Genomic DNA, 144,179 nt, shown 5'->3' on the forward strand with positions numbered 1-144,179 from the left:
GCTAGCTATAAAACAGGATAAATCCACCATTTTCTACATTAGGAAATGCCTGTATCAAGTCAGGAATATGACAGTTGTTTTCTATTTTCCCTAGGAGTTTGGTATTTTTGTTATTTTACTTTTTTCCACACATGTAAATTATTATATCAAGTAATTTCTTTTTAAATGCATTATTCAAAGCTCGTCTGACATGCATTGAAAGGGATATAAATGCCACTTTGTAAAAATGTCACTTAGTTTTGTAGATACATGTATTATTCAAGCAGATTTTTTTTTATTTGAATAAAGCATCATAAATAGTAAAAACAAAGTGATGTGGATAGTTTTCCAATACATTTCCTTCTTTTTAATGTCAACTATGCTTCATTTTTGATAACTGAGATTGATTGTCATCTGTAAAAGAGTTCCAGATTTTTTATAACCCCTTAGACATTTCTTTGGATTTCATTTAAAATATTTTATTCAACTATACAAGCTGCTGCAATGCATTCAAAACAGCCATCTTAACTCAGCTTCAAGACAAAAGATTTTGTCTCAAAATGAATAATTTGTGGTTGGATACAGTTTCTTTTAACTGACAACACTAGAAATGTTGAATCTCAATTGCATAAAGTTGTAGTCGTTTTCGTCATTATTTCGTTAAAATAAACCAGGGGCTCTTTACACAAACCTTCAAGATTTTTTTGCGAAATGAGTCGCAGAGCTATATATAATTACAAGTACACCTTGCTGCTTTCAAAATTTTGAGATAAAAGGTGCAAGTTTTCTGCCGTTTTTTTATTTTTATTTAAAACAGGATTCAAATATTGCAGAGACTGGCAGAATGTGATACATATAATTAATCACAACATCAACGAAATAAAAATAGAGGATGTTAATATCCATGACTTCCAAACTTCGAAAGCAACAATACAACTTTGAAAACATCCTGTTGATTTCCTACAAACCACAGTCAATGCTTTAATATAATAAATGTTATAATGCAATAAACAATTATTTATTTTGGATTTTTTTTCCATATAACCTAATATAATGCAAAGTAATGTTAAAATTCAAAATAAAATAATGTTAATCAATTAAATTTATGAAATAGAAATAAAAGTAACACTATATACATTTATTTATTCTGGGTTTTTTTTCTTCATATAACTGAATAAAATGCAAAGTAATGTAGAAATTTAAAATAAAATAATGTTTTACCATTTATAAAGAAGATATAAAAGTAAAATTTGAGATTCTTTATATTATGCTTCAACTGAGATATCATAAATGTATTCACTAAGCAAAAACTAATTATTTTATACAAAGTAAAGCTCTATAGAAGCAAAAACCTTAATGCTTTCAATTGGTTACCTTGTTTATTGTCTTATTTTTGCATTTATATCATTAAGAATCAAAGCAGTGAGTATCATTTACTTGCAACCTGTGAATTCAATTCATTTATCAAAATAATTCTGAAAGGTGGCCATCATTAAACATTTTAGTGGTAATTAGTCTGTAAAGGTTATGTAATTATTAAATTATTAGCACTTACAAAGTTAGGTTGGTTGGTTTGTTGCTGGAATCAGCAAATGTGCATTTTAAAATAGACATTAAGAAATAATTAGGACAAGTCTATTATTAAAATTGGCATAAAGATTACAGAGGAAAAGATTATAAATGAAATGTTTTCCTGGTTCCAATCCATAATGTAAGTGTCAAAGGAAATAATAAAAGGAACAATTTTGAGAAAAACTAATAAAATCACAAAATCTTTAGCTAATGTTTTTCTCCTTCAAATTTATAATCATTGTAATAGCAGCACTTTTTGTTGGTGGGTCCAAAATAGATACAAATGTTAATTGGATTAATTTATGTTTGGTAATAGGAACCAACTTTTATTTTGGGATGGGTCATGGAATGTACATTTTCACAGCATTCCTATCAATTTGATTAGGAACCTGTTGTCCAAAATGGCTCATATTTATTTTATTTTTTCTATTAAAATGATATTCAATCTGACAAAAGAATCTACTAAATCATTTTAGAAAGAAAATGCCACATTAAATGCATTTCACAGAACTTATTAAAACTAGTTTACCCTTTCGTTCTAATTTAACAGTAGTCTTATCAGTTGGTTAGTGGGACCATTTCTCAATATTTTTATAAAACAGGTAATTCTTTCATGGAATTAAACTGAATTGACAAAATGTAAATCTAAGACAATGCACATATCTAATTGAGATTATGAGATATGAACAATGCATATTAAATCAAAAAAATAAATTAATGAACAATTATCAATACTACTGTTCGATTAAACACATATTTATGAATGTTTCAAACAAGAATGAAATTAACAGTTTCAAAACTAAAATTTAACTTTTTTGATTCTATCATCACTGACGAGTCTTATATAGATGAAATGCACATATGGCGTATAAAATTTTAATCCTGGTATCTATGATGAGTTTATTTATATGTGTTCCTTAAACCATTGATTATTGGTGTGTTCAATAGTTCTAGTATATACATTCAAATACATATATCTAATATCTGTTCTATATGTCTACATGATTACAAAATCCGATTAAAATCAGATCTTTCACTCTACCACTAGAATTTGTTTGTTGCACTGTGGAAGATCTGAAGACATCCCATCAGGGTCATACTAAAATGATCTTTTAGCATTCATTCATATCATTTTGGGTAAGGCTTTTGGTAAAGTTAAATTAGACCAAAAACTAAATGTAAAATAGCCATATTTGCTCAAAAGTTGTAATTCAGAATGTCAAAGTGAGACCAGTTTATATCATCTTTTTAAGCAAGCATTAAAATAACATAAATATGAAAGGATTTAAGAATCTTACTATTTTTTCAATTTAATGCACCAATTAATGGCTTTAATCATACCTATTCTTAATATTGTTAACAACCTTTTTAACATAATATAGCTACTTTAAATCTTTTTTTTGAAAACGTCTGAATGCAGCTTAAGTACAATGCATGATAAAAATAGCTGTGTATTTATTCATCTATTGTCTTAACTTTCTATCACGTATAATTCAAATTAACTAAACATGAGAGCGGGTAAGTATATATCTGGCTATAATATGATGAAACCCAAACTTTAAATTGTTATGGCACAAATTTAATAATCATAACTGATATATTCACAGCGATACATTCTGTGGATTAATTATTATTCCTAGTGTACTGATTTTTGTAGGTACAAAATTTTACAGTTAAAAAAAATACAGATTTCCTTATATTCAAAATTTGTCCAACCCTTTTAAGTATCCATAAAAATACCATTTTTTTTCTACAATCTACTAAAATTGATAGAAAAGACAACAAATGAATCCTCAATACTTGTAAACTTATCTGACTCAGTAGCACCTAAGTTTATTAATAAAAAATACTGTATAATTAACTACAGAAACAAAGCTCTTCATACAAAATAAACAATAATTAACATATTTTTTAAATGAAAATAAATAAAATATTTCTGAATTCATACTGTGAACAATCTTAATATGTGACATCATGGAACACACTTCTCTACTTTAATAAACAGGAATATTACTTAATCATAGTTCTTAAGATCAATGTATAAAAATGGGTCCACCTTTGCAAAAGTTGTAAATCCCTGGTATACAAATTAAAGACAGACACCAATTCATTATAAAATTGCAATTGTTTTTGCACTGCTTGCATCAGTATAAAAAATTCTTAAATACTTTTGCAACAATAATATTAAAATAATTCATTCTAGATATTAAAACATACTTTAACACAACAAAATAAAAAAAACAAATGTTTATATCAATACATCAATATGACTGTGTTCATGTCTTTAATGCTGTGTGTCTATGATGCAGTTTCTACACATCAGTGAAAGATAAGGTGTGGACTGTAGTCTGCTCTTTTGATTCCAAGGAAGTCACATGCATTCTTCACAAGTAATTTATCCTAAAACAAAAACAAATCACAATTGAACAAAATATATTGAGATTTGAAAATCAAATCTCTATTGTCAAATAAGAACGTGACAAATATAACAGAAAAAATACAATTAAGGCATACAGTTAAATATAACAAGATACCAAACAAGAGGTTTTGCTGAAGCCAATTTTATATGTTGGTTGTGAGTGTCTGTATCATAAAACATCTATTGTTGCTCTTAAAAAATGTAAGTTTAAAGATTAGATAAATTTTTAGAATATTTTCTTGCAGCCACAAAAGAACATCACAATGTAAAATTATACTTGTTAATCAAAAATACTGATAGTGTGTTAGGTGTTTCCAATAATTTGGCTTTTCACTGCCCAATTCACTCAACTTTTCCTCTGTGATAAATTAAATGCTGTTTAGACAATTCACTAAAGATCAATTGCAGTGAGTTGATCAAGTTTCAAGGGAGATAACTGTTAACAATTTCCTTTTGTAATAAAGTTTTGTTTATGATGACGTCCCAACAAAAGAATTCTTATCACAGGAGTAAAACTTAAAAAAATAGACCATAAAGCTACGTTTCAAGTCCAGCTGAAGAAAGACTATATTTGCACAAAATTTGGAAGGAAATGTTGGTTAACTTTCTGTATGATGTAAGTGAATATTAGACAAAATTTAGAGAAACATTTTTAGGGATAATTTGAAAATGGAAAAAAAAGACTTGTAAAATGCCTCTAAAAAGTTTGACATTTTTATAATATTTTTTTTATCTATTCCTGACTGTGACATTGTTGTCTGTTATTGATGTAACATATAATTAAGCTGTCAAAATCTTGGTCTCACTTCTGGTATATCCACTCAAAGTCATGCTAGTGCTTAACCTGTTGCGCAGAAGAGAACTTTAGTCTATATTTTATCAATGTCAATCAAACAATTATAGATGCTTTATCTGTAGATAAAGTTTTCAGAATTAAACCAAGGTTTCTTACAAGGAATCAGCTCCCAGGGACTAAAGAATGATTTCTTCCCATTCCTATGCAAATACTTTGAATTGAGATATCATATTTGCTCTTTTAGAAGAAGATATTCCATTGAAGGTATAATAAGGCCCCTTTTTATACCCCTTGAATTCGAAAATGAAAAAGTATTATAAATCTACCAAATAACACCCTTCAGGTATACAACATATGTCTGTCTGTCAGACATCTGTACTTATTACGTGTCTTACATATTACCTTTAGCCTAAGGTCCTAATATGGGTATACAAGGGCTGATATGGGAAATGCCATGTATTAATTTATCTATTTCGCATGTGACAGCTGATATGGCTCTCCCATTGAAATTGCTTTGGAAGCCTATATCAGCCCCAGTTCAGACTGTGTGTTTGCCCTGGGCAGAAATATGACTTAGGTAAATCTGCATTTATTACATATGCAAAACCTAATGTTTTGGTAACAACTATGTAAAAAAAGAAAATATCCTCTTTTTGATCTAACTTTATAGAATTAATACAGAACAAGAAATGATTGTAACAGGATGCTGTTACGAAGTCTCCCAAACGAAGCTCCCATAATTCGTAATTCCCAGGGTCGTCTGACATTGGACAAAGTCCAGTGAAAATTGGTTTGGTCCAGTAAAGTTATATGCATTAGTGATGCCTGGGGACTAACCCTGTATATCATTCAAATCATCTTGGCATGACATACCAGAATATATATGGTTTAGGGGTGGGGATCTCGACCATTTACAAGATACTAGAACATTGAGGGTGGGGGGAACCCCTGGGGACTGACCCTAAACGTCATTCAAATGTTCGAGACATGACGAACAGGAATATATATGGTTTAGGGGTGGGGATCATGACCATTTACAAGATATTAGAACTTTCTCAAATGACAGGGGGTCGGGATGACCCCTGGGGATTAACCCTGTATATCATTCAAACCATCTTGGTATGACAAACCAGAATATATATGGTTTAGGGGTGGGGATCTCGACCATTTACAAGATATTAGAACTTTCTTAAATAGCAGGGGGTGGGGGTGACCCCTGGGGACTTACCCTGTTTATCATTCAAACCATCTTTGCATGACAAACCAGAATTTTTATGGTTTAGGGGTGGGGATCTTGACCACTTACAAGATATTAGAACTTTCTTAAATGGCAGGGGGTGGGGGTGACCCCTGGGGACTAACCCTGTATTTCATTTGATGTGCTTTATCATGACAAACAAGAATGTATATGGTTTAGGGGTAGGGATCGCTACCATTTACAAGATATTTGAACTTTCTCAAATGGCAGGGGGTTGGGATGACCCCTGGGGACTAACCCTGTATATCATTCAAACCATCTTAGCATGACAAACCAGAATATATATGGTTTAGGGGTGGGGATCTTGACCACTTACAAGTTATTAGAACTTTCTTATATAGTAGGGGGGTGGGGGTGACCCCTTGGGACTAACCCTGTATTTCATTTAATGTGCTTTATCATTTAGAACATAAACCCCATTGCACAAACAAAACCCTGATTGCACCACAAGACATGTTAGTCTAACATATTGTGAAACCCTAAGTTAATCTGACAAGCGGTTTTGGAGAACGGGTGCGGACAAGTTCAAATTTAAAAGTGGCGGAAGAGGAAGAAGAAGAAGAAGAATAATAATAATAACTAGATTTGCCATTGCAAGCAATAGCGGATGTCACCCTTCCCCCCATTGCCTCTAAGCGGCAGCCATTTTGAAAATTTTAAACAGTGAATGGACATATATGCATGGCTTTACATCTTTCTGTAAATTTTCAGAACATTTGGAGCATTTTGAAATTTTTACACAATTTTGCTGTTTCCATGGCAACGGCGGCCATTTTGGAAATTCCAAAGCCAGAAGTCTCATTTATACTTGTCAGTTAACATTAATATTAAGTTTCATAAAGTTTGGAGCATTTTGAAATTTTTGACATTTTTGCTGGTTTCCATGGTAACACAGACCATTTCCAAAATTTTAATGACAGATGCCACATTGGTACATTGGAGGGAACATACCATCAAGGTTTCAATGGATTTGACCTACCATTTTAAGAGAGGAAATGCTACATTAAGGTTTTTGGATCATTTTGACCTGTTTTGCATTGTTTCCATGGTAACGGCAGATATTTTTGAAATTCCAACGCCAAATTCACATTTACCAATGTTGCTCATCATTACTGTGAAGTTTCATAAGGTTTGGATCATTTTGATATTTTTGAATTTTTTGGTGTAGTTTCCATGGCAACATTGTAGTTCCGATGATTGCCAAAATCATCCAAAACCAGTATATAGTGGACACCTACATTGTATTAAAATTTGATGATTTTAAGTCAAAGCATACCCAAATAATTCACCAAACCCTATAATTTTATTTTTTCATCTTTTTTCGGTTTCCATGGTAACGGCAGCCATTTTTTAGTTCCAAAGTTGCACTGCAACTCGAAAGTCAGGGTTCCTTGTTATAGTGCACCATCATTTAGATTGGTACCTTTGGCTCTGAGCAAACTGGCGGACAAAATTAGGTGGAAGAAAAATAATAATAATAATAATAAATATAAATCAATTGTTTTAAAAACAATTGTTAACGGTCTTTCCCCTCCGAAACATGAATGATTGATTGATTGATGGATTGATTGATTGATTGATTGATTGATTGATTGATTGATTGATTGATTGATTGATTGATTACACACGTAGGATAGGGTCGCTTGAAACAAGCAAACACGAAACAAATGAGATCTTGGACCTGTATTAAACACAAGGGACCACAACAAGCATATAATGGTTGGTTGGTTGGTAGGTAGGTGGTTTGGTTGGTTGGTTAAACACATTGGGCGGATCAACTAGGACAACGCAAAAAGGGAATTGAGAGTCTAGTGCCCGTGTTTAAACATGGAACACGTGAAAAAGGCAATGAGAGCCTAGTGCCCGTGTTTAAACACTTGAGACCTAGCCTCTAGGAACACGTGAAAAAGGCATTGAGAGCCTAGTGCCCGTGTTTAAACACTTGAGACCTAGCCTCTAGGAACACGTGAAAAAGGCATTGAGAGCCTAGTGCCCGTGTTTAAACACTTGAGACCTAGCCTCTAGGAACACGTGATAAAGGCATTGAGAGCCTAGTGCCCTTGTTTAAACACTCGAGACCTAGCCTCTAGGAACACTTGAAAAAGGCATTGAGAGCCTAGTGCCCGTGTTTAAACACTCGAGACCTAGCCTCTAGGAACACGTGAAAAAGGCATTGAGAGCCTAGTGCCCGTGTTTAAACACTTGAGACCTAGCCTCTAGGAACACGTGAAAAAAAAGGTATTGAGAGCCTAGTGCCCGTGTTTTAACACTTGAGACCTAGCCTCTAGGAACAAGTGAAAAAGGCATTGAGAGCCTAGTGCCTGTGTTCAAACACTTGAGACCTAGGCTCTAGGAGCACACGAAAACGGGTCCGTGCAACATTTAAGTTATATTCAAGTTATGATATTTGTAGGAACATGCAAGGATTTAAACAGGCCTTCAAAAATATCCTTGCATCTTCCTTTATAAATGTTCTTTTTTTTTGATAGTGCTTCCCGGAATTTGTGTCTTATTTTTTACTTATTGATCTTATTGTGTGTGCATTGTATTCAATTTTGTATTTAAAATGGCCCGACCTGACCTGCATGGATCTTTTGTATTTAACCTATGTGATTAATTCTTTCCGAAAAGGGGGATACCCCTATTTTATTTTAGGTAGCAGGCGTTGCACCGGATGATTGACATGATTGTGACGTCACCAAGCTGATTGATATACACAGAAAGATAGTTTATTTAATTTAGTTGCAGAGAGAGACGTCGTTCTGACCACACCTATGTATAAAGAATGTGCAACCGGATTTAATTTTCTTTCATTTACAGGTCATTGAAGTCTGATCATGCATGCTTTTCTCGTACACATATTTACGGGAACACAGATTTCATTTTAATGCATGTTTAGACATTTGATTCTAGGATTTTACTACTATTTACGAACTTTGGAGGGAATTCTAGTAATTGATTTTAATTTCTCAATCCAGATTGGAACGTTAAGCAGACTGCACGTGATTTATACTGCTAACGGAAAATATATTTTTTCGATTTTTTTACAGGTAAACTATTGTCCAATCGCTGACCACTGGTCGACTCATTCATTGCATGCACACAAAAACAATGCTGGTGTTATAGTACTTTAACAAAACGTTTATGGATTAATTTTCAGAAATACATGTACATGATTTGGAGCAGATATTTTATTTTGCAGGAATAGATTTGTATTTTTGTATTTCAGAAACAAATTTATTCATGAAAAAAAAAGGATTAGCATTTTTATAATAAAATAGAAATGGGATTCCTAAAAAAAAAAAGGGGGGGGGGGGGGCTAAATGGGTAGTTGTGGGCATTGGATGATTTACAAAGATAAATTGCATGTAGGCATCATGAGAGCTGTAAAGTTTGAAGCTATAATTAGTCAATTTGTTGATTTTTCCATTTAAGTGGCATGAAAACCCCCAAAATACTACGCATATTATTTCGACAAATATTCAAGACATAAATAATGTCGCGACTCACATTTTGCTCACATTTTTTTCAATTTTACCCCTAACTTTTTTCTGAGTAAAAGCAGTTTGAAGTGAATGTCAAAATTTAGAACATGACCTTGACCTTTGACCTTGACCTTATTTTCTAAGTTGGGACCCAAGGACCTTCAATAAAGCGACTCTAGGTTTATACGGCTTACGGTTTATGAGTTTATATGCATATCACTTATATCAAATGCATAAGGGGAAATAACTCTCATATGGAGACTCCGGAGAACTTTGGTGCAAACCGACTCATCATCTTGAAGATATAGGAAGCACTTTGGTAAAATAAATTTGTCGTAATCTTTTACAGTTGCGAAGGAGTAGTGGAAACAAGAAAAACAGTGTTCGGGGAGATAACTCTTACAACGTAAAGTGTACGGTTTAACAGGGTCAGTTCCAAAAGCGCAATAACTGTTCGATATCATAAGCGAAAAATCTAAGCGACATCTTGCAAAACCACAATACTACGCAAGAACCAAATGTGGCGGAAGAAAAAAATAAAATCTCAGAACAAAACCAATAGGTCTTTCCACGGAAAAGTGGAAAGACCTAATAATAATAATAATAGGGAAAAAGAAACAGAGGAAAAGCAATATGTCACCCGACATTGTCGATCGGGTGACATAATAAGAAACGGGACAAAAACATAAAGTCCCCAAAACTCCGTTTTGGCGACTTAATAAGAACTGAGCATAACCAATAAGTCTTCCCAAACTTCGTTTGGGAGACTTAATAATGATGGTCAGTACAAGATTACTACTTTACCTACAGGACTGGGGATTTACCCATTATGTTTTAAATCATATATATTATTAATAGTTAAATATCATGCTAGATTAACTGACATTGAGAATGGGCACTACAAAAATAATGATCAATTGAGATCTATATTGAAGCAGGAAGCAATCAAGTTGCATAAACTTCAAAACTTATCAAATTTTGATTCATTTCAAATATACCTTGCTGTATTGGAGAACGCACTTGAAAACTTTTATTAAACTAAAATATAACATAAATATTAAGAGGATTTTAAATCCAATAAAACAGTGCTTCTTATTTGAATTGTTTCACATTTTTCTTGTCAGAGCCTTTTATAGCAGACTATACGGTATAGGTTTTTCTTATTGTTGAAGGCCATATGATGGCCAAAAATTGATATATCTGCTTCATTTGCACTCTGTTGGATAGCTATATCATTGGCAATCATACCAAATCTCCTAACTTTTATATTTTATAGCTAAATTGTTATCTTCTCTCTTTTATCACAAATGCTAGTCATTTGACTTGATATATCATCTGAGTTTTGATATAACAAAATTTGAGATATTATTGCGCACAAAAATAAGAATAAGTGCACACTCATTTGCTATCGAATAAGGGTAGAACAGCAAACTTAACATTTTAGCTTCATAAGGGTTCAGCAATTACAGTAAAGACAAAAAAGATGCATTTATTAAAGTTAGATAAACACATGTTTATGTTTATATTTTTTAAAGTTTGTTTACAAACAAAGTTTTCACGTGTTTGTGTGTCACCAATAAGTAATCTGGTGACTGTTAATATTAAACAGGTTTATTATTATTCAATTTTAAATTAGATATAATAGGTTGGTGTTATGATGCAATACTATGATTTAGGAATTGTTATGTAAATAGCATGGATATTTTAAAATAAATTCAAGCGGGAATAGTTTTCTTGTTAATATAAAAGGTTATTCGAAGATCGTTTTATCCGCAGCAAGGATCGTTTTGTATGATTTCCCACCCACCTATTCTTCAGAATATGTTTATATATTTGAGCACTGTGCAGTTTTTGTGAAAACTTATTGTGTTTTGTCGTAATTTATTACTTACATGTTCTTACGTGATGATTTTTTATTTTGTAGATCGTTTATGTCCAAAAGTTGGCACCGCAGCAGTCAGTGTGCTTTTGATGGACATTTAATAGTGTTTTGTTTATCTAATAAAATAAAACTTGCTGCACATATACTGGTGAGCTGTTCCTATAAACAAGTGTTTGTTTTTATTTGATAAATATAAATATCTTGTATGTTCAGTTTAGTTACACTAATTAGAAGATAATAGAAATTACCTTCAAGCTGTCATCTAAGTCCATTGTCTCAATAAGTTTACCTGGATGGTGTTCTCCCAGGGGAAATGGATAATCTGAACCCATACATATTCTATCCTACAAATATTTTATAAATTGTTTATTATAAGTTAGATTGGCAGGTACAAAAAATATAACATTATCCATTGATAATATATCCTCTCATATCCTGAAATCAGTAATATTGTAGTTTTAGTCAACAGATTTGGTTGATTATGTCTCACACCTGAATTTAGATCAAACATACTTTTGGTTTTGAAGTGTTGATAAAAATAGAAATCAACTTTCCAACATAAAATCATAAATGAGATTCTTAAAGGTAAAATTCCACCCTAATATTTCAACTTATTAACTGTTTTCCTTATGTATATTTTTGGCTCTTGCTAAAAGTTTGAAATCAATTTTTTATCTAAGGAATTTACTCTACTAGCCCTTTTGTTATTCTACAGATTTGAATTAAAAGGGGAGGGTTAAAATATCAATAAACTAGTTTAACCCTTCCACATGTACCTGTGCTTATTTAACGTAGTCAGTGGTTATTTTTAGTTATTACTTAATGCTTTTTTTTCATTTTTTTGTTGATGAAAGATCTTTGTTGGTCTGTTAAACTTATTCAAAATTTGTTTTATGTTTAGTGCAAATTAATACTTGATAAATAATGTATAGCTGTCAAAGCTGTCTGTTGTTGAAGACCATATGTTGACCTCTTATGGAACGCCACAGCTGTCTTATGTGGTACTTTGACATTACGTTATGTTGTTTTATCATTACTTGATGATATTTTGTCATTACATAATATGATTTTGACATACCTTAATGATGTTTTCAAATTACTTAATGATATTTTGACATTACTCAATATGGTATAGTGATCATTACTTAATGATATTTTGATATTACAAGATATGGTTTCATATTGACTTGATATGGTTTTGTCATTACTTTATATGATTTCAACATTATTTAATGAGATTTTGTCATTAGGCAATGTGGTTTTAACATTACTTGATGTGTATGTGGGTTAACGTAATGTTGTTGCTTCACTACATGATGTGGTTTTGTTATTTCGTAATGATGATTTGGCAATTCTTTATATGGCTTTAACAATACTTAATGATGTTTCAAAATTTGACGATATTACACTACATGATGTGTTTGTTCAAGTATTTCATATGATTCTGTCATTCTTTGATGTGGTTATCACATTCATGACATTACTTGATGAGGTTAAACCATGTGACCATTTGGGAAAAACTAGTTCTATCTTTAAACTGATTTCCATATGCATGTCATTCAAAGTGAAAGTGAAAGCCCTGGATCCGCGATAGAAAATTTAATTACAAACTCATATATGACATTACTTGATGAGGTTAAACCATGTGACCATTTGGGAAAAACTAGTTCTATTTTTAAACCAATTTCTATATGCATGTCGTTCAAAGTGAAAGTGAAAGCCCTGGATCCTCAATAGAAAATTTAAATACAAACTCATATAAAATAACTCTTAATCTAAATGAGACTCAAATTCGAAGTCTATCTCAAACTCTACCTCAAAAGGTGACTCAAATTCAAAGTTGAAGTTGACTTGTACCTCGTACACTACCCTTAAATGTGACTCAAACTCGAAATTCAACTCGAAACTCAATATTCTCACTCAAACTTTAATTCTAATTATGTCACATTAAACAAATGACATGGAAATTGGTTTAATAATAGAACTGGTTCTTCCCAAATGGTCACATGGTTTTACTTCATTAAGTAATGTGATAACCACATCAAAGAATGACAGAAACACATCAAATACTTGAATTGACAGAACCACATCATGTAATGAAACAACTACATTACTTTAACCAACATACACATCAAATAATGTTAAAACCATATTGCTTAATGACACAACCATATTAAATGATGTTGAAATCATATTAAGTAATGACAAAACTGCATTGAGTAATGACTAAACCATATCAAGTCATTACGAAACCAAATCCTGTAATATTGAAATATCATTAAGTAATGACTATACCATATTGAGTAATATCAAAACATCATAAAGTAATGTCAAAACCATATTATATAAAGACAAATATCATCAAGTAATAATAAAATTCGTAAGGGTTCCGCGGAACCTAGTGTCTCGCCTACTTCTGCTGTTTATCACAGGCTCAACAAAAATGAGGAAAAAAATTAATAAAAATATTCCTCTCTATACTATCTTTTGATTGTAAGTAGCTTCTGTCCAAGTTTGGTAAAAATCCAGGATAGTTTATGAATCTAATAAATGTTTTAAATAAAAACTTAAACTGTTATGTAATGTTAACTGGAAGAAAAACTAAGTCCATTTATAAGTAAAATACGGAAAAAATGGAAAAATATTTTAACAAAACTTCCTTTTAGATACTAGCTTTTAATCATAAACAAGCTTCTGTCCAAGTTTGGTACAAATCCAGGATAGTTTAAGAAAGTTGTTAAAATTTTAAAAACTTTAACCACAGAGTGAATGTAATGTTAACTGGCAGAAAAACTAAGTCCATTTAAAAAAAAAAAAATCCAGGATAGTTTATGAATCTAATAAATGTTTTAAATAAAAACTTAAACTGTTATGTAATGTTAACTGGAAGAAAAACTAAGTCCATTTATAAGTAAAATACGGAAAAAATGGAAAAATATTTTAACAAAACTTCCTTTTAGATACTAGCTTTTAATCATAAACAAGCTTCTGTCCAAGTTTGGTACAAATCCAGGATAGTTTAAGAAAGTTATTAAAATTTCAAAAACTTTAACCACAGAGTGAATGTAATGTTTCCTGGCAGAAAAACTAAGTCCATTTATAAGTAAAATACGGAAAAAATGGAATTTTTTTTTTACAAAATTTACTTTTGAATATTATCTTATGATCATAAACAAGCTTCTGTCCAAGTTTGGTAGAAATCCAGGATAGTTTAAGAAAGTTATTAAAATTTCAAAAACTTTAACCACAGAGTGAATATTTGTGGACGCCGCCGACAACAACGACAACGACGACGACGACGCCGACGGAATGTAGGATCGCTATGTCTCGCTTTTTTCGACAAAAGTCGAAGGCTCGACAAAAACCACATAACGTAATATCAGAGTTCCACATAAGACAGCTGTGGCGTTCCATAGAAAGAACATTATTCCTTATAGGTAGGTGTTTCATAACCTCTATATCTTGTTATTTTTGTGCTGTTGGTTTGCTGTTACAATAACCTTTACCCCACATCTCCTTTTATTAAATTTTCATTGTGATCTTCCTGACTCTACTGACAAGGAGTGAAACAGAATCTTACCGACATTATGCTTATCAAACTGGTTTATAATGGTACCAAACATCTCTTAACACATCTACTTACTTCTCCTATAACATCCACCAGTAGTTTAAGAGAAATCGGGTCATGAACTAATGAATCAGTGTAAAATTTTCCTAGAAAACTACGAGGGCTTTCCTTACAATCTGAAGCACATAAATCAGGCCTGACATTGTATCCATGTTCTATTCTACCAACAGTAAAAGGGAAAGCTCCACCTAAAAGATAATAAGAAAATTAGTTTGTTTTCATAAAAAACAAACGATGTTCCTCTCTCTTTACAAAGATTTTTCTTCCTCATACATCATGTAAATATACTGTGAACCCAATACGATATTTTAGTATTTCAATGACTGCACTTGTAATTAATTCAGACACATTTTTAATTTGTCCTCCTGCTAACTCCTTAGATACTGTTCCTCCGAGTGGAATTTCATTATTTTCGTCCATGTATAACTGTTTGTGAGGGTTTTTAGTTTAGTTATTCCTGCTCCTGATTCTATTTCCTAAAGGATCAAATTTACATGAGTGAATATTTCTTCGATTTTTTCATCATCTCATAATAAGCGAAAATTAAAAACTCACGATAATTTCCCACTTCAGGGTCAAACTTCCAACACAAGATTAAATAATTGTTTTCAGAAATTGGATTTATCGCTTTTGTAACTAATAATTGGGCAATGCTGGAATTGGATATTTGTTTCCCTTTCACCATTTATACTAGTTTATTCTTTTCTTTTGGAAATAAACATAAGCTTTGTTTTCCAGCATTGCACAAGAACCAGCAGAAATTAGACTTCTAGAGCAAGTGTTAAAAATAGCCACAAAAGTGTGTATTGTCACTTTAAATTTTCTAATAAATTTAATATTTATATGGGCATTTATTTAGGTACCTTTAATTTATTATGCAGAATAAAAATTATAAAGCCTTTCCACACATATACCCAAACACTTCTTTTGTTTATCCACATACCAAATATTGTTGACTTGTCAAGTATAGTAATTGAAAGAGGATCTAATCCAGAAAACTTGACATGAACACTGGAGAATGACAATGAATTCACAGCCCGGTGACAATGACAGACTGACAATTTTCATCCTCAGTGAAGTTGGAGAAAAGTTATTGATGTTATTTGCACATTTTTATTTCTGCTGCCAAAGAAAAAGTAATACCTTTGGATCATCAACTGCAACTTTTCATGCAGGTGAGACAAAAATTTGTCATACATACATTTATAGACAATTTGATATGTTATCTCCATCCATGCCCAAAATGAATTAAGGCTTTTCCAATACCCCATGAAAAATTATATAATTAGGAAGAGGTCCAATATACCAAATTTCTTTTAGCTATTCAGGGGGGGATATTTGCTAAATATGAAAAAACTATATGTTGCAGGATGACTCTAATGCTCTAGCCTGCTGCCAAAAACAATTTTCATGAAACTTTTAAAGTGTAATTTCATGAAAAGTAGGTCATTCAATTTCATCTGTAACTCTCCATTATGAACTTATAACCGCAAACAGCTCAAAGTCTGCAGACATAATGAAAAAAGTTAAGAAGAGGCTTGAATATAATTGATTGTTTTGACTGCAATACATGTACTATAGACTGATAATATCTGTACCTCCATGTGCAAAGCAGACCTTTAGTTTGGGAAATTGTTGAAACACCCCTCCCATTGTCATACAGCATATGGCTGTTGCAGTCTCACTTGGCATGCCTGAAAGAATAAAAAAAAAGAGTTAGCTTTTCCTTTTCTTCTTCAGAACTGCTGCAATATGTTACACATGAAGATGTCATTGTTTACATATCAATACTCCCCGGCATTAACTTTCAAGTCAAACATAAAATACAGACCGCACACAAAAGTCATTGTTTAGTGAGATAGCAGAACAGAGCCATCATCAACTTATGTTACATATATTACAGATATTTAATCAAATCATCGTTGATGCTGTGATTCAGCTATTTGTTTAGTTATGGCCGATAGACCAACATTTTTTCTGATCTCATTTTTAATCAAAAAAAATGTATACAATGTATATAGTTTTATACTTTTTACCTATATTTACCTGTGTTATTGGCGCAAATGAAATATGGTTTGAGGCGCAAATGAAAGATTTTTTTGGTGCAAATGAAATGCCAATTGGTGCAAAAGCAAAGCACTGTTGTTGTTGTGCATAATTTCAAATCATATTCTCAGGTAATGTGGTGAAGAAAAACTAGAGGCTCTCAAGAGCCTGTGTCACTCACCTGTATCTATGTGGTTTTGGAAATCATGTAAAATAAGGTTAAAATCCTAATAAATAGTATATAATACCCTCATAATGATTGAGGCCAAGTTTGGTTTAATTAGGCCCAGTAGTTAAATTAAAAGCAGATGATTTTTGAAAAAAGTTTACAAAAATTACCAATTAATTGCAGAAAATGACTTTAAAGGACAAAAACTCCAATGAGATGTCAATTGACGATTTTGGTCATGTTGACTTATTTGTAGATATTTCTTTGCTTGATATCTTTGCTGTTTACGGTATATCTTAATCTATAATGATATTCAAGATAATTAACCAAAATTGCAATATGATGCTGTCATGAAAGTCTCTCAAATGAACACCAATTGAATACCCCTCCTCTCCAAAATTTATTTCACCCAGGGCCTGTATAATGCTGGAAATGCCTTTAAATGTTTTTTGGGAACACCCTTCAAAAAAAATTTGGGCAGGGGGGCATTCACCCAATATAAGTATGCTGAAAGAGACGATATAATAATGGTTTATAGAAAAGTAACTGAATAATTCTGAAATGGAAAAAATCAAGCAGAAATTATAAGCACCCCACCCCCCTAAAAAAAATGCCCCCTCCCATGGTAAAAAAAAATCATGTCATCCCATCTACAATCTGTAGTCTTACAATAGTTACTGAAGACCCCTTATCATTATTCCAATTAGTTTTTAATTTGTGACCATTTAAAATTGTTTTTTTTACAATTTTCTCATAGACTTCTATAGTAAACTCCTATGTTCTATTTTTAGCCATGGCAGTCATGTTGTTTGGATGGCAGGGTCATCAGATACATTTTTCAATCAAGATACCCTATTGAAAATTGTGGCTAAGTTTAATTCTATTTGGCCCAGTAGATTAAGTGGAGAAGATTTTTGTAAAAGATTACAAAAATTTACAAAAAATTGTTAAAAATTGACTATAAAGGGCAATAACTCTCTGAGGGGTCAATTTACAATTTAAGTCATGTTGACTTATTATTTGATCTTACTTTGCAGAACATTATTGCTGTTTTCAGTTTATCTCTATCTTTAATAATATTCAAGATAATAACCAAAAACTGCAAAATTTCCTTAAAATTACCAATTGCAAATCAAGGGCAGCAGCCCAACAATGAGTTGTCTGATTCTTCTGAAAATTTCAGGATAGATAGATCTTAATCTGATGAACAAAAATTCTTTAGTTTCAGAGATATAAGTCAAAAACTGCATTTTACCCATGTTCTATTTTTAGCCATGTCGGCCATGTTGGTTGGCAGGCGGGGTCATGGGACAAATTATTAAAACTAGATACCCTAATGATGATTGTGGCCAAGTTTGGTTAAATTTGGCCCAGTAGTTTCAGAGGAGAAGATTTTTGTAAAAGTTAACCTGACGACGACAACGACAATGACAACGATGGATGCCAAGTGATGAGAAAAGCTCACGTGGCCCATTGGGCCAGGTGAGCTAAAAAAACTTGATGTATTACTCTTGCATTAAATTCAGAAAGATAATTAGGTTTTTCCAGTTGATAAAACAAGCTTGTCTTCCTAAATTTACAAGTAAATGGTTGCTTTTAGGGATATTTCTATTTTTAAACATAGGTATGCAATTTGTCTAACCCATCTTAGGATCATTTATTGATTTTTTATTAAAAATTATATGACACTAAAGATGAATGGTTTTATTTCATTTCCATAATTTTATTCAAAAAGTTGTAATTGCCCAAAGATGGAGAATTTCTCAATTTTGATACAAATTCTTTTGATAGCTCAATTTTGAGAAGAGGCACTGATTTCTAATATCTCTTTTTTTTCAATTAAATAATTTTGGCATGATTGGAAAAAGAAATCTTCAAAAGAAGTTATAGTATATTTTTTATTGAAGTTTTTCATAATTTCAGAAAAGAGGCATTGAAAATGCACTTTTTCGACAACAAAAATCAAATAACTACTTTTTATTTGAATTGGTGTTTATTCTTCATTGAGTAAAAATAATTTCCTGTATTGAAATATACATGTACAATACCTTAAACTGTAAAATAGCAATATAATGGGGAACAAAAAAATTATATTGCAGAAAATCCCCAGGTTATAGTTATGCAATTTTGTTAGTTTTTTCAGGCTAATTAATGATAATTAAATGAACATAAATTATTGACTTATATTAGATGATTATAACACTGATTTTACAAGTAATATAGACCCTGCTTGCATTTTTTCATACATATTTTGTTTTTTGTCATTTCTTTGCAAAAACTTGCATTTTCTTTTATCCTTAATCATTCATCTCCGAGAAATAATTTATAGAATAATTTTATGTAGTGTACATCAAAAGTGATTATAGGTCTACTATTGAGGTTAATATTTTTGTGTATTTAACTATGTAATACAAGAGATATTAACTGTGGTCAAATAAGATTGGCATTAAAGTGGAGGGGATTTGAAATTATACTCCAACCTTTTAGTGAAATTATTTGTAAACAATGACAGTTGTCTATCATACTATCATACGAAACACTGTGTACCACATTTTATTCAATTACTTACTCAAGCATAAGATACTGATAAAATACTTTCATAATTCTCATCAACTGTTTAAATTTGATTTATTACTTTTTCACATTAATCAATAATAGTTATTTATTATGAATTTTGATTTACAAAGGAACTATATGCAAGTGTATATCTAAAATAAAGTAACTGTTCAACCAATCATTTCTTAATTTAAGGGCAAATAACATGTCAAAAGTTGGCAATAGATGATTAAAATGGTGTATAAAGTTTCTGCAAGTCATAAAAACATATAATTAGTTTCATGATATGTCTTCAAATTAGAAATCTGCACCATCTCCAAATCGGGAGTGATCACATAGATCCAGAATGGCTGAATCAAAAATACAAGTTCATTTATTTCAATTCAACTTTCAGGGCAGGTTAACTTATGTCAATTCAACATAAATTTATAACTACCAAGGGTAATTCATTAACTGAACTTATTCTATTAAAAAAATTTCCTATCTTAATCTGAAATGACAAATCTGACAATTAAAAGTATAAAGCTGAAAAGGACAATAGATGCTCACACTGACAAAATTATAATCATTTAACATAGATTCATATAAACAAAATAATTCTAGTGGTACACTTTGAACACATTGCTGTTTTTTATAAAATATTGTTAAATTTTGCATAGAAAGGCATATGTATACATATTGCAGTTCTAAGATATTTATAAGCATGCTTATTTTGGTAAAATGTCCAGAAATACACCAAAAAGCACAGGAATCTATTAACTTGCAGATATCATAAGACTTTTAGAAAATTGGTGTGAAATTTGTGTGAGATTGACCCTACCTCCCATACAAGTTATCCAGAAATGAAAGAAGAAATAAATGTTCACAATACTGTAAATTCAGAAATTATTGCATTCATTTATCATTGCGATTTTTGAAAAATGAAAAAAAAAGCGAAATTTATTATTGCGATTTCAGGAAAATCTGTATACAGATGAATGTATCAGATATCAAAATGCGAGTTCTTATTATTGCAATACTCACCCAGTCGCATTATTTGCAATAATTTCTGCATTTACAGTAGATTAAAAAGAAACAGACAGAACTGGTGAACCTTTTTTTTTGCTTTTCAAAACAACACAATATTCATTTACTGCAGTAAGAATCTACTTTAAAAATAACTTACCAACGAGCCAAGGTAGCCAGTACTTTTTCATTCTTTCACCCTGATCCATATCCCATGGATGAACAAAAATTCCAACTTCATGTTCCTCAGCTGCCTATAAAGTCAATATAAAAGCATTAAGTTTTCATTAGTTCAGCTGTCTACAAAGTAATATGAATTTGTTTAGTTTTCAATAGTTTAGCTGCCTACAAAGTAGGTACACAAAACTGTATAAACTTGTTTAGTTTTCAATAGTTTATATACTTATAAAGTAAGTAAACTAGAGGCTCTCAAGAGCCTGTGTTGCTCACCTGATTCTACTTTGGTTTTGGAAATCATGTTAAAATAGATTAAAATCATAACAGATACCCTTATAATGAGTGAGGCCAAATTTGGTTTAATATTGGCCCTATAATTTAATAAAAAATCCTGTTGGCCATCTTGAATAGTAAATCAGCAACAAAGTAGCAACACTTCATCAGCACCTCATAAGAAACATTTATGCCATGTTTGGTTTCATTCCATTCAGTGCACCTCTAGAAGAAGCATTTGTATGTCTTTCCAATAGGGTCTTATGTTAAAGGAAGTCCCCCCGCTGGCGGCTATCGTGGATGAAGGATCAGCTTCAAAGTAACAACACTTAGTCAGTATCTCATAAGGAACATTCATGCCATGTTTGGTTTAAATCAATTCAGTGGTTCTCTAAAAGAAGACATTGTATGTATTTTCCATAGGGTCCTTTGTTAAACACTGTCCCCAGCTGGTGGCCATCTTGGATGATGGATCGGCTTCAAAGAAACAACACTTGGTCAGCACTTCATAAGGAACATTCATGCCATGTTTGGTTTCATTCCATTCAGTGGTTCCCTAAAAGAAGACATTCGTATGTATTTCCCATAGGGTCCTATGTTAAACTAAGTCCCCCGCTGGCAGCCATCTTGGATGATGGATCAGCTTCAAAGTAACAACACTTGGTCAGCACCTCAAAAGGAACATTCATGCCATGTTTGGTTTCATTCTATTGAGTGGTTCTTTAAAAGAAGACATTTAAAATTGAGAATGGAAATGGGGAATGTGTCAAAGAGACAACAACCCGACCATAGAACAGACAACAGCAGAAGGTCACCAACAGGTCTTCAATGCAGCGAGAAATTCCCACACCCGGAGGCGTCCTTCAGCTGGTGGCCATCTTAAACACTGTCCCCAGCTGGTGGCCATCTTGGATGATGGATCGGCTTCAAAAAACAACACTTGGTCAGCACCTCATAAGGAACATTCATGACATGTTTGGTTTCATTCCATTCAGTGGTTCTCTAAAAGAAGACATTCGTATGTATTTCCCATAGGGTCCTATGTTAAACTAAGTCCCCCGCTGGCAGCCATCTTGGATTATGGATCGGCTTCAAAGTAACAACACTTGGTCAGCACTTCATAAGAAACATTCATGCCATGTTTGGTTTCATTCCATTAAGTGGTTCTCTAAAAAGAAGACATTTGTAAATATTTCCCATTGGGTCCTATGTTAAACTAAGTCCCCCGCAGGCGACCATCTTGGATCATGGATCAGCTTCAAAGTAACAACACTTGGTCAGCACTTCATAAGAAACATTCATGCCATGTTTGGTTTCATTCCATTCAGTGGTTCTCTAAAAGAAGACATTTGTAAATATTTCCCATAGTGTCCTATGTTAAACTAAGTCCCCCGCTGGCGGCCATCTTGGATGATGGATCGGCTTCAAAGTAACAACACTTGGTCAGCACTTCATAAGGAACATTCATGCCATGTTTGGTTTCATTCCATTCAGTGGTTCTCTAAAAGAAGACATTTGTAAATATTTCCTGTAGGTCCTATGTTAAACTAAGTCCCCTGCTGGCGGCCATCTTGGATGATGGATCGGCTTCAAAGTAACAACACTTGGTCAGCACCTCATAAGGAACATTCATGCCATGTTTGGTTTCATTCCATTCAGTGGTTCTCTAAAAGAAGACATTCATATGTATTTCCCTTAGGGTCCTATGTTAAACAAAGTCCCCCGCTGGAGGCCATCTTGGATGATGGATCAGCTTCAAAGTAACAACACTTGGTCAGCACTTCATTACGAACATTCATGTCATGTTTGGTTTCATTCCATTAAGTGGTTCTCTAAAAGAAGACATTCGTATGTATTTCCCATGGGTCCTATGTTAAACTAAGTCCCCTGCTGGCGGCCATCTTGGATGATGGATCGGCTTCAAAGTAACAACACTTGGTCAGCACCTCATAAGAAACATTCATGCCATGTTTGCTTTCATTCTATTCATTGGTTCTCTAAAAGAAGACATTTGTAAATATTTCCCATAGGGTCCTATGTTAAAATAAGTCCCCCGCTGGCAGCCATCTTGGATGATGGATCGGCTTCAAAGTAACAACACTTGGTCAGCACCTCAAAAGGAACATTCATGCTATGTTTGGTTTCATTCCATTCAGTGGTTCTCTAAAAGAAGACATTTGTAAATATTTCCTGTAGGTCCTATGTTAAACTAAGTCCCCTGCTGGCGGCCATCTTGGATGATGGATCGGCTTCAAAGTAACAACACTTGGTCAGCACCTCATAAGGAACATTCATGCCATGTTTGGTTTCATTCCATTCAGTGGTTCTCTAAAAGAAGACATTCATATGTATTTCCCTTAGGGTCCTATGTTAAACAAAGTCCCCCGCTGGAGGCCATCTTGGATGATGGATCGGCTTCAAAGTAACAACACTTGGTCAGCACTTCATTACGAACATTCATGTCATGTTTGGTTTCATTCCATTAAGTGGTTCTCTAAAAGAAGACATTCGTATGTATTTCCCATGGGTCCTATGTTAAACTAAGTCCCCTGCTGGCGGCCATCTTGGATGATGGATCGGCTTCAAAGTAACAACACTTGGTCAGCACCTCATAAGGAACATTCCTGCCATGTTTGCTTTCATTCTATTCATTGGTTCTCTAAAAGAAGACATTTGTAAATATTTCCCATAGGGTCCTATGTTAAAATAAGTCCCCCGCTGGCGGCCATCTTGGATGATGGATCGGCTTCAAAGTAACAACACTTGGTCAGCACCTCAAAAGGAACATTCATGCTATGTTTGGTTTCATTCAAATCAGTGGTTCTCTAAAAGAAGACATTTGTAAATATTTCCTGTAGGTCCTATGTTAAACTAAGTCCCCTGCTGGCGGCCATCTTGGATGATGGATCGGCTTCAAAGTAACAACACTTGGTCAGCACCTCATAAGGAACATTCATGCCATGTTTGGTTTCATTCCATTCAGTGGTTCTCTAGAAGAAGTTCAAAATGTAAAAAGTTAACGACAACGAAGATGGCGGACGACGGACGCCAAGTGATGAGAAAAGCCCAGCCTTCGGGCCAGGTGAGCTAGAAATATGTTTAGTTGTCAATAGATAAGCTTTCTGCAAAGAAGATAAAAAAAAAGTGTTTAGTTTTCATTTGTTTAGCTGCCTACAAAGTAAGTATAAAAAGTGTTTAGTTGTCATTTGTTTAGCGGTCTTCAAAGTAAGAAAAAGGTGTTTAGTTGTCAATAGTTTAGCTGCCCACAAAGTAGGTATAAACATGTTTAGTTGTCTACAAAGTATTAAAGTAAAAAGTTGTTTACTTGTCAATAGTTGAGAGGTGTCTACAATGTTAGTAAAAAACTTGTTTAGTTGTCAACAGTATAGTGGTCTGTAAAGCAGGTAAAAAAGTGTTTAGTTGTCAACAGTATAGTGGTCTGTAAAGCAGGTAAAAAAGTGTTTAGTTGCCATTTGTTTAGCTGTCTACCAAGTAGGTAAAAAGGTGTTTAGTTGTCAAAAGTTTAGCTGCCTACAAAGAAGGTAAAAAAAATGTTTAGTTGTCATTTGTTTAGCGGTCTTCAAAGTAAGAAGGTGTTTAGTTGTCAATAGTTTAGCTGCTTACAATGTAGTTATAAACATGTTTAGTTGTCTACAAAGTATTAAAGTAAAAAGTTGTTTATTTGTCAATAGTTGAGGTGTCTACAATGTTAGTAAAAATCTTGTTTAGTTGTCAACAGTATAGTGGTCTGTAAAGCAGGTAAAAAAGTGTTTAGTTGCAATTTGTTTAGCTGACTACAAAGTAGGTAAAAAAGGGGTTTAGTTTCAAAAGTTTAGCTGCCGGCAAAGTAGGTAAAAAGGTGTTTAGTTGTCAATATATATATAGCTTAGCTGTCTTTAATGTAAGTAAAAAGGTGTTTAATTGTCAATAACTTAGCTGTCTTTAAAGTAATTAAAAAGGTTTTAAGTTGTCAATAGTTTATATGCTGTCTTCAAAGTAAGTGAAAAGGTGTTTAATTGTCAATAGTTTGTAGTGACACTGAATTATTAGGGGTGATATATCACATTAAGTATGAAACAAAATGTATCAACTGAAGATAATTAAATAGGTTTGATTTTATCTCCATCATAAGCCTCAGTATTACCTCCCCTGACTGATATGATAATGATCAGTTAGTCTATATTCATGTATTTAAATCAACTTAGTTCTGCAAAATGAATAAAATCCACTTTATTATTAATTCAAATGAGCATCATCTTAACTTATTACAATATTTCTCGTGAGGATTTAATAAATTATGCAAGAAAACTTGGGGTTACACAGTGGATTCTAACAGGGTCAAAATTTCTTAGTTTAAATTATTGTAATTCTTGACAATAAAAAAAATATAGAATCAAATATGAAAATGTATGTAAAGCTTACTTGTACTATACCTTAACTAAGTATTTTTATACCTATCATACTTTTGAATGACTTTGATTTTAACTTTTAATTTAATGCAGACAATAAAAATTCACCAGTTGCAGAATGTTAATGATTTAATTCCATCTATTATTAACTATCAAATAGTTGATAAAAATATGTTGCATACCTTGTTATTAATGCATGTAATAGGAGTCAGCTTACTAAAATGTCATATGATACTTCAAATCAAAAAGAAATAGTTTAATATGCTTTATATACTTGAATGGCTAGTTTTACTGTAAAACACATTATATGGACTTTCTTTTAAAAGATATTCCTTTATCCTGTCAAAATCTTCAGAAATGTACTGCTATTGAATTATTGTCTTCTTGTACACTAATTTGCTGATAGCTTTTCCATATGCAGTGACTTTAACTCTGAGAACCTAGGCAAACGCACAGCTCAAATGCGAGGGGAAAACCGTAACAAAAGAAAAAGTAAACAAACACAGATGTTAGATAGTGTTAGTTGATTCTTAAAGAATTAATTCACCAAATCATTTAACAACTGTATGACAAAGTTTAATTAACAATAGAAACGCATGGAAAATATAAACAAAATTACTTATCATTACTCTATTGCATGTCTATCATCTCACTATTTTTTCACGTGCTCCATGATTTGGTCTTTATTGTTTATTAATGTCATGATTGGTAAACAATAAAAATCGAAAGTTAATTAGTTGGCAATATTTATACTGAATGAAATATTTTTTGTCGATAATTCGTTATGGATTCCTCATAAATATTATTTGAATGAAAAAGTTGGTTTTAGTGACATCACTAAGCAGTCAGAGCTCTGACATAAACAAGTCAGAATAAAATGACTTCTTAAAGTCAGAAAGTGTTTTGAAATTCTGACCTGTACGCGTCAATTTTTGCTTTGCGTAGTTTTCACTCGAGTCCGTCAAACCAGAAGTTATTTTGAATTTGCCGCCGATCTACAACACATACGATCACGTGGTTTTTTGCAAGAGATCACGTGTTTGAGAGTCGTTGTTTTGGAAGTGTCTCGAACGAGAAGTCATTGAATATTATATTGATTATTTACGATTTTTAGTGAAAATCTAGGTCATTGTGGGCATTTTTAGAAAGGTAATTCATATTACCTCCGTATTTTCATGGGCATTTTTATATTTTTTGCCTATAAAGAAGTTCCTTGCAAGTGATTTTTTTGCTGTTTCATGAAGGCGCGCGACCTGTAAATACGGACGCGTGGTCTTTGAGATGACCTGGTGTTTGACAATTCTGACTTGTTCAGGTCAGAAAATGTTGTTATGATAATGAATTGTTATTTTCGGGAGATAACTCGTGTTGTCTTAAACAATATTAACATTATTAACCAGTCAGTGCAATTTAAAAAGTAAAATTATTGCTTCGAGCTGAACATCGTCACGTGATTTTTCTATTTTTAAACTCAATCACGAATTGATTTTAACCTTTCCGATTCGTTTCTCCCTATGAAAAAAACGATCATTGTGAATATTGATATGATGATAATGAAACGAAAATGGAAAAAAATTTAATAAAAGAAAAAGGAAGGGAGGGGTTTAACTAAAGAACCCAAGGGTTTTTTATTTTTAAAGTTATAACTTAACAATAAGTGTTGCACACACCTGGTCTTCATTTATGATCATGGGACAGGATAAAACAAATCAAATGAAATGTAGGGCAAGTCTCCAGGGATCACCCCTATCCCTGTCATTTCTCTATTCCTCTTTATAATGTCAAATTGATTTGAATGAAATATACCGGGCTAGTCTCCAGGTTTACCCCCACCCCCTGCCATTTGCAAATGTTCTTATATTTTGTAAACGGTAGAGATCCCCACCCCTAAACCATATATTTTCTTGAATAGGACAATAAAACAAATCAAAATGAAATATAGGGGAAGTCCCTTGGGGTCACCCCCACCCCCTCCTGTGTTAAAACTTTTTAACGGTCGGGATCCCCACCCCTTAACCATATATATTCTTGTAAGGGTCAATAAGACAAATCAAATGAAATAAAGGTGAAGTCCCTGAGGGTCACCCCAACCCCTCATGTTTGAAAACTTGTAAACGGTCGAGATCACGTGTTTGAGAGTCGTTGTTTTGGAAGTGTCTCGAACGAGAAGTCATTGAATATTATATTGATTATTTACGATTTTTAGTGAAAATCTAGGTCATTGTGGGCATTTTTAGAAAGGTAATTCATATTACCTCCGTATTTTCATGGGCATTTTTATATTTTTTGCCTATAAAGAAGTTCCTTGCAAGTGATTTTTTTGCTGTTTCATGAAGGCGCGCGACCTGTAAATACGGACGCGTGGTCTTTGAGATGACCTGGTGTTTGACAATTCTGACTTGTTCAGGTCAGAAAATGTTGTTATGATAATGAATTGTTATTTTCGGGAGATAACTCGTGTTGTCTTAAACAATATTAACATTATTAACCAGTCAGTGCAATTTAAAAAGTAAAATTATTGCTTCGAGCTGAACATCGTCACGTGATTTTTCTATTTTTAAACTCAATCACGAATTGATTTTAACCTTTCCGATTCGTTTCTCCCTATGAAAAAAACGATCATTGTGAATATTGATATGATGATAATGAAACGAAAATGGAAAAAAATTTAATAAAAGAAAAAGGAAGGGAGGGGTTTAACTAAAGAACCCAAGGGTTTTTTATTTTTAAAGTTATAACTTAACAATAAGTGTTGCACACACCTGGTCTTCATTTATGATCATGGGACAGGATAAAACAAATCAAATGAAATGTAGGGCAAGTCTCCAGGGATCACCCCTATCCCTGTCATTTCTCTATTCCTCTTTATAATGTCAAATTGATTTGAATGAAATATACCGGGCTAGTCTCCAGGTTTACCCCCACCCCCTGCCATTTGCAAATGTTCTTATATTTTGTAAACGGTAGAGATCCCCACCCCTAAACCATATATTTTCTTGAATAGGACAATAAAACAAATCAAAATGAAATATAGGGGAAGTCCCTTGGGGTCACCCCCACCCCCTCCTGTGTTAAAACTTTTTAACGGTCGGGATCCCCACCCCTTAACCATATATATTCTTGTAAGGGTCAATAAGACAAATCAAATGAAATAAAGGTGAAGTCCCTGAGGGTCACCCCAACCCCTCATGTTTGAAAACTTGTAAACGGTCGAGATCCCCACCCCTAAACCATATACATTCTTGCACAGGACAATAAAAAAATCAAATGAAATATAGGGGAAGTCCCTTGGGGTCACCCCCACCCCCTCCTGTGTTAAAACTTTTTAATGGTCGGGATCCCCACCCCTTGACCATATATATTCTTGTAAGGGTCAATAAGACAAATCAAATGAAATAAAGGTGAAGTCCCTGAGGGTCACCCCAACCCCTCATGTTTGAAAACTTGTAAACGGTCGAGATCCCCACCCCTAAACCATATACATTCTTGCACAGGACAATAAAAAAAATCAAATGAAATATAGGGGAAGTCCATTGGGGTCATCCCCATCCCCCTTTTTGAAATGTTCTGGATCACCATCCCTAAAGGTAAACCATATGATATTCCTGTTCGTCATTTCAAGAAGATTTGAATGACATGCAGGGTCAAACCCTAGGCGTCACTTATGCATATCACTTTACTAGACAAAACCAATTTGTACTGGAACTTGCCCAATGTCAGGCAACCATGGGATTGACGAATTATGGGAGCTTTGTTTGGGAGACTTCGTAACAGCATCCTGTTACAATTATTTCTTGTTTATTTTAATCTGCTGAGAGACCACCTTTACATATTATATTTATCAGTGTTTGTGCAAACAGAATTGTCTATTCAGTATTATTTTCCTCTCACATGCATCACATCTTATTAATTACATGGATAAAGGAAGATGTGATATGAGTGCCAATGAGACAACTCTCCATCCAAGTTACAATTTATAAAAGTAAACCATTATAGGTCAAGGTACGGCCTTCAACACGGAGCATTGGCTCACACCGAACAGCAAGCTATAAAGGGCCTCAAAAAATTACAAGTGTAAAACCATTAAAACGGAAAAACCAACGGTCTAATATATATAAAAAAAAAAAAATTTGGCATATTTGTTTTCCTCTGAAATTACACATCTATAATTCTTACCCCAGATGCTTAGCCACATGAAGCATTTACCTCTTATTTAAGACATAGATAGTCTTTGTTTCTACAGAAGTGAGAAGAACATTGGAAGTCAGAATGTTCTGACTTATAAAAGTCTGAATGTTCTGACTTAATAAGGTCAGAAAGACTCAGAATGATCTGAAAATACTGACTTTTTTTAATGTTTAGAGTATTTTAGACTATGAATGCACTTGTCATGCTAGTACTATAAGAAACCCTGACAAGATTTTGTTCCCAAACAACAATTTTTAAAGATATTAAGAATAACAAGTGTACAATGGAACATAAATTACAAAGTTATAAGTGTTGTGAAAAAAGCTATTTAAAAAAAAATCAATAGATAGTTATCTTTCAACTTTTACATGTATTTAAAAAACAGTGAAAATATTATGGATTATATGTACGGCTTCTTGAAGGACAACAAAGTCACCATATTTGGTCTGAATTTGTATGTTTTTTCTCCTCAAAATTTTTTTAACATTAATAATGTCGGCTTTTTTCTTAACTTATTTTAAACATTCTTAATTATAATTAAATTTCCCCAACATTTTGCTTACAAACTCTTAAATTTCTAAAGTCAAATTGAAAGTTGTCTTTACAGATTCAATGTGTCTGAAAATGTTATATTGAAAAAACAATACTTTTATATCCTCAAATAAAATGGGCATACCATGAGTTTAATGGTCATGCAGATATGCAATCCAGGATGTTAACAATCAGAGTTTAGATTACAGTCATATAGTAATAGGCAGAGTTTTTCTTATATAATCAATAACCAGAGTAAAGATAATTGATTAATAGAGGTTTAGTTTAATATAAGTAATAAACAAAGCTAATTAATACACTTGCAATCACATACATGTAGTTAAATTAGTAAATACAGAATATTCATACAAAATTCAGACAGAAATACTGTAATGGGTCAAGTCATTAGGGACGACATCAAAAGTTCAATGTAGGATAAAAAACTTAATTCACATCACATAGTTTTTTCACTGACCCACCTACCCCCCTCTTAACTTAATTTGGGAAAGATTGATTGACCAATATGGATTTATGTAAAATCGATTTTGGATAAACAAAACTTGCAGCAACTTTAACCCCACCCCCACCCCCAAACTATTTGATTTAAGTTTTTTTATCCTACATTGGTCTTTTGATGGCATCCCTTAGAATGTGCTGACTTTGTACATGAATTGTAGTGATAGTTATGGCACCCATACAACATGTAGGAATCAGTCAAAAGGAGAGAAAAATTCCCGAAATTTGTCACATAGTGACATTTGTGAGTCGGAATAACAAAATATAGACTCATTAATCTCTCCATCTTTTCAAAAATTATGAACCAGATTTTATGCATATCCATATAGTTTTTGACGGACTCTTTTAAGTCAGAACATGATTTGACCTGTTTGAGTCAATTTGCAGAACAAAATTTCCAATCAAAGCTATGTGTTCTTCCTCTTAGCCCCCTTCTGAATCTGCCACTGTTGAGTTTATTAATTGATTTTTCCATACATTATCATTAATATCAAATGGCAATGCCTGACTTAATAATTTCAATAAATTTAGTTTTTGACTGATTTTTTAAAGTCAGAACATGACTTGACCTGTTTAAGTCAATTTGCAGAACAAAATTTCCAATCAAAGCTAGGTGTACTTCCTTGAAACCCTGCAATGCCCGGCTTAAATATTTCAATAAATTTATTTTAGTTTTGGACTGACTCTTTTAAGTCAGAACATGATTTGACCTGTTTAAAACAAAATACATTTAATATTGAATATACCAAATAAACTTTTTTATAGTCCTCATTGACTTATGGGGACTTTATTCTCTCTGTCTTTTATCTGGCTCACCCATACATTTTAAAATTAATATGACAATACTATACTTAAAAGTTGTAATAAGTTTAGTTTTGTTTGACTCTTTGAAGTCAGAACATGATTTGACCTGTTAAAGTCAGTTTACAGAACAAAATTTCCTATCAAAGCTAGGTGTACTTCCTTTAAGCCCTGCTTCTGAATCTGCCATTTTCAAGTTTATTATTTGATAATTTTTTAGAAACAATTAAGTCAAATGGTTATTTATTTTAGGGGATCTTACATATATTTCCTGTGTCTTTTATCTGACGTTCCCATACATTCATTAAATAACATATGGCAATGCCCGGCTTATATATTTCAATAAATTTATTTTAGTTTTGGACTGACTCTTTTAAGTCAGAACATGATTTGACCTGTTTAAAACAAAATACATTTAATATTGAATATACCAAATAAACTTTTTTATAGTCCTCATTATTGTGACTTATGGCGGCGACCTTATTTCCTCTGTCTTTTATCTGGCTCACCTATATATTTTTAAATCAATATGACAATACTAGACTTAAAAGTTGTAATAAGTTAAGTTTTATTTGACTCTTTGAAGTCAGAACATGATTTGACCTGATAAAGTCAGTTTACAGAACAAAATTTCCAATCAAAACTGGTCTTTTCCTCTAAGCCCCCCCCTAATCTGAATCTGCTACTGTTGAGTTAATTAATTGATAAGTTTGTTTAGAAACAATTCAGTCAAATGGTTTTTAAAATAATATTTTTTATAACCAAAAGTTCCATATGTCATGTATGTTAACTTAACAGAAAAAAAAGTCATGAAAATGCAGAAATAGAATAAAATTTTAAGATAATTTGATGAAATTTGTAAACAAAATACATTTGAATATTAAATATACCAAATAAACTTTTTTATAGTCCTCATTATTGTGACTTTATTATTGGGTGTCTTTTATCTGATTTTCCCATACATTCTTAAATGCATATGACAATTCCAGACTTAAAAGTTGCAATAATTAGTAAAAGTATAGTTTTTGACTGACTCTTTGAAGTCAGAACATAATGTGACTTGTTCAAGGCAGTTTGCACAACATGATTTACCTCAATGAAATATTAAGATATCAAATATATACCAAATAAACTTTTATATAGTTCTAAAAATTGTGACTTAATATTTGTGATCTTTTTTCCTACTTGTATCCATACATTCTAACAATCACATCACAATCATGACAATGCCCGACTGTTACAGTTGCAATCCATTTAGTGTTTGACAGACTCTTATAAGTCAGAACATGATTTGACCTGCTTGAGTCAGTTTACAGAACAAAATTTCCAATCAAAGCTAGGTGTTCTTCTTCTAAGCCCCCCCCTCCTAAATATGAATCTGCTTCTGTTGAGTTAATTAATTGATAAGTTTTTTTAGAAACAATTCAGCCAAATTGTTATTAAAATATTTTTTTTTTTGGCAACCACAAGTTCTATGTGTAAACTTAACAGAAAAGAAAAGTCATGAAAATACAGAAATAAAATAAAATTTTAAGATAATTTGATGAAAATCTTTAAAAACAAAATGCATTTGATATTGAATATACCAAATAAACTTTTTTATAGTCCTCATTATTGTGACGTAAGGGGACCTTATTTCATCTAGCTTTTATCTGGCTTTCCCATACATTTTAAAATCAATATAAAAATCCTAGACTTAAAAGTTGAAATAAGTTTCTCTTTGAAGTCAGAACATGATTTGACCTGTTAAAGTCAGTTTAAAGAACAAAATTTCCAATCAAAACTAGGTCTTCTTCCTCTAAGCCCCCCCCCCCCCCCCCCCACCCCAACCCCCTTTTTTCCATTTATCTGAATCTGCTACTGTTGAGTTAATTAATCATGTTAATTGATAAGTTTTTTTAGAAACAATTCAGTCAAATGGTCTTTAAAATAATATTTTTTACAACCAAAAGTTCCATGTGTTAACTTAACAGAAAAGAAAAAGTCATGAAAATACAGAAATAGATTAAAATTTTAAGATAATTTGATGAAACTTGTAAACTAAATACATTTGAATATTACATATACCAAACAAACTTTTTTATAGTCCTCATTATTGTGACTTTATTATTGGGTGTCTTTTATCTGTTTTTCCCATACATTCTTAAATGCATATGACAATGCCAGACTTAGAAGTTGCAATAATTAGTTAAAGTATAGTTTTTGACTGACTCTTTGAAGTCAGAACATAATTTGACCTGTTTAAAACAAAATACATTTAAATATTGAATATACCAAATAAACTTTTTTATATAATCCTCATTATTGTGACTTTAGGGGACCTTATTTCCTCTGTTTTTTATCTGGCTCTCCCATACATTTTTAAATCAATATGACAATACTAGACTTAAAAGTTGTAATAAGTTTAGTTTTGACTGACTCTTTGAGGTCAGAACATGATTTGACCTGTTAAAGTCAGTTTACAGAACAAAATTTCCTATCAAAGCTAGGTGTACCTCCTTTATTCCAAGAAAGTCCTTGCTTTCAGACTGCTTCTGAATCTGCCATTTTCTAGTTTATTATTTGATAATTTTTTAGAAACAATTAATTCAAATGGTTATTTATTTTAGGGGATCTTAACATATATTTCCTGTGTCTTTTATCTAACATTCCCATACATTCATTTAATATCATATGGCAATGCCCGGCTTAAATATTTCAATAAATTTATTTTAGTTTTGGACTGACTCTTTTAAGTCAGAACATGATTTGACCTGTTTAAAACAAAATACATTTAATATTGAATATACCAAATAAACTTTTTTATAGTCCTCATTATTGTGACTTATGGGGACCTAATTTCCTCAGTCTTTTATCTGGCTTACCTATACATTTTTAAATCAATATGACAATACTAGACTTAAAAGTTGTAATACGTTTAGTAAGTCAGAACATAATGTGACTTGTTTGAGTCAGTTTGCACAACAGTATTTACCTCAATGAAATATTAAAATAATAAATGTTTTGCTCTTAATACATTTAGCTTAAAGTGGATGAGAATATATCTTTTATTAACATAGTCTTATCATGAATAAGTGTCTTATTTTTCCTTGGAAGGTTTGAAGTATTGTCATGGTACTAGTAAATGTATCCAATATTGTAATTTGTAAATCTTTTGATATTCAGAAAATTGTATGATCCGTTTTTTCTCACCTGGTTTTTCTTTGTATTTTGAAATAATTGAAAGTGATGAGATAAATATATTATGTTTAGATTCTGGAAAGGAGAAGGTATGATGTCAGATGAGCCCCACTTTTTTAAAACTCTTTAATTAAACTAGTAATCACCATATCTTTATGGAGATTGATAACAAAGTGGTAGTAATGACTGCTTCAAATCAGAACAAAAATGACCTCTCGAAGTCAAAATGCATTAAAAAGGGGTATAAATCTTATTAGAATATGAAGATATTAAGTCACAATATTTTGTGCAAAAGCTGACCTGTGGAAGTCATTTTATGATAAATTAAAGTCTGACATAAACTGACCTGTACAAGTCATATTCTGTTGAGTGCAAGAAGGAAGACAACACTTACATCAAATTATATCTGACCTATGGAAGTCATTTTATTCTGACTTGTTTATGTCAGAGCTCTGACTGCCAAGTGTTCAGATCATATCAACCTGTTCATTTATCAATAATATTAAAATCATTTTGAAAGGCTTGAATACTAACTTTATTTGGCCAAATAATTCCACTTTTTATACCTCCTCTTTCAAAAGAGGTAGGGCCAATTAATCCTGAATTTAATTCAAACTAAAACTCTTTACAAAAAGACTTTCAATGGTTACTTAAATTTTCAATATCACATACTTTGAGGTTCAAGCAATATAATGGGTTTTTTTTTCAAAAAATAGTACATGTAGTATGACCAAATTATCAATGCCTTAATTGAAGATACATTTTGGCAAAGTTTGAGTATTACAATGTAATAAAAAAAATAATAGAAAAGGGTATTCTCAACCAAAACTCTATTGAAATAATTCTATAAAGAGTCTTTCAAATACAAATTAATTCATTTCAGTAAATGATGTCCTTCAATACAAAATTTGAAAAAGTTTATAAAATTTGCAATATTACATCAAAATGTAGTGCTTAATAACATTTTGAATTGATGGAAATATGCCAAATTGTTGGAAAATATTGAAAATTTATATCTTGCAGACTTTAATTTTCAAATTCCAATAGGGTTTCGAAATTTTTTGTTTTCATCAAGGTGAGTGAAACAAAGACAGGAGAAACTGGCCCTACCTCTTTGACTCAAATAAAATTATCTTAGAAAACAAAAATTATGAAAACAAGTACATTACATTGAAGAAGGTATAACATAACATTATAGCTGAATATAGCTGACTGTAGATATTTCTCGATGGGATCCCATAATTATGAATCTCTTTCAATCTTAACTCTAGAGTCTTAAATAAAGAAGCCATAAAAAAGGGATGCATAGCTAAACTATTAGAGAAAAGGCTGCCTATAGTGATTTCTGTGTATCCTATAACAATATACTATATTGTAAGTGAATTGGATAAAGTAAAAACAGGGTATGAAAAGACAGACAGGCTGATTCTAATTAATTATCAAAATATTGTTTCAAGGAATATATCAACTATTCTATAGCACTATAATTCTATAAATAATACTTCTGTTCATCTTAAATCTATTAATCTTTACTTGCACATATTTTGATACTAAAACATTTGAAGCTCCCAATCAAAGTTCAATTGCTAAAAAAGGATTTTGCAAGTTGCTTATTTTGTTTTATTATATGATTTATTGTGAAAAAAACATTCATTTACCTACAGCAAAGAATAGACGTAACTCTTCAGCATCTAAATTCCAGTCATTTATGTGAGAACCAATCTGAACACCTTTAAAGCCTAAAAATAAATTTTCTGTTAATTGTAAACATATATCATGTAGATATTTCATGGCAAGAATATGATCAAATTTAAGTGTTTTTTTGATTATCAGATTTGGCAATATTTTAGCTATTGTTGAACTCTGTACAAAAGTCGTAATTTCAGCTACTGGGTACTCTGTAGAAAAAGTCGTAATTTCAGTATGCTAATAATTAGACTTATACTTGACAAGGATATAAAATATATATATAGCTAGTGTCAATTACTTTTCTGCATATTTCTAATATGATCCAACTTAAAACATGTTGACTGTGTTGGCTGATAAATTTGAATCAACATATCAAAACTCAGGCAACGCTTCACTATGATCTCTCTAGGTAAATCTTGTTTAAAATGGTGTTCTACAAAAATCATACCGTATCTCCTTATTCTTAAACTAACAAAGACAAGAGTGCGCACGCTGAAATGTCTCGTCTACTATACTGACCATTGATTTTATGTTGATAGTCCTACATATAAAGTTTTACTACAAGTATCACATTAACATTTATGATCCAAGAAAATGAGGTCAAGGTCAGATAAACCAAGTTGGAAATACATGTACACCTTTAATACAATCATTCCATACACAGAATATAGATGACCTATTGTTTATAGTATAAAAGAAACAGACCAAACCATGGAAATTCTATATTGACCAATTAACCATGAAAATGAAGTCAAGGTCAGATGAACCCTGCCAGACAGAATTGTACACCCTTAAAATCATTCCATGCATCAAATATAGTTGACCTATTGCTTATAGTATCTAAGAAACAAAGTTAACCAGGAAAACTGAACATTGACCAATGAACCATGAAAATGAGGTGAAGGTCAGATGATACCTGCCAGACAGACATATACACCTTACAATCATTCCATACACCAAATATAGTTGACATATTGCTTAAAGTTTAAGAAAGACAGACCAAAACACAAAAACTTATTATAAGCAATGAACAATGAAAATGAGGTCAAGGTCAAATCAAACCTGCCAGACTGACATGTACATCGTAAAATATTTCCATACACCAAATATAGTTGACCTTTTGCATACAGTATTATGAAAACAGACCAAAACACAAAAACTCAACATTGAGCAATGAACCGTGAAAATGAGGTCAAGGTCAAATAAAACCTGCCAGATTGACATGTACATTGTAAAATATTTCCATACACCAAATATAGTTGACCTACTGCATACAGTATTAGATAAACAGACCAAAAAACAACAAGAGTGCACACGCTGAAATGTCTCGCCTTCTTTACTAACCATTGATATTATGTTGATAGTCCTAAATATAAAGCTTTACTACAACTATCAATCTTACAATCATTCAATACACTAAATATAGTTGACTTATTGCTTATAGTTTCTAAGAAACAGACTTAACCAAGAAAACTAAACATTGACCAATGAACCATGAAAATGAGGCCAAGGTCAGATGAACCATGCCAGGCAGACATGTACACCTTACAATCAACCTATGCATTAAATATAGTTGACCTGTTGCTTATAGTATCTAAGAAACAAACTAAACCATGAAAACTTAACATTGACCAATGAAACAACAAAATGAGGTCAAGGTCAGATGACACCTGCCAGTTGGACATGTACACATTACAATCATTCCATACACCAAATATAGTAGACCTATTGCGTACAGTATAAGGATAAACAGCTGCGCCACGAGCGCATGATACACCTGTCGTCTTGTGTGTGAGGTTTTATGCAATAATCATTAATCGTTTCTAAGATACGGTGCGACATGTGAAAACCCCCCTTTTTTTATAAAAAAATCAATAACTCTAAAATAAAATTTTGAATCATCACCAAAAAGTATACAGATCTTGAGATTAATATAATTAAGAAGTGTGTAAAGTTATAAGCAATAATCATAAATCGTTATTGAGATACGGCGCGAAATGTGAAACTCCCCCTCCCCCCCCCCCCCCCTTTTTTACAAAAAACTCAAGAACTCTAAAATAAAATTTTAAATCATCATCAAAAAGTATACAGATCTTTAGATTAATATAACTAAGAAATGTGTAAAGTTTTAAGCAATAATCATAAATCGTTTTTGAGATACGGCGTGACATGTGAAAAAAACACCCCCCTGTTTTAGTTACAAAGTCCCGTAACTCAATAAGTTTTAATCTTGTTTTCACCAAAAAGTATACAGATCGTTTGACCATCATAAGAAACAACTATGTTAAGTTTCATGAAACTTGGATAAGTCGTTCTCAAGTTACGGTGCGACATGTGGACACCGGACAGTCGGACAGACGGACGCCGGACATTTGTATACCATAATACGTCCAGTCAAAATTTTGACAGCGTATAAAAACAGACCAAAACACAAAAACTTAACTATAACCACTGAACCATGAAAATGATGCCAAGGTCAAATGACACCTGCCAGTTGGACATGTACACCTTACAATCCTTCCATACACCAAATATACTAGACCTATTGCTTATAGTATCTGAGATATGGACTTGATCACGAAAAATTAACCTTGTTCACTGATCCATGAAATGAGGTTGAGGTCAAGTGAAAACTGTCTGACCAGGGTCCGACACTTACGGTTGTCCGATTGCCCGGGGCAAGCTAATGCCGTATTCGGACAAGTAAAAACATCATCTTGGTTGTCCGATCGTGCAAGTGAAAAAAAAAGTGTTATATGATTAAAATTTCACAAAATCAATAGTGTCTGTTGTTTTGTCCATAGACTACTCAGTGATAACACCGCACGGTCGATTAAAGTGGTCTTAACCCCCCTTCAATGCGTATATTTCGTCAATTGTTTGCACTGAATTCCCCATTTTACCAAAAGTAGATCACGTTTAAAAATATTGGCCAATCAGGCGGCCGCGGCCTTGCTTCGTCATTATCATTATCCATCGGGACACCACTCGGGCGTTTCCGACGCACGTGTTATTCCCACCGACCAATGGAAAGCGGAGGTCTATTTTCGTTGTTCTAACTTTATAATTGACATCGGATGTGTATTTCCCTAAGATGGAAAAAGGTAAAAGCTTGAAAGAGAAAATGAAATTAAACTTTAACAAATTTGTCAGTTGTTGTCAGTTTATCAAGAAGGGTTATTTGAAATGGCATTTCTTAGATAAATTATTATGAAATAAGTATCTCTATGTAAATGATCCAATTCCCGTATATTCATCGATCTTTTCCCTCCCTCCTCGGCTCATATATGCCTCATAGTATATTTTCATACTCCATAATCAATTTACACCCCATATACATGATAACTATATTTTATCTGCATGTACTACATTACAACCACAAAAAAAGCATGTAAAAGTTTGGGCATGTAGATTTCACTTTCGGACAAGTAAAAGTAATAGGGCACTTGCCCAACTGGACAAGTTGGTATAAAAGTTAATGTTGAACCCTGCTGACGGGTATAAGGACCTTGCAAGGTACGCACATACCAAATATATTTATCCTATTACTCATAATAAGAGAGAAATTAACATTACAAAAAATCTTAACTTTTTTTTCAAGTAGTCACTGAACCATGAAAATGAGGTCTAGGACAATGGACATGTGTTAGACAGAAACTTAATGAAAGAACCTTAGTGAGCACGCTCACATACCCCACGTCCCCACATTGTCATTGGAGAAATAAAATAAGTGTAAGAAAAAAAAATTGAATCATAATTTCCTGTCAATATGCACATCTACATAGTATGTCCTTATTATCTACACAGTTTCATGAAATTCTGTTGTGTGGTTTGAGAGGAGTTGCGATGACAAAAGGTTGCAGTAGTATATTGGGCAAATAAGTTCAAAGGGGCGTAACTCCTGGAAAAAAAATTGAATCGTAATTTCCTGTCGATATGCACATCTACGTAGTATGTCCTTATTATCTGAAAAGGTTTCATGAAATTCTGTTGTGTGGTTTGAGAGGAGTTGCGATGACAAAAGTTTGCAGTAGTATATTGGGCAAATAAGTTCAAAGGAGCGTAACTCCTGGAAAAAAAATTGAATCGTAATTTCCTGTTGATATGCACATCTATGTAGCATGTCCTTATTATCTGAAAAGGTTTCGTGAAATTCTGTTGTGTGGTTTGAGAGGAGTTGCGATGACAAACTGTTGCAGTAGTACATTAAAGTAAATAAGTTCAAAGGGGCGTACTCCTAGAAAAAGAATTGAATCGTAATTTCCTGTCGATATGCACAACTACATAGTATGTCCTTATTATCTAAAAAGGTTTCGTGAAATTCTGTTGTGTGGTTTGAGAGGAGTTGCAATGACAAGAAACAGGACTGACGGACTGAGGGACGGACAGACCGACGGATGGACAGACGGACGTACGGACAGATGGATGGACGGACGGACAGGTCAAAAACATTATACCCTCCGCAACTCGTTGCGTGGGGTATAATAACATAAGGCATCTATATGCAAAGTATGAAGCATCCAGGTCTTCCACCTTCTAAAATATAAAGCTTTTAAGAAGTTAGTTAACGCCGCCGCCACAGGATCACTATCCCTATGTTGAGCTTTTTGCGACAAAAGTCGCAGGCTCGACAAAATCTTAACATTGAGCAATGAACCGTGAAAATGAGGTCAAGGTCAAATAAAACCTGCCAGACTGACATGTACATCCTAAAATATTTCCATACACCAAATATAGTTAACCTATTGCATACAGTATTAGAAAAACAGACCAAAACACAAAAACTAAACTATTACCACTGAACCATGAAAATGAGGTCAAGGTCAGATGACACCTGCCTGTTGGACATGTACACCCTACAATCATTACATACACCAAATATAGTAGACCTATTGCTTATAGTATCTGAGATATGGACTTGACCACGAAAACTTAACCTTGTACACTGATCCATGAAATGAGGTCAAGGTCAAGTGAAAACTGTCTGACAGGCATGAGGACCTTGCAAGGTACGCACATACCAAATATAGTTATCCTATTACTCATAATAAGAGAGAAATTAACATTACAAAAAAATCTTAACTTTTTTTTCAAGTAGTCACTGAACCATGAAAATGAGGTCAAGGACAATGGACATATGACAGACGGAAATTTCACATCATAAGACATCTATATACAAAGTATGAAGCATCCAGGTCTTCTACCCTCTGAAATAATAGGCTTTTAAGTAGTTAGCTAACGCCGCTGCCGCCGCTGTTGCCGCCGGATCACTATCCCTATGCGAGCTTTCTGCAACAAAAGTCGCAGGCTCGACAAAAATTCAACGTTGACCATGTTAACCAATGAACCATGAAAATGAGATCAAGGCAAAATGAACCCTGCAATATGGACATGCACACCTTACAAGTATTGAACAGGGGGTCCCATTATTCCCACTTCTACACCCCAAACTCCCAATTCCCTCCCCCTTACTCCCAGATGAAAATAGGTAAAAAAAACTTTTTCAACGTTTTCCTATTTTTATCCCCCCAGGTTCCCACACCCGACTCTCGCTTCACACCTCCTCATTCCCATGTTCCATTTCCCCTGTCTACCTCCACCTTACAATCATTCCATACACCAAATATAGTTAACCTATTGCTAAAGAATCTGAGAAACATGAAAAATTCAGGAGTTTAAGGGTTAAGCTCAATACACATATTTAAATAAATAAATGATGTGTTCAGGTATTACACAAGTCTAAATATTTTTTTCAGGTTTCTTTTCCTATTAATTTAAGTGTTTACCTAATTCGTATTTACATCTTTTCATTTCCTTGATGGCCAGATCTGGTGCTTGCATTGGTAAGGTACCTAATCCTATAAAGCGTGTTGGATGAGCTTTTACTGTCTGAGCTAAATCATCATTTATGATCTGACAAAGGTCTAACGTATCTTCTGGCTTAGCCTATAATTGCAGAAGAATATGTCATAGCAAACACAGGACTCAAAACTTGACTTTTATTTCCCTTCAAAAAAATGTGTAAACCTAGCTTCTATACCATAAATCAAAGAATGTATAGTTATGGTATTATTTGGCGCTGTAAATATGTGTATTATAAATTCAAAAACCATAAAAGCCATATGGCTACATTAAAAGTATTTGTTTTTCAAATTGTGTTTATCATCAGTTTTTTATTTGTAATGACATTTCACCTTATTATATTCATGATATATAGATGTCAGTGATCATTTTGTGCTAACACCATCAAAATAAAAGAATTTTGAAGACAAATAATTTCAGTGATAATTGAGCACAATTGAAATAAAATGCTCCACTGGGGCGCAGCTTGATACGACCGCAGAGGTCGAACCCTGAACAGTTGGGGCAAGTATGGACACAACATTCAAGCTTGATACAGCACTGAATTTGGATTGTAATTAAATATTTGACACAGCATAGGTTTCTGACACAGAATGAATGTGATCTACGAACTTAAAAAATTTTAATTTACCTTTTCAAACCATATCATTATTATTTGCTTTTATATATAAATCAGAAATAACCAATTTAAAATGGAAAATTTTAACATGTTTAAAGAAAAAAAAGTTGAAAACAAGTTATTGTCTGGAAACTAGAAAAATGCTTGTTTTTTTGCCCCTTTTAGCACAATAACCCCCAAACTCAAACCCAGCTTTCCCTTTGTGATATGGAACCTTGTAGTACAATTTCATAAAGATCAATACACTTACACACAAGTTATTGTCCTGAAACTAGAAAAAATGCTTGTTTTTTTTGCCCCTTTATGGCCCCTAATTCCTAAAATTTTGAGGCAATTACCCCAAAAATCAATCCCAGCCTTCCCTTTGTGGTATGGTACCTTGCAGTATAATTTCAGAGAGATCCATACACTTGAACACAAGTAATTGTCTGGAAACTAGAAAAATGCTTATTTTTGGCCCCTTATTCCTAAATGTTTTGGGCAATTACCCCCAAACTCAATTCCAGCTTTCCCTTTGTGATATGGAACCTTGTAGTACAATTTCATAAAGATCCAAACACTTACACACAAGTTATTGTCATGAAACTAGAAAGATGCTTGTTTTTTGCCCCTTTTTTGCCCCTAATTCCTAAAATTTGGAGGCAATTACCACCAAAATCAATCCCAGCATTCCCTTTGTGATATGCAACCTTGTGGTACAATATCAGAGAGATCCATACACTAACACACAAGTTAATTTAAGTGGAAGTTACAAAAATGCTTATTTTTGGCCCCTTTTTGGCCCCAAATTCCTTAACTGTTGGTACATTAACCCCCAAAATCAATCCCCACCTTCCTTTTGTGGTATTGAACCTTATGGTAAAATTTCATAGAGATCCATTCACTTAAACTAAAGTTAGAGTGTGAAAACCAATGTGTCTTCGGACGACGACGACGCCAACGTCATACCAATATACGACCGCAAAATTTTTTTGCGGTTGTATAAAAATTTGGTACATCAATAAATAATATGTCTGAGTTTTGAAAGATTCTATTGGTTTTTTTTTTAACAATTTGTTGCTATACAACTATCCATTTTTGTTCGAAGGTTGAATGCTAACACACCAGTTTTACCAAGCTTCCCTCTCAATGTGACTATCCCAAGCATGGAACAGTGTGTTTTCCTCTTTATCTTCATGTAAATTGTAAATTTTCTGTTGTTTTTGACATTGCCTGCCAAAATACAGATAAAACCATCGTTCATTGCAATTCAGGAAATTCAGAGCTCTTTCCATGCTTAATCAGAGTTATTTGGTAACATTTTTGGCTTTCTAGTTCCCTTGCTTTTAATGAGACTTTTCATCTCATTGAAAATTAAACCACATCTAATTATTGTTGTGTTTAGATTTTCTTTTCGAGTATTAAACAAGATTATGTGTCCATTTGACACCATGCTCAGCTCGAACTATCACATTTCCATGTTCAGTGACTACACAAAACCTGGTTCCATATGGAAGGCATATATTTCAAAAAGTTCACATCATAATGTGATCACAATTACAATTTCATGGTTAACTACCTTAAACCAGATATGGGACAATCAAACAAAATCACAGCCTGGAAAACATAATCCCTCTACTATCCTAGGTGGGGCATAAATATTCAATTTGTAATATGAAATAGGTATTTTCTGGTAGAATTAAGCATCATTTTTCTTCTTCTGCACTAATGTAAACATTTTATCTTAAAACTTTAAATAAACCTTACCCAATAACTAAACATGACAGGAACTGTTGATAAAACTTGTACACATACTCCTACAAACAACAAAAATGCACTAGATGTCTTATGCGGATTTCTGTTTGGTAACATCCTACTTGATTTTACTCAGATTCAGGAAATTGAATATAGCCTCATTTTGGAATATAACCTGATTTTGTGGAATGACGTATGGTTGATGGTCATGCATTGCTATTAGTCGATTTGTATTTTCCAAGTTCTTAAGGCTTATGGTTCATATTGACCTAAACTGTCACTGCAAAGTTTTTATGTTGCTATGTTGTCATTATCTTTATCTATGATTTGCATCTTGCATGAGAGGATGTAAATCTGGTTATTTCTATCTTGTGTGTGGTCATGAAGGTAATCTATTCTCTTTGTATCAAATTCCATTTTAACATGTTTAATGGCTATATTGTATGACTCAGTATTATTCAAAAGGTCTTTTTAAATGCCTTTGCAATGACAATATTGTTTATTATTTGTTCTTTATTTTATTCCTTTAAGTTTTGTTCACTTTTCTGTTTGTTTGCATTGGTTTTGAAGTGCATTGCTAGATAATGTAAATAACTTTAGAAGTCTGTATTTTGTATGATGCAGTGTACTTATTCATGGGGACCATTTTCTGGCTTTTTATGCTTGTTGTGTAACTGCTTAGTCATTTCTGGTATGATTTGGCACTGAAATAAATGTAAAGGTATATGCCAGGCTCTCAGGACACATAAAAGCCATGCAAATTGCAGCAACTATTGCTGAGGGGCGTCCATTTATCAAAGTGTATGTGTGAAGTATTTATACAAAGTCATATTTGCATCGGGACTTTGACTGCCAGATTCATTGTTGATAGAAAATGAATAAATATCTGTCATTCGAGGATCGGTTTGCTGTAAAACCTGGTTGAACTCATGATCACCACTTTTATTCAAAAGTGTCTGTACCAAGTCAAGACTATGACAAGTCAATCCACAATTTTCTCATGATGATTGCTTGAAGACATTTTCTCAAAACAGGATCCATTTTATAATTGTCTTAACCACAATCAAGTCCTCTTTTCCCTGAATGTGACCTACCGAATTAGACTAATCCCCAAGTTTGTACTTACATGAGAAACACGATGGGTGCCACATGTGGAGCAGGATCTGCTAACCCTTCCATAGCACCTGAGATCATATAAGGATTTTTCAGAATAATAACTGTTAACTTTCTTTTTTTTCTCTATTCATTTTATAAATTTGCTGACATTTAGTGTGGTTTTTTTTACATGTATATCTCTGCACTATTCTTATATTAAAAGATTCATCATGGAAAACACAACTACTTCTTGATACTAACCTGTATCATTCATGTCTCTTATTCTGGCCTCAGCACACCAACAATTCTCCTCAACTTTTCTAAAAAACTGGCCATTCTTCATCATGTTAGCCACTCCTGGACAGTTGTGTTCCATCTGTACCCAACCTCCATAACCATATCGCTGAAAACAAAGTCATGTAAACAGATATCAAATTTCCATTTTAAGTTGACTTAAGAACTACAATAGAGCTTTGTAAAAAATGAGACTTAACCACTACAGATATCAAATAAGCTGTTTGTGGAAATTTTCTTCATTTACAATGTTCAAGGAAGTTATTTAATGCGGTCTTGGAGATTTTTCAAGTTTTGATAAATCTTTTGAACACTAGTAAACAACATTGAACCATGAATATTTGAACTTATTTCTTCACATATAATATGAATACTGGCTTCTATTAATGTTAAATTAGCTAGATATATATATATATATAACATAGTTTTAAGAATTCTATTTCAAAATATAGGTTGCATTATCTTATAATTACATTACATGTATATTTGATAAGAACCTCTACTGTTGACTGGCTGATACCAATAGCTAGGCATTCCAAAATGTGCGCTCATTTTTAGTATGAAGCGCTTCTGCGCCTTAAATTGCAGACTATAAAGTATGGGTTTTGCAAATTGTAAATTTCTCCAGTTCATCAGTTCAATAGTCAGTGCCTTGGTACAGTCATGATTTATAACATACCTTTCTTAAATTTCCTGTTGTTACTGTTGATAAATTTAGATAAGAAACTTAGGTTCCAACTCCCTCAGGCAATGTTGATCTTAGGTAGATTTGGCTATTCTTTTAAGTCCCTTTTTGGTCATATTTTTTTTTAAATTTTTAGCTTCCTAATGAAGGTAAATCAAGAAAAGGTGCTTCTTGTTTTACATTATCATTTCCAGCCTTTTAAAGCTTACTTTAGCGGTATGGGTTTTGCTCATTGGTGAAGGCTGTACAGTGACCTATAGTTGATTATTCCTACATTATTTGGTCTCTGATGGAGAAATATCTCATTATTAATTGGCAATCATACCACTTTTACATGGTATCGGGTTTGTTCGCCCTAATAACATGTTCGCCCTGGGTTCGTTCTCTCATACATGTAGAGTCTGTTCGCCATACTTTTATATAAAAAAAAAATATTATAAATATTGGTATCAAGGGTTTATAAACTTGTTCAGATTTTTATATGGAAAAATATTACAGAAAATATATTTCTTAAAATTCATGAAAAAAAAAACAACATAGAAATATATTTAAAAATTAATGGCTTGTTTTTGCACATTAAGTTATTAAACTGTCTTCATTGTTACATTTGTTTTTATTTAGAATTACTTTTAATAATGACTGTTAATTGTACATAATTAAGAATGCTGATTAGGAATAATTATGATGTTTTTGATCTCACTGATTGTTGTATACAGCTCTTAATGAGTGAAAACAACGATGTATGAATTGTAAGACATGAAAGGGAATTTATCTTCACAGCTTGGATTCTTGACCTCAAGTTTGTTTGATTTAGTAAATCATGGTGTAGAAATGTATAGTTAATAGCTGTGAGATTGTGTCTTTTCTGATTTTTTTTTTTTATAGATTATTTCAATTCAGTGCTCTTTAAAAAATAACAGTGTTAGAGGCGTAGCACTGCTATAATTATTGGTATGGCCGATTCATGTGCACACTGAACTTGCGTCAATTGCCAGGGGTTTGGGGTTATACACTCCAAGAAAATGTTTTAAAAAAACCTGGAAATCTGTGCTTTCTGAGAGCTACCCGACCGTAATTCAGGACAAAAGGTAAAAAAATATGCATTTTCATTATGTTTTTGGAGGTATATTTAATTATCTATGTGTCAAAGCAGCAGTTGATCGTTCAAATTTGTTGGTTTTGCATTTTTTGTTTTATATATATTTACAGCGGTGGATACTGGATTGTTTTCAAGGGGTGTACTTCCTGGAAACAGAAAATATTCTTCCGAGCAGAGCAAGGCAAAAACATTTTGGACAATTTTATGCTAAATAAAAGATTTATTTTCCAACTAAAGGGTATACCATCTAAGATGCACCCCTCAATCTTTATTTATATCGTTAGATTGGAATAAGTAATAAACACAAAAGGAGTAAAATTAAACACAAAAGATACAGATACTAATGAATATGTGTTGAGGTTAAACTAGTTTGTTTAAGATCAGTAGATTAAAAAAAGTTAAACTATATAAAATTTAAAAAAAAACTAAAAAGCCAAACTGGAAAAGCACTCAACCCTTAAATTAGTTTTCTACTAGAAAAACCTATTTCGAACATATCTCGAGCTACCATTGTAAATTATCTAAAACACCAAATTTTTCAAATTACAAAATATTTAGATGTGATATAAGACAACCACCGACGCATCTTTGTAAATTGAAATGGTCAACATTCAGTTTGTGGGAGGCAAACCGAGACTATGCAAGAGCTATAAACTTTGGAAAGAGAAAGGTCTCAGTGAAATTTTCATATTTGTTCTGGCACTATTGCACATATTTAATGAAATCAAAGTTGATGAGAAAGCGGGAAAAGGCATCTAACTACGAGGACATGATTCATGGGTCTACTTACACATAGAGCTGGAGACAAATTACTGTGCGTCTATTCAATCACAGAGAGGTGGGATAAAGGGGATGGGCGATTGGGAAAAGGGGCAAACTCTCAGTGATCTGGTCAATTCCTTTTTGTTAGAAATGAGGTTTATCGTGACCCTGTTGGAATTATATTAAAACACACAATAACTACTGCAATGATAAGAGAAGCTTCATTATTTATTAGGACAATTTCTGTCATCTGTAATCTTCACAGCTACAAAACGTTAGGGTTTTTCACGTTTAGATCATCGAGTATAAAAGTTTGAGATAAATCATTCAAGACTTTATTTGTAGTCCTGACAACTGTATGCTTTAGGAACATCGTTAAGACGGTAATTTGGATCGAAGTAGTTGTTGTACAATGTCACTCTCTCTTATAGCTACACGCCTAGCTAAAGTTTTTCCATGATCAGAATATATTGTTTATGGTTATAATATTGCAATAGTGATGCAAATGACAAATTAAATACATGTTCGAGATGGATCTGGTAACATCTGTTAATGATTGTTTTGAAATTCTTAAAATGTATCAATAAAGATAAATACATACAGATACCTTGATCTGCAGATGGTTTTTTATTCAACACTAGTAAATTCCTGTGACACTTCAGCATGTTCAGTGCAAATCAGAGAAAAATAATTATCTGGTAGCAGCAATACAATATAAATATTCGGCGAAATTTACAAAAAACTTTTAACATACTTTATTAAAATAATTTACATTATACATTGTTTATACAACAAGACAACAGAATAAAATAAAAATCAGGGTGAATGGGTATTAGGGCGAAAGGACCCAGGGCGAACAGGTGTTAGGGGGATCAGGTACTAGGGTAAACGTTTATCAGGGCGAAAGGACACCGAGTCCTTCCACGTCTTCTTATCTTTATATTCTAAATTACCCTTCGTGCTGAAGCATCTAAATCCAAACATCAATCAGCCAATCCATCTTTTCCTTATTTATTATTATACACAACATTTTAATTAAATCATTAAAATCCTTGTATGATATATTATTCTAAAAAAATCCATCAGCAGATGTAGTGTCAGATTCTTAACTGCTGCTCATAAGATCCTTTAAGTATTAATGATTAAGTATGAACATGATGAATATGATGAACAACACATGCACCGTTTTTCTAAATGACCTTTTTGAAGGACATTTTTGGTATTCTACTAGATCTAATTTGCAAAATTATTTAACATTTTATGAATCTCAACCTTTTCTAAATCAGGCCAGCTTTTTGGTAAAATGTGTGTATGGAGATCGATCTTCATATTTAGCCAGGTCAGATGGTGAAGGTGAAGGCTGCTATAATAAACCAATCAAAGCAATCAATTTTGGAGGCAGGGTCGAATAAGTCGTATCCTTTCCGAACTATTTTCTTTTTTTACTGTACGTCAAACTTCCTGTTAAAGTGAAAGTAGACCACGACTAGCAGACCATCTACACTTGATTATTGTATAGCAAATTTGCTGCCTTGCTTGTTGGTTAAACTTTCTTAATTATGGAAACTAACATAGAGCATGCGACCAATGATCAATCTGAATCTAAAACTGGATCTGACAAAACTCACTTGAGTGTAGTCGAAAGATACTACAAACCAAAATATATTCTAGGTAATCTACATATGGCGTATTTATCTGGAAGCAAGTTAACTCGTACCATTGTAAACTCGTACCACGTAAACTCGTACCAAAAAAGTTAACTCGTACCAACGTAAACTCGTACCACTGGGAAGTCGTACCAATCAGAACTCGTACCACTGCAAACTCGTACCATTAAAAATATATTAAAAAATACGAATGTTTTATGATTTTGTTTTGGTATCACCAGCCCAGTAGTCAGCACTTCTGTGCTGACATGAATTATCATTGATATGGTCATATTTATAAATTAACTGTTTACAAAACTTTTGCAATTTTGAAATACTAAGGCTTTTCTAGCTCAGGAATAGAATCACCTTAGCTGTATTTGGCAAAACTTTTAGGAATTTTGGTCCTCAATGCTCTTCAACTTCGTGCTTTATTTGGCTTTTTTAACTTGTTTGGATTCAAGCGTCACTGATGAGTCTTTTGTAGACGAAACGCGCGTCTGGCGTAAATACAAAATTTAATCCTGGTATCTATGATGAGTTTATTTAAAACACAATAAATAAATTCTTTCGTTAAATAAAAATTCCTTTTAGAAACAAAAGAAAAATACACAAATCTATTCAATGATACTGATTTGGAATGATTAAAAATTAAATCAAATAGTTGTCAGTAAAAGTTTAAAAAAGAGTCTACTCAAGTGAGACAACAAAGCCAATCTGCCACGGTTTTCTCTATCCAATTAGACAAGGAAAATTAGCTACAAATTGGTCATTGTAATTTCAAATTATATACACTTTACAGATTTACGAGGTATTGAGGGAAATTAAAGTATATATTCATCATTAAACACCATTTGAATGCATTTAAATAAGTTGGTACGAGTTTACAATGGTATGAATTTACCGTGGTACGAGTTAGCAGTGGTACGAGTTTGCATTGGTACGAGTTTTTTTTTAGTGGTACGAGTTGACATTGGTACGAGTTTACAATGGTACGAGATAACTATAATTCATTTATCTTTAAGTTGATACGGTATTCCCAGGTTTGCATTTTCTATTTTGATTTTCTTAATAGAGAATTCCTGCTTACAAGGAAGCTATTGAACAATGGGTTCTCAAAAAAATGATAATATTAATGGTAAAGACTAAAGTTGTAGTCCTATAAAGTATAAGTGTACAACGATTTCCCGAGAACTCCGAAAAACTCAATATGAACCAGAGAAGATATTACCAGAAAACTGTATTTAATATGGTGTATAAATACTGCTTTTATTGATTTTAAAGACTTTAAATGTGAGGTATTTGTCATTTTTACTCAAAGTACATTCATACAATTTAACTTCAGGAATATCATGTGTGTGTCTTGTATGCACAACAATATGGCCGATGTAATCATTTAAAAAGGCAAAGTTATCTACCTTATGAAAAATTACATCTGCCATATTGTTTTTCAAGGAACTTGCATTCAAGACGCACAAATCAAATTCCTGAAGTTAAATTGTACTTTTATTGAGTAAAAATGACAATATATCCAGGGCTCACGCTAGCAGGCGACTGGGGCAAAAAAGTCGCTTTCCTGTCCATCACTTCGCTTTGCCCGTCCGTCAAAAGCGATATCTAGTCACCATGGTGTTCACAGTAGTCGTTTGCAGTTGCTTTCGTCATTGGCAATTTTCACCTTTTTACCAAGTCAATGAAACAGCATATTTTTCATTTAAAAGTGAAGAAATTCAGACATAAACAATTTATTTCTTTAGAAAAGATGTCAAAGTATTGACTTTACAGATTGGTTGTATGTTATTTCAGAAAAACAACTTTTATGAAGTATTTTCTTTCACTTCTGGTACTTGTTACTCGAGATCGTATATATCAAAACATTCTGATTTTCGGCAAAATAAGTTTTTTACTTCGTTAGAAAGTGATAAAAATTGCCTTCAGTTAATGCTCGATCCATTCATTGCATTAAAAGCGTCCTATTCCTTTCCAAATCGCTTGTCAAACATTGTTTATTTTCGTAAATTTTCTTCGTCCGCCATTGAAATATTTGTACGAACCATGGATCAAAGGCAGGATTCATCAGAAGCGGACCAGCTATGACTGAAATCCATATTCTTACTATAATAACTACAGACGCCTGAATTGAACAGCTGACAAAAGAATAATGACCTCAAAAGTGAAAATTAAGCATTCCACATGCATTAACAGACTTTTGGTTAGATCTCCTTGCTAAATGTATATATTTCCATGTAAATGCATGGTTTCAATTTATTGATTAAAGTTGCTTAGCTTTGTTAAATTTTATATCTTTTTAATGAGAAACAATGAATTTCATTAAATAAGATGATAAACAGCATAGTTTTTTTAATTGCATTTTAATTGATATATGATACTTTCTTTTCCTTTTTGATATAAAAAAGTTCTTTGTAGTGCTAGATATTTAGTTGGTAGATTCTGACAAGAGGACTAATATAATTGTGCAACTATAAATGACTATTTAAGACATAAACTGAAACAACTGTTACTTTAATTGCCTCTGGTATGAATTGAACACCTACACAAAAAAAAGGATACATATGGCCCTTTATATTATAGTAAAAACCAAATATAGTTGCCCCGTGAGCGAACAAGCACTTCTCTTTCAAATCTCACCACCTCTCCCTACCAGTTTCAAAAAGAGAAGCCACTTCTCCCTATGATTTTGAAGTAGTGTGAGCCCTGTATATCTAAAAATTGTAGACTTTGTTATCTATAAAAGCAGTATAACTCCATATAGAATAAAATTTTAGGGTGATATATATATATATATTGGTTCTCAGGTTCATATTGAGTTTTTGGAAGTTTTCTAGAAATTGTGGTACCGTTCCTATCCCATATGACTTCACATTCTTATTCAATTTTTAACGTTATTATACTGATATTATATTTTATTTTTTTTTAAAGTGGCACATTGATAATAAAAAAAAAATAGCAAATGATTAGTAATAAGAAAATATAAGAAATAAATTGAAATAGAAAATAATGCCCCAGAGGTCATATTTTATAGGACTAGGGTCCATGTACTCATTTTCATGCTGATGATTAAAATCAGTACAAAAATGCATTGTTTACTGATATGTTACAGTTTGACATTTTACGTTAGCAACGTCATTTTCACCCCTGTAACTGTATCGTATACCCTTAACAATACCACGAAAACACACCTATATATATTTTTCATCCTTCTTTTTATATATATATGACTCACCTTTTTAAAGAGGATGAATATGTTTATAAATATGTAGGACTCTGATCAATGTCTGGTCCTCAAATCGATGTCCAGTATGATGTCATTATAGATTATAGATTCAATGTGCCTCTAATAGAAGTCTTTTTCCATTCTCATATCAAGGTCCAGTTCTTAGCTGAGACCTCACGACTTAAAAAACAAATAGTTGTATCAACACGAACAAAAAGAAATAAAATAAAATGTTTATGATTTCATAATTTCATCACCGATGTAAACAAGTAATGATATCAATTTCAATTGAAATACAAGTACTGATCCTTTGCCATTACAATGCATTGTTGTAACTCTACATGTTATATAATCTGAGTCCTGATATATATATATATGGCAATCATACTTGACTATTTAGAGTTACATACTTGCTGCAGTCAAAATATTATCTACCATAGTAGACATTATTAAATGTTGATTGTGATGGATTCAGAATGTCATCTTAATTCACATTCATGTAACACTTGGGATTGCTTTATGTTTTCTTTTGTGTAGAAAATTTGAATTTAAAAAGTCCATATGTCCAGTGATGATGATAAGCATGTCAGTATAAAAGTATAAAACAATGTATGGTAATAGTATTTTCTATCATGTTGTATGCATACTTCTTATAATTGTTTCAACTGTTTTATAGATTGTCAGGCTAATGAAGATGAAGATCTCTGTATACTCACACATTCAAACAGGTAAATGTTAACAACTTAACAACATAGATCTCTGTATACTCACACCATTCAAACACGTAAATGTTGACAACTTAACAACATAGATCTCTGTATACTCACACATTCAAACACGTAACTGTTAACAACATAGATCTCTGTATACTCACACATTCAAACAGACAACTGTTAACAACATAGATCTCTGTATACTCACACATTCTAACTGGTAACTGTTAACCAACAAAGATCTCTGTATACTCACACATTCTAACTGGTAACTGTTAACCAACAAAGATCTCTGTATACTCACACATTCAAACACGTAACTTTTAACAACATAGATCTCTGTATACTCACACATTCTAACTGGTAACTGTTAACCAACATAGATCTCTGTATACTCACACATTCTAACTGGTAACTGTTAACCAACATAGATCTCTGTATACTCACACATTCTAACTGGTAACTGTTAACCAACAAAGATCTCTGTATACTCACACATTCAAACAGGTAACTGTTAACAACATCTACCACTCATAATTTTTTTTTTTGTTATATAGTATTATGGTCTTGTGAATAAGATAAAGCAGCATACTCTTTGAAAAAAGAAAGTCATTTGCCATATTTGATTGATTCATATGTTGAAATCAGCCTGAATACAAATCTAGAGAGTTGCAAAATGTACTTCTAAATGATCTTGGTTCTAGTAAGATCAGTATATATTAATACCAGTACTCTTCAATTTACATCATTTTGTTTTGTATTTTGTTTACCAAATAAATGTATTTCCTTTGAATACTGTGAATGTATGTGGATAAAATGTTTGTCTGGAGATTGTCAGAATCAATTTGTTTATACATTTTTGTGTATTTGTTATCAGGCTTACCAGTAATGTAAGCTATCTATACAGTGATTTATTCTAATACATATAGCTTATGTTCTTCCTGTTTGTTTGGAATATGATTAATGTAGTGTTTAAATATAACACTTATGTGAAAGGCAGGCATGTACCGGTAAGAAGTAATTGTTGGTCTGAGAATTGTTATCCTCATACACTTTTTAAATAATCTATATTGCCATTAAACTATTGTTGTCAGGACGAATCATCAATTTTAAAACTGTTTTAAATGACACCAACAATTTAATAACATAAAAATTTAGAAATTTAATTCATGCAATTGCCAAAAAATATTGATAATTGTTAACATCATGGGAAGTAGTAATGTATCAAGAACCGATTCTGTTAATATTTTAGATATAGTTTCTTAAACTGTTCTCATGGACGTAGAATAAATCGCAATCAGAGAAAATTTCGTACTAACAATACAAATATTTTGGACCTAACTACTATTTCAAAATACAATGGCAGACATTATCTGTTAACCAAGCTCTATTCTTTACCTGTTAAAAAATTACATCAAAGTTTTGAAGATTGCAACACATATCCATATTGCAGTCCTAAGTATGAAATCATCCAAATTATAATTGCATATTGTTATTCTAAACTGTTTCCCAAAATTGATCGCCCATAAGATCATAAAAAACATTTCATTAAAATCAAATATGTCAATAAAGGTTTTGATTTTGTAAATATTGCCAGTATTCTTAATGATCATTCCGTACACGTAAAAGAACGAATTCCTGGTTATTTTAATAATACTGAGTACCCTCTTATTTGTTATGTTTAATAAAAATCTACCTGAAAATGTGTGTTTAATTATAGCGAGGTGTGTTAAGATGTTAATATCAGTGACAATACACCATGTACACCTACGTCATGAAACTGCAGTTATTCCAAATACATTTATGGCCCCAATTCCCATTTTATAACAGGAGACCTTAACATCGTCCAGGACCGAGAATTGAAATAATTTCTTAGTAAAGGACCTAAATATTGTCCCCAGTCAATTATTAATTGGAATGAGTGTGGTATCATCATCCACAACTCACTCAGTACTTAACTGTATGAAATGGATAAAACAAGAAAAAGCTGACAAAAAATCCTTAGATTCCTTTTTTTTAATTTAGAAATGAACATAGTTGATATTGGTATAAAACATTTTTAAGAACATTTTACTCCTAACAACAACCATAATAGCCATATTTCTTGTATCAAACATAAGCTAAAAGAACTCACCAAGGAATTTGTTTTTGTCCCGGCTGATAAGGCTGCCAATAATATCATTATTGTTCAACGTAATTTTTTATTGAGATTCTGCAAAAGGAAATCACCAATTCACCAACATTCCAACTGACTCAATTTTCGGAAAATGGCATCTGTAACAAACATAAACTTTTAGCTACCTCTTTACAAGCAGAACCAAATAACATGAAAGTTCTAACTATGTACTGGCTACCGAAGCTGCACAAAATACCTTACAAATATAGATTTATTTCGTCTTCAGGCCATTGTCCCACTACTAAACTGCCTATTCTACTTACTAATACAATTGGTACAATCAAAAACCTGGTAATAAATTGTTCAAATAAGGCCTTTGAAAATAGTGGAATTAATTACTTTTGGAGCGTCAAAAATTCATTGGAAGTTCTTGATAAATTGCATTCTCATACAGGTGATTTCGAATCTGTTCAAAGTTTTGATTTTTCTACCCTATATACCACACAGCTTAATAATCTCATTAAAAAAAAATTCACAAACCTAATTAAATGGGTATTTAAACAGTAAGAATGCCAATATATATGTTCAAACTCGTTTAGGTCATTTTTTAATAACAACAAACGAAAGAACTATTTCAATTGGACCTGCTTTGATACAATAACTGCACTTGAATTTTTACTAGATAACATTTTGTTCGCTATGCAGATTTATTATATTGTCAAGTTATTGGAATTCCCATGAGGACTAACTGTGCACCACTTATTGCGGAACTGTTTCTGTATTGTTACGAGTTACAGTTTATGACTAAAATCAGCAAAGAACCATCGAAACAACATCTGATACAAAAATTTAATAACACTTTTAGATATTTAGCTGACATGGCTGATAAATTGGCTCTCAATAATGACGACTTCAGTTTGTACACTAAAGAGATTTATCCTGCTGAACTGACTTTCAGTAAAGCTAATACTAACAATGAACACTGCCCTCTCCTGGATCTTGATATCTATATCTTAAACAGGAAGCTTAATACTAAAATTTATGATAAAAGAGATAAATTTTTATTTCCTATTGTTAGTTATCCATTTTTGTGAAATAGCACATTAAAAATCTGACTCAGCTTGTAAGTCTAATACAAAGCGGGTTAATATTTAAATTATATTAACATGTTCTTGTCTGGAATATGCATTCAATTTGCCACTTAACGTTAAACAGCTATCCAAAAATTAGAATTTATTTCATTTCTGCTAAAAATAATAAGCAGATACTGAAGTGAAATTCTTTTCCATTACACATAGAGATTATGAGAGGGAAAGTACTTGTACTCTTTCAGACCAAAAGAGGTACATATGTCTCTGACATTTGTAATAAGTTATATTTTTTAAATGTGTTCTTCCTTTTTTTTTATAGAAAAGCCTGGTCTTTGATCAGAACACTGAATCTGATGTCAAAGTACAAATTTACCACAAACTGCAAATTAACAATTTTGCAAATAGGATGCTTGACACAAAAATTTAAATTTTTAGTTAATTGACAATTTCTATGGACTTTATTAATCCAGAATACTAGAGATCACATTTGTTTAAATTATCAGTGTTTGTCAGACCTAAAGTGGTGCAAAATTTTCTTTTGAAAAGACTGTTGAAATAATGTGTACCTTGGGAGTTTTACATCAGATGGTGATACAAAAACTGCAAATATAAATCAGGAATATCATATTCTGTCTTGACAAAATGTCATGAATGGAAACAGTGTACATCTTGAATTTGTTGACATTGGGACATCTTTACATAGGACTTAATGGGAAAGTGCACTTCAAAAATTATTTTACATTGAACAATTATTCCAATTTATATGAAACATTTCTATATTAGCACAAGGGTGTATCATTTTAAAAATTACATGTGCATCTGATAACATGGCCTCCTACTGGTGAACTTACATGTTAAATGATAATCAGATTGAATTGATATCCTGAATATTATGTTCATCTGACTTAAGAATTAAAAATCTGTGAAAAGAGCTGCAGGTTCTTAAGTTGCCTTCTTACATCCAGGTACACTTAAGGTAATTCTGGGGTATACCGCCATCTTGAATTGTACAATCTCAGTAAATAATCGGTCTAGTTCTTTGTTCAAATCTGCAAATTTGGAGACAGATTTGCAATTTATAGGTTACACTGTTTATCTAAATAAAGAAAACTTAGTTATTCATTGCATTATCGAAAATGTTTTAACAAATACCAAATATTTGTGCTTTTAGAATTAATTTTTCAAATAAGCCATTTAAGGGGAGATAACTCTTTTAGTACAAAATTTATACTGGACATATAGGGAAATTTTCATTTTTTACTTGTAGCAAGAAAACAAGTTCGGTTACACCATTTTTTCTTTTTATTTTCTTAAAATATATTATAAAACCTATCTTCCAATATTTTATTTCAAAATTCTGTCTCATAGATTTCTTCTTATGCACAAAAATGTGTTTTTTCATGAACAATCTAAGCAAATTTTGGCAATTTTGAACGACTCGTACCTTGAAAAATAGCGCGGTGACCCATACTTTTTATCATTTTTTTGAAAAAAGCATAGTAAAATCTTCATTTTGGCAAAGTATTAGAAAATTCTGTCATTTTTTTTCTATACCCCTGAACTACCTTAATTATTTCAAAGTATATTTCAGTCTTTTCTTGACCATTTTTTGTTTAATTGAATATAGGGTTGTGTTTTTTTATTGAAAAGCATGAATTGGGATGAATCACAACATGTTTTTGAATAACATTTCCTTTTGTACTTCAGAATTTGCATTATTACACTGGCACCTTCTCATCCAGTTGTTAGAGATAAGAAAACAATAAAACAGATCAGTTTTAAAGTTGGAGGTGTTGATAGACTTAACAACAAAGTTTCTGGAAAGGGGAAAAGGGTAAGTTCATTATGCTAACGATAATAAAACTATCAATTTTCTGACAGTGAATTACTCTACAATGTTGGCCACAGCTTTTTTAACTGACTGAAAATTATATATGATATGACAAAGTTTAGATTGAGTTAGTTGATTTGATCCTTTAAGAGCAAATATTACAGGAAATTCACATAAATTTTTGTAACATTTTGATATATATATATATATATATATATATATATGAAAAATGGGAGAGAATGTTTATCACATAAATGAAATTAGCATAATTTTTTATGTAAGTAATGTTTATTTAAATCATGGTTTTGAAGAAAAACATATTGATTTAGTAGAACTTTCTTCTTCTATTTCTTCTTTTGCATCAACTTATGATATAAAGTATTATCATACGACATTGTCTCTTGTATTATCATGACCTTCATGTGACCTTGACATTTAACCTCATTGTCAATTAATCGATTTTTGGGGATATTTTCTTGTCCCAGTCATAACTTTTTATCTTTTGTTATAGACTTTTGATATTTAGCACATAGATGTATCATCTCAAGACTATGTGTCACATTCCATTGAAGATGACCCCTTAATATGACCTTTGACTTTTAAGTTCAAATATTTGGTTTTTTAGGAGATTTTCATGTCCATCCCCAAACCATGTATATATGTTCTTGTTTGCCATGTTATATCCTTCCTAGTTCATCATATGTTTTGTCTGAGATGACATGCTCACTCCTTTTACATTAACATTGATATGTACTATTATAGCAATTATGTTTTCCATATATATATTTACTTTGTTCAATAAAATACATGCGTAACCTTTGTCTTATTGCAAAATGAATTACAGATTGATTAAATGTATGTCAAGAAATCAGATATGTTTTGGTCTTAAATGAATAAAAGGACATCAGTTTTGACCAAGAACACATCTTTCATTTTTAACCTTACTGCTTTTTAGGGAGCACAAGAATTAAATGCTGGATCACCAATATGCAAGATTGCATGTGTTGATGGAGAAGAATTTACTGTTTATTCAGGAATAAAAGGACAGCTAATCGAGGTTAATGAATGTCTGATACAAAACCCAGAATTAATCCTGAAAAAAGTAAGTTTTTTTAACAATAGTTCTTTGTGACTATACATTGTATAATCACAAAGATGTATTTGTAACAAACTTACAAGTAAACAGTCTATAAATTGGGACAGTACTTTGTCCTACAGATGTACAAATTAAATATAATAGATCCCCACCCCCCATCTTTATTAAAGAAATGATAAATAAATAAAAAATAGCAAAATAGCAAATCTGTAAAGGTTTTAAGTAATTTGTGGTAACGAAATCCCTGGCTTAATAATTTACCAGTAATACATAGATTACGTTTGTTAAAGTCACAACAGACACGGGCATAGCAAACGAGCTGTGAAATATAAACACCGTAAGATGGTGCCAAAGGAACATCACCATCCAAAAAGGGAAAATTGACAATAGGGAACGAAAAATCGTCCCTTTTGTCGTAAATTTTAGTGTGGAGTTTCCCGTGTAAAACCGAAATATCTAAATCTAGGAAAGGACAGTTGTTACCGTTTAAATTTGATTTATTTAAAGTAAGTTCCTTTGGGTAAATTTCGGCAGTATATTGAGAAAATTCTTGATTATTTAACGAAAAAATATCATCAAGATAACGGTAAGTGTTGTTGAATTTATCAATTAAATGCAATTTACGGGTCTTTACTGAGTTTGGTCATAAACTGTGATTCATAACAGTACAAAAACCAAGTCTGCTATTAAAGGGGCGCAATTAGTGCCCATAGGAATACCTACAACCTGTCGATAAACTTTGCTGCCGAACGTAATAAATATTATCAAGGAGAAAATTAACAGTTTCAATCAACTCATCACACCTCCAGTAAGTATATCTAGCATACTTACCTTTCTCATTAGAGAAGAAGGCTTTAAATGAGTTGCAGCAAATATATTTGCATTCAGATTTACCAAAGGACCATTTAATTATATAGTCAAATTTTTGTTTGATAAGATTGTGTGGAAGTGTAGTGTAAAGAGTAGAAAAGTCAAAACTGTCAACAGAATCAAAAGGAACATCAAAAGCACGTAATTTATATAAAACATCCAAAGAATATTTTACACTCCAAAAATAGTTAATTCCACTATTTTCATATATTTTATTACAATAGTTTATGATAAGCTCTTTGATAGTAGTTAAGGAACTTGCTAAAAGCACTGAAAGATTAGTTGTAGAACACTTACTAGAGGCCGAGATGGAACGATATTTTACTGGTTTTTTGTGTAGTTTAGGTAACCAATACATAGTAGGAACCTTCAAATGTTCAGAAGAAGCTTTAAGCTGTGATGTGGTTATGATATGTTTGTTAATTATATGACTCTCTGTGGGGCGCATGGACTTGAATGTAGATGAATTTAAAATTTGATTCTTAAGAATATCCGTGTAGTATTTAAGGCATACCACCACCACATTGTTGGCTGCTTTGTAGGTTTGTTTAAGATTAACCAGTGATATTTGTTAGGCAGCTGTATTAGTGTTTGTATGTCTCATTTCCATGGAAATTATATGGCCACACCCCCTAACCATGGTTCATTGACTTTGAGACTTTTGCATAGTTTACATGTTAAAGTTTGTGTTTACGTCAGTTTAAAGGGAATCACTTATAAAAGTTGATGGTATTTGGTATGCAATTTTATAAGCATTGGCATTCCTCATTTCCATGGAGATGTTTTGGTTCTGCACCTTATGCATGGTTCAATGACTTTGAATGTTTAACATAGTTCCCTTGTCCTTGGGCATTTTATTATTGAAAATTGACCTGTTTATTACTACTGGGCAATTGCATCCAAAACTGGTCACATGTACATTTCTGATATTAAAATAAAGCAATGTGGTATGATTGCTAATGAGCAAGCTATTCACAAGAGTTTAAATGACAAAAATATACTGTGGATTCATTATCATTTGTGGGCTTTCAATTTTCTTGGATTTATTGGGTATACATAAACCCATGAATCAAAATATTCAACGAAAACATATTTTCTAAAGGCTTGTATACAGACTTTGGCAAATCCCCTGAAAATTAAATTTTCCTGAATCCCAACAAATTGGTATCCAAGAAAATAAGTGAATCCACAGAAGACAATTATAGGTCATCATATGGCCTTCAACAATGAGAAAAACCCATACCACATAGTCAGCTGTAAAGGCCCCAACATGAAAAATGTGAGATTATTCAAATGAGAAAAAAAATGGCCTAATTTATAACAATACAATTTACGAAAAACAAATGTGACAGACATGAACCAAGGACAACAACTAAATTACAGGCTCTTTATATATTATATCAGATGATACCTCCATGCTATAAACTTAGCATATACCACCATGCCAATGAAGTGGAGGTAAACAGGGCTTTCAAAAGTAGCTGGTTCCCTGAATTCTGATGCTTATAGAATTTTAATTCTACTTTTAAAAGTGACAAAATTTAAAATTTGAGTCTAAAAATTAAAAAAAATGCAGTTCAAGCTAAGTTGCAAGACTGCATTAGTGCCTATCCAGGAAATTTTTAGTCATTTCAAAATCAAAATTTTGTTCACCAGTATCATCAGATCTGATTAATCTGTATCAAAATCTTAAAATAGTAAGAATAAAGCTTGAAACTTTACCTACAGAGGGTGTACAAATCAAGTTACCATATTTAGATGTAAAAATTAATGTTTCTTACAGTGATGAAACTATATCAACCAAATTATACCATCACAGACATATATATTATTTGAACCTGATTGGCATTAATTAAATAAAATACAGAAATCAGGAAAATGAAAGTACATATCTAAATTATGCCACTGAATTATAAAGTTCTAAAGTTTTGCTATTCATAAGACACTAGTACCTCAAAAATTTTAATGTACCTTATATAGTTCATTTGCATTTTAACTCAAAATAAAACAGAGTTTGAGGGACAACCTGTGAAACACAAAATATGTTTTAAAAGTAATACATGTAACTGAGTGTTAAAGATAAAATATAAATTTTCACCTTTTAAAACTCCAATGAAGTTTATAGGGGAAACAAATTGTTTCTGGCAATTTGCACTAGCAATTTTCTAGTTATATATATTCAGCTTATCTAAGCTTCTTAATTCCTTGAAAAAAAATGGTTTTAGATAGGCATTGAAAAAATATTTTATTTCTATTGAAAAATGAAAATCCTACTTGTTATTAAAAAACAGTTTGTTTTTCATGAAAGTTGAAAAAATTGTTTGTCTTTTGAAAAAAATACTTGCCCCTCACAACAGATAATTGTTTGATACATTATTATATAGGTTGATGTCAGTCTTAATTATAATTCTTAACGAACTTTACAAACTAGCAAGCAAGCTGACTAGACATTTAGACATATGTTCCTTATGTCGTAACTACAATACCCTTCCCTTTTCACGAATGTGACCTACCGAATTAGACTATTGACAGGATTTGTAATAACATAAGCAACACGACGGGTGTCACATGTGGAGCAGGATTTGCTTACCCTTCGGGAGCACCTGAGATCACACCCAGTTTTTTGTGGGGTTCGTGTTGCTTAGTCTCTAGTTTTCTATGTTGTGTCATCTGTACTATTATTTGTCTGTTTGTCTTTTTATTTTTGGCCATGGCGTTGTCAGTTTGTTTTCGATCTAAGAGTTTGACTGTCCCTCTGGTATCTTTCGTCCCTCCTTTAAAACATTTAACTGCTATGGGTAACAACTACTATTCAATATATAAAAAAAAACAAATTCTTACCTAATAATTGAGAAAAAAGAAAATGTTATTAAAAAAATACCATTTTTTATGTGTGGAAAATACTTGGAAATGTTCTGAATCAATTTCAGAAAATGAGGGTCTAGGTGGCCCCAAGCCTTATTTCTTTTTCTTGCTCTGCTTATCTCTGATGTTGCCACCTACTTTGTATCATGTACCAAAACCTAAATCTGATTTTATTTTTGCAAGAACATTTAAATATTCTGGTCTTATTACCGGGAATAATTTGCCAAATAATATTAAAGAAATAAATAATTTAGATACATTTAAGATCAAATGTTCAAACTATTCTTTAACTGTACAGAATGAAGATACCTGTATCTAATGTATTTTTTATAAGGTCTTTCCACTTTTCCGTGGATAGACCTATTGGTTTTGTTCTGATTATTTTTTTTTTCTTCCGCCAAATTTTTTTCTTACGCTGTATTTTTGTATAAGATGTCGCTTAGATTTTTTGTATATGATATATCATACAGTCTATACGCTTTTGAAACTGACCCTATTTAACCGAAAACTTTTCTTTGTAATGTTATCGCACCAAACACTGTTTTTCTTGTTATGAGATCTCCTTCGCAACCGTAAAAGAAAGAGACAAATTTGTTTTTCCAAATTACTCATTATATCCTCAGAATGTTACGTTTTATTTTGACCGAAGTCTTGCGAAGACTCCATATGAGAGTTATTTCCCCTTATGTTATTGAAATAAGTGATATGTATTTGTAACTTGTAAACCATAAGTGATAGAGACCAGGGTGTTTTGATTTGAGGTCCTTGGTCCACTAAAAGAAAAATTAGGTCAAGGTGAAAGGTCAAGGGCATGTTTTAAATTTTGATTTTAGCTTGTTATTACTTATTATCAGAAACCATATTAGATGTTGACAATATATTTTTACTAAATTGTTATATGCGACATGTCGTTACACATAAATTTTGGTTGAATGGGTACATTGACATAAAATTGGAGTTTTCTCCCCTTTCATATTTAAAGCTAGCTGTATGGTGATATAACTCATTAACCATATATAGTACAGACCTAGGGTCTTTTGATTTGAGGTCCTTAATTTATGACCTTGAAATTTAGGTCAAGGTCATAGGTAAATTTGACGTTTTAGATTTTGACCTTTGCTTTAACTTTATATTTGTAAATGATAGAGCCATGGGACTTCTTGCATTAGGTTGCAAGCCATATGACCTTGAAAAAGCCAACCAGAATTGACCTTGTGTGAACAGGAAGTATCTATTTTTTGTATGTACTTATTTGATGTAAAAGTATATAGAACCATATATTTTTAGGCAGTTAAGCTGCCTTATGCGAGCACCCTAGATTTGTGTTCTACCCAATAAATGCTGAAATACGTGCCATTGTTATTATCTAGCTGGCTATTATGTTATTTATAACTAATTGGACATTTTTTTAATACTTTTATTTCTGGAATACAAAAAATATGACCAGAAAAACCTTAAATGATCGTCGAACTACCCAAAACTTTTGAAGTTGCACATAGGAAGTAGTGCTCAATAGAAATCCGTACGTAGTTTATTATCCCCTGTGCTTTTGGCTACGATGTCAAAGAACAATTGTATGAAATATTTCATCGCCGAAAATCGGTAATTACAAGTCGTTTATATTTCCCAAATGGCAAAATGCGCAGGAATATTGTTCATGTACAACAAATCTCTATGATAGAGGAAATAAAGTTATATAAGTGGGTGGTAATTTCTAACTTATCTTGCCAAATAAGGTTGTTGTTATTTTATGAATGAAACGAGGTCATGAAGATGCGGAAATCGACGTTGATGGGATGTTTTAAGTAATGTGGACAACTCGTCCCCGAGACAAGTCGGACCGAATCCACTCAAACCGTCTAAGAAGACAACTTTGACCGTTTGTCAGATTTACTTAGGGCTTCATAAAATATTAGACTAACATGTCTAGCGGAGCCATTAATCTTTTGTTTGTGCATTGGGGTCTATTTAGGGGTATTTGGAGGGGCCTGAAGAAGGGAGGGGTTTACTATAGAACCCTATGGGATTTTTATATTTTTAAATTTTCAAATGACTCAGTAGGTGATAGACACATGCAGTCTTCAGTAATGAGAACAGGAAAATACAAAAAATCAACCAAAATATAGGGTGAGTCCCTGGGGGTCATCCCAACCCCCTTCAATTTGAAGATGTACTTTTATCTTGTAAACCGTCGCGTTCCCCACCCCTAAACAATATATATACTTGAATGGGACAATAAAAGAAATCAAATGAAAATAATTTGGGGGAGTCCCCAGTATCGTTCCATCCCCTCCTGTTTGAGAACTTGGAAATAGTCAAGATCCCCACCCCTAAACCATATATATTCATGTATGGGACAATAAAACAAATCAAAAATGAAATATAGAGTGAGTCCCCGGGGTCACCCCACCCCCTCCTGTTTGAGAACTTGTAAACGGTCGAGATCCCCACCCCTAAACCATATATATTCATGTATGGGACAATATAACAAATCAAATGAAATATATGGGGAGTCCCTGGGGTCACCCCCCCCCCCCCCCCCTTCCTGTTTGATAACTTGGAAATGGTCGAGATCCCCACCCCTTAACCATATATATTCATGTATGGGACAATAAAACAAATCAAATGAAATATAGGGGGAGTCCATGGGGTCACCCCACCCCCTCCTGTTTGAGAACTTGTAAACAGTCGAGATCCTCACCCCTAAACCATATGTATTCATGTATGGGACAATATAACAAATCAAATGAAATATAGGGGAGTCCCTGGGGTCACCCCACCCCTCCTGTTTGAGAACTTGTAAACGGTCGAGATACCCACACCTAATATATATATACTTGAATGGGACAATCAAAGAAATCAAATGAAAATAATTTGGGGGAGTCCCCAGTATCGTCCCACCCCCTCCTGTTTGAGAACTTGGAAATGGTCAAGATCCCCACCCTAAACCATATATATTCATGTATGGGACAATAAAACAAATCAAATGAAATACAGGGTGATCCCTGGGGACACCCCCGCCCCTCCTGTTTGAGAACTTGTAAACGGTCAAGATCCCCACCCCTAAACCATATATATTCATGTATGGGTCAATATAACAAATCAAATGAAATATATGGGGAGTTCCTCGGGTCACCCCCCCCCCCCCCCCTTCCTGTTTGATAACTTGGAAATGGTCGAGATCCCCACCCCTTAACCATATATATTCATGTATGGGACAATAAAACAAATCAAATGAAATATAGGGGGAGTCCATGGGGTCACCCCACCCCCTCCTGTTTGAGAACTTGTAAACAGTCGAGATCCCCACCCCTAAACCATATGTATTCATGTATGGGACAATATAACAAATCAAATGAAATATAGGGGAGTCCCTGGGGTCACCCCACCCCCTCCTGTTTGAGAACTTGTAAACGGTCGAGATACCCACACCTAATATATATATACTTGAATGGGACAATCAAAGAAATCAAATGAAAATAATTTGGGGGAGTCCCCAGTATCGTCCCACCCCCTCCTGTTTGAGAACTTGGAAATGGTCAAGATCCCCACCCTTAACCATATATATTCATGTATGGGACAATAAAACAAATCAAAAATGAAATATAGAGTGAGTCCCTGTGGTCACCCCACCCCCTCCTGTTTGAGAACTTGGAAATGGTTGAGATCCCCACCCCTAAACCATATACATTCATGTATGGGACAATAAAACAAATCAAATGAAATATAGGGGGAGTCCCTGGGGACACCCCCGCCCCTCCTGTGTGAGAACTTGTAAACAGTCAAGATCCCCAACCCTAAACCATATATATTCATGTATGGGACAATATAACAAATCAAATGAAATATATGGGGAGTTCCTCGGGTCACCCCACCCCCTCCTGTTTGATAACTTGGAAATGGTCGAGATCCCCACCCCTAAACCATATGTATTCATGTATGGGACAATAAAACAAATCAAATGAAATAAAGGGGGAGTCCATTGGGACACCCCACCCCCTCTTGTTTGAGAACTTGTAAACAGTCAAGATCCCCTCCCCTAAACCATATATATTCATGTATTGGACAATATAACAAATCAAATGAAATATTTGGGGAGTCCCTGGGGTCACCCCACCGCCTCCTGTTTGAGATCTTGGAAATGGTCGAGATCCCCACCCTTAAACCATATGTATTCATGTATGGGACAAAATAACAAATCAAATGAAATATAGGGGGAGTCCCTGGGGTCACCCCGCCCCCTCCTGTTTGAGAACTTGGAAATGGTCGAGATCCCCACCCCTTAACCATATATATTCATGTATGGGACAATAAAACAAATCAAATGAAATATAGGGGGAGTCCATGGGGTCACCCCACCCCCTCCTGTTTGAGAACTTGTAAACAGTCGAGATCCCCACCCCTAAACCATATGTATTCATGTATGGGACAATATAACAAATCAAATGAAATATAGGGGAGTCCCTGGGGTCACCCCACCCCCTCCTGTTTGAGAACTTGTAAACGGTCGAGATACCCACACCTAATATATATATACTTGAATGGGACAATCAAAGAAATCAAATGAAAATAATTTGGGGGAGTCCCCAGTATCGTCCCACCCCCTCCTGTTTGAGAACTTGGAAATGGTCAAGATCCCCACCCTAAACCATATATATTCATGTATGGGACAATAAAACAAATCAAATGAAATACAGGGTGATCCCTGGGGACACCCCGCCCCTCCTGTTTGAGAACTTGTAAACGGTCAAGATCCCCACCCCTAAACCATATATATTCATGTATGGGTCAATATAACAAATCAAATGAAATATATGGGGAGTTCCTCGGGTCACCCCCCCCCCCTTCCTGTTTGATAACTTGGAAATGGTCGAGATCCCCACCCCTTAACCATATATATTCATGTATGGGACAATAAAACAAATCAAATGAAATATAGGGGGAGTCCATGGGGTCACCCCACCCCCTCCTGTTTGAGAACTTGTAAACAGTCGAGATCCCCACCCCTAAACCATATGTATTCATGTATGGGACAATATAACAAATCAAATGAAATATAGGGGAGTCCCTGGGGTCACCCCACCCCCTCCTGTTTGAGAACTTGTAAACGGTCGAGATACCCACACCTAATATATATATACTTGAATGGGACAATCAAAGAAATCAAATGAAAATAATTTGGGGGAGTCCCCAGTATCGTCCCACCCCCTCCTGTTTGAGAACTTGGAAATGGTCAAGATCCCCACCCTTAACCATATATATTCATGTATGGGACAATAAAACAAATCAAAAATGAAATATAGAGTGAGTCCCTGTGGTCACCCCACCCCCTCCTGTTTGAGAACTTGGAAATGGTTGAGATCCCCACCCCTAAACCATATACATTCATGTATGGGACAATAAAACAAATCAAATGAAATATAGGGGGAGTCCCTGGGGACACCCCCGCCCCTCCTGTGTGAGAACTTGTAAACAGTCAAGATCCCCAACCCTAAACCATATATATTCATGTATGGGACAATATAACAAATCAAATGAAATATATGGGGAGTTCCTCGGGTCACCCCACCCCCTCCTGTTTGATAACTTGGAAATGGTCGAGATCCCCACCCCTAAACCATATGTATTCATGTATGGGACAATAAAACAAATCAAATGAAATAAAGGGGGAGTCCATTGGGACACCCCGCCCCCTCTTGTTTGAGAACTTGTAAACAGTCAAGATCCCCTCCCCTAAACCATATATATTCATGTATGGGACAATATAACAAATCAAATGAAATATAGGGGGAGTCCCTGGGATCACCCCGCCCCCTCCTGTTTGAGAACTTGGAAATGGTCGAGATCCCCACCCCTAAACCATATGTATTCATGTATGGGACAATATAACAAATCAAATGAAATATAGGGGGAGTCCCTGGGGTCACCCCACCTCCTCCTGTTTGAGAACTTGTAAACGGTCGAGATACCCACACCTAAACCATATTTATTCCTGTTCATCATTTCAAAAAGATTTGAATGACATACAGGGTCAATATCCTTGGTGTCACATATGCATATCACTTTACTAGACCAAACCAATATGAACTGGACTTTGCCCAATGTCAGGAGACCATGGGAATGACGAATTATGGGGGCTTTGTTTGGGAGACTTCGTAACGGCATCCTGTTACAATTATTTCTTGTTTATTATAAAAAAAATTTGATGCAAAAAATGAGTCTAGATTATTGAATTTACTTTAATTGTTTATTAAATTATTTCTGGGCCTATAATAATTTTCATTTATGGCTCATTTTAAAGAAAACATATAAATCTTTCAAGCAGTGTAAAGCCCAAGAATGTTTGACCAACTGTTTTATAATCACCTGTCATTTTATTCCAAACTAGGTATGGAGTCACATCATGCACTTGGGGATGAAGATGGGGGTCATTTACATTGATATATGAGTTGCTTTTGAAAACCTTGATGAAATATTAATTAATTTGACTTAATAATCAATTCATTTATTGAACATAAATGTACAATACACGAATGTTTAATGTTGTTCTTTCAAATCTTAAAAAAAAATTGAAGCAACATTGCCACAGTTTTCATAATTACGTTTGCCTTGGTTTTTGGTTAACTGCCTACAGCGCTTACAGTGCTTTGATTGGAATCAGTGTCAAGTAAACTATCATATTATACCGGAAGTGTCATTTTTCAAAATGAAAGTAACAAATTATCTCCCTTATTTCAAACAGAAGTGTATTGAAACCATATATTTTTGGAATCAGCGCACAGTTATCTATCATCTGACACTGGAAATGACATTTTAAACTCGATTTTCATATTTTCTTCTCAAAATACATGTTTTTTTGGTGGAAAGACCTTCAATTGTTCTCTGAACAATTGGTTTTAATTTTATTTTTTTTCTTCTATTGAATGCATATGTGCTTATTTAATATTTAGGCTGCTTTACATAACTGTATTATGTATTTTATTTTGCTAGTATTTTTTTTTTTTTTTTTTTTTTTTTTATTTGTATTAATTGTTTTTGAAGGCCTCAGGGAAGATTAACATGTCATTGTTAAATGAGTTACCTTCGTTAAATAAGGAATTTTATAATCTATATTGAACGCATGAGTGTCCTGGTTTACCTCTGTTGCTCTGACCCTTTATTCATTTGTGCATCTGTGTCTCAGTAGCAGATTTCTGTTGGATTTTTCTCATCATCTGGGTCAATATCCCTAATGCACCTCAAAGTGAGGATTACAAAAATAATATGTAAACAAAAATTTCTGTGCAATGATATTGGAAATGTTGTTATATGACAGAGCATAGAATGAAGATGTAACAACTATGGAACTATTAAATGTTTGCAAAGAACTGAAATACTTGGAAATTTCATTTTGTGATAAAAAGAAGTTTTAACTTGGGAGAAGTTGTATCACAAAGGGCCCTTTGTATTATTGTAAATTGCAGAAGATTGAGTCTTACATTGGTACCCTGAAAATTTGATTACATATGTGTAAATTTTTTAACTTAGAAAGGAACCATCATTCATATCCAAAAATACTATATGGACAATGAATTGAAGAAACTCCTCGAAATAATGTGTCAAAGGCTAATTCCTATTCATTCCAATAAGATATTTTATTTTTTCTCCTCTGAAACTATAAGGCTTAATCTTCTCATACTTTATAAGAATGATGACCAAAGGATTCCTCACTTTATGTTGATTCTTCAAACAGCAGCAATAGTTGAAATCTTTTCAGAAATTGTAAGGCCAATCTGAAACAAACTACTAGAAATCATGATTTTTATATCTACTATAATAAGTAACTAAATGTTTGCAAGGTATATAATATAAGTATATACTTTTTGTTCTTATGGTAGGAAAGACCTTACAATCAGAAGGAAACAAGTTTCTGATTGGTCAATTTTCAAAGTATGTTTCTTATAAAACTGCATGACAAAATCTTTCAAAACTTCATAGAAATGATGAAAGGAAGAATCTTAATATGTTGAAATATCAATCCACCAAACTCCTTCTTTCATGTTTATGAAATATGATCTGGAGATGCTTTACAAATAATCCTGATGTCTTATGGGTCTGGAAGAATGCATAAATAATGCCTTATTTACTAGCATTAGGTTGATTACTCTGCTGGTTGACTGTTAGTCCCTATGGTATTTTGAGCTCAGTAGTCAGTTCTTTGGTACATAAATGATTTATTATATTATATGATTCCCTGTTGTTGAATAAAAAAATGAATAAGAAACTAAAGTTCCAACACGCTCAGGAAGAAGAAGCCTGTTTTCCTTTTTAAGTCCATTTTGATCAAATAGCTCCTAACTTATCTACTCATTTACACATCCCTGGTTAACAAATGTTTAAATTTGAGGGTTTCTGCAGAAGATAAATCAAAAATAAGATTCAGACGAAAAAAATTATGAAGTGTTTTTTCATTTACAAGTTTTAAAATCATGCTTTATACTAACACACTATTTGCTACAACTATTATTTGCGCAGTGCAATTGCATTGATTGTATATTCATTTGTGATATACAGTCACTGGTCATAAATTGTCTTCTTTGTGACGTTGATAATGTGATTTCTCAAGAGTTTTATCTATGACATCAATAAAGAATACAATTCTGTTGAAATTTGACCTGGTCCACTTCAAATAAAAAACAAATATGGTTTTTACCCAAATATTTCATTTGGAACAGTTGGAAAAGTTGCAGTATAAAAAGAAACAACAATACATTATCTGGAAATATATTTTTTATTTGTACTCGCTTTTTCCTGTGTCTTAATAAAACAACAGTAGTATACCGGTGTTCAAAAGACATACATCGATTTAGAGAAAAAAAATCCGAGTTACAAACCAAAATCGAGGGAAACACATCAACTATAAGAGGAAAACAAAGGAACAACAGGAACACCGAAGTGCAACAAAAACAAACGCCAACACACATATAAACGAACTATTTGATAACAACTGTCATATTCCTGACTTGGTACAGGACATTTTAAGAAAAAGTGGTGGGTTGAACCTGGTTTCATGGCATGCCAAACCGTCCGCTTTGTGACAATGTTAAAAAATATCACTAAAACACAACGTGACAGAAATACAGCACAAAGACAATCAAGAACATTCATAAAAGAGAAACGCACAAACAAATAATATAATAGTCGACACAACATACAAACCACAGAACGACAACGAACATATTCTCCATCAACGAAAAACACCACAGGATATCAAAAACAGTGAAACTTTATACAATTATTTTCACAATATTGGACCAAACAATTTTCATGACAATAATGATATTGAAAGGCAAGTTTATAATTATTTTGACTACAAACGATAAGACATAACAGATTATCCAACCTAAACCATAACAGAAACAACAAAATAAATCCATTAATATTGGATGTACAAAACATCGAGACACGCCGCAAAGCAATGTAAATTCCCATTCAGTATAACAGTCATATTCAGGAATATGACAATGATGGTATTGTAGGGCAATTTTAAATTTTTTGGACAACAAACGATATGACAGAACACCTTATTCAACCGAAACCATAACAAAAACATCAAAAAATAAAAACATGAATGTTAGATGTACAAAATACCGAGACACGTCGTATAGCAATGTAAATTCACTCTCGGTATAACAGTCATATTCGGGATTAGGTCACGTTCGGTACTTAGCAGACAGACGACATAGATGTTAAACCACAATCTAAGACGTGGTAAAAATGTCATTAGTTAGTTTAGACAAAGACACATCGTATAGATCAACCAATTCGTGATGGTGTTCATAAAATTTACGGAGTGTCATTTTTAATCTTTCCTCCTCATAACTCTGGTGGAGCAGTTTCTGCGTAAGGAGCACACTCCTGTATATGAAGTCAGTGTAGTGTGAACATGCACGAGCATAACGTATCAATTGAGATATGTACACACCATACGACGGAGCAGAGGGTATGTTACTGCTGAGAAATGGGAAATTGATAAATGGGAAGTTGCAATCATCCCGTTTGTCATATATTTTAGTGTGAAGTCGTCCATCTGTGTCAATATTGAGGAAAAGATCAAGGTATGAATCAGTCCTTCTTGTATCAGTAGTATCCTTAATTTCAAGTTCACTGGGATATATGAGATGCAAGTACTGACTGAAATATGGGTTATTCAGTGATAGGACATCATCAATATATCTGAAAGTAAAATTAAAGAACTTTGCAAGGTGCTTTTTCTTTTTGTCTTTAAGAAGGTTTTGAATGAATTCTGCTTCATACGAGTACAAAAACAAGTCGGCCAGAAGGGGTGCACAACTAGTACCCATTGGAATACCGACTGTCTGTTGAAATATCAATCCCCCAAACTCAACATATATATTGTCGATTAAAAAGTCCAGCATTTTAATAATATCATCTTCACTGTATTTTCTGATAGAATCAGTGTGGTTCTTCACAAAATAAGAATTAAACCTGGTATAAATAAATTTGTATTTCGAGACAATGTAGAGTTATTCCATATTTTTGATTTCACTTAGTACTTTTTCTATAAATTTATGCAAAGTAGTTTACCTATGTTAAAATCTCTTATAGATCAAGAAGTAATAATACAAATCGAGGTAACAAATAAATACCGAGGGTATCCAATGAACTTAAAAAGGAGCAAGACTGGTGCGTTGTCATGGTCGGTGTCTCCAGCTATGCATGCATAATCTGCCACGCGAATCCTTACTCGGTCCAAACGACTCAATCAGGAATATGAAGAACGTAGACTGCAAAAAACATGTCGCAAGTTAGCTGAGCTACAGACATATCGTATCGGTCAAACAGTTTTTGAGGGTGACTGTGAAATTTATGTAAAGCTGAATTCAGCAGTTCTTCCTCACAACACTGTTGGCGCAGTGTTTGTGGAAGGAGCACACCCCTGCTCATGAAGTGTGTTTAGCGCGAATATTGACACGCCTAATGTAATGAAAGAGATTTTAATGTCATACAAAAGACAGAGGGTGTGCTACTGCTAAGACGTGTAAGGTTGACAGTTGTAATCATCCCTTCGAAAATTCTACGGACGCCATCACGAGTTGGATTTTTTTGGAACCCATTAAGACACACGAGTTGGTTGGTCGCAATGGAATATCTGTTTCACAGATGACGACGGATATGTCCCAACATCAGCTCAGTAGTCATTACTTCGGTACTTAAATGATTTATAACAAACCTTTTTAAAATTATAAAGAAACTAAGGTTTCAACTCCTTCAGGCAAAGTTGACCTAAGATGGATTTGGCTATTTTTTAGGTATTTTTTTGTCATATAGCTCTTCAACTGTTTCTGTACTTATACATCCTCGGCTTTCAAATATTCGGCTTTGAGCGTTCTTGACGAAGGTAAATCCAGATAAGCGCTTTGGACGCATGCATTTATTTAACGTGTAGTTTTCATTTTTTTCCAACTGTTGTAACCGCAATCCCGCCATCTTTTCCTCGAATGTGACCTATCGAATTAAACTTAGAACAGGGTTTGTAATTACACGAGCAACGCGGCGGATGTCACATATGGAGCAGGATCTACTTACCTTTCCTGAGCACCTGATATCATCCCCAGTTTTTGGTGGAGTTCGAGTTGCTCAGTCTTTAGTTTTCTATGTTGTGTTTTGTGTACTGTTGTTTGTCTTTTCGTCGTGTTTCGGTTTTTGCCATGGCATTGTCAGTTTATTTTCGACTGTATATCCCTTTGGTAACTTTTTCCTCTCTTTTAAATTATCATTTTTGTCATAGATTCTAGTTTGAAGTCGTCCATCCTTGTCAAGATCAAGATATGAAGCCGATCATGTAGTTTCAATAGAGTTCTTAATCTCAAATTCACTGGGATATATTAGATTCAAGCACTCACTTAAGTTAGGCTAGCTTTTGAGAGGACATTATTGATATATCTGAAAGTGAAATTAAGGAACTGTGAATACTCTTAGATCAGCACTTTGTTTCTTTGGTCTATATGTTACTAGTAGTTGTTTCTTTTGTCTATATGTTACTAGTAGTTTCTTTTTGTGCAGCGTGGCGATCTGATGAGTCAAGCCATTTCCAACTAACATTCAAAGTTTCTTCTTATGTTATGCTGTTTCAGCACTGTCCTAGTTTAAGTGTGGGTTGAGCCTGAATTTCTGAGTTTACAGCAGAATACTACAAGGAAGACAAACCAGTGGTTGACATGTGTCATAAGATCCAGCACTGAATGTAGGAGTTCCTTCAACTACTCAATCAATGTCTGGTGACACCAGTATCAAGTAAACCAAATAAAAAATAGTTTGAAAAACCAGTCTAGTACAGTGTAACACTGACACTAAAGACCAAGCCATATATTTGTAAGATGTATTACCAAGAGAAAAGAACTAAGTATATAAATATATACTGTATGGCACCAGGACACAGCATCAACAGTTCCCAAGACCATTATAGATTTTAATTTATAGATTTGAATACAACAACTGAAAACAATCACACAGTCCTGTAATTTGACATTACTAGAATATCAAGAGCAGAATATAGTTTTCTTCAATCAGACAGTCTACAACGGCTACCCAATGCCAATACATTTAACATGAGTGGTACTTTCTTTTTTTGGGTGTACATCCAATTAAAAGGCTATCTACGAAACAGATTCTGTCAACATTTCACAGTAACTTTAATCTATACCTTCCCTCCAATCAAAAGTCCAATCTACATGTAGTGAGCGATACTCCGAAAACAAAAATTACATCTGGCTGATCTAAAGCATGCACAATTGTATTGCTTTCTTTCCAGTAACCTACATCACAAATGATGAATACATACTTAAAGCATTGTACTCTACAATTGGTGACCTTACACAAGCAGTTGGATACTGCTAGAATTCTATGATACTACATATGGCAATGGTACACTCAGATCAATTCCCAATTCTTAACAAGTTTTCAAACTGCCAAATAAGACACAATCTTCATATTATTTCACAGCCATGTTAAATGTTGATGATTTAATCATCAATGTAGCCTGTAAATGATAACTCACTGCATACGTGAACGTTTTACAGTTTTATGGAAACCCTTCTTAATAATCCAGATATTTGTAAAATTCAAGTTAGTTTAATTTCCTCTTCGGCAATTAATTCTATTTGAGGAACACAATATTAGATAATTTAAAACGCATAATTCCTCATGTGTGGCTTACACTTTATTTAATATTTGGTTTTCAATGCTCTTTATCTCAAGAATTTGAATTGGTTTTCTAATTGTTTTGATTTTAGCGTCACTGATGCATAGAGGAAACGGCATCGGACATACTAATGCTAAGCTTTTTATATGATGTTGTATTTTACATTAAAAGACATAATTACCAAAACTGTTTGAATCAGACAAATAAACAAACCAACTTTATGGGACACTATTGTAATCACTGTTGGAACGAAGTAAATGAAAATAATACTAATGAATCCGTAACGCTGTTCTAGATTAACCTTCATCTGGAACGCTCAAACATAAACAATCTAAAGCCGTAAATACGCGAAAATAACTGTTAGTTATCTCTCTTTGATTATTGTTTTGGGGTAACGTAAAATCTAGTCACTCCTCTCGTAATTTGAAAAGTCAATATACATCTTTTGATGGCGAATATTTCTATCAAATTCTTACATATATAAGGTATTTCATATAATGTCTTTAAATTTAGTACAAAGGTATTTCACACAATACCTATCAACATCCTCTTTTAAAATATTTGAGTCATCTGGCATGTTTTTACGTTATAAAAACTCTAATTTTGTACGATTTCAGAAATCTTATTAGTTGTCTGCCAGTATCGTTTTTCAGAGTTTGCGATTTTTTTTTATAATTGGCTTAAACAATACATAAGTCAACGACAATTTAAGAAACATAATATAATTTTCTATTATTTTTTAATAATTACGATTTCACTTTTTTTCTTGGGTAGACATTGAGTGGCGTGACCTCACGGTGGAAGTAACAGTTTTATAGAAAAAAGATATCAGAATATTGTAAAAGAGATAGTTATATTTCATCGTTATTTTTTGGATTTCCGATGTGAATTTAAAACGTATTATCTAAAAACACCAAAAATACCAGACTTATAAATTAGCACGCCAAATGCTTCTTCTATACAAGAGTAACCAGTGGCAATCAAATCAAAACAATTGCAAAGCCTAACCAAATACGACGTTATAGAGTATTAATAATCGAATATTCCGAACAACTGTTACCAAATAAAGGCAACAGTAGTATACCGGTGTTAAAAAGTCATACATCGATTGAAAACAAATCCGGGTTACAAACTTAAACCGAGGAAACACATCAACTATAAGAGGAAAACAAAGGAACAACAGAAACACTGAAATGCAACAAAAACAAACGCCAACATACATAGAAACGAACTATTTGATAACAACTGCCATATTCCTGACTTGGTACAGGACATTTTAAGAAAAAATGGTGGGCAAAAAAATACAGCTAAAGCAATCTATACCTTTGGATAGAAAAACCTAAGCGTTATGAATATTTCCTTTTTCTAAAAAAGTTCATCGGAAGATACCAAGACCTTGTTAATAAATATTCCGTATCAACTTCACAAATAATACATGATGGTCTTGAAGTATAGATTCTAGGTACTGACGTTGTTTATCATCTTAATTACGTGTTATATGGTTCTTTTTATTTGTTTTTATATATTTTTAACCTTTACTGTTTAGTCCATTTTTGGTAATATACTTTTGGCGTGGCTAGGTAATCCCATCTTCGCTGGAGGGAAGTGGATCGCAACCCTTGGCTAGCGAAGATGGGTAATCCCGCCTTTGTGTTATTGTGCTATGGTCATTTTTGTATTTTAGTCGTTCGTTTTTGCTTATGTACTTTGCCATTTTGTTCTTCTTTGTTGAAATAGTTATTTGTTTTTATAGTGATTAAAATTATAACACAATGTTGACTGCTGTACCTCAATAATTGACATTTTTACATACTATGTTTGTTTTGTTTTTTGCTCACCTCATTGTTGGAAATGCCTGTACCAAGTCAGGAATCTGACAGTTGTTATCATCTTAATTACGTGTTATAGTGTTCTTTTATTTGTCTATGTAAATTATTTACTTTACTGTTTAGTACATTTTTGGTAATATCCTCTTGGCGTTGCTCGGTACTTATACATCCCACCATTGTGTTATTGTGCTATCGTCATTTTTTGTATTCTTGTCTTTCATTTTTGCTTATGTGCTTTTTCTATATGTCATTTTATTTTTCTTTATTGACATATTTGGTTTTTTTTTATAGAGATTAAGATTATAACACAATGTTGACTGCTGTAACCCTATTTTTGACATTTTTACCTATTTAATATGTCTGTTTGTTTTGTTCACACATTGTTGTCATTAAAATGGAATTTTATGCGACTGTCATACACGAGAGGTTTAGCTAGCTATAAAACAAGGTTAAATCCACCATTTTCTACATAAGGAAATGCCTGTACCAAGTCAGGAATATGACAGTTGTTTTCCATTCGTTTGAAATAGTAAATGTACAGAAAATAAATATATCAATAATGATTCCAGTCAACACTTTTACCGGGGTGGTGATACCCTCGGGGACGAAACTCCCACCAGCAGTTTCATCGACCCAGTAGTCGTAAAAGCTCTTTAAGATATAAGGCTTATGAATGGGCACTCCACTGGCGCGCTCCGTTTTCACGAGACTCACCAGTAGCGCTAACAGTTGTGAAGCCAAAAACTGGATGAGGTTACAGGTTTGGTTTACTTGTTCCAGTTGTCTATTATATTCCGATTATCTGATAGTTATAATTATACTCAAAATTGGTTAGATTAACAACATTTGAGGGCATGTTCCTTTAAGGAATGGGACATATGTTAGTGACTTTTCGATTCTTTATTTTCTGAACAGAGGTTTAATTTAAATGTTAAGTTTGTTTATGAAGAATTTACCATTGATATTCGATATGTTGATGCATAAACATTGACGTGTCTAATATATTTAAGCAATCTATAAGGACCTTAGTTTTTGCTATGCTTTAAAGGTTCCGTTGAAATGTAAAATTACTACCCTATGATACACATTCATATATTATCGACAAGATTGTGAGGTTTAATTGTAAATTGTCATCCTCAAGTAATCTGATAGAAAATGTTTCAAGATTTTCTGATCATATGAATTTAAGAGTAATTATCTTCCCCTCTAACATATATTCACATTGTAGTCTCATCAGTTCCGGTAAAACGATCGCGTGTTATACAAGTGAGAGGTTTAGCTAGCTATAAAATCAGGTTCAATCCACCGTTTTCTACATAAGAAAATGCCTGTACCAAGTCAGGAATATGACAGTTATCCATTCGTTTGATGTGTATAAGCTTTTGATTTTGCCATTTGATTAGGGACTTTCCTTTTTGAATTTTCCTCGGAGTTCAGTATTTTTGTGATTTTACTTTTTGCAATATTTTGACAAATTATTAGCTCGAAGTTAATCTCAACCTTAAAATATTTAAAAAAAAGAAGATACAAAGGGAACATTCAAAAGTCGAGAGATAGTGACAACGCCATGACAAAAAAAGTCGACGAAAAGAACAGACAAACAAGTTTACAAAACGCTACATAAAAAACTAAAGACCTAGCAACACGAACCCAACCAAAATCTGTAGCTTACTTCAGCTGCAAAAGCACCCTGCTCAGATATTAAGCATGATCGCCACAGGTAACAAAAAGATAGTCCTTCAAAATCCTATTGAAAAGGAATAAAAAGTTTAAGTTGGAACTATTGCAAACGATTTCTGGAAAAATGAACTCTTGAATATTTGTTACCATACATTTTTTTTTATTAAACACATACGATATCTAAACAATTCCCAACCGTCATCAAACATTTATTATTAAGGAAAGAATTGATCATAGCATCCTTTAAAATGTAAGTTCCAACTATGCTTTGACCATATGAAAGACATGATATGACTCATTTCTCTAAAGTCTGCCATTAACCTGGAATAAGTTTTATTTTTATTTTTTTTTTTATAAATGAAAGTTGTATCGAGCAAATCGCTAACTCTTGTGAATGGAACATTAGGGAGTTAAATTAAAATGACTAATAAATGATTTTTATGTTTTGATCATGTCTGTTTCAAATTTGTTTATTTGGAAATCGAGCAAAAAATAGTTTTCCACAACAAGTAATCTTTGCCTTTCATTCTTTTCTGTTCTCGATTTTTTTATGATTATAGAATACTTACGATTTAATTTAACCATTAATAACATTAAGGCAAAATAAGAGGTTGGCTGATACAGGCCGATATGATATAGTTTTCAGATAAGAATATATAGTAGTTGCAAACTGTATATGATACGTTGACATACATATTTCAAAAATAGCGATAATAAGTTGTATTTTGTTTAGCTTCTTGATGGGCGATTTAATGGAATATTATTATTTATGGCATAATAATTGGTTATTTCTGAAGCTATAGAAGACCCTCAAGTACTTTTTCTTCTTTATCGCAGACTAAAATATACCAATCCTGTATTGATGTATCATGTTTTGGTGCAGTATCATCTCAGTCAGTGTTATTTATTTCTAGTCACGTGTCTGGTCATTTTCCGTTAAATATTGTCTATTAAAAGTATCGGAAAATCTGTTAAAACATGAAATAGATAGGTGTCGCAGTGTTTTATATTGGTAAGAACTTTTGTTTTATTTGCTCAACTTTGTGGAAAAGTATAACAAAAATACCGAACTCCAAGGTAAATTCAAAAAGGGGGAAGACCATAAAAACTGACAAAATCATTCATGAGACTCATCAACCAAAGGAATGAATGGAAAACAACCGTCATATTCCTGAACTGATACCGGCATTTTCTGATTAAAATGGTAGGTTAAACCTGGTTTTGACAATCATGCAAACTCGGTAAAAGCGTACAAAATAGTTCATTAAGTTCATCAATTACATCGAACTCACAACCTCAGTGTTGACTGGCTAGTGATTACAGAAGTAACTATTTAGACCACTCGGCCATCGAGGCCCCTCATACGGAGTATATATTTCCCAGTTGATACGATATTCCAGGGCTTGTATTTCCTATCATGATTTCCTTGATAGAGGGTTACTGCTCACAAGGAAGCTATTAAACCAAGAGTTCCAAGTGGTAAAGTTGAAATCATCCCTTCATGAGTTGGTTGACCGTTATGGAATATCCGTTACACAGATGACAGCGGATATGTTCCAATTGTCGTAACTACAATCCCGTCCCCCTTTTTTCACCCGATTGTGACCTACCGAATTTGACTTATTACCGGGTTTGTACTAACATGAGCAACACGACGAGTGCCACATTTGGAGCTGGATGATCTGCTTACCCTTTCGGAGCACCTGAGATCACCCCCAGTTTTTAAAGGTTCGAGTTGCTCAGTCTTTGGTTTTCTATGTTGTGTTTTGTGAACTGTTGTTTGTCTGCTGGTCTTTTTCTTTTTTAGCCATGGCGTTGTCAGTTTATTTTTTACTTATGAGTTTGAATGTCCCTTTGGTATCTTCCGCTTCTCTTTTATTCATACATTCAGTTAAGAATTTTGTGTAACTATATTTGGTAGGGAGTTGATATATTGGTTAATCCTTTACAATTAGGGATGATGATGATGTTGTAAAACGACGATAAAAAAAAGTTTTACAGTTTAACAGAATTACACAAGATGGTTAAATGTTAAATTATCGGAAGTAGTTGGCATGTTGATAGTTTGATAGACTTAAGTTTTAATAGCCATATGTAGAAATCTCTATTCTTTACTTTGAAAACGTTTTACCGATGTAAAACTCTTTGTGATAGATAAAATGTTTCAGTGTATTTGATACCTATAGTTTATTCAAATATATAACAATAATGATTACTTTTATACATTTATCATATAGAAGTTAATGGAAGTAAAACATTGCAGTATTCTCAAAATCAGATTAGATATATATAATGCTGCTGACTACAATTATCATAAATAGATAATGTTTGATATCACCAGAAACTAATTGAACTATTTCAGTAATGTAATAAAGATGATGCCCACATAATTACTAAGCTGAAGTACCTATAAAACAGTTTGACTAAAGATAGAACTACAGAAATAGATATGACGAGGAATCTAAAGAGCTCTCTATTGAAAGTTCAATATGCTTCAAAGAACCTATCAATCATTTGTAATTAAGTTTGTTTACACCTGTAATTGTTGTACATAGTTGAAATACTTGCTTGGTAATACCTGCGTGAATCAGCTGATCGAGATAATAAATGTCACGTCTGCTGTGGTCATTTTTAGCACGGAAGTAATTAAGTACCGTTGATTAAATACAGGTTATCTTCCCCTACTTAACCTTGGTGTAATATATCACACGTAAAATGTTCTTGAAATGCCAAGAACATGCTAAGTTGTTGATTAATAATGGTAACGAGCCAGAAACCCTGACCGTTCGTTGTTCATTTACTGTACTTGAATTTCTGACAAATCGTACGAATTCCGATTGTATAATTTCGAATACCTGAAATGTTAAATAATTTACATGGAAGTTCTTCATATACCTGTATGTCACTGGTGGAAAGTGGCAACGCTGAAGTTCTACCATAATGTATGGCCAGAAACATGCCAAGGAACTGTATTGTCTTCCCTCTTTAATATGCAATATTTACTTGACAATACAAATCAAGAATCTCATTTGCAAACGTGTCCAGTATTGCAATATACTTCAAATCACCTGGCGTGTTATGTAGCGTCAAATATGACAATGAAGGCCTAAATATTACCAGAAAACTTAATTATATATTATAACATACAAAAACCGCCACAAAATGTACAAATTTCAATAAACCAAACAGTTTCCTCTTCTCTGTTTGTTTAAGACAATATTGATAGTTTCAAATCCAACAAAAACAAAGAGACATGGTATGATCGGCCATGATAAAAATGTCTATCAAAGGCTAAAAGACAAATAATTATTATATTGTTCCTGTTTTAAGCAGATTAGTCGTTTTAATGTATTTCAAAGCATTAGTTGCTTATAGCAAATATTGGCATCACCTTTCGACTAAAATAAGTAAAAGAAAGAAGCACATTATAACATAAGATTGTGCTAATCTGTGAATGCGCCATAAACAACTATAAATCTAGCAATGAAAGTGGTTAAAGTACGATTTTGTGCATAATCATCACATCATTACTGAATTTGTCAAAGGGTGTTCACTTTGTATTTACCAGATATTTAACCATATATTTACCCTTTATGAACCTACAACTCTGTCATACTAAATTCAGGTAGGTCATTTTTAGGAAATTTATTAATATGTAAACTCGACCGACTCACTCATATACCGAATAAAAAGTCCAGACGAAAATTTGGTCAGTGAAATAGTATTTGAAGCAATACTTTACCATTACTTAAACCCCAAACCCACATCCCTTCCCCTTGTCTCTACCTAATATTATGAACCTATGAGTTAAGCATTAACTTTGGAAAAAACCTACTGCCTTTTAAATTTTATGATTGAAACGGAAGAATATGGTGTATAAATTGGCATCTCTAAAAATCTTTTGCACCGGTTTACTACGATAACGCTACATATGTGCATTGATGTACACATATACAGGATAATATCAACAATGTGCAGATAAAAATAGGCAAAGAAGCATCTGAGAAAAGAACTTTCGTATTTAAAAGTGTCATAATTTACCCGGAAATTGAATTGTAACAAATAATACAAACATGCAGACAACCGTGGGAAAATCACGATATTTTTTAAGTGCCATGGAAAAAATATAATAGGGCAAATAGTTCTGATGGACTCAATAAAATTTCTGTTAACATGATATACCGTTAGAGATAAGGAGAAGTAGATATGAGAGAATACTCATCAAGCACAAGAGAATTTTTACGGCTTCCACTATTATGGTGTTTTATTAACTTTATTTTTACTTTGAAACTACATTGCAATTGATTTATATATAACATAAGTTTATATTATATTTTAAGACAATTTCATCTTTTGTTGTTTATTAATGTGTCGCATTTACTTTCAGCCACTTACAGAAGGATACATCGCCATTGTGTTACCTAAGCTTAAAGACCATGAACAAGTTCTTAAAAAATTAAAAACAGAGGAAGAATACAAACAAAGAAGAGTTGATTTCTCGGGTGCTGGAGGGAGTTGAAATTTAATGATATCGTCTAGAAAAGATACCCGTATTGCAGTTCATAATCTTTGATCATTCTATTGATCAAGATTTTATAATTTGTTTGAAACACCGAATTCAGTAACTGAACGTATAAAAGAGTGGCATATTGTAAATTGAGTTATGCTTCCAAATTTAACAAGTTGCACAAGACATGACAAATGTTAGAATTACATAACTTAACTAAATATGTATCTGATGACGATATTATCTATGTATTGAAGAGTATGTTGAAGTAAATAAACCGGAATATATAAAGAACCTGAAGATGTAAAGTTTACAAAAATACCATAATATAAAGTATGAAATACATTTTCCTTTAAAGATTTTTGTTTTGAAAGCCCTTAAAATATCCCAATGGTATGATATATTTTAAAGGCGAACTTCCTCCTTATTATCCCTTTCGACAAGTCACTATTTTCAACAATTAATTTTTCACTTATATACCGGTACTTATATATACTTTCTATATATATATATTTATAATTCGTCTAAATATACATTCTTAGAAGCGCCTGTATTAAGTCTGTCTCATGTGAATGAGACAAAAAGATGACCAAAGTTACCGATTGTTTGTTGAAACACACGTGCTCCAAACGTATCAAATATGTTGTCAATCAAGAAATCAAGCATCTTGATAATTTCAATTTCAATTTCAAAGACTTTTTTATTTGAATTAGAGTGGATTTATTTTTTTACAAAGCATGATTTATCCCTCCCTAAAACAAGACATTACATTTATTATCTGGGTTACCCACTTCTTTTAATGAAACAAAGTTGGACTAATTGTTATAACCTTTCCTTAAATTCCTGGATTACCTTCACCCACGAAATCCACGAAAATTGGTACCCCATGAATAATAATGAATCCCAAGTACTAGTGTTAAGTGTAGAGAAGTCTAATGTTATTATACTACATGCATTGCAAGAGGAAAGAGACATAGATTGTAAGTACTCGCAACAGATTTTTGAACATTTGAGTATCCACATCTGCTTCAAATACCCTCTAAGGTAGGAAGTGTCACAGTAACGTTAAAACCCGGTTTTTGTTGCTAAAACATTTAGAAAGAGGTTTTCTGATGATCATGGTACATCCAGCAATATGATGTTGTTTGTAACGACACTTCGTATTTTTGGTATCCAGTACATTGAAAAAGGACCAATTTTTTAACCTATGGTTCAAATTCCTGGAGGAACATGGAACAGAAATATGAATGTTCAGGATTTCCTCTTTTGTAAGTGTGGTGGGAGTATATGTTGAGTTTCCAAGTGAACTGTCAATACTTGACTATTCCGTTATCAAGCAGTTTATGTAGTGTGAATTACACACAAAAATGATGTTTGGGTCTTTGAAAATTGATGTAGCATGTGTGTTCGTAGATCCATCCAGTTGTTTTATTTTAAATTTGATTTTTTATCAACGACCTGACAGCCTGAATTCATTCGGAAAGAGTATACATGTCTTCTTTTTGTCGTTTAATCCTCGACTGAATTCCTAGGATTTTAATGTTGTGTTTCTTTGATGGATATAGGCTCGCATTGTTTCGTTCGTTCGGTTAAGACATTTCGCACAGAAGTTGTTGTTATAAAGGGGGAACATGCACGGAGAAATCAGCAGGTTTAGACTGAAAACCGTCAATATTGAGATATTGCACGTGTTTATTCAAGTAATTGAAATTTTAGTCACAATAGGTGTATTATAGGTATGGGTTAAGGCAACAGTAGTTTACCGATGACCAAATCTCATTAATCAATTTAGAAGTCATATCAATGTAACAAACAAAAACTGAGAAGAATGTCATAAACTTAAAAGGTGGTAGATCGTGTGCGTCGACAGGGCAAGTGTATACTGCCATGTGTGCATCACATTCTATGCGAATCCGCACTCAGTCAGAATTTCACAATCGGTAATAGGCCACAATAGGTTAGATTACACTGAGAAAACAATGGGTTGAGACAAAGACAGGTCGTATCTGTCAGAAAAATCTTGATGCTGACCTAATATATATGTAGTTTGAATTTCAATTGTTTTCCTCGTTCCACTATTTTGTGTCGAGAGCACATCCCTGCTAATAAAGTTCCTAAAGTTTGAACATGCACGATCGTAACGATTAGTTCAGATACTGTGGATTCATTTATTTTCGTGAGTTCAGATTTTCGTGGATTGAGGGAAAATTGTAATATTCGTAAATTTCGTTGATGTAGATTTCGTGGTTTTTCTAAAGTCTGCATACAAACCTATAGAAAATTTGTACTTCGTTGGACATTTGAATTTGTGGTTCACCTTTACCCACGAAATCCACGAAAATTAGTATCCCACGAATAATAATCTATTTAACGCCATACGATGGGGCAGATAATATGTTACTACAGAGAAATTGGCAGTTGCCAATTGGAAAGTTTGAATCATCAGGTTTTTCATATATTCTAGTTTGAATTCGTCCATCTGGGGCAATATCTAGGAAAAGACCAAGATAAGAAGCAGACCTTCTAGTTGCGGTAGTATCTTTAATCTCAAGTTCACTGAGATATGTTAGATGCAAGCATTCACTTAAATGTGGATTATTGAGTGATAAGGACATTATCAATATATCTGAAAGTGAAAAAGTACAAATCAAGTCGCCAAATAGGGGTGTACAACTATACATTTAGTACCCCGTGGAATACCAACTATCTGTTGAAATATCAATCCACCTAACTAAAAAAATCGCCTGCTTTCTGGTGATACGATCTTCGGTGCATTTGTTTTTGGGATCAGTGCGGTTCTTTACAAAAAAGTTTTTCATGATCTAAAACGAGAGATTTGTATCTACGATACCCATTTTATGAGACGTATTCAATCTTTCAATTGAGAATGGGGAATAGTATTGTAAAGCGTAGAAAAGATAAAAAGTTTCGATATTACTGCAAAGTTGTAAAGACTTTGATTGCAGATTTTGCAGTAGATCTTTAGAATTTTTAAGACTTAACATAACTAACACCGCGAATTGAATATACCTCATCATAATATTCCTGAATGCAATCGTTTACTGTTAAAAGAATGATGTTAAGAACATTAGAAAAAATGCCTAGTCGAAAATCTTGACGACCTGGCTATATATCGTCCCTTATCAAATGGCAAAATCAAAAGCTCAAACACATCAAACGAATGGAAATAAAACTGTCGTCTTCCTGTCGTGGTACAGGCATTACCTTATGTAGAAAATGGTGGATTAAACCTGGTTTTAAAGCTAGCTGAACCTCTCACTTGTATGACAGTATTCAATATATCATTTGTTAAATAAACGGGAGATTTTTTTCATCGTCCTTCTTTATGTTAATACCAAAGGGGAGAAGGACGAATTTGTGATTTTCTAAAATATCCTCTTTCGTAATGAATGATGTAGGGGTATATGTTGGATTCAGTCATGGTCTATTGACTGAAATTTTTTCTTAGTTTACATGTAACAGTTTGTGATTTGGTCAGTTTAAGAAGGACCACTAGTGGTATGTCAATTATATTTGGTACGCAGTTGTATGAGCATTGGCACATCTCTTTTCCGTGGAGATTATTTGGCCCCGTCCCCTAAGTCATGGCCTATTAAGTTAAGAGTTTTGCTTATTTAACATGTTGAAGTTTGTTTGAGGTTAGTTAAAAGGGAACCACCTAATGATCATTCAATGGTATTTGGCTTGCAGGTGTATAAAGATTTGGTATTTTTCATTTCCACAGATGTTATTTGGCTCTGTACCTTCAATCATGGTTCATTAACTTGAATGGTTTGCATAGTTAACAAGTTAAAATATAGCTATTTTAATTTCATCATTTGCTTTATACGACCAAAATTACATAAAGATGAGACATATCTCTGTGTCAACAGTTTATTGCATATAATACAATTTTGTAAGATGTTTTGTCTGCTGAAACAACAATATAGTTGTCGTGGAGATATGATAAAGCACCCACAACCTCGGTTTTCTTAAAAGGTTAGAAACTCGTGTACTAATTGTACGTCTTATATTTGTATGCTTCTCTGAATGCAAAACCGACCATCTTTGATCCATTCAGATAAGGTGTCAAGTTTTGGTTCATCTGGCTCTCGCTTTACCCTATTTCTGGCATCGTCCTCAACCTAAGGTTCTCCAGTTGATGGGCTGGTGATATTTCGCGGGCATTTGGCTAACAACTCTGTAAGTTGTTCATTGTTTACGATTCCAATGTCTCTAGTAATAACATAACCAGCGGACAGATATTTGGTGAACAATATTGCTATTATTGAATGTCCCTTTCTAATTCATTAACGAACTTTACATCTACGTCTACGTCGAGGAGTATTGTTAAAAATATATAAGTAATATTCACCAAGCTGCAGGAAGGACTAGAAACAAGAATGACAAGTTTGTCATTGCAACCATAAGGTGTTGCACTTCTCGGTTATCGAATCCAGTAGTTTTTCTTTTATCTACGTAGGAGTGTTTCAAGATAAGAATTGTTATTTTTGTTGTATATCAACTCGCATGGAGTGTATATTTCTCATTTGCTTCGATCTGCACGTCTAATTTTTCAAATTTGTAAAAACACTTTTGTACATGGGACACTGACGAAGGTTATTTGTCCAGCCGAAATATTTGTCAACTCGATTTTATAACATCATCTTCAAATATTACTATCTGATTTTAGTACCGCTGCGCAAATCTTTTATATATATACATATGATAAATTTATTGATTCTTAACTATAGGGAGGTTTTGTTAGGCCTGTGGGAATTTAGTAAAACGCGGTATTACAGACGCAGCTTCTTGTGGTTATATTAACTATTAAGAAAACAAATCTAGAAATTGTTAGAATCTTTTGCTTCTCATTTGCTTCGATCTACGTTTTTTTTTTCTTTTTTTTTTTTTTTTTTGCTTAATAAACTTATTGGAAAAAGTTCGATTATATCATTATTGTTCATAATTTCACCTGGTTTTTATTTGAATGAACATCAATGTGTTTATCTACTTTTATGCATTGATATGCTGTACACATTAATTCTGGGCGTTGTATAAGATCGTGTCTTCATATTCTGTTTATTACGTTGTTTTATACATTAATTACAAATACAGCCATCGTTATAATATAGGACATCTTACTATTATATCAACAGGCTAAGTTTTCAATAACTGCGATCATTCTTTTATTGTTTATTCTGCTATTGCTTGTGCAAGTTTTGTTATCTGTTATACCGGTATTATAGATTTTAAGTGTTTTCCTGTACTTAGGGTGATTCCATGGTTTTAAATTTCGTCCACTGCACATAATGTACGCTTGGAGTGGAGTACCATGTAGATTATAATACATTTGGTATTGTAATATTAACTTTTACACTGAGTGCATTTATCGGGTTCATTTATTGGGTTTTTTTTTTTTGTCGTTAAACAATAAAGTGTTTCATTTATTTTTTTTTGAATTTTTCGTTTGATTTTCAATTGTTTGACAACGTCAATCAATTCAATCGTGATGACGAGAGATGAACTTCCAGTGTTATCAAAAACTGAAATTTGTGAAATTTGTTATGTCTAATCAGTATATGTGGTAACACATGTATTGATGACCATGCATATTTATATGTTGCTCCAGATCACGTATTTCATTTTATTTCATTACATAAAGAATTAAAAAAAATGTACATTTTACCTGCAAAATATCAAATATTTGCATCTTTCCTACCGCATCGGTGATTGATTGATTGTTTGTTTCTTAACGCCACCTTAGCACTATCTAGACATACCATGATATTATTGTCTATTGTTGAAAACTGTATGTTGACGCTTGAATTCGTACGTGTTGATTGTTTGTGTCTTAACGCCATCTAAGCACTAGCTGGACACATCGTAGAGAAATTTATCTGTTGCTAAAGACTGTATGGTGACTCTTGAATTCGTGTGTGTGTGTGTTTGTGTTTTATCTAATTCTCATTGTCGTATACCTAGCTAGAAGTACTTATTTACTTTTTAGTAACTTGATATAACTATATGTACCGTCATTTGATTACTCATATGCATAATCATGGTCTTTAGAATTGACGGATGAATTTAAAGCCGATTACAGTTGTTCCTTCATATTATTTCGTCAGTAGTAGTGGGTCTGGAAATGGGTGAGGATGCAAGAGGATCGCACTCTAACAATATACCTATCAAATATTACTTCTCCATTTCACAAACCAATTATTGGGAAATTTTCAGTGCTCTTCCTACTCAGAAAAAACTTGGAACCGACACTGAGAAATTCCATATATATATATATATAGGTACTCAAAAGCTTCATATATATATGCAAACGTTATGGCATTAATGAATAAGCTGAAATGATTGTTATTCATCAAACTTGCTATAACCCCTCTACAACTCTCCTCAGTTCCGTCTGTTTCACATATTTAAGCTTTAAGGTTGCAGAAAAGTAAAGATAATACTTCTACGGCTGTATAACGTCAGAGCTCTCATCTATTTATTTTGTACCACCTCCCTCCAATTTTATTATTTTAATAATTGATGTCTCATAAAAATAAATATTACTGTAATACTATCCTTAATACCTGCATGAACAAAGGAATTGTAAGTAAGCATCAATTGTCTATTTTCCTCTCACAAATTTCTAAATTTTGTTTGAATTACGTAAGTTTACTTGGTATCTGACACGTCTAAAGTATTCTGATTACCTTCGTCAGTAATTATATCGGAATTGTATGAAATGCTGTATAACCTATGACTTGTATTCAGAAATTTCTTTCCATTTAGGAGATATTACAAAAGCTATATACCGTATAATGTGACACTGTTATAATTAATTTTTGGTTGAAGTAATATACAGTGTGGATAATTTGTTTATCGTGTTGATATAAGAAATCATTAAGATTTGACACCTGATAAATAATCTCTCGGACTTGATTTACAATTGATTTAAATATCCTAAATGTATATAGTATAACCCTAGTTTAGTTTCTGTAAATATTTGACACCAGCTGTTTAAATGAATTAGGTATGATAAAATGATACCTCATGTAGAAATGACGTCTGAAGATATTGCTGATTCAGCAATTTTTCTTGCTCCTGCATAGAACTTTCATTCTTAACCCGGACACCATGCCCCCTGGTTTTCTCTAAGTAGTTGATTGACATATGCCATTAAATAGAGCAGACAAATTTTCTTATTTTTGTCAGTAGTCATGTTGAGAATCAAAAAATTAATATACGTTTAAATATATTTTAGCTGCGTGTGATATAGTTTTTTGTTACTTTAATGTAGTTTTAACAAAAAATTTAATTTCAGTAGTATTGTGTCTATTTATTTTTAATAATACGTAATCTTCACACTGTTACACACTGATACACTATGTTACTTTTCAAGACCTTCAAACTCTATTTAAAATTAATGGCAGACATTTGGGGCTATTTGTTATTTTATATACCAATTCTAAAACTTAAGTCGATGTTTAACGATTGCGCAAACGTATTTTATTTCAGATATCTCTACATGTAACAAATATTGTTATATTGTTCTCTCATATTTCTTATATGTGTTTTCTGCATTAGTTACAAATAGATTCTCCTTTAAGCAGTGACTCTTTGTGTCTTTTGTAGAGTATTCGCAAAACACCTCCCTGGTGCACTTGGGCCCGAGTATTAATACTGAAACAGTATTAGTTTTATTGCAAAAACAAATGTGCTCAGCATTAATCTTTAATATTTCATATGTTAAGATTTACAATATATATATTTATTATTGTTATGCAAAAGGAAATAACTTTTTTCTAATTTTGGTGCGTCCGAAACGCTATTCTGTAGTTATTTTCATCAGGAACGCTGAAATCCAAAAAAATAAAAGTCAATGTTGTAAAACTACCTCGAATACCTGGGAAACTTATGACCAAAAGGGGCATACAAAGAATAGTCAAATCTATCCGAGGTCAACTTTGACTGAGTTTACCCACCATATTGCTTTATGTTATATGCCCTCTTCGGGTCCTAATTTGATGCATAAAATTCTTATTCGTATGGAAAAACCGAAGAACCAGAAAAGAAACTTCAAATAGAAAAAGTAAGTTCATCAAGCATTTTAATTACTATGTATTCTAGTTGCACCTCATATTTTGCACCGAACCTCTTGTTTATCTTGTTTTTTTAACAAACTTAGTAAAAACCTCGTCTTTGTGTTTGGAGAGTTATCAAAATTAGATTTAAGACCACAAGATTTTAGGTACAATTCAATTGACGATAAAGGGGACTGGTCATATTAAATCATTTAAGGATAAGTAATAATTTTATTTTTCAATTATTGTATTCGTTCTACCTATGTCCTTATTAAACCTAGACAAATCTTTTAGGCATTGTATTATTTCTGCATGCTAAACTACAAAAATACGTTCTCTTGCTATAGTGCTACACATATTACAACAATACAGAAATTGTCATGAATTATTGCAATAAAATGTATGAAAATAGTTAGGTAAGATCTGTTTCAGTTGATAGTGAATATTTTACGAGTTCCTTTATTTATTTTGACATTGCAGAGTTGAAAATTGACCATATTTTTCGTTTATATCAAATCGGGGGAAAAAATCTATAATTATAATCGAAGAAATTGTTACTTTTTCATCTGCACCTATGGAGATGTTATATAGAAAAAATCGCAGAGGTCGTGGCTTTTTCAAATAAATGGTCTATCTAATCTATCTGGCTTTATATTCTTTAGAGTCGTTTGAGCTTCAGACGTTTTTAATTGTATAGATATCTTTGATATGGTCTTTTAATCATCTATACTATTTAATGTAACAATTTTACACCGATTATATGCAGGACATTATAGATTTTTAGCTGCTACTGTTTTCGGGTGTTTCATGTTTAAGCAATCTAATCATAACGCCATTATTTTTGTTATCATTATTATTATAAGTAAATAATTTGTTATTGTGTGAAACAGCATGAATTAATATAACTGGTCCAATAGGACTTTATAAGTCACCGACTTTAAAAATGTTTAACCTGTGTATCTCAAGTTCTAAAAAACATAGAAATTCGAAATAGTCTAATTATTATTATTATTATTATTATTATTATTATTATTATTATTAAGCTTTGAGACAACAATAACAACAGTTTATTTGAACTGAAACTAAACTATTTTATACAAAAAGATTTTAATAAATAGATAAAGCTGTTTTCTTTTTCATATTTCTCCCCTTTTAATTATTTTTATCCTTTCTATGAAATTGAATAATATATTTTCCCTTGCAGAATGAGTTAAAATTTATATGTTGTGGGATGTAAATTTACTCAGAGAAAAACATCAAGTGAACAATTTATATAGGAAAACTGTGTTAATGCTCTGAAAAGGATATGTTCGTCTTCATGAGAGGCGATGTATTCGGCGAAATCAATAATGAAGTATATCAATATTCATTCGTTTATTTTTACATTAAGTTTGGTTTTCAATATGAATTAATGAATGTATAATTTCAATTGGATTTTAAATTCAGCAATGGAACTTATTTCTCTATAAATATGAATAAATTATGAATTCACCACTTTCTTTTTCTTTTTTATTTTAATTTTCGTTTGATCTGTCATTAAATGTTATAAAGTGTTCGCCTTTAGCTGAATAACATGAAGGAATATCATGTATTTTAACATATACTGCTATATATTATTTATTGTTTAAGAATTGACATACTTTTTATAAACAATTTATATGAAGTGTCAGATGACAATCCTTGTTATTTGTTTGATACTTATTTGTTCATTGTTTTGATTTTTACACATTTTCATTGTTCTACAGAAATTATATCGAATATATGTATTTGATTTATTATTTATTATGAATATATTGTCGTCATAGATTACATATAACATGCATATATACGTGTAAGTGTTAGTATTGGTAAGAACAAAGTGTTATTATGAGTAATTGCATGTAATTTGTGGGGTTTTACGCACATACTGAGAATGCGTTGATTGACAAACTGACATTATTAGCAGGTGTATCAGCAGAATTAAATAAAACGCAGTATACATAATCGTATATTTTCAAAGTTTAAGATTTTCGCTGCATTTTCGTTATTCGTTATATACTAAAAATTTATTTTACTGTTCGGATTACTGTTCGTCTCAAAGTTTATTAAGATAAGCTTGGTAACCATAATATATTCGGAACAATACAAAAAAAAATACCCTCTTCAAATATATATCTAATAAAGCTAAAAATCTTGAGGAATTTTCGTTAGTACCAGTTAAACTATGGATTATTAAAGAGTAGTACGTCTATATACTGTGAATTACTTTTTCGGACCCATTGTCTGTACTTGCTTGATTAATACACGAACTTAATACTATTGTATTATCGCATTTTCAGAATTCTTTGGTTTTAGGAAATAACCCAATTTCTTCACTCTTAGGTGTGTTGATATTACACGGAGCATGGAAGTATTATATTGTCAATATAATACTTCCATGCACAGAGCTACATAATAGCAGACACAGTACCTTGGTTAAGCTTATATAATTATCAAAAAGTTGGATTGGCTATTTCCAAGAAGTATGATTCCTTTAATTTGTTTTTTTTTTTATAAACGATATATTTATGTTGCATGACTTTCTCTCAAAGCTTTGTAGACTCTTTACTGATACATATATGCACATATATGCATATACTGGAATTTAATCAAGTCACTAAAAGATGATAAAAAGGAGGGTCCAGAAAAAACAGTAAATACAAATGTTTGGTATACCTACTTTAAATCACTTAATAAAATACCAGATAAATATAAATCTAGAATTAATCAAATTGACAAGATACTCAAAGACATGGAATTAAGCCACTCGTTCAATGAACTGGATTTTAGGATAACCTCCAAGGAGGTGTTAGATACTATTTGTAAGTTAAAATGTGGAAAGGCAGTCGGATTAGATGGCCTCCCAAATGAAATACTGAAGAGTGGTGCTAGTATTTTGGCTCCATTATTTCAAAAACTTTTTAATCTTGTATTTTCTTCAGGAATATATCCCAAAAAATGGTCATCAGCATATATTTGTCCAATTTTTAAAGCTGAGGATCCATCTAAACCTGAAAACTACAGGGGTATTGCAATTAATATGTGTATAGGAAAACTATTTAATTCAATACTAAACAAAAGGCTTGATAAATATTTAGAAACAAATAATATCATAAATCCATGTCAGATTGGTTTTTCAAGTAAAAGTAGGACATCGGATCACATGTTTGTATTAAAAACTATAATGGATAAGTACACCAGTATGAAAGGTGGGAAACTTTATGCTTGCTTTGTTGATTTCAAAAAAGCGTTTGACAAAGTCATTCATTCTGGTTTAAAATATAAGCTATTAAAACATAATACAGGTGGTAACTTTTATGCAATCCTGAGAGATATATACAATAAAAGTGAATTATGTGTTAAAATAGATGATGTGCTTACTCCTAATTTTTATTCTCAAATTGGAGTAAAGCAAGGGGATGTTTTAAGTCCAAACCTTTTCAAGATTTTTATAAATGATTTACCGGATGCATTTAAGGAAAGCCCAGACGCTGTTGATATAAACGGTCGCAGGATTGACTGCCTCATGTATGCAGATGATATTGTTATTTTTTCTAGTTCCAAGGCAGGTCTTCAAAAACGACTTGATGGTTTATCCAAATTTTGTACTAAATGGTGTTTAGAGGTCAATCTATCTAAAACCAAAGTTATTATATTTAACAAACCTGGTAAACTTTTAAAAGAATATTTTTATTTCGAAAAAGATACAATAGAATGTGTTAACAATTATAAGTATTTAGGTTTAAAATTTATATCTAGTGGACTTTTTAAGCAAGGAAAGGAAGAATTATACAAAAAATCACTAAAAGCTGTATTCAAATTGCAAAGATCTTTATCATCTTCCAATCCAAGTATTTCTACTCTATTACATATATATGACCATACAATAAAACCCATTTTAATGTATGGCAGTGAAATTACAGGTATGTTTAAAACTAGCTCTGCAGCATGCCAGAAAGAAAGTGAAATTTTATTACAGCACATTTATATGAATGATTTTTTAGATAAATCCAATTTAAGATATATGAAGTATATATTAGGTGTAAACAAAAAGTCTTCTAACCTAGCTGTGCTAGGAGAGCTTGGTAGATTCCCTATATATTTTTCAGTTGTATTATCAATGCTGAAATATTGGTTTAGAATAAAAAATATGAAAGATGGTTTACTGTATGATACCTATATGTGTAACAAAAACATGTTTAATAATAATATTGAATGCTGGTATTCATCCATACATTACATTTTTAAAAAGCTGAATATTCATAATTTGGAGGTAAAGCTCAACTTTTTTATCAAGTCAGTTAAGCAAAAACTTTGTAATAGTTTTCTAAAATTTTGGAACACAAAAAGAAGAGATACAAAGAGTAGTAAATTAGATACTTATTTCAAACTTAAAACTTGTTTTTCGAAAGAAATGTATCTATCTTTAAACAATTTTCAATTGAGAAGTGCCATATGTAAAATCAGAATCAGTGCACATGATCTCAAAATAGAAAGAGACAGGTATAAAACTTTATATATAGAAAGAGACCAAAGGCTTTGTAAGAAATGTACTCTAAATCTGGTTGAAGATGAACAACATTTTATTACTAGTTGTCCAGCATACAATAATGATAGGGAGATATTTTTCAAGGAGATAAACTGTATCTGTCCCAATTTTATATATCTTTCAAATGAGGCAAAATTTGTTTGGTTATTTACTAATGAAAATTTGTCTATACTTAAATATTTAGGGAGCTATATTGTTACATGTCTAGATTTTAGACGAAATGTTAATTAATGTATGTAATAACAATGATAATTGTAAGGATTTTATGGTTCTGATCCTGCCTGGAATTAAATGTATGTGATTTTTATAGAATGAAGATAATAACATCTGTCTGAACTTTTTTAATGTTTCATTTTAATATATAAAAATGTTTTTCTGTTACAAATCATGATGTATTGTTTTATGTGTACATATTATGCTGCCCATCAAGGGCCCTTGATTGGAATATTATAAATATTCTTATGCACCTGTCTTCAGTTAAGAACCTTGTTAGTGCCTGTGTTTTAATATCTAAATGTGTTTTGTCACTTTGGTGAATGTGGTTATGATGGTTTTATCTATGATAGTCTCCTTCTAATAGTTTGAAGGATAACACGGGCTCTCGGCTCCTTCCATATTGTATCACTGAGCTCCGGGCTCCATCCCAACTTAATCATTGTGCTCAAGGCTCTACATTACAAAGTTCGGGCTCCTTATTGCAAATTTCCGTAAGTAGGAAAGGAACTGTGGAATCCGTATTATAAGCCCAAAAATTATGCACACCGAACATTCTTTTCTAGACTCAAGGCAATTTAGAATTTGGCATATAGTATAGACACTTGTCTATCATTGACGATTGTATGTTGACTACTATAGATGCCTTTTGGTTTAATGTCTCATTGACGTACATGTATATCTCTTTTTAATCATATATGTTTATTGCACTAATATGGCAAAACAAAATAGAGGGATTGAAACCATCAGTTTTAATTCTATAGATCTTTCTCACATTTTTGATAGGAAAATGTTCAAGGGTCCGCTGGGACTTTTAAAGAAGATAAATCATATAAATGAACCAAATACTATTTTAAATTTTGCTCTAAATCACACAGTTAAAGCTTAAAACAAACACACAACTACATGTATTTACTTAGTGAAATATCAGAACAAAGGCTGATCTCCACAGGGTTTTAGGAAATTAAAGATTTACTATTCACCTGCTGGAATTAGCTGGTATCTACCTGTCTTACGCAACTGGAATTCGCAGGTTATATCATTTTAATCACTCCCTATAACATTATGATTCATCCGAAAACTAGAACACATGTATGAGACATGAACCAGTTGTAGAATAATTGTCAATTGGCTAAAACATATATGGTATTCAACAAACCTTGCATCTTTCATCACATACATTTTCAAACTTAGTAAGGATTCTATATAACAAAACCAGCTGTTTGAAACATGTCATCTTTCCTTCGTCTCGAACCGTGAACCATTGGCTATTCATCTTTTCCAAATTCATCAATTATTTATATAAACTAGATGGTACGTGACGTACAAAACGTAGTTGATGTCGTCTTTTTGAAAAACTTTGACAAAACCAGAAACGAAATTTGAATTCTAGATTAAATCTAATTTATGGCAAGCCGTTTTACTATTCATTCTAACAACGAGATATCTCATATTATATATAATATATCTTATATAATCTAGTTTTTATAAGATATCTTTTAAACTTTATAAGATATCTTATATACTTTACAAGATATCTTATATACTTTAAAAGATATCTATATACTTTATAAGATATATTCTAAAGTTAATAAGATATCTTATAAACTATATAAGATATCTTATAAACTATATAAGATATCTTATAAAATATATGACATTACTTATAAAATATATAAGACATCTTATATAAAAAATATTAACAAGATATCTTATAAACTTTACAAGATATCTTATAAAATATATGACATTACTTATAGAATATATAAGATATCTTATATAAAAAATATTAACAATATATCTTTTAAACTTTATATGATATCTTATATACTTTATAAGATATCTTATATAGTTTATAAGATATCTTATATAGTTTATAAGATATCGCATATAGTTTGTAAGATATCTCATATGATTTATAAGATGTTTTATAAAGAAAATTATATGAGATATCTTAAGAATTATATGAGATATCTTATAAACTATATAAGATATCTTATAAACTATATAAGATATCTTATAAGCTATATAAGATTTCTCATATTATATATAAGATATATAATATAATATATATGATATCTTATTCAATCTAGTTTTTATAAGATATCTTATAAACGTTATAAGATATCAGATATCTTATATACTTTATAAGATATCTACTAAAGTTTATAAGATATCTTATAAAGTATATAAGATATCTCATACAGTTTATAAGAAATCTTATAAAGTTTATAAGATATTTAATAAATATTCGCTTTGATGTGTAACCTTGAAAGAATTGAAAAAAAACTAACTTTCGAGTAAATTAACTTCGTCCTAAAGCTTTTAGCTGGCGCAGATTCAGAAATTTGAAGTTCAACTTTATGACACAAAAATAAATGAACAAGAAGGGTGAAAATTTAATTTCGCAATATGAATATACATATATTCCGCCGTAAGAAATCTGAAATTCTTTAAGGAAATAAAAACTTGAGTGAACGATATTTTTTTTTACTGTACAAACATATATATTACCCAAAATAAAAACGAATATCAAGTATAGTCACTATGTTTTTTATATAACAATGCACAAACGAGGAAAACAGTGGATACAAATAAATTAAGCGTTGGACAGCACAAACTCTAGAAATTTTGAGAGGCGAAATCAAATTAAAATGATCATCTCCAGTAAAGTTATATCATATGCTCTGCAGGGATATGATCTGTTAGGATAATCCTATCCGGGAAGTGAAATGAGGTGTTCAGTTAGGATAATCCATCGTAAGGATTGTCATATTCAAAGAAGTGACATCAGATGCTCCGTTAGGATTGTCATATCCAAAGAAGTGATATCAGGTGTTCCGTTAGGATTGTCATATCCTAAGAAGTGATATCAGAAACACCGTTAGGATTGTCATATCCTAAGAAGTGATATCAGGAACACCGTTAGGATAATCCTATCCTGGGAAGTTATATTATGGTCTCCGTTAAGATAATTATATCTCGGAAAGTGATACCAGGTGCTCCGTTAGAATAGCAATTTTCGCGGAAATGATACTATTTCAGGTACTCCGTTGATATATTATATCCTGAGAAGTGAAATGATGTGATCCGTTGGATTAATAATATCTTAGGAACAAACTCAACATAGATACCTGGCTTAAACATTTTGTACTTCAGGTGCGCGTTTGATGCGATATCATGTGTCCCGTTAGGGTAAAGTGTTAATCCAGTTCGGTCAGTTTCATGTGTATCAAAGATGAAAAAAAATGAAAACGAAAACGTGTTTACATTTGATGTACATTACCGTATACATGCAGTTACTGAAAGCGTACTTATTTTGGTGATTAAGAAATCAGTTTCCATATCTTGGCATATACTGTACCTTTTAATGCACAATAAAGTGCGGTTATACACAAAATGAACAAAACACGTTACAATTTTAACTTTTCCATCGTGATTTTTCCCTTTTCCGAGTTGTACAAAGTGTAGTAGAATGCAGTAGTCTTCTTGGTGTGTAGAATATATGTACGTTCACAGTTAATTCACTATTAAGGACCTTTTGAAACAAAGTGACTTCGCTGACAGAGTTCCAGTATCACAGAAGTTTTGCCATCATCATTACGAATATTTTGACCATAGTTATATAAAGGGGTCTCTAAACTATCTAATGACATATTTCTAACGTGTCCCGTTTTCAGACCTGATGTGAATCATTTCAAAGTACCTGCTTCGAATATACTGTAGGGCAAAATTCGGGTGTCTCATGTGGAACAAGATATACATATTATATTTGTTAGGCAGTTTTAGATAACCAAGGACTTGTCCTTTAAAATTTCTTCCACGTGATAGAGTAGCTATATTTCTATTCTTGTCTTTACAAATTATTACGTCTCACGAAGTAACTATTTATTTCCTAGGCGTCATGGATTTTATTAACAAAACAAGAAAATATAAGATAAAAAATTTTATTTGTATTATCACAGTTCGAAACGTTGTTAACATCATTTTTTTAAAAGGCAAACTGTGGTCATATTGTTAGATGCAGTTTCCAAAAATAAATATACCTTACTGATAACAAAAAAAAACCATAATATAAAGTGTTGTCCCTCTAAATACCCATTTTTAAAGACAATTAAGCATAACATTAAACAGCTTCACAAACAATCACTGCATTTATATAACCATATTCTTTACAGTCATTCAAGCTACAAATTTCCCTCACGCTAATATCTTTAATGCACATTAAAAATGGAATGCATTAGAATGTGGACCTCACTATATTGTCTGGAAAATAATATTTGTAGAGAAAAAAGACCAGCAGACAGATTAGTTTGAAGATTAAAAGTACTTTTTGCTGTCATGCGAAATATCCTCATATTTATATTTCAAATATGTCAATGTCATAAAATACAACATTATTTAGTCTCTATAATTTGTTTCAACCACTTACGATTATATAATTCTAGTATTTTGAGACACCACAGATCCCATGTTGTTTTCCTTATCACTTAAATATGCCCTATTTAGTCAATCACATGCAACTTGGTTGCAAATTGTGGTTTTACCCACCATTGCTAATACACGCAAATATTCATATCTTCTATATCTATCACAAAATTTGCCGATTTCTTCCATCAAATGGAAAAATATGTTTGAATTAAACTTTTAGCTTAACATATTAACACATTTCAATAGTCATATATTATTGTTTATGCTTAGTTTTGAAAGATAGACAAGGGCATCTTAGCCAATTTCAAAAAAACACGCTTATCAAATAGAAAAAAAACTTAGTCGAATCCCAAATACAAGCTTATTAAATAGATAAAAAAAGATTTGGCAAAAGATGTCGTACCCGATGGTCTTGGGTCTATTTCTTATTTATAACTACGAAGCATTAATTTTACAGCACTAATTGTGCATCAAAAACTGATGTATTACCAATTTCACAACATCAACTAAGCAAAAGCACTGACAGGAAGTACAATTTCTTTTACTATGTGTACTCTTTACATTATAAAAATAATGACACAAATTGTATTTTTTCATGCTTTTGAAGCGAATCAGACTACTTTAAATTACAATTTACCGCTTTAGCGGTCGTCAATTTAAATAGCTTAAAATATAAAGAATCTGTAAAGCACCATATTGCCAAGTTACAACAATGAACACCAAATGAACAAACAACAAATACTGTAAACATACAGTCGATCAAATGTTTCTGATAATATCTTCAAGAACAAATTTGGCGTGAACAAGTTATTCTGCAATATTACTTAATATTTACTGACAGTTTTAACTACAAAGGAGTAAACGCCAGTTTTGTCGATTGTAAAATTCTTTGCAGCGAATATTGTTACTATACTATATATAAAAATATTAATTTTCGCGAACCATTGAGGTCACGGAAAATCCATTTTTTGCCATCAGTAAAGAGAGTTGTACAAATAATGTGAATACACAGAACCCAGATCCAATTCACCTTTTGAAAAAAATATTTATTATTTTCTGTTTTGTATCTCCCAACATCAATCCATTTTTTACTAACAAAAAATTTACTCAAATTTTATTATTATTTATTGTTACAAAGATAATTGACATTTGAAGTGTATGCTTATCATATTATTGTTTACGATTGTAGATGTATGTGTATTTGATAATGGAAAATTTGTGGAAAGCAATACATTTTCGAAGTTTGAAAATAATGATATTGGACGTTTAAATAATAAACCTTTGTAATCATTCGGCACGAATTAAGTCTAACAAAACTAAACCAGTAATACAAGTATCTTTATATACAATGTGCACCAAACGAGAGAGTATTTTTCCAGGTTTCCAGCCTAATCTTTAAGGATTGATAGGATTTTTGCTTATTTAAATTTTCCTTCCCGTGGCGTTAAGAACGCAAATCAGTGCACTTGCACAACAACTTTTCCGAATTAATTGACAACTTTAGTAATTTCATGGTTCGTTTTACTTTCATCGTATAATATTAGATTTTTTTTATTATGTGATATGATATCGAGTTAACTTAAGTTACTGAATACAGTGAGAAGTGATATAACGATTCAGATATACCCCCTACTTGTCGATATTTATATTTACTCCATGTTCATTAAATGTATTGGGTTTGCCATAAAATAATACAAAATTGCTGAAGGATCCCATCCTAAATTATTTAAATCTATCCTTTTGCATTAACCATAATGGCTTGATGTACATTAGATACACTCAATCATCGGGCTATGTACATGTATCTAATACATATATATATATATACATATATACAAATAAGCAATATTAACAGTTACAAATGATCGACTGTATCAGATAAACACGAGATCAATGATAGGATTTCTTAATAACAACAACTCAAAACAACCACACACAAACGGGCATTTCAGCTCATTTACACTTTTCACGAATGAAAACCAACATGAAAGACATCTTTCGGAAGTTTGCATTGAGACTAAGTACATCCACATCTTTCAACTTTCATTCTCGGCAAGGTTGTGAATTGAATGTTCATTGAATGATCAAAGTAAAGCATTGATAGTTGTCCCATCCTAGTTGGGCTACAACAAGGTCCATGTTCAGGGGGTAGCGCATCCACTTGTTGACGTAAATATCCATGAGGACCAGAATCCATGTGTTGATTCCTACATTCCCCTGCACAGTAATATGCAGAGTATGTTAACGGGGCTATTATGAAGTCCCATCCAAACTCAACAAAGTCAACAGTTAATGGATATCTACAACAAGACTCTGTTGCATGTTCTTCATCACAGTTGAGATAGATTGAACGTTTACTGCGTCTGTGGTGTGTTTGAAGCGATGTTCTTGTATCCAAGACAGGTTCCTGAAAGAGGAATTATATGTTAATCGACTGTTTGATTAAATTTCGTGTTAATATTTTTATATAAATCTACAAAATATAACAATCCCTCCCTCTCCCTACTATACAATCCGTGTTATAGCTGAAAAATACATGACAAGTGGCACACACGTGTATATTTCATTTACTAAATGTGATTTTTTGCAACGATGTGCAATTATTAGAGGTTAAAAGCTGTCAATGAGGCTTTGGGAAAATTTGTTATTACAATACCTTAAAGCAATTCGTATTTAAAATTTTATGTCATAATTCAAATATATATATGTGATATTGATATAAAGAGGAGTGTGCTGCATATTTAACAGATTTTACTCATTCTGTAATTTTTTGAAAATGATCCTTGGCACAACGTTCATAGCTGTAAATGTTTGTGGTATTGTGTCGGTTTTTTTCTCGGATAAGCAGCATGACAAAAGACTGTTAACACCGGAAATTGATAGCAAGGTCCTTCATTTTTGTAATATTTGTCATAGCCATAGCAAAAGGATGGCGATCGTAAACTTGTCCTATGTAATAGTACTTTTCAAACTACCTGCCTGAATTACCGCGAAGCAGAAGAGACGCCGGGCATTGATCTGAAAATGTTGGACTTTTGTCATTAAAACCCTTGCGTGTGGTAATTTCATTGTCAACACTGATGTCAACCTTTGCATGACTATTTAAAATCAACTTAATGCATTTTGATATAAAGCTTTTCACTTAGTGGTTTTTAAATTTAATTACTCTTTGGTGTTCGATTTTTCCATCTCGTGCGTTAATTGACAAACCATTATCTTTATTGTATAGTTTTGCATTACACATTGGCATTTGCGTTGGAGATTATTGAAGTTAAAACATTCCTAATGCATCTGGTATTTCCTGAATTATTTCATAATTAAAGCTTTTCCAAATAATTCTCGTCTTACAGAAATTGAGATTCTCATCTTCAAACCTGACTTAGATAGGATTCAGCAGAAACTTATATTAATTTGTTTATGTCTCTGGCTTCGTGTACTAGTATTTCATAAACGTTTGATAATTGTTCATAGTTTCAATGTCGAAATCATTTTTTTCAAAACGAGGTTCTCCTTCATGAATGTATATGCTTATATTTTTTTTCAAAGAAGACCTGCAGGTTTTAATACAGTGTATATTTTATTACATATACTTATATAGTTCTTGTTAGTGATTTCATTAATACTATTAAACATTGTTATCAAAAACCAACACAGGCAAGATTTAAGTAAATCCCCAAAAAATCCAACTCTGAAATCAAAAGGAAAATTTAAAATAAAATAATCAAAGGCCTTTGGACATAATTTTTTTAAGCTACGCCTTGAAAATACCCTTATAGTTTGGATAAGCCGATAGAGTTGATTTATTTTTTTCTATTTCAGGAATCTAAAAAGTGCTGATATACTCTTATCATCAGTACATACATCGTTTATTTAATTAACCCGAATCCTGAACATCTGTTTTGAGAAACGAAAAATAATCTTATACTAAAATAAACATTCAACAAATAACGATCAGTCATATAGCACCTGGTAGTTTGATATACTTTTATATTGAAGTACATAATATGTTTAACAAATAACTGTAATGGATATATGTTACATGGCACAATATCAGATTTGTCAGATGCGCTTAAATGAAAATAACATTTTAAAAATTTCGTGTGTTCGAAGTCTCCAAAAATGTGTTTGTTTGAAAGCTATTTACGCGAATACAATATGGAAAATTAAGATGACGGCAGGCAAATAAGTCATAAAGGAGGGTAACAAATTATACAGAATCATACTGATTAATTTCATCCTGCATTTACATAAGCGACTCACAAATATAGTTCTATTTGTCTAGATTAATTTTCTACGTAGTTTTGACGCTATAATTTTTAAACCTTCACATTTTTAGTCTAAATGATCAACTCCTTTCAGTCTCTTGTCAATGTGGAACCACTGCCTTCTAAATGATTATACCATCGATAACTAGAAGTCTACTAAAACAGTTTTGCTGTTAAACACTTCAGATAAGAATGGAAAATTAGACAAACATTGTTCGAAATGCGAAAAACACATAAAACTTGTTGGTGCAATGTACTTATATAAAGTTTCTGATACAAAAAAAAATTAAGACAATGAAATTTGTCACATTATCAGATACATTTCTTTGATTTATCCGAAAAATTAAAACAATTATAAACAATGATTTAATGGGGAGAGATTGTGTAATCGTGAAAAAATGATACCATAAAGTAAAAATATCAAAATATGGATATTAAAATAAATATCGCGTAGCTATCTTTCTGTCGTCTGTAATACCGATGTAAATGAATTAAGTGATATTATTGGTTGATGTATGCATAGACTAACAAGGCAGACCCGGGGAACGGGTATACAAGATTTTATAAATCTTGTTTTACCCCCACCCTCTTTATTTGTGACCTGTCCTAAGTCAGAAATTTTTCAAAGAAGTTGTTGTCTGAGTATTATATCCCCCGGAACGAAAGTATGGTGTCCCTCCGTTTCTGTGTTATGCCACCTCGAAAAGGGGGCGACATATAATTGTTATTTTACTCGTCGTAAAATATTATTCTTTCACACTTTCGATTAATTTCTCGGAGATGACTTGAAAAATCTTACTTAAACTGTATCGTTATGATAACTACCATGTGTGATGAGCAAATAGGGTTTGTAATTTCTAAATGACCGCTATTGAAACATAAAAAATGTAAAAAGTTGAGAAATGAAACTTTACATAAAACAGTCTCATAATGTATAGATGACAATGTGCTATCATCTTTGGAATTTTCAAAATGGCCACTATTGCCATTGAAACAGCAATTATGTGAAAAATTTAAAGTTGTTCAAAGCTTTAATGAAACTTTATAGAAATGTGACCTGTCATTCATATATGCGAAGTCAGGGTTTGGAAATTTAAAACTGGCTGCCATTACTATAGATAATGTTCAGGTGACATCCGCTATTGCTTGCAGTTGCAATTCTAGAATTATAATAATTACATGTATGCGCATCATCATGGTTGAAGATTCCATAATTACCTATATATTGTAAATGTGATATACCACTGAAGTGTTACCAGGGCTTACGTCGACTTTGTCTAAGACATTTTGTTTTAAACTATACAGAAATAGAATTTGATTACCATTTTTGTTAAGGTAGATGAATATGTCTTTTTGTCGAATCACATCCAGGACTACTGCTATATGATATGTAAATAAATTTAACCTGATCGGCATTAAATATACAATCAAAAAATCTTCTAAAAAAGCTTTTCTAGTTTATAACAATGACTTCTCTCAAACTACACTAAGTTACACTTATAGTCTTCTTGAAGAACTACAATCACGTCATAGTTATTTTGGTCATTACTGTCCTTTGTAAAATAATTATATTTTTCTTATATAACTCATTTAGTAATATTTTATGCAACGTATCATTATTATTTTATTTTTTTTTTAATTTTTAATCTCACAGAGGACGGTTTCGTTGTACACCAAGTCCAGGTATACTAAATGGATTTTATCTCAAAATTTGAACACTAAGAAGTGAAAGTGGTTACTGTCCATCTTATCCAGGTTTGTTTTATATACACAAGTGCATTATATAGTTGGATTGTTGGTGTTTTTTTGTTTTTTTTTATCTTCAATTCCTTTTTTTCCTTTGTCATTCTCTTATTTGGTTTTTTTTTTTGTAAGTCTAAGAAACTTGTCGCCTTTTTCTTGCAAAGCTTAGCATGGATATGTTTTTAATTTCTTTTTTTTTTTTGCCCCATAAAACGTCTTACACAAAAATAACATTTAAACAAATTTCGTGTGTTTCCGAAGCGCTTTTTTATTATTATTATTTACCTTCATTAGGAATCTTAACATTTGAAAACATGGGATGTAAAAATACGTAGAAAAGTTAGAAGCTATATGATTAAAAAGACATAAAAAGAATAGCCAAAAAATCTAAGGCCAACCTTGCCAGCGGAAGTTGGAACCTTAGTTTCTTAATCATTTCTTAATTTATTAATAGGGGGTTTTAGAAATGACACCTACATCAATTTTGTCCTATACTATGCTACAAATATATTAAAGCATACTAATATTCTACTTTTCTGTTGAGTGGATAACAAAACAATCTAAAGACAGAATGTAAGATTAAGATATAAAAAATATACTTTGATGGTTTTCAAATTTTATGACTTAAAAAAAATAAATTCACGTATAGAAAAGTTTGTAATTCAGCCAAATATTAGGAGACAAAATCACGTATACATCGTTAAACATACACAATAAGTTTTCTTTCTTTCCCGAAAAAATCTAAACACCAACAATTCATTTTCTTAAATCATTTGTTTCCACATGGGTGTCATAAAAACAGCGCTTTCAGACCATTACGTTTGAACCATGCAGTTTAAATTTTCAAATATCTAATGTAACAATAGTTTTCCAACATACCATTTTGTATAGTACCTGGTATTTCCCTGATTTTACTAATTGTTTTGGTCGGACGGTTGACCTTCGATTAACTTTCGAGTTTATATAATAAATACTCATTAACTACTGCGTTTAAAAGTTTAAAAACTGACAAAAATAGTTGATATAAATCAACTGACCTTTCACGGTTTTGGGATTTTCTTTCAAGGACCTTGATGACCACGTACGTTTTATATTATTCATAAACTTTTGGACTCGACAATACCCGATGAATGTTATTTCAAAGACATGTGCATTGTAATCGGCGTGATACATTTACAAATAGCGGTTTCTTATTTCTTTTCTGATCAAAATGTCCATTTATATGTAATTTGTGTTAAAAAAAAAAAATCTATAGATGTGTAAGCAGAATGTTGTATTTCATAATTCTATAGCAAATAAAGTAGTAATATCAAATGGCAACAGGACGTCGTTGCACCACTAAAATCTTCCTTCAACAAAAAAAAATCACTTCAAAAGACAACGACAATACGCATTAATAAACTGGATTTATATCTCATAATTCTACTTTCTGTCCTTGGAAAATGATGCTTTATAGAACGATATTCCAGAGCGATTAATATTACACTTTTTCATAGATTATACTAACTTCAACAACAAGTACAACAATTTTGGACTGACGTGTCCACTTTAATCTAATTAATCAGTGTAATCTTAAGAGACTGAAGAAAGAAAAATAAACAAACGAAACTAACACATTATAAATGTTATCCCTCCGAACCGCTTTTCTGGATTTAGCTTCATCAGGAACGCCCAAAGGCAAATATTTGAAAGCCCGGGATGTATAAGTACCGAAACACACAAAGAGCTTAAAGGAACCTAAAAGTTATAGCCAAATTCATCCAAGGTGAACAATGCAAGAGTAACTAATGTTCATTCTGTGAGATGAGAAGCTTGTATTAATGCCCGCTATAAACAGATTTTCATACTTGTTTAGTTAGGGAAACATTGAAATGTAATGCAGATTTTTATAATTTATCTGATGATGAAAATTTTGGTATTTATTTCAGAATAGCGAGTGTTATGATATGGTTGCCAATACCTGCTTTAATATTTTAAGCAGACGAAATACCTTTTTATATTCTTAGATTGACGTTGTTATATAGGTTATGTAATATAGCAATTTTATGTGAAATGTATTTTACACAGTCTCTCATTATTCTAAAAAGAATGGCACTTGTATTCTATCTTTGTGTATGGTTTGTTTTATATTTTGTATATACTTTGTACTACTGTATGTTTATGTATTACAAGTGGTAAGACAAATGAAATATTAAAACTTGAATCTTCTATGAGTTAATTTTTGGAAAATCCTGTGGATAAATTATGTACTGTTGCTGTTAGTTGAGATCTGTTCATTATTTTCAGAATGTTCAATATCTGTTATCTGCACATGTGAGCCAATATACTGAATTGTCTGAAATGACTTAAAACAGTATAAGAAACAAGCGAAAGGTCTGACCAGAACAAGAAAAGTATCTGAGAAATAAATAAACATGGTGCCTAACAAAATGTAATATTTTGATATTTAGACATTTAAGATGATTTATTTTACTTTAAATTGCCTATAAATGGCTACAAGATGCTTTTAGATTACATTCATATAATACTTACGTATCCATCATCATTTGCAGAGGGCAATACAATCGAATTTCTTCCGTTATCGTCCAGTGCTTCAACGACAAGACCTTTATTCCTCGATGGATCTTCTATCCATTTTTCTACTTCGTTTAAAATGTTAAAATGTTGCCATCCACGGGATGATCGTTTTTTACGACTTAAGAACTGCTTTTCTATAAAGTCACTGTTTTTTGAACTTTTGACGAGTGAATATACATAAATTTGAGTAACATTTTGAGATGGATCAATATAAACCCACAGAAAAGCCTTTTCCAAAACCTTGTCCATTAGATCTGGTAAAGTGAAGTATATAGAATTTGGTTGTTCAATGTTTAATTCCGTTGGAGCTGAAAAAATATGAGGTTAAATTAAAATATCTGATTAATAGTTAGTCTGGACTCTTTTTATCTTCTTTTTTAAAATTAATTTCCCATTTGTTTGTATAACAGTATTTTTTTAATTTAAAAGCAATATTAGCAATTTAATTTTTAAAACGTAGAATACATGTTTACAATATCAATAGTACTGTATTGTTTTGCAATAGATTTGTCCTTAGCTTGACAGTATTAAGGTAAATGATAAGAGGCCACGACAACATTACACGTTAAGGACAAGATACAACAACATTGACGTGATAAACGATTATATCACACGTTTAACTAACTATACATATTCTTGCGTTATATGTACATAACATGCTCCAGGGTTCGAGTTTTATGCAATACTAATAAAGAGACAAACAACACTATATTTCCTTTTGTATTAATTCTTCCAAATTATCTTTATATGTAGCAATTTACATTAAAATATTGACTACTGTATACTTTTTATTGGGGATTATATTGTCCTGAATGAGCATAATGTATTTGTCACTGGTCAAAATATTTTGGTTAAAAAAATAGTCTGAATTTAAAAAGGGGTAATCTTTGTTGCAAGTGTATCTTAATTGAGGTAAAATGTCTTATGAATGAATTTTCTTAGCATGAGATTTATGATTAGTGTTATGAAATGATTACTATCTTATGCCATTTGATGTTTTATATAGAATTATTAAATATATTTATATATATATATTATTGTTCAAAGCAAAAGCATGGTATATATGCATGGGAAAAGGGAGAATGCAAAACATAACCTTGACATATCTATATACTGTATAACTTCATTAATTAGTATTTTAAGGTTGTTTTGAGAACGGAAACAGTTATGTAAAGTAAAAATTATTTTACGGAAACATCTGTTTCCTCCAAGGTCCAAAATTCAATGATACAATGTAAGTTAATTGTATTATTGCCCTGTTGAGTTGAACGAACGTTTTTCTGACAGTTTTATTATAATCATCAGATACATGAACTAGAAACAAACAGATAACTTGTTAGATTTTAAACAATTTAAATTTCAAACCGTATTACAATTGATTATACCGAAATATCAAAAATATTTAAGTTAGGTTTTTGATATACGTGATGTCGGAACTTTTCTTATAGAGATAAATAACTTAGTTTTCGTGATTTCTGTCAGGAAATAAGAACAAGAAGAAATTTTACTAACATGTACACATTTTTGTATATGGACACTACATTTTTCTATACTATAATCATTCATTTAAAAAACAAAAAATCTAGCAAATTATTGGATTGATCTAATAGTCTCGTTTTTTATAAATAAAAAATATAAAGCATTATACTTACGAAGTTGAGCAAAAGTATAAGTCCTTTGAGATTGTCCGAATTCCTCAACATAATCCTCCTGAGAGTTACGAACTTCGTCATTCTGCATATCTAAAGCTTCTCTTATTTCGTATCTTTGCTTAAGTTTCTGAAATTGTGGTATTTTTGGTAGTTTGTTATTTGTCATATTTGGCTTCCCAAGAACATCTAATCTTAATGCATGCGAAATTCGATTTTTGATTGATTCAATTCTGTGTTTCTTCTGATCTTCTCTGACGGTACAAGAAGTACATTTTGATCTATTATTTTGATCTCTATATTGAGTTTGGTTGTATAGATGTTCTAGTAATGTTTCTTCGTCAGTTTCTGATCGAAATTCCTGATTTTCATCTTGTGTTACGACGCGCCTCAACTGCTCGCTAGATATATGACTTAAATCATGTTCTCTTAAATCCACTCGAGCAGGATTGCCGTCCAAATATTTAAACAGAACGGAAAAAAATAAATAATTGAAGAAAAATGTTGATATTTGTTGCATTTTCTGTCTGCTGTAAAAACAGCTGATCGTTGGTACTTTCCGTTCCGGACCAGTAACTATCAAGGAATGCCCAAGGCTTTTATAGTGACAATCTGGTCAGATTTATACATCGGAAAATAGATATCAATTATAACATGAAAAAAAGATTGACAGTAATTCACAAGCACAGATAAAAAGAAGTTGTCAGATTATAATTCGCGTATTATATGGTTGTAACAAGAATACGAGCTGTTAAAAGTCCATTGAATCACCTGTTCGTTTTCTACTTCTTTTATACACTCTCGCTAGTTGATGTATAGCGTATCATATAACCTTTAATCGCATTTCAAATCTTCATACATTATTTTTTTTTTGTTAACAGATGCCTGACATATACCTTGTGTCAAATCTAATTTCCCTCAAATCTTTTTATTCTTTCTGTGTATTGAGAATAAAGATGATTTACTGCGAATCTAATTTCTGTTAAACGTTTTTAGATGAGCACATTAAGTGTCAAGATTGTTGCAAGGAGTTTGTAATTTAACACAATTTTCTTGACATATGTTTTACATTATCTTCATTAACGAAGCAAGCGATAACGCTACAATCCATTTTGTACGTTGACAAGCTTGTATTTATTTGCTTGATATATCATATGGCTTAACATTTACTGTTTGATGTCAATTTTCAAGCAAGTTTGTAACATTTTAGAACAAACATATAACACAAATTTGATTAGTTCTGACCTGTATGTAAGAATCTTATGCCATAATGAAAATAATGCTCTAACCTTAGTATCCGCTTCACATTTTGAACTGCAAAATCGATATACCGTGTTATCACGCAAGGGTCATTATAATGTTAAGGATATTATGCCAAATTAACTAAAGCATAAAGACTGCTTCAATAAAAATAATAGTGTCCCTTTTAAAAGACACTATTTGAAGTGTGTTTTAATTTCAACTATGATAACATCGGAAAGTAATCAATAATTCCTCTTTTATTAAAATGCTGAACAGGCGTAAATTAAAAGTTTAATCTTGTGAAATAAGAGATATCGTATTAAATGAATTATCGGTCTACTTAATTTCTTTCCTCAATTTTTTTTTTCGTGGTCTAAAATAACGATATGTACAAATATCCTTAAATTGCTTTTCAGAATTAAGTATTATACACTGCCAGATATATTGTAAAAATTCACAATTTGATGACAGGAATTATTATTGCGTATCTTTTGTTCTACAACTGACAATAATGCAAATTTATTAAATGCAATTCTTGTACATATTGCAGTAAAATACTGCAAAAAGAAATTAAAACAAATGAGTGCAATTTATGCTTCAACGCTTTATAAGGTAGACTTTGTCAGAAAATATAAAAGACGACATTTACAAAAAAGACAAACCGAGAACACGAAAATACACTTAATACATATAATATCATTTGAATTTAATGTATTATGCAAAGCAATTAGCCGACTATCGGCACTAGGTGAATTCTGCGAGAACTTTTAAAACTCTTGCGTAAAGTTTAACTCAAATTAAATCATAACATTTCAATAAAATTTACGTATTTGTAATTATGTATGAAGTATGGAAACCCGAAAATACCTCGTCTTGCTAGTTTAGAATGCCTTTAAAGCTAAACGTTATTATTGTTATTATTATTATTATTATTATTATTATTATTATTATTATTATTGATAATAATTGAAGTATACTTCAGTAAACACTTTGGCGGCTAATGTATTGAAAAATAAAAGTGCATCTGCTTTTAAAAAGACGCCAAATATTATTATTATTATTATTATTATTATTATTATTATTATTATTATTATTAATTGAAGTATACTTCAATAAACAATATTGCGGCTAATGTATCGGAAAATAAAATTGCATTTGGATTTAAAAAGACGCCAATTGAAAAAATATAACGAAAGTTGTTCCCCTTAACTTAATAGATTTTTCTAAAGAAAGTAGGAAATCCTGTGTAAAATTAACAGTAAGGTTAGCCTGGTCGGAACATCAATAATCATAATAGTGCTTTTTCTGAATTAATTGGTATGGTGTTCTTCAATTTTACTGATCTAGCGAGAATGGCAGATCTTCGATAGTCGCTGTTTCATTTACAGCTTTGCTAGACTCGGGTGATATCAGGCGACTTGGAGCTTAATATATGGTATATATATTTTCCTTTTGTGGAAGACCGTATTATTTCATCTATATAATTTTTTTTCTAGTAACGTTGTGTTATTTGGTCTGCAGTCTCATTGACATTTACCCAACATCTCCCTTTATTCAAATACGCAAATATCTGAGACCTTGTACTTGATGATGTGGTATGCATTGTTTCACATTTAGTCATATCCTTTATAGGCTTCACTTAACTAGTATGCATATATGTTTAGGGGCCAGCTGAAGGACGCCTCCGGGTGCGGGAGTTTCTCGCTGCATTGAAGACCCATTGGTGGCCTTCGGCTATTGTCTGCTCTATGGTCGGGTTGTTGTCTCTTTGACACATTCCCCATTTCCATTCTCAATTTTATGCTTTACTGTTTGGTTTATGTTCATTGTTGAAGGCCGTTCAGTAACCAACGATAATTGTTTACATCCTCGCCCGTTTGGTGACTGGTGAATAGTTGTGTCTTTCGCAGGCATATCCCATCTCCTTATCTTTTATGTTAAATAATGCATGGAATATTCTGCGCTTTAGATGTGTCCTTTGTTGATTGCACCGATTGGTATAAGAGAGGAGATGTGGAACCACGCAACAATTTAATCTTGCCACATATTCATGTACTTGTTTTATGCCAGGAAGCTCGTCATTGTTTGTCCTTTTTCTCATTATATTTTATTCTACTTCAAGTATTTGGTGTTTTTATATTCATTATTTCCAGACAAAAGTTATTTTAGTTACATATATACATATTTTCATTTCATTGGCGGTAATTGCCTTCAAAACCTGCTCAATTAGAATAAAGTCGAAGACGAAAATAGGTTTGTAGTGAAACCGGAGCACTCGGGGTTCAGTTACAGATTTACAATTTAAAAAAATAATTCTCTTCTTTTTTGTTGTTGATTGTGTTGCAACAAAAACTTTTCAGATTTGAATTAATTTACAAACTATTAATTTGTTATACAACATCAACTCTAACCTGGGCTTTCCGAATGTCAGTGTTTTTCTCTTTCCTCTTATTTGTTGTTGTTGCGAACTGTTACCTTTTCCGTTGTTCAATATTTGGTACTGCAGTAGGTTTTGTTTCTGGCCCTCGGTCATATCATCAAAACAACGGATAACAAATGGTATGCTTCTTGCAAAACAAGCAATAAAAGAAGAGGGATGTAAACTGCATGTTATAACTATGCTAAATGTGCATATCAGGAAACAAACCCACATGTAAATTTTTTTAATGATAATCTATAATGGTATTTATAGTGTCAAGAGTATGCTTATTCTCGTAATTTACCTCTTCTACTTATATGTTTTGCTGCTGTTATTTATGTCTTTTTTGGTCCTGGTTATCATGTAATGAAGCAATGATTTATACAGTTGCGTGTATCTTTCTTTCTTTGAATACACACAGCAGGGTTATCCGTTGTGTGTTCAGTTGTATTTTTTTCTCTTAAGCCAGAAAAATATTCTCTAAAATTATGTAGATTAGTGTTTTATTCTAACGCTAATTTGTTGATAGGTTTTTGTTTTAAACTAGATGTGTGTAGTTGAATGTGTGTATGCGGAGTTCTAGATATATCGATCTAAATTATAGTCAGGTATAAAGACGGGGAGACGAGTTAACAGGTATTGAATCTATCAAGTTATCGGACTACAACCTTAGTTTATGTATTAAAATGTTATCTTTGACGCAAGTTTAGGTCTAATAATTATATATGTATGCTTATGTGAAGTATTATATTAAAGACAACCACAAATAAAAGTATCCCTCGTAAATGAAAAATCAATCATTGTTTTTATTAGATTGACATGATCCTAACTATTTCGAATAATAAATGACATATTTAATGACAAATAAAACACATTTCTTAAAATCCTCTTCATATAGTGTATATATCGAAAGTGTTAAACAGAACAGGCATCTGTCATCATTCATCGGAGTGTGAATGATTAAAAGAAAATACTAAAATTATGATTTTTGAAGTTTTCGATTTTTCTTTGTCACTTGTAAAATGAATCCGATGTAAAACATTTAACAAATATTTCTACTGAAAGCATGACATACTTTAATAAATAGATCATTTCATCATAATTGTTTTTATTAGTTTACAATTTACAATGAGACGGAACTTTTACATGCAGTGCAGCACAATTTAATAAACCGACACACTGTCCAAACTGGCCCTTTTTCATAGTTCCATAGCCAGCTGGTTTATACAGGTTTTCATGTAGTTACAAGTGCTGATTAACTGATTTCTATTGGCTGTTTTATACGGTCAGGGCCGTATCGGTTGTCAATTATAGAAGTTTATGAAGAATACCTGAAGCTAAAAATGTATTGTCATGTGACACGTAACTATCACTCAATCCCTTTTAAGCATGAAAAACTGACAGTTTAAATTAAGAATAGTCATAAAAATGTTAGCATTTGGTAAACGGACAGTTATATGCATTTACTGAGACAAGTTATCGTTTAATATTCTGTAAATTGACTCTTCGTTGATGATAGCATTAATGTGAAGGACAGTTCATAAATAATAGTTTGCTGTCTTTTTATATATTTACAGAAACAGAATGGGTAATTCTATTAATTTCAATAAGAAGGAAAACGATAACTATAAACAAACTGTTATTTAACGCGCTGCCTTCATTATTTATTTCTGTCATTCATTTGGCAAAAGAATACAGGCTTTTGTAAAGTGATATTTTAAAGTTATACTAGATCTTTGAAAGCTCTTTATCATGAGTAAACATTTTTGGGGATCATTTTGAGGTTAACACGAATTTGTAAATAAAACTATCTAATTTCATGACGGCTAAATCCAACAAATATGAATAACTGCTGATCTGTTTCTGTTACATCTTATACATCTAATCAAAGAAGAACGTAGATATTTTATCATGACATAATTCTTTACAAACATAAAAGTGTCAAATCGAATTTCACTTGATATATTTTACTTCTTTTATTTCCTTCAAATATTCTAAGTATTGAAAAACACATGGTTTTGAGAGTAATGCTCTTTGTATATATAGCCTGCTAAATCACTATATTTGAGTTGCTGCAAATAGCAACACAATCAATGTCATAGTATCGCTAGGTTGAAGCACGTGACTTGAAGTTAGGACACCCGTCTCTACATGAGTTAGTGGTAAACTAAAAATAACAATATTGTTATGCATTTTGCAAATAAAAACGGTTCACAAACTGTCTTTCAATGTAAATATAAATAAGAAGATGTGGTATGAGTGCCAGTGAGACAACTATATAAATTTACTTATGTTTTTTTAAATGCTTAGGACACATTTTAATTTTCTTTTTTTTGGTTCAAGTTTGTTGGTTTCTTTGTATATGTATTGGTTTCTTTGTATATGTATTGGTTTCTTTGTATATATATTGGTTTCTTTGTATGTGTATTGGTTTATTTGTATATGTATTGGTTTCTTTGTATATGTAGTGGTTTCTTTGTGTTGGTTTCTGGTGGAAAGTTGTCGCATTATCAACCGAACCATATCTTCTTATTTTTATATTGAGACATGTTTTATCTAAGATGGTCGAAGACGAACGAAGCTAGCAATTTAACTATACCTCCAAAAAAAGAAGAATAGATAAAATTACAAAAAGGAAAGAAGCTGGAAATTTAATTACCTCCAGAAAAGGAAGAATACAGAAAATGAAAAGTGCTTTAAACTTCAAAGAAGTGCCATAATTGAAATCGCAAAATTTACAACTCTACCATTATTCAAAAAACAAATCCGTACCCAAAATAGTAAGGTCCCAATGTATTACCATGTAAGATATCGTCTTGGTCAAATTCTTCATACTCGCTTAAGAATGGATTCGAGTTCACTGAATTCTCACCTATTCCTTCGTAATTTAGTAGACTCCCCAAACTGTCGTTGTGGTGCTGCAGAAACAAATTCTCACTTCCTGTTATCTTGTCCCATATACACTGATTTAAGACAGGAACTATTAGCATCTGTTTCAGTTCTACCTGTTCAAGTTGACACAAACATTTTTGCTTTTTTGGATCAACGGTACTCTCAGATGAGCAAAATAGTCATTTATTTAGTTTGGTGCAGAAATACATTATCAAAAGCAAACGTTTTAACTCTTGATGCTACTGCTTCATCATTCAATAAGAACCCAAGCATTTCACACTGTATACATTACAAAATTAAATTTTTTTTTTCTCTATTGTATTTTTCACCTTTTTCCATATCTATATATTTATTACAGAGCATGCCAGTATTTATATTTATGTATTGTTCAATAAGTGTATTATTTGTGTAATAGGAGACAGATTTGTAAAAGCAAATTTGCTTGTTTCTGAATCCTAAATATTTATTTCAATTGTATTATATCGTTATGTGGTGATTTATCTGAATAAATATTGTTTATACTAACGACAATAACAGGAAAAATCATGGATTACATAAAAAATAAATGTCAAACAAGCCCTTCTCGTAGGAAGGTGGAGGGCTGAACCAAAATTAATGGAGCGCACATTCCCATGCATAACAATGAGTCAGGGCATACGAACCAGTCGCATTGGCAGATAATAAAAAAATAATAAACCAAGGAGCAACAAAGTATTTAGACAAATACGGAAGACATAGTCAAATACATTCTTCTATATGCGCTATTCTTTTCAGGTACGCGGCTTTAAAACAAGGTTTAATCCACCATTTACTACATAAGGAAATGCATGTACCAAGTCAGGAATATGATAGTTGTTTTTAATTCGTTTGATGTGTTTGAGCTTTTGATTTTGCCATTTGATAAGGGACTTTCCGTTTTGAATTTTCCTTTGAGTTCCTTTTTTTATTTTTTTATTTTTATTTTTTACTTTTTTAAAGTAACTGTTTCTGCTATTCCAGTGTCTTAAATTTAAATATAACTGACGGCTATTTCCGAAGCTGAGCCATTTTTACATGATTTAATGTTCCATGTACCATGTTAATTAAACTTTCCTTAATTTTGCGAATCCCGAAATGTTCTTTGTGATATGGTTGCTCGAAGTAAAATTATCTAATATTTCCCACATAGAAATTCTATGGAGTATAAATAAAATGAGAAGTAACTATACGTCAATAAGGCAGCAACTCAGAGACAAAAGTCAAAAGGTCATCTAGAGGAATGGTAATCAACAATAGACGGTTGTCAAAATAATTTTATCCCTTTGCAAACATTTAATAACTCAAAGTTTTTACACTTTTAGTCTTGGATCCTCTTTAGTTTAAAACAGAACTAATGGTTAGTCTTAAGTGAAATCGTTGAAATATGAACATGTCCTATATCATGGCAGAGGTTGAGATATCGACATTTCCAAAATTATGGCAGAACTACTTTTCGTTAACAATTAAATCAGTACAGTGGTTCCCACTTTGTGAGGCCAATTAGAGATATTAACTCACATGGCAATCGTTATTTGTTCCTAGATCCTTTTCAAATGTTTGGTTTCCTTTACGCAAGTTTTTCCCACTCTAAACTTAAAGACATATGAAAAGAATAAGTAAAAATTTTTCTCATGAAATAGACTGTCCGACATTGATTCTAAATTCATGTTTTGTGAAGGGATAAATCACACCTTGTAATTGACAACATATTTGTTCCGTGTTGTGAACGTGTGTTTCAATAGACACTTTTGGAATTTCTGTGCCTCAGACAACCACAGATATATGTTCCACTTGTCGTAGCCACAATCCCGCCCTTTTTGTTCGTTTGTTGCAATACCGAATCTGAACTTGTCATGAGAAACACGACGCATGCCACTAGTAGAACCTTTCCAAAACACATAAGCTAATCCCTGGAGTTTGATTTGGTTCAAGAAACTCAATCATAAAAGGGTATAATTTGTTCCCACATGAATACCGACTGTCTGCTATAAGAAAAAAAGAAAATATAAACGTATGGTTAATATCTACTTTGGCCATTTTTTTTATCATTTCACCTATAGTATTTGAGCATTTCGGCGGATTTTGAGCTTAACGTATATGATAGTCAGTTGTCTGTTGTGGACAAACAGAACGCATTGTAAACAGCACTTCAATATGGAACGCCGTAACTGTCTTATAGTGTAAATATCTAATGTGTTTTTTTGCTTTGTCTTTACGTTCTGTCATTTCTTCTTTATGTTATGTGTAAGTGCCTTTATTTCCTGACACTTCATCTCTGTGTTATGTCAAATTAATTATTTGTTTTGTCAAACAATTGTATGATATGTAATTGCTATTCTTTGTTATGTGCAATATGCATTACATTATGTTGTATAAAGAAGACTTTTTTGTTGAATAAACTGAATGTGACTTTTTCCCTTTGTAATACTGGTTATTTCAAGCATTACTGTCAAGTTTTATCATAATCAGTTCGATAGTTTGAGAAAAATCTAGTATAATGTAAGACGACATCTACAGCGATTCGAGCAAAATTTCTTCGAAAAATCCAAATCAAGCCGCATCATGATAGAATATAGTGTGGACCAATAAATGATCAAATATTTATCTCATCTGCCTACAAACAGTTGAATATGATACAAAAGATGACTTTAGGATGATAAATACCACTGATGGACCTCTTTGTCTTCATTTTAAGGTCTCTTTTGGTCAATTTATACCTCTCATTTCCTCAAAATTTCAATTTTTTAGGCCAATAAATAAAAAAATTGGGGTATTTTTCACTCATTTATGATAGAAATTGAAGTATTCAAGCTGAATGAATTGTCCATATAAAAGATTACTGTCTCCAAGGAGGTTTCAATAAGTCCTTATGTAAAACTTAAATTTACGCCGCGTTCCAGAGAGGGACAAAAACAGCTTTTTTTGTTAATGAATAATTTGTTGTTGCTGCTTTAAAAATAATTTCATTTACTTATAACCATATATTTATTAAAGTATTTCTTAGGAAATTTTTTTTTATTATAGCAGAATATAAGAAATAAGGAGAAAAAGCTCCCCAAAACACTGAGTATGGCTTGCTCTATCTACTAATATTCATGGTAGAGTCCTATTTCAAGGACATTTTCTCATAAAATGTGTTTTTGAGACTCAATCCACTCAGAATATTTCATTTTTTATAATATTTCACTTAAATAGCAAGAAATTTTAACAAATGATAGTACTCACAAGGTCAAAGGTGCATGTGCAGCTTCCCATATTAGGTGTAATACCACCATTGATTTTCTCCTATTATTCTTTGTTAAATTGGCACTTTTCAAAAAATTCTGCAGAGTCTATCTTTGTTTCAAATAAAGAAATACTTGGCATAAGTAAATTTTTATCCTGTACAGTACTATAGACAAAATTTCACATAACATTTCATTGCATATAAGAAAATAACCATCACTGGAATTTAACCAATCAAATTTTCACCTCTTTTTTACCTGTGTACAAGCTTTAGTAACCATGTAACCTCAAGTTTCCAAAATATTCTATAGAAACCCCAAATACAAAAATAATGGTGCTTTGAAATACCCAAGATATATGTTTATGACCCAGAATTTTTTTACTGCAATGAAATGTAGGATTAATTACCTACAACTGTCAAATTCAAGGGAATATTATTTTCGACCCCTTTTCATATGCAACCGGATGTGACGTACTATGATTTGGTGGTATTACACCTGTAACTACTGTATATTCTGTGAATACCTCTAAACTTTATGATCAAACACCTTTACGTTCTTTCACATTTCCTCTATGTTGTGTCTATTCTTCCATAAGTAAGTCAGTTATTAATTGCGCCCTGTCTCAAATGTGATTGTTACAAGTATGTTGAATGTTCTAAACGTTTTGTTTTGATACATCTTTGTTCTATGAAAACCTGCTGATGTTATACTTTAATTCCTTTATGTTGTGTTTACACATATGTATCTTCTGTGAAAAATATAATATATCATGCCATAGCTTATATGCGTTTTGCCAAACAATTGATACTTTCTGTTAACATTCAAGATGTCATGTGAATCTACTGGTACGTTATATACAAACACGTATTACATTATGTGCAAACACCTATTACGTTATGTGCGAATGCCTATTACATTATGGGCAAACACCTATTACGTTATGTGCAAATACCCATGACATTATGTGCAAGCACCCATTACGTTATGTGCAAACACCTTTTACGTTATGTGCAAACACCTATTACGTTTTAAGTACAAATACCTATTTCATTATGTGCAAACATCTATTACGTTATGTGTGAGCACTTATTACGTTACGTGCAAACACCTATTACGTTAATGGCAAACGCCTATTATGTTATGTGCAAACATCTATTACGTTATGGTAAACGCCTTTTTTATATACACAGATTAAAACAAAACGCATCATTGATATATACATTTACAGTATTAAATCGAAAATACCTATGACTTTGTGCAAACACTTATTACGTTATGTGCAAATACATATGACTATGTGCAAACACCTATAACGTTATGTGCAAACACCTATTACGTTATGTGCAAATACCCATGACATTATGTGCAAGCACCCATTACGTTATGTGCAAACACCTTTTACGTTATGTGCAAACACCTATTACGTTATGTGCAAATACCTATGACTATGTGCAAACACCTATAACGTTATGTGCAAACACCTTTTACGTTATGTGCAAACACCTATTCGTTAAGTACAAATACCTTTTACATTAGGTGCAAACACTTATTACGTTTTATCGCACGTTGTGATTGGTTTAACGCCGTCACGTGGTGACACCCTATGGATCCGTAGGGGTTAGTAAATTTCATAGGGGGTTCATGACGTCACGTCTACTGTTAATAGTGACGTCATCTATTAATGTTGTTGTGTTTTATTGTTTATTTCTCTACAAAACACAGCGGAAAAAAGTCTCGCGGGCGATAAGTTCGTTATACGGTTAACTACTGACCCCCTACGGACCATAGAGGGTGAATAAAATCCATTGGAGATTCGGCCTTGGGCCTCACCCCCTATGGACTTTACTAACCCTCTATGGATCCGTGGGGGGTCAGTAGCGAACCATTTAACTTATAATGTGCAAACACCTATTACATTATTTGCAAACACTTATTACGTTACGTGCAAACACCTATTACGTTAATGGTAAACGACTATTATGTTATGTACAAACACCTATTATGTTATGGTAAACGCTTTTTTTTTAACACAGATTAAAGCAAAACGCATCAATGATATATAAATTTACAGTAATCGAAAATTTTAAAGGAAATCAAAAGAATGTAATATGTTAAAAACAAAATCCAACCGCATTTCTTTACGGAGAATGTGAACGGAGAATAAGTTGATGCTCTCTTTCACGTCCGCAAACTGGGTCATTATAAAGGTCGCTATATTTTGCATACATACTAAATACATATGGTTTTGGAAGGCGGCTTATTTTATGTATAAATATATAATAACTGCGCCTTAAATTCATAAAATATGTACATATACGTGTATATGCATATTATGTGTAGCCTATATGCATTGTACCTTCATTCTTTAATTTGGTTTTAGTATTACTGTTAAACATTTTCACGGGGGGGGGGGGGGGGGCTGCATGAGTTGTTGGGTACAGATGTGTAGCCGGGATTTCAAAAACACCCCCATTCATATATTGAAGTCTTGTGACGACCCATAAAAATATTTCATGGCAAAATCAGTATCCATTACTAGCCCATTGACATATTACCTTGGTGAAATCGCAACTCATTGACATATTTGACATATCAAATCCCGCAAACTGAAATTCCGGATAATGACTTTGATCCATCCGTATTTGGTCCATGCAGTAACTGTCCGAGACGTCTCATGAAGAACGATAAAAAATACATATTCTATCTAATTGTTATTGTTTTCTACCAAACGGTAAAATATTTTTTTTTATAAAAGTGTTGTATCGTTTCTTTTGTTGACTATAAGAATAAGAAGATGTGTTATGAATGCCAATGAGATAACTCTCCACAAGAGACCAAATGACACAGAAATTAACAACTATAGGTCACCATACGGCTTCAACAATGAGTAAAATCCATACCGCATAGTCAGCTAGTATAATTATTTTTTGACCCCATTTCATTTTTCCACCAGTTTTTAGAAAAAAGATATGAAAAATGAAGAGAGAACATTTTCCCCGCTAAAATACCATTGGCTAATATCTGGAAAACAAACACACGGACCTAGATTATGTTTTGCTCTTTTTGCTCCTTTATCGATCCCCTATCAATTGATAACAGGGTAATGAAAAGCTTGTTATTTTGAAACTAAGAAGCGAACATCCTTATATTTTTTTCTTTTTTTTTTTTGGCTTCTATATTTATTATATAAAATTGAGAATGGATATGGAGAATGTGTCAAAGAGACAACAACCCGACCAAAGAACAGAAAACAGCCGAAGGGTCTTCAACACAGCGACACAATCCCGCACCCGGGGACGGGCTTCAGCTGGCCCCTAAACAAAGTGTGTACTATAGTTCAATGAAAATGGACGTAACACTAAACTCCAAAACATATAAATGAACTAATATTAAAAACATACAAGACTAACAAAGGCCAGAGGCCCTTGACTTGGGACAGGCGCAAAAATGCGGCAGGTTAAACATGTTTTGTGAGATCTCAACCCTCTCCCTATACCTGTAGCCAATGTAGAATAATAAAACACACAGCAATACGCACAGTAAAACTCAGTTTAAAAGAAATCCGAGTCCGATGTCAGAATAGGTAACAAAAGAAACTAAGCAAAATGACAATGATACATGAATTGACAAAGGACTACTAGCAGTTACTGACATGTCAGCTCCAGACCTCAATTAAACTGATTGAAAGATTATGTCTTCATCATATGAAAATCAAGCACAATCCTTCACGTTAGTTTATATATATTTAAGTAGGCGATCAATGGTGTACGTATGGGTGATTTCTCAGTCAATGACTAGTGGCGGAACCAGAATTATTGAAAAGGGGGAGGGCGCTACATTTGTTGGTTCTATAAGCAGTTTGATTTAGGGGGGGAGGGCTCGGGCCGAATTTTGCCAAAACTCCCTGTTGATTTAAAAAAGTCCCACATAAGAGGGGGGTCACCTGCCCCCACCCCCGTCTCAATACGCCTCTGATGATTACAGAAATGTTTTTTTTCCTCATTAGGGACGGAGGAATCACTAAATACCAGTATGTGTTTGGAATGTTATTCAGAATAATATACACGACTGTTATGGGAAATGAACGGCAATAAAAACTTAGTTCTTTAAAGGATTCCTTATCTGCTACACCACTCGTGGGAGATGTCATTGCATTCGTAGCATTAAACTGGCACACGTTTCTGGCTAGAATAGCCTACCGGGAGGATAAATTAGGGACCATATTCAATTTTTATTCGCCAAAACTCAAAAATCTAAATACTAATTATTCTTACACCCGTTATATTTCTAGTCCGGGGTGCAATCGGGAGAAACAATGGGAATTGTTATTGTTCCTTCCGGTTGCACTTCTTGGAAACTACCGCAAAGCATTTATTTACCAGGATAGTATAGACATCCAAAATTAAAAGTAGGATTTTACCCAGATATCTTTCAAAAAGGGGACCTTCTAATGTTTTATCAAGATATGCTTTATTTTTATAATTATATCACGGACGACACAAGGTAATTAATATGATAAAATTTCTAAACAATATCACGAACTCAAGAAATATCTGGAACTATCATTTGTATTTGGTTGAATTTTTTTGCTTTGTTTTTTTTTTTTTTTTCTTTTCAATTTGTTTTTGGTTGTTTATAGTTTTTTTATTTTGCTTTTATACTATAAAGCAACACAGTTGACCTGTCCGTCATAGTTCATATAATTACTTGCGTTAAACGATACAGGGAGAATTTTATACATAGATAAAGTGGATCAAGTTTTAACGGAATACACCAATTTATTATAATTTGGTTATTTTGGTTCTCTGAGTTAAGCAAACTTTGCAGATATAAATTTAATGTTTATATTTCCTCTTTTTTTTCTGCTTTACACAAATTTCATTAAAAAATTCTACAAAATAATGTCGAAACATGTATCTTAATTTTCTGTTAACGTTTGAGTTTCGGTCATTGATTATTAAAGCATTTTAATGTGTTTGCTGAAATACATTTGCAATTAAATGCTTACAACCAAAACATTTAAGTTCCATTTTAAAAAAAAATTGTCAGAAGTTAGTCAGCAATGACGCTATAACGTCACATAAAATGAATAATACACATGGTAGTTTATCGGCATTCTAATAACTTTTGGTTCATAACAAACACATGTAGTATATATAAATGCTTGGCCTTTTCCAAAGTGAATTCATAACATTCTCCAACAAAGACAACTAGTTTCTATAATTACAAGGTTATAAAATTTTACAACAGAATACTTGTGCAGTAGTACATAAATTAATTACATTTTAAATGTGCAGATTATTCAACTGATCTTGAGATAAAGTGTGGTTATAAAATTCATACGTTTTATATGAAAAGAATCTGATATTTTTGTGGATTTTAAAATCTAAATATAGTCTACTGTTTTTTGTCTTTTGATCGTTTTTCGTTTTTTTGCCATGGCATTGTCAGTTTGATTTCGACTTATGAGCTTGAGTATCACTTTGGTATCTTTCACCTCTCTTCTAAAGATATGGAAATGATAAAATTCAACAATAATGTATTTCTTTTTCTTATTTCATGAGTTTTATAAGAAAGAATCTGATTCAAACACACCTTTACTCTAAAGGTACACAAGTTCACTAGTATGTCAGTTTCAGTATGGTATGACCTGACAACTTACCATCACAAACAGCCAAATGGACTAGATTGTGAATTTATGAATCCCGTTTAAACAAACTGATGTACGTGGGTGCGTATTCAAACATCCTATATAGCAAAGCCGGCTCGTTTGCGTCCAGAGAGAATAGAATCAAACTTCTCGTATCAGTTCGGACGTGTCGGTTTATTTGTACATCCCATGGATAAAACTTTGTTTGAACGAACGAACATGCACAACACAAACTTGAATGCGTCCTATAGTAGGACTGTAGTTTAACTGTAACTTTAATTTCTAGATTATAAACCACTTTGGTTATTATACCCCACGCTACGAAGTTGCGTAGAGTATAATGTTTTTGACCCGTTCGTCTGTCCGTCAGTCTTTCCGTCCGTCTTTTCGTTCGTCCGTCAGTCCGTCCGTCTGTCCGTCAGTCCTGTTCTTGTCATCGCAACTTCTCTGAAACTATACAACAGAATTTCAAGAAACTTTGTATTTAATGAGAACATAATATTCAGTTGTACATATCCACAAGAAATTGTTATCAGTTGACTTTTGTAGAAGTTATGAGTCTGAAATTTGCCTAGTGACAATGTGGTGGCGTGGGGTATGTGAACATGCTCACAAAGCCTTAAGGTTCTTTAATTTATTTTCAAAAAGTCTTCAGATTAGTCGTTCTATTCGACCAATCTTTATATTTCCTTTCTTGTAATCTGTACCTACCCAAAGTAGCTTTTACTAGCTGACTAGTATCTGTCTTAATGTATAAAACATTGTGTAATAACAGTAAATGCAACGAGGTATAGAAAATAAACCCTTAAAATATAAGGCAGCGACAAAAATTTCATTATAATGAAACATGTAAACAGGATGTTTAACTGTTATGTAGCTTTGTTTATTGAAAATCAAGGCCGGATAACATCTACGTAGTAACCTTCAATTTAGATAAATTGTAGTTTTGTTTTATATACCTTCGTATTGTGTTAGCTGTCCTAATGATACCCTTCTTCTTTCATTGTTTGTAATAATAGGTCACTAATTTGATTGTTTTGGGTTTTTGGGGTTTTCTGTTTGTTCTCGTAATGGACTGCTTTTCAGATGAGTTTCGCTGATTTAGGACAATTTGTTATTGCGTTAACATTGTACATGTAATTTTATGTATTCAATTATTTCGGCATGCTGTGTCGATTGAGTGTTTTTTCAAAGGCAAAGTATTTTAGAAGCTAGAATTCCTATTATGATAAATGTTTCAGTATTTTCTATAGTTATTACATGCCAGTAATATTTGTGTCTCTGATGAGACATTACATAAATCACTAACTGCATGCTAATTAACATTTTACACATTTCATTTTCTACCCTAACTATCATTGTTGTTAAAGTTTAAGTTATCAAATATATGCATACCTAGCTAAATTAAAATACAATTATAATCACCAATACAAGGCTGTATATGTTGTCCTTGACACGATGCTCTAATTTTAACAAAAGGGTAGAAGTAAACCAGGTTAGTATTATTTATTTTATTTTCCTTACAGTTTTGTTGATATATATTTAAGTATTAAACTATCAGCTCTTTAAGTATATATTTAAGCCAAAGGTTGTTTATATTTTCTATTAAATATAGTTATTCACAATGTCAACAATCGCCTTTAGCTAAAATCAGTAATTTTATAGGTACTTTTGTCATCGTTCTCTTTCATCTATTTGGGATCATAGTTTAAACATAAAGAATAAAATGATTTTATCGTTTAATATGTCATTAAACTATATAGTATCTAGTGATACCACAAAACAAGTTATGTTATATATCTTTTTAAATGACATACAAATCAAAGATCGTTAATTAAGAAAAAAAATTCACTTTTAGTTTGACTGGACATTCTAATGAGAAAAGGATACAAACGAGAGAGAGAGAAAAGGGAGACATATCTGTAACACGCCTTTTATGGTCAGTAATCTGTTTCAAATAAAACAAATGTCAGTATCATCACTAACATGCAACGATACTGCATTCGATTATGAAAATGGCAGAGAAACACAGAAAGAGTCATGATATCTCTTTGAAGAAAAAAATCACTGCAGACTGTTTTGATAATAGAGTCTCCAAAACGAACTTTACGTTATGGGTTTCGCTCATTGTTGAAGGTCGTACAGAGATCCATAGTTGCTTAAATCCCCGTTGTTTGGACTGTGGTGGCTAGTTGTCTAGTTGGCAATCATACCGCATCTACTTACTTTATATTTATTTTGAGGACTGGATTTCAAAAGGGGTACACTGCAGTACCAATGGGAAGTGACCCCGTCCCCTTATAAAAGGTAAATACAAAATATTTATATAGTCAAAATTTATTTGTATACCTTCAACGTGTCTCTGTCTATACCCTTATTAGGATTCTTAACTCGTACAACTGACGTATCAAAGGCAACACCGCCTGTAAGTGCCCAGTGTTCTAACCTACTCCACAACACCTTCACCTTAATCAAGAGTAATCAAGTTTGTTACTCGCAATGGGAATTCATATACAATGCATTGTTAGTTACTGTATGATGTTTGTACACGTTATTGTCCTTTTAGGGTATTGTTTATAATTTTTACAGAAACCTAATTGTTGTTTTCATACAACCCGATATCAATGGTAATTCATGTCACCACAAGTGCTGAATTCTGGGCTGGTGATACCTGAACGATGCAATGCAGTCATATTAAAACTACGGTAAACCAAATCTCATTAATAATATGTGAATAACAGTATATTGCAAAAGGTGCAATACAGTCACATCAAAATACTGTTAACAATTGTTTAATTACGTGAATAACAGGATGTAATACAGTCACATTTAATCTACTACAATAAATGGCTAATTATGTGAATCACTGTGTTGTTTCCAGGGTGTCACACAGTCACGTCAAAATAATGGGAGTTGCAGTATAATGTTAAGGATGTAATTCAGTCACATAAAGATACTGTAAACAATGTCTAAATATGTGAATTATGGTTATTTTGCTAAAGATGTAACACAGTCACTTTACAGAACATTATGTTCAGTGGTTGTCGTTTGTTGATGTGGTTCATAAGTGTTTCTCGTTTCTCGTTTTGTATATAGATTAGACCGTTGGTTTTCCTGTTTAAATGGTTTTACACTGGTAATTTTTGGGGCCCTTTATAGCTTGCTGTTCGGTGTGAGCCAAGGCTCCGTGTTGAAGGCCGTACTTTGACCTATTATGGTTTACTTTTACAAATTGTGACTTGGACGGAGAGTTGTTTCATTGGCACTCATACCACATCTTCTTATATCTACTTTAGAAATACTGTTAGCAATAAATTATGTTTAATTATGTGAATTACAGTTTATTGTTAAGGATGCAATACAGTCACATTAAGAATACTGTATACAAACGTTTAATTGTATGTGATATACATGGAACACATCTAATAATAATTTCCCATGTATTGTACGAGGTTTTAACACTTATTATCACAAACATGGCAAGAACATATGAAAGCATTACCGGTCTGGTGAAATTCTCGAGAAATAGTAGCTCGAACAGAAATGTCTTCAGACTAAGTTGCAGTACATCATTGTTGAGCAAACTTATTTCACCAGAACTGATTTCATACAAAGACCATTTTCATTCATCAATCTTTACTGAAATAAACGGTATCTCAACTTCATATATATTCTTTCACAATGTAACAACATTTTGTCGTATTTCTGAACATAAAGCTCAATTTTAATTGCTTAAAAATGGCGTAAAAACTGCGATCTTAAAAGATTTCGGCAAATATCGAGTATTTGTCCGAGTATTTGTCTAATAGCAACAACAATATATACATCGTAGCACTGAATACCGTCTTATATTTTTGACATATGGAAAATTATTGATTAATTCTTTATTCGTATTTTTTAAAATCTATACTTTTTATATACAATTATGTTTACTTTTGGATTTTGATCCAGTGGGTGAAACAAATCTAGGGGACTTTGGCCATTCCTCTTTGGGCGTTTTGAAGCATCTTTTCTGCAGTAATCTTATCAATGAACGTTCATAGCAAAAACTGCTTTGAAAGCCAAAGATGTAAATCTCCATCGGGAGTTAGATATATCAGTACATTACCTTAAGTGCTGCAGGAGAGATTTTGAACTTTATTTTGGAAAACAAAATGTAATTTTATCAGTTTTTATGTTATAAATGTCAGTGCCAAATAAGTGACTGACTATATGAATAGATAATAAAACGCTTTAAAGAAATTGGAACAAGTCATAATAATTATTTTCGTAATTTGTTATCAAACATTTATTACCGATAACTAAAAAAACCAATATTCAGTGATGTTTTTGCAATAAATATATCATAACACTATTAACAGTTAGTCATTAATATTTTAAGACATATATAAGGCATGTTAATGACACTTTTTTGACCTGTTGAATTCGAAAAAAAAGTATTGTATATCTCTTACATAACACCATCAAGATGTTCAGAAAACATTAGTCTGTCAAGGCTATTAGTGTTTGTCGTCCTATATTTGAATTGTGTAATATATATAATTTCTTCAGGCCACCTTTAAACTTCTTGTATTTACTAAACACAAAAACCTGCAAAAATCGTCTCGCTTTGAAATATAAAAATTAGAATTCATAATTCACATAAATATGTTTTGTCACATCATGTCCGATACACTTTGATCCGGTATTGATGTTACTGAAATATCTTTTTCGGGTACGGCTGTTGCTCGTATTAATTTTACAAAAATAGTATACAATGGTAATTTTTATCCATTGTCGTCATTTATGTTTATGACTTATAACTGTGACATCATAATTGACATTTCTATTCTATCAAATTGACATGATATTGTAAGGATTGAAGAATTATTCTCACTATATTTGCAGTTATACCCAAGGGTAAACAACGGCTCTTAAAAACTCCTTTTCTAATTGTCGATACTCTTTTCCTTTAACTGTTATTGTAAAGTAAACTAAATTAATGAAAAGAAGACTACAATAGCAAACTAGATGGAAACCCCTTTATCAGTTGTCTTGACATAAATCATGCATATCTATTTTCATATCTTACTAATAACTGTCAGAAAATGTTGTAAGTAAATGACTTCTGTGTATAAATGTCACGTTTAATAATTGGAGGTGACTAAAATAACGAGATTTGATTTTCTCATTTCTCTGAGGTTTGACGAACCATGTGACAAAAGATATCTGCTAACATCATCAAAACTGTCTTACATTTAAAATTTCAAATGCTGACAGTATAACTAGTTCCGTTTTATACAAATGAGAATAAAGACAGCTTAATTGATGGTGATTTGTAATTCATTTACCATCACTCATTTACAAGTCAAAATATTGTCAAAGTGGGTAAATGTGGTTAAAAACAAGGTCATGATATCATAAGAAATTTTACCTTCAATAATCGCTATATTCGTATAATACGCAGCATTACCACTAAAACATTTGACAGCACATGGTAACGTAAACAGAATGTTAACTATATACAAAGTAAATATCTAACGTTTAGCTATGCTTGATTTACATTCTTAAGTAATGACTTTTGTGAGAAAATTATTTAATTTTTACCTCTGCATACAATTATTTCCTGCATTATGAGGGGCATAACATTCATTTCCATCCTCATATGGGCAAGAATATTATTTAGTATTATTATTTCCTAAATTAAAACAACTATAGGTTTTAAACACACTATTTGGCATGTAACATAATGACAAATATATATAATTGAGGTAAATTATATGGCCTTCCAAATACCGTTTCGATTCCTAACATCACTGAAGAGACACTATTTGTCGAAATCCGGATATGGTGTACAAAAACCTTTGCACCTTTTGTTTGCGGTATATCATCTTTTCCGCAAGTTTATTGTTTTCTGTTTAGTGTTAAATTTAAAATTAAGATCCATTTATTACATCTGTGATCCGTTTATTTGGAAATCGCCAATGGCAGTCAGCAGGGTTTAAGAACATTTGTTGTTCGACCTGTTAGTCAAATGCGTTTTGTTAAAATATACTTTTCACTTTTTTGGTCTTTTGGAAAATGTTGTTTGTGCTGTATTTAGACCCCTCTAACAAGAAATTTGTTTTGCATGCACACGTATAAAAATTGCGGTTTTTATCCAACGCAATCATAGGTTTGAACGTTGTTTTCAATTTAGACTTTTGTATATATATATATATATATAATCAAGTTGGCGATTGCTAAATAAACGGATCACAAGATGTAACAAAATAGATCGTATTATTAATCTTTTACCGAACAGAAAACAATAAACTTGCGGAAAAGATGGTATACCGCAAACATGAGGTGCAAAAATTTGTACACCATATCCGGATTTCGACAATTAATGTCTCTTCAGTGATGTTAGGAATCGAAACGGTATTTGGAAGGCCATATAATTTACCTCAATTTAGGATAGACTCCTGAATTTTAAAAGAGTCAAAATAGGATGAACGGATCATATAAACCCGAAGGCAAATATAATACAAGCCCAAACGAAAAAATAAATACAAGTCTAAATTGAAAACAACGTTCAAACCTATGATTGCGTTGGATAAAAACCGCAATTTTTATACGTGTGCATGCAAAACAAATTTCTTGGTAAAGGGGTCTAAATATATATACATAATTATACTTAAAGTTTTGGGAAACAAATTACAGTTTTACGGTATCAGATATATATGTATTTACAGACATTTTCTAAATTTACGCATATTGTAAAATGTCTGAGGCATTTTAGAGATTCAGGCATTTTATATATTGATTATTTTCTTGCCTGGAAAAAATTAAATGCATATTACAACATGCCTGAAATTATTTTATAGAATGAAATGTTAAGAACACCGAGCCAATTGAACAACAAAGCAGTTTTATATATGATAAATATGAGCACCTGAGGTCACCCCCAGTTTTTGGTGGGGTTCGTGTTGTTCAGTCTTTAGTTTTCTATGTTGTGTTTTGTGTACTGTTGTTTGTCTGTTGTTTTTTCTTTTCTTTTTTAGCCATGGCGTTGTCAGTTAATTTTCGACTTATGAGTTTGAATGTCCCCTTGGTATCTTTCGCCTCTCTTTTACTAAGTTTTAACGTGTGCATTTTAAATCATTTAAAATAAATTCTTTTGAATCATTTAAAATTCCAAGCTCTGAACTCGACAATAATTTTTTATTTCATATAATGTTTAGATGGGCAGGGTCTGTGACACATCGGTCCTGACCGTTTTATCAAATACAAATTGTCTTTTCAGCGCATTTAGGGGACGACCATTTCAAGGAAGAAGGAGGTTTTAAGAATGGCCTGGTAAGAGCTGAAAATAATTAACTTAGTCCAAGACAGCATGAAAATGAATATTCTGCAATACAAAATGCAGGAAATAGTTGTGTACAAAAGAGAAAATAGGAAAACACTAAGCCTGCGTAGCAACATATGAAAATTAATAGTTAATCCGCAAAAAAACCTTCCCCCACTCCTTTCCACCCCAATATCAAATGATTGTTCCCTTAGAGACTGAAGTAAATCGTTGCTTAGCTGGTGATGCATGCACAGTAGGAGATGCTTATCATGTCGACGCTTCTAATGGACTTATGTGATTTATTAGAGTTCAACATCGACAAAATACTCTCGCTTTAATTCATCAGATTGTAAAGATCCAAGAATTGCCTTGAGACAGTGACGCTGACGATACTCATATCTTTGCATCACAACCAAATACAACCTTTAATTGTGAAACCTATGCTATAAATGGGGATTCGTTTGGCTTTGCAAGATGTATAAATTCGCATTCTTTCTGAATGGGGACATTAAATATGATGCCTCGTGTAACATCCTTTTTTTATTATATATAACACACTTCGGTTAATTTTTTTATAAACTCGCGTTTAAATTTTGTTCTATTGTAAGAACAATTTGTCCTGCCATCATTACAAGAAGATCATAAAATGACTATCTAAGATACAGAGTGAACACATACTTAACGTAGCTGGTATTTAAAGTATAAACTTAATTTTTATTGAACAACTAGTTATTCTTTTCGACCTATTAATTATGATTGTTCTTTTGGTATCTTATAGTTCTTGTTTACTGTCTCAATTTATCTGATTTGCAGCTAGAAACAGGTACTACCAATGTACACAGCATGTCTCTTACTAGAACTATTGTAAATAAGATACAACAAAACGCTGCTAGCAAATATTAAGCTTTTGCATATATGAAGAGATATTACGGAAGCGTATTAGCGCCACACAATTTTTTTTTTATATTTTTTCCTATGTTTGCGTTGTAACGCAAACCTTTGCGAAATAACGCAAACATTTGCGTTACAACGCAAACATTTGCGTTACAACGCAAACCTTTGCGTTGTAACGCAAACCTTTGCGTTGTAACGCAAACCTTTGCGTTGTAACGCAAACCTTTGCGTAGTAACGCAAACCTTTGCGTAATAACGCAAACCTTTGCGTTATAACGCAAACCTTTGCGAAATAACGCAAACATTTGCGTTATATTGCAAACATTTGCAAAATAACGCAAACTTTTGCGTTATAACGCAAACCTTTGCGAAATAACACAAACATTTGCGTTATAACGCAAACATTTTGATTTTAATTATGATTCATTTTGAATATTTAATAATAAAAAACTATATATAATATTAAATTTACATTTTATGTTTATTATATAATTTGAAAGCAGTGTTTTGTAAGGGAGCTACCATTTAATTTTTATTGGGGGGGGGGGGCTAGGATGAAAAATTGTGTCCTGCATTTTTTTTAGTTGTAATCTCGGTCCTGCCTTTTTATTTTTCACATTATTCGGTCCTGCATTTTTTTTATTAGTTTATCCTGACTTTTTATTCATAATTTTTCATCCTGTCTTTTTTTTTTTGCCAAGTTGATCATTCTGCTTTTTTTTCTTACTCAAAACTTTCAAATTTCATCCTAGCCCCAAACCCCACCCCCCATAAAAATCAAATGGTAGATCCCTAAATGTCGACATTTGCATGTCCGTCTGTCATCAAATTTCTGTTGTGATTTAGTTAAGAGAAGAACCATGAACACAAGGCCAAATCATTATAATAAATATGCATAGAAATAAAGGAATACTTGAAGTGCAATTATACACAAATTAAGAATGGTTTTTGCATCAGAAAATTATATAAATTTAACAAGTAAATAGATATGGTATAGGCAAATTTTAATTGAAAGACCAAGATTTTGAAAAGGTTTGCGTTATAACGCAAATGTTTGCGTTATTTAGCAAAGGTTTGCGTTATAACGCAAACATAGGAAGAAATATAAAAAAAAACGTGTGGCGCTAATACGCTTCCGTAAGATATTACCAGCTTTTGCATAATTTAAGAGACATTACTATCTTTCGCATAAATTAAGAGACTTGAATACATGTAAATAAAGTATGTACATTCTTTCGATGGAACTAAGCGATACCTTTATACTCTTATTATTCCGAAAATCAATGTTTTAATTTGTGATTGACTTCGTATGTAATTACTCAACATTTTCGTATTACTACTTATACTAACTGTTAAGGAACAATGAAATAAAGCAATGAGCTTAACGCTGTATTTCTGGCGATACAGTTGTTAAAAAAAAACCCAGACAAGTTGGTACCTTTCTTATTATTGCTCGTAAAAACTCCATAAAGCCTTGTAACAACGCCAATATATTTCGTAAAGTATCCACGACCGGGACAAAAGGTAAAAAAAAAAAAATTGCAATCCGATAATTGTATAAGAATACGAAGATGTGTCATGACTGCAATGTGACAACTTTCTAACAGAGACCAAATACGTAGAAGTTAACAACTATATGTCTCCGCACGGCCTTATACAATGAGCAAAACTCATTCCGCATAGTAAGCTATAAAAGACCCCGATATGACACTTGTAAAACAATTCAATCTAGTTGGATCGGGGCGGAGAGGCCATGCAACAGACCACCTACAAGCCAATTAACTTATAGATGCAAGGATTCGTTTCATGTACATAGAGCGAAAGTATAGCACTTTTTCAAACTTCCGGGCCCATTCTGATCGGACGTTGCTGCGTATTTATACATCCCACACAGCCAAACGAATGCTTCTCGTTAACATTTGTGTAACTTTCGAATTGGTGAAGCCCATATAGTCAAATTTATATATCCTAGTCCTTTGACAGGGATGGATTCAGGAATTTTGAAAGGGGGTGTAATTTCCGATAATTGAAGTTATACACCCGAGCGGCACGAGGCGAACACATTTTGGACGATCGTGAGAAACATGATATTTAAAATTTTTGTGGCGATCAAAGGGGACGTACGCCAGTGTTTGGGGATTCATTTTAAAGACCAATGTAAACATCTCAATTGTTCCCTGTGATACGAAAACTAAATGTATACAGCAGAAACAACAGCTGCAGCAATGTTAAAACATCGTGAACCTTATACATAGAAGAATACTAGAAATGGTTATATAAATCACCTGTGAGCTCTGGATCATAAACAATGTTGCCATTTATCTTTGTTCCTTTCATGCTTTGTTTATTAGTAATTTGTACTTTAAAATTTACAGACCTTCAAGTACTCTGTTAATTTCTTCGTTTAATTTTAAGTACATACGATTTACTGATAATAAAAAGAAATTATCACATTAAGTGTAATTACTGCTAAACACCATTGCGCGCATCTTCTTTTTATCCAGATACATCTTTAGAAAAATGTTCATATGCACTAAAAAATGACGGTTTGCACTTTTCAAAATAATAATGTCGTTATACTCTTTATTGGTGTCTTTTAACTGTTCCATTGTTCATCTTCTGTGTTGCATTTAATTTGACTTGTGAGTAGTATCCCTGATTAATAAGGTTAGTTACTAAATAGACAATAGTTGTTAACAATAAAGGTCTTATCAGATTGTAATTTGTCCATTTTCTGTCCTCTTATTTATGAAGGAATCAAAATATCACGGGTTTTTGTTATCATAGTTTGTGTTTCGTATAAACAGCACGGAAGATCACGAAAGTCCTTTCTTGAATCTGAAATAGAGATAATTTTTTTAATAGATGACTTGTTCAATGTATCAAGAATATCAAATGATTGTTATTCTCAAAAACTATTACTTCCATACATTATAATTACCTATTCTATCTTAAACCTTCACGTGGCTGTCAGAAATATATTATTTCATCCAACATGGATATTGAAAACAACAATCCTAGTTCTATAAACTGAAAATTCGAGATTTAGATATGAATCTTGTGGCCATGTTGATATAAGAGACCTTAAAGTTATACAAGACCAGTTTCTAAAAAAATGATGAAAATCTAAAATTAACTGGAAAGACTCCCTTGTTTCTTTCTACAAATTGTGCTGATTTTAATTAACGTTATATTTATATTACTCAAAAACTAAACAAGATGGATTTAAATAAAAATGATAAAAACGTTTACTAAATATTATCACAAATAAAGAGATCAGTTGTGAAAGTTTGACCCCACCTGCAGGAAATTGATAGAAAATGGTATTTCTTACCAAACAAATTACGATAATATTATTTCAACAGTTGAAGAAGTGCCATTTATTTATTTTTTTTTTTTTTTTGGGGGGGGGGGGGGGAATAAATAGACTTATAAAGGTTATAATCATACTGTTCAATGTTGCTCTATCGTTGCGGTTTTAACAGATGAACATCCATTCGTTAATTTTGAAGCAAAACTACATGTTTCTTGTGTTTTTCTGCATTGAAATTCGGTGCATGTTACCTCGGCGCTGTAGAAAAATTATTCGTTTCTGTACTATACTGCGAGCATTCTTTGTTTTTTTGTTATCTATTACTATTACCGCGATGCTGAGCGTTAAATTGTTTTCTTGTACTGATTTTCAGTGTCTGTTCTTTAGCGTACCTGTTGTTTTTCCTCTGAACGAGATTAAAATGGAAAAGATATCTCATAAAACAATATATAAAGTGCCTGTCCAAATTCAGAAACCTTATCATAATTGGTTGTCTTTTGTCAGATCTTATTGTTTTTAATCAATGGGGGTGGGGGGGAAGGGGGGTAGGGTGTTTATGGCAGATCGTTGGAGGTCTCTGCATGTTATATTCATTCACAACATTTTAGAAAATGGGCGATTTAGAGCTTGACATCTGTCTATTATCGTTAAAATCCGTATGTTGACCTCCATATGATTTTTATGTTGTAGGGTTGCTGTCTAATTGACATTTTCCTCGTATCTTTTATTCACCTCCATTTCTTAATGTCATAGAAAATGGATACGCCCAGAAGATCGACACAGTAAAAGTAACATTAACGATGGTTTACTGCCATATTCGATCTTTTTTAAATTAGAATAAGTACTTTGTGAGTTTTATTTTTAGTTTATTCTATTGTTGTACAATATGGCTAACAAAAATGATTAGTTTTTGATTCTTTTATAGTAAAGATAAGTATCTATGACAGTTTGGAATAACAAAAAAAAAAAGAAACAAAAAAGAAACATTTAAGCGATTGTTACAGATACGCCCATACATATTTTTAGAAGCAAACGGAAAGACCTGTTGTGTGTGGAAATCGTCTTTTTCCTACGGTTCACACATAGTCCCTCCATTTTATTGAGTTTCCTATTTTGCCCAACATCATTAAGAAATATATGTTTACTCTGTATGTGCACTGAATTCATTTGAAAATATTTATCAAACAATATGGTGATTTGAATTTATGTTCATATTTCAATTACATGTTGTACTCTGTGACTAGTATAGATTCAAGCGATTTTTGAAGAAAAAATGTATATCAATTTTAAATAACTGTTCAAACAAAATTGCAAAGTTTCTTCACTGCTATGGCATGTTTAGCTATTTCAGCAATTCTTATTACTTTCTTATACTAAAGATCGAATGAATAAAGCTGATATTTTGTTAATTTCCTTTTTAATTGTTACATTCAAAGTGTCAAAATCAGAAAAATGTTTATACCTACTGGAATTTGTATACTAAAGAATCTTTATTATGTTCCCAAAACTCGTGTCAACAATTTGACTTATACATGTTAGTAAAATACAAATGTTGTTCAGCGCTACATTCTGCTGTTAATGACAACTGTTTTACAAATTTTTGTAAAAATTTGCGTCGGAGGACATTTAGTATTTGCCATAGGTTTTTTATTAATAAGCATTAATGTTGTTAGAACTTCAAAGTGAACACATGAATCTGTGATACTGTAATTTAGTCAAGATTGAAACACGCTTTGAACATGGCCAACGTTTGAAATAAATTCAGAGGAAATTGGCAGTACATCTTTCCCTGTAACAATTTATACTAACAAGCATAGTTACAGATACGTTTTTATGATTCTGTTAACCTTTTGGCTTCATATTTTGTTAATGATATAATTTATTATATGAATTAGTGCTAAATATTTGTTTGGCGACAGAGCAAACATCACTACTTACCAGTAATGTATTCTAAATGAAGAATAAGAAGCCTAAATATTTGACATGTTGGAAGAGTTGAGAAATTTCTGAAATATCTGTGGCTATCTTTCAGGAATGTGACAGTAAAAGACATCAGCTGTTGGTTTCTAACTTATAGATCGTTGCACTGAGGTGCGATCATTTTCTTTAATGTAAGTATCTACTTTTACGTTGTTCAAGTATCAACAACTTTCGAAAGTAGAAACGAACTTCATCATGATGATTTATTTTGAATTATGGAATCGTATACATCATCACGATAATTGTTGAAATGTCAGAACCAATAAAAACAAAGAACTTGTAAATTACATTTTTCCTTGTTAATTACATTGTTCCTTGTTAATTACATTGCAAGCATTAAATGAGGAAGATATACTACGCATTATAAAGGATACATCATTAACATAACGGTACAAAAAAGGACATTTATATATACATTTGATAAGTGGTTCTTGGCATTGAACAAAACATTTGATAAGTGGATCTCTGTATAATACAAAATGTTAATATGCCAATGTTGCTAAAACGTTAACGTAATAAAAGATGTTTTCCCAAACAATTCGTCAACAGAAAATATATAAAACAGTCGTTTTGGAGTATGTTGTTTATAATTTAGAATAATTAAATAAATTATATAAAAAGGAAATATGGTATAATTGCCGATGAGACAATTATTCATAAACATCAAAGGACAACGATGTGAATTATTACAAGTCACCGTATGGCCTTCGACAATGAACATAAGCTATACTGTATAGTAAGCTATAATAGAGACTACGATATGACAAAATGTGAAACAATTCAAATGAAAAAGAAAACAACGGTCTGTTTATACAACATGTTAAAGTTGGCTACCCTCAGTGAGCAACTGTAGATTTATTGTCACTTGCAAATGATGAAAGTTGGTTAATAGATCGTTCCTTATATCGGTGTATTTATTGCAATTAAAGAAGAAATGAAATGAATCCTCACGCGGACGTCATGGGTAGTATAAGAAAATTATGCCTTGTGCAATACCAACATACAAGTATAACAATAATGTAGTACAACAATTTATAATACCTTAATAGGAATGCATGTTAAGTTATATGTATTAAAGTAATAAAAATAAGATTAATGTTAGTACCGATATCGACAACATTGAAAGATAATACTACAATGCTTTTTTCTATTTGTTGATATTTTTACAATTCACCTAGTCCTAGTACATATTTCTAAATTAAGATAATGACAATGCAACGCAAAACTGTATCAAATGCCCTTAAATATTAATTTCCGACGTCGTCGTATATATATAGGGGTCGTCGAATTCGTTTTTGCGAAACTGCATGTATCTGTATGTTTATAATAGGTTTATTATTATGGATAGTATCCTACTTTACGAGCTCTATAAATTACATCATAGTACATATTAAGATATCATATCCCGTTTGATATAAGATTTCTTCGAAACCAAGTTTGTGTATCTATGAAAGAACTTATAAAGGTTTTAGGTAATTTTTTGTAACGAAATCTCTTACTTTATAATCTATATTTAGATTACGTTCATTGACATCTAAAACATCACAACAGTCACGAAAGTAGCGAGCGGGTTAGGAAATATGGGGTCATAGAAACATTACTGTGCAAAAAGTAAAATGATTAACAAAAAGTATCTTTTGTCGCAAAATTTAGATTCGAGTTTCCCGTGTGAAACTCAAATGTCAAAATTACAATTGTTCCTGTTAATATAGAATTTACTCAAAGTAAGTTCTTTGGGGTAAATTTCCGTAGTATAATTAGAAAATTCTTGATTTCTTCAAGCAAATTTATCATCAAGGTAACGGTTAATGTTATTTTTATTTTTCTATTAAATATAATTTAGACGGATCTTTACCGTGTTTGACCATTAACTTTTTTTCTTATAATAGAGGAACAAGTCTGCTATTAAAGGGCTGCAATTGGTGCCCATAAAAATACCTATAACCAGTCGATAAACTGTTTTGTCGAAACGAACATAGATGTAGTTTGTAGACTGTTGTTTTTCTTTTCGTCGTTTTTCGGTTTTTTGCCGTTGTATTGTCGGTTTTTTCCCGCTGTGTTGTCGGTTTTTTTTTCAACTTGTGGTTTTTGATTGTCCCTGTGATATTTCTGATTCATCGAAGTTCCAGTCAATATAAATATATAACATATTTATCATTTTCATGACAGAAAGCTTGATATGAGTCACAGCAATCATGCATTAAGATTTTCTAAAGGATCATTTGATTAAAGAAAAACTTCTGTTTGCTAAGATAGTGTGAAAGTGTAGCGTAGAGTCAAAAAGTCAACCTAATCGAAAGGACGATTAAATGCACAT

General features: G+C 32.2%; 3 protein-coding genes and 1 long non-coding RNA gene across 7 annotated transcripts in view; 1 reads left to right on the forward strand and 3 right to left on the reverse strand.

Annotated features, from left to right (window-relative positions):
* Positions 1-981: 981 nt before the first annotated feature.
* LOC127730659 (2-amino-3-carboxymuconate-6-semialdehyde decarboxylase-like) lies at positions 982-50,124 on the reverse strand. 2 transcript variants are annotated; one of them, XM_052239171.1, is made up of 10 exons: positions 49,982-50,124; positions 46,131-46,272; positions 44,787-44,836; positions 42,346-42,505; positions 36,533-36,609; positions 20,956-21,049; positions 16,618-16,713; positions 15,035-15,207; positions 11,640-11,735; positions 982-3,951 (listed from the first exon to the last, which is right to left on the reverse strand). In XM_052239171.1, the coding sequence occupies exons 1-10, from the start codon at positions 50,036-50,038 to the stop codon at positions 3,871-3,873; spliced, it is 1,026 nt and encodes a 341-aa protein (XP_052095131.1). In that variant the 5' UTR covers positions 50,039-50,124; the 3' UTR covers positions 982-3,870. The 2 variants fall into 2 exon arrangements, with proteins under 2 accessions (XP_052095131.1, XP_052095132.1); XM_052239172.1 differs by lacking the exon at positions 49,982-50,124 and adding an exon at positions 49,663-49,839.
* A 29-nt stretch (positions 50,125-50,153) lies between these two features.
* LOC127730665 (protein Abitram-like) lies at positions 50,154-85,749 on the forward strand. 3 transcript variants are annotated; one of them, XM_052239179.1, is made up of 5 exons: positions 50,154-50,380; positions 54,267-54,318; positions 59,218-59,344; positions 60,297-60,443; positions 85,273-85,749. In XM_052239179.1, exons 1-5 carry the CDS (start codon positions 50,269-50,271, stop codon positions 85,402-85,404), a joined length of 570 nt encoding a protein of 189 aa, XP_052095139.1. In that variant the 5' UTR covers positions 50,154-50,268; the 3' UTR covers positions 85,405-85,749. The 3 variants fall into 3 exon arrangements, with proteins under 3 accessions (XP_052095139.1, XP_052095140.1, XP_052095141.1); XM_052239180.1 differs by having other exon boundaries at positions 50,167-50,380; positions 60,297-60,398; XM_052239181.1 differs by lacking the exon at positions 60,297-60,443 and having other exon boundaries at positions 50,167-50,380.
* A 16,437-nt stretch (positions 85,750-102,186) lies between these two features.
* LOC127730655 (growth/differentiation factor 8-like) lies at positions 102,187-114,192 on the reverse strand. The gene is made up of 3 exons (XM_052239157.1): positions 112,922-114,192; positions 111,225-111,577; positions 102,187-105,091 (listed from the first exon to the last, which is right to left on the reverse strand). Exons 1-3 carry the CDS (start codon positions 113,436-113,438, stop codon positions 104,702-104,704), a joined length of 1,260 nt encoding a protein of 419 aa, XP_052095117.1. The 5' UTR covers positions 113,439-114,192; the 3' UTR covers positions 102,187-104,701.
* A 23,805-nt stretch (positions 114,193-137,997) lies between these two features.
* Positions 137,998-144,179, reverse strand: part of LOC127730667 (uncharacterized) — a 9,927-nt gene continuing 3,745 nt past the window's right edge. Inside the window, exon 2 of the long non-coding RNA XR_007995210.1 lies at positions 137,998-139,407. This is a non-coding gene — a long non-coding RNA (uncharacterized LOC127730667). The remainder of the gene's footprint in view (positions 139,408-144,179) is intronic.

Source organism: Mytilus californianus, unplaced genomic scaffold (genome assembly GCF_021869535.1).
Source record: "Mytilus californianus isolate M0D057914Y unplaced genomic scaffold, xbMytCali1.0.p SCAF_2, whole genome shotgun sequence".
In the NCBI taxonomy this organism is placed as follows: domain Eukaryota; kingdom Metazoa; phylum Mollusca; class Bivalvia; order Mytilida; family Mytilidae; genus Mytilus; species Mytilus californianus.

What these genes read in the sequence shown, in the direction of transcription:
- LOC127730659 (XM_052239171.1), bottom strand. Translation starts at nt 50,038, where the DNA reads ATGAAGATCGATCTCCATACACACATTTTACCAAAAAGCTGGCCTGAT. An exon ending in GCTGGCCTGATTTAGAAAAG is followed by an intron (nt 46,273 to 49,981) that starts GTTGAGATTCAT and finishes CTTTGTTTTCAG; the next exon opens with CGATATGGTTATGGAGGTTG. An exon ending in AGTTACGTCTATTCTTTGCT is followed by an intron (nt 21,050 to 36,532) that starts GTAGGTAAATGA and finishes TTGACTTTATAG; the next exon opens with GCAGCTGAGGAACATGAAGT.
- LOC127730665 (XM_052239179.1), top strand. Translation starts at nt 50,269, where the DNA reads ATGGAAACTAACATAGAGCATGCGACCAATGATCAATCTGAATCTAAA. An exon ending in CAAACCAAAATATATTCTAG is followed by an intron (nt 50,381 to 54,266) that starts GTAATCTACATA and finishes ACTGTTTTATAG; the next exon opens with ATTGTCAGGCTAATGAAGAT. An exon ending in ATACTCACACATTCAAACAG is followed by an intron (nt 54,319 to 59,217) that starts GTAAATGTTAAC and finishes TTTGTACTTCAG; the next exon opens with AATTTGCATTATTACACTGG.
- LOC127730655 (XM_052239157.1), bottom strand. Translation starts at nt 113,438, where the DNA reads ATGCAACAAATATCAACATTTTTCTTCAATTATTTATTTTTTTCCGTT. An exon ending in TTATACTTTTGCTCAACTTC is followed by an intron (nt 111,578 to 112,921) that starts GTAAGTATAATG and finishes ATATTTTTTCAG; the next exon opens with CTCCAACGGAATTAAACATT. An exon ending in CTGCAAATGATGATGGATAC is followed by an intron (nt 105,092 to 111,224) that starts GTAAGTATTATA and finishes TTCCTCTTTCAG; the next exon opens with GAACCTGTCTTGGATACAAG.